General features: G+C 33.3%; 1 protein-coding gene across 1 annotated transcript; it reads right to left on the reverse strand.

Annotated features, from left to right (window-relative positions):
• Positions 1-34862: 34862 nt before the first annotated feature.
• Positions 34863-93815, reverse strand: Tob (Transducer of ERBB2). The gene is made up of 4 exons (XM_085812625.1): positions 93460-93815; positions 48185-48772; positions 44629-44878; positions 34863-41369 (listed from the first exon to the last, which is right to left on the reverse strand). Exons 2-4 carry the CDS (start codon positions 48487-48489, stop codon positions 40635-40637), a joined length of 1290 nt encoding a protein of 429 aa, XP_085668751.1. The 5' UTR covers positions 48490-48772; positions 93460-93815; the 3' UTR covers positions 34863-40634.
• Positions 93816-144179: the final 50364 nt, after the last annotated feature.

Below are 144179 nucleotides of genomic sequence, written 5' to 3' on the forward strand. Positions count from 1 at the left end.
TTTTATTTGTTAATAACTGTCGCAAGTATCCCCCATGGAAATGATAACTGATATTCCCATTGCTAATGCATGCAATATATGTGCAGTAACCGTGTTATGTTAAATATTGACTTCCTATAGGAAGTCAATATTTAGATACTTGGTTCAAATCTTCTTATACCATGTATAGCGACTGTGTGTATAGTTACACTATATACTGCTCTTATACTATGCAATTATGTTCAAACATGTCGGTACTTGGATATTTAGTGTTAAGTCTTCTACTATCTGTTATAATTTAAAGTATTATTGAGACTATCCATATTAATTTGTTAATAACTGTGGCATGTATCCCCATGGAAAGGCCATTGATAATATGTATAATCTATGGGCAGTAACCATGTTATGTGATAGCTATTCATAATATCGTAACGGTTTAGTAATGTCTGATAATTGTGCATTATTATCAGTAATAATTTTACTGAAATATCCACAAAGGCACGATGGTATTTTCCTAGAACTTTGGACTCTCTACTTTTACTATGACTACGGACTCATTTTAGTGGTTGAAACAAGAAGGCATATTATTGTGTAAAGTAATGCCCCCCCCATGAATAATCGTAGCATTCCTATGCAAGGTGACTAAGCAACAATAACCTATCCTGTCCATGAAACTCTTCAGTTACAACGACGTCTGTCGGTCCTACCCTGAGATTCTTCCACCGAACAGGCATCATTCCGCATGCATTTCTAGGACGGAAGCCTGCTCCGTGACGTACAGCCTCATGGCAACTCCCCAGGCCTTGCTACGAGCTAGTCTGATGTGCGTTGACCCCGGTGAATGATTGGTTTAACATAACTCCTAGAGATGTGATTAAGACACAATAACACGCCGAATAAATACTAATTCAGAAGTAAAACAACAAAAATCAGCGTTATATTTACAAAAGTTTTTCACAGGACTAGTTTTGATGGTTATACCGAACCACCATCCTGAGCTGCAAAACCGCAAATGAACAAGATAGGAAATAATGATTAGATAAGATAAGAAAGCCTGGACAAGAATAAGCAAGTGGCGCCATCTGTTGGTGAAACCAGAACTAAAACATAACTTCTTTAAAGGCCGAAGGCAAATTTGGATTGGAATTAGGATCGTTAACTAGAACAAAAAGATTTTTAAGAATGTGAAATGCATCTAGAAAATCCAGTTCTTCAATGGAAGATGTTTTTTGAATAATTTTGGCAGCAGAAAAATTGAAAGTGTGGTTTTCGGACCAACAATGTCGAGCAACAGAAGACTTCTGTGTTTCCTTTTTTCTAACATATGCCTCATGTTCCTTGACGCGAAATTTTAAGGCTCTCTTAGTTTAGCCAATGTAAATTAAACCACACTGGCAAGGAATCCTATAAATACCCCAGGAATTCATATCCGGAATGGGGTCCTTGAGTATGGAAGTCCTGTGAAAAAATTTTGTAAATATAACGCTGATTTTTTTTGTTTGACTTATGCCCTAGTGATGTGGTTAGTTATTTTATCCTGCGTACGATACTTGCGTATGAGTAGAACTTGTGATTATTCTGGCTGGACGCATGTTTTGGTAAAGCTGAAAATGTGATATTAATTTACAATTATGTCTAATTTTAAAAACGTCTTACTGAGCAATCTCGCCAGACTAGCAGCCTGTGGCTACAGCAAAATTTTAGTTTTATGTACACCGGAAAAGAAAATATATCAAACCATGTCAATATGAATGAAATCAATTCATTCTTTACAAGCAACAACCCATTCGTAAATACGTTTTGTTGCCGAAACAGGAAACAAAAACTTTTGACACATCAGATATACGTATTTGAGACAGTTATTTGTTTTAATTTTAATGGCACAGTAATAAAAGTATGAAATAATCGGAGAATTATCAGAATATAACACAAATGTGAGGCAAGTAAACGTGATTGGCAAAATACAGCCAACTGAACGGCTGGATGTAGAATTTTCATATTTCATTTTCATTTTCATTTTCTAAGAAAGGGATGCATCTGCAAAGCCGAAAATAAATAAAACATTAAAAAACATGCTATGCCTGTAAAAATAATATTATGCTTATGTACGGAAGACGTTCAGAGGCTTATATTTAACATTTTTCACTTTTAAATTCCATCTATAATTTTATTATTCTTTCAACTTTAAATACAAAATGCCTAAAAATAAAAAGGTTAAAATGTTTTATTTCATTTCTTTAAAGTAACGTAATTCTTTATTCTTAAGAATATTCTTAAACATATTTTATGCTTAAATTTATTTATAAATATTCTAAAAGTGACGACTTGAATTTTACACACACGAAGCTTTTGTTCTTTTATGACATTTTTCTCACCATCATCATATGTTTGACTGGATATCAATGACGCAAGTTTCACTTTCATTTCAAATTTCTTGTCGCATGTAAGACCGCGTGAGAATCGAGTTTTATATTTGTTTCATTTGACTGCATTTTGTTCATGCATTTTATTTCTACAAATTCTTTGTCTTTGGGTTCTGCACAAAAGCGTACAGGCCAGATTTTATCATTTCAGACTTGCTTTTGCATATGAAAATACCATCAGCCTAAAATATTATTTCTACAGCTGACTTTTCAGTTTGCTCAGAATTTTAATATGTTGATTCGTCTGTTTCTTGTACATCTAAAGGTTTTTAGCGTTTTGGAAATTTTAGATAATTATAAAGTATTTTCTTCCTCCTTCCAGCATGCCTTCGTGGTGTACCGGTAGCACACTCGGCGCGTATTTCAGATGTTATGGTTCGAGTCCTGGAAAAGGCATTGCTCAATTTTCGTGTCTCCTGCTTCAAAATAAACTCTACAGTGGTGACCAAACTAAAAGCTGATAGACAATAATTCACATCCACCAGGATTTCGCGATTGGGTCTCTCAATCCCCAATCGCCATTTGAAAGGGTTGTATATAAGGTATTCTCTTGATCCTTTTTCACATGCTTTTGTGCAGTAATTAGAAGCGGTTACAGCCCCGAAAACATCGCGGCAAAAACATCGCAGACGAAAACGTCGCGGAGAAAACAACGCAAGGCGAAAACGTCATGCTACAAAGAGAAAATGTCGTGGGAGAAAACATCGCAAAGAGAAAACATCGTGATACAAAACATCGTCGTCGAAAATAAAGCGGTTCAAAAACTTCGCAGTTTAAAAACATCGTCGTCGGAAATATCGCGACAAAAAGTAAAGTATCTACAAATCATCGCATGACGATAACATCGCAGACATGCTTTTTTTCAGGCATGCTTTAATAACTCTGAATGGATATTCCGATAATGATTTGTGAGCGCAAGATGGAAAGAAGGATAATTTTTACTTTCATATTTTTTATTAATTAATAAATTTTTGCTGAGAAAATAAAAAGGAAACTTAAGCATAGAAAATTAATGCAACTTATAGCACTTAATAGAATTTTAAACCGACACAGTTTAACTAACAAAGGCCATTAATAAATTATTTTTTATAAAGTTTTTACTGGTAATATTTCACGAAAAGTATAATCTATAAGTTACGTTTACTTTTCTATGCTTAAGTTTCCTTCTTATTTTTTTAGCAAAAATTTATTAGTTAATAAAAAAATGTGAAAGTAAAAATTATCCTACTTTACACCTTGCGCTCACAAATCATTATGGGAATATCCACTTACAATTAATAAAACCTGAAAAACGCATGTCTGCGATGTTATCGTCATGCGATGATTTGTAGATACTTTATTTTTTACCACGATATTTTCGACGACGATGTTTTTAAACCGCTTTATTTTCGATGACGATGTTTTGTACTACAATGTTTTAGAACTGCCATGTTTTCTCTTTGTGATGTTTTCTCCCACGGTGTTTTGTAGCACGACGTCTTCGCCTTGTGTTGTTTTCTCCACGACGTTTTCGTCCACGATGTTTTTGCCGCGATTTTATTGGCGGACACCATTAGAAGCATACATGAGGCGTATTGGAGAGGTTCAGGGTTCGAGTTCCGGCGAGGGTGCTAAACATATTTCACTTCTCCAGCATAAAAGAAACCTAATGACGCCACAAAATCATACATTGGAAAATATTTAGTTGTATTAATATCTATGAGAAAGTTTTAATTTAAAATTATTTAAATATTTTAAACTGTAAAATAATTCCAATAATAATTCTGCCAGAACAAATTTGGAAAAATGCCAGTAGCGTTAAACAAGAACTTAAATTATGAAAATGCAAAATTCATAACCAAAATTATATATTGTACACAACTCAGCAAAATATAAGAATGTGTTTCTTTCCGTAAAATATTATCTAATTTAATTCTGTATTCTGTAGTAATTATTGTGACTTTTTCCCCAAATATATCTCAGTTAAAAATTTGCACGGAAATAAATCAGTGCCAATAAAAATGAATAGCTGGAACTGAGTATATGAAATAGTCACAAACGCTTTAGGTTAAAATGAACATTATTATTTCCAATGAATTCAAATTCCAAATAAAATAACGTTGGAAATTTCCTTTCTGAATTTTCTTATTTTATATGGTTTTCGTAAACCTAAAATTTTAAATATCAATTAATTACGTTCACATACGTGTCAGAAAGTCGAAGGATAAAACAAAAGCCTAAAACACATTTCTTAATTTATATGTAAATGAAACATTCCATTAAAAAAATCTGATGTGGACATCACAAGACTTCTTTGTACAAACTATTAAATTATGCGTAGTTTTTGCTGCATTTTATTTAAACATATTTCCTCTAATTTAATTAAAGATATACTTCTCATTCAATTAATTCAGTTTTCACTTCACGGCAAGGCAAAAATACATAAAACCTCAGAATATATTTATTGAAAATTAAAAAATATAAAACACAAAAAATAGTTAAAACATTTTTTTTAAAAAAACTCAAATAGTTAAAATTATAGTTTCTACGCGAAAACAAGCAATTCGATCAACAGGCAGATTTTTCGATACACAAAACTGAAAGTTTACTTTTGGTCCCACTCGTCAAAAAGACACAGAAGGTGCAAAAACTGACTTAAATCACTATTCTGCTAACTTTCAAATGTAAACAAGTATAGCTGCTATGGTAAAGACATTAGACTTATCCGCACTTAAAAAAACTTTTAAATTGTTGATAATTCTACAACTATTGCATGTAGAGTAACTAAAAGCGTAAAAACTTTAACGGAAAGATACGAACAACATAATTCAATCATTTTTAAAGCAAAAACTCCACAATTTACCAACATATAAGAACGCAAAAAAAAATTAATTACATCGCAAAGCCGAATAACAGAACGAGTACAGTATATGTATATATAATGAAATATGTAAATCGACTAAAAATTCTCATTAAAAATTAGAAAAAAAATTTTAAACCCGTATTTTTATATAATATATACCCTTTTTATTTAGTTGTTGTTAAGTGATTGTAGATTGGTTTATATCCTCGATAAGTCGATTAATCTTCGATCAATGATAATAGCTACTTTTTAATTAAAAATTTTCTTTTGGTTTCGGTATTTTTGCTATTAAAAATTTTTTTAGCAGATTTTTATACAAGAAGTTGAAATTATTTAAATTTCTAATCTAAATTCTAAAAATTTTTTCATTGATGGTTTTTAATTTAATTTGTGTGCCTTGCTGATGGTACATGGAAAGTTTTCTTATTATAAATTATCATGAATTATCGGTTTATTACTTTGCAGCTTTAGCGCAAATTATAGACTTTTTAATTTACTTTTAAATACTTTATATATATATATATATAAATTCAAAATGAAGTAATTGAAAGTAAATTAAAAAGCCTATGACTTGCGCTAAAATTGCAAAGATGGTATATGGAAAGTTTACTAATTATAAATCTCTCTCTATATATATACTTTTGGTGCTGCCGATTGGAACCAAAAAGGGAAGGATACAGCTACATGTTAATAACAGTCCTATATATAAAATTTAAACTTTCTGGGGGTACTCGTTTTTGATAACGCGAGCTCGCCTGTACGTACGTACGTACGTAAGATATTTTTACGTGACGTCACGTAAAAATATCTTCTGAATCCATTTAAAATCTTTTTTGCAGCCGTGTTTGAGAAAACGAGTCCTTTATTCTGTCCTTACGTACAGATATCACACAAAAACATTGTTCAATTGCATTCGATAATCGTCAAAATGGATATTTTCTTAGAAATATGATGCCCGAAATTTTTCGCGGTTACAAAACTTCCCTTACTTCGTGCAAGGAAGTAGTTACAATTAATAAACTTCGCTGGGATATGAAAGAAGACTTCCCTTTACAAAAGTAAATATTTTTGAAAAAATATATATTTATGTAATGAATTTGTTTATATATACAGTGTCTCAAAAAAGTGATGGGACACTTGTGCTTTACAAAAGGAAACTGCAATAAAATAAATTTAAAAAACATGTAAATTTTTTTGTGGGTTTGTTTCATACTTAAATTTAGTAACAATTATTACATAACATACATTTTCTCAAAATATTAAAATATTAATTTAATAAAAATAAAATTGTTTAGAACGGAGTAGAAAATGGCTCACTTAACTGAGGGGACACTACGTACTATGCAACAAAAATCGTCTGAAGTAAGCAATAAAAATATCTTTTGGGGTATTTATTTTTACTCAAAAGCAATTGTCAATAATTTATAAAATCTTCTGCAGTATTTCTCTCCAGTTTGTTTTGGAATTTTTGTGTTGTTTAGCTCTGTGCAGCCATGAATGCTAAACGAAAAGAAACTTTGCCTGGAATTCGAAAATTAGTCATTAATTTGCATACTGAACGTGGAAAATCTATTAGAGAAACTGCTGAAACAGTTAACTTCAGTCATTCAACAGTTTTCAATATCATTAAACGATATAAAAAGAATCATATGATTCAGGATAAAAGAAGACCTGGCCGACCCTCAAAGCTATCCAATGGAATAAAGCGAATTATCGTTCGAAATATTTAAAAAAAAATCCAAGAATGAGTGCTCCTAAAGTTGCTGTACAAGCATTATATGGAGTAATTGTTAATTCTGAGACTATTAGAAGAGTAATTCAATCTACTGGATATCATGGTAGAGCAGCTAGGAAAAAATTCCTCGTAAGTGAAAAGAATGGAAAACTCAGACTGGCTTTCGCATAATCCAACATAAATAAGAATTCTGATTACTGGAATGAAGTTATATTTGTTGATGAGAGTAAATTTAATATATTTGGTTCTGACGGTAGAAACTTGGTGTAGAGAAAACCCAGGAAAGAATTTCGCTAACAGAACTTGGTGCCAACAGTAAAACATGGTGGAGGAGGAGTTATGGTATGGGGGTGTATGTCGTCCGCTGGAGTTGGTAATCTTGTTTTTATTGACAGTATAATGGATCAGTACAAGTATATTGGCATTTTAAATCAAAATTTGAAATCTTCAGCACGAAAATTGAACCTTCATAACGATTTTAAATTCTACCAGGACCAGACCCCAAGCACAGTGCTTTGAACGTCAGACTCTGGCTGCTGTATAACTGTCCTGAAATAATAAAAACACCCCCACAATCTCCACAATTAAATCCCATAGAGAATATTTGGCAAGAATTGGAATCAAGAATTCGCAAACACACCATTTCTTCAAAACAACAATTAAAATCGGTGCTTCAAGAAGAATGGGGTAAAATCACTCCAGGAATCATAAAAAAATTAGTCGAATCCATCCCAAGAAGATTAAATCATGTTTTAAAAGTAAAAGGAAATCCAACAAAATATTAAAACCTTTTAAAAAGTAAAATTTTTGGATAAATATTTGATGGAAAAGTAAGTGTCCCATCACTTAAGTGAGCCATTTTCTGCCCCGTTCTAAACAATTGTATTTTTATTAAATTAATATTTTGAGAAAATGTATATTATGTAATAATTGTTACTAAATTTAAGTATGAAACACACCCACAAAAAATTTTACATGTTTTTTAAATTTATTTTATTGCAGTTTCCTTTTGTAAAGCACAAGTGTCCCATCACTTTTGTGAGACACTGTATATATATGTGTGTGATGTGACAGCTTTTGTCAGGAATAAATAGATTATTGAAGAATTATCAATGTAGTCGTAGCTTAAATTATCAGACGATAGTTTTAAAAAACAAAATCTATTTATTATATTTCAGGAGAAAATAGCAATTACAAAAATCTGATTTCCGGAGTAAATAAAAAAGAACTACTAATAATATTTTGTATGAAAGTTTACTGCATCGTGACATTTAAGAAAAAGCCCCGATATTCTTCTGCGAGTCTTTTTATAGCCTCTGGAAAGGCGGAGTTTCCAAGAAATGACGTCAGCCTCGTCAGCCAATCCAGTTCGCTTTAAATATTTCGACAACATTCTAAAACTGTACGTATAGAAAAGGCGGGAAAAACAACTTGACTACGGGGCTGTAGATTTAATTCCACGTACTTTCAAATAAGAGAAGGTCGCCATTAAAAATGAAAAGAACATACAGTTAGAATTTTAAGTGTATTCTTGACTATGGCATTTTATTATTACATATATATATATAATGATGTTTTTTCTTCTTTGTAATGATATTTTGGTAATGGTGACGTAACAGATTGTAGTAGATTTGATGTATAAGAATATATCTGCAGCGAAAGAAGCGAAGAAGAAAATGCGTAGGATTCCATATGTAGGAAAATGCGTAGGATAAAAATATGGATGTTAGTGAAGTTACATTTATATTTTAATTTTATTGGTTATTTAAGACTTTGCAATTTTAACATTATTCCTGGCTAAAAGACTTATTGCGTTATATGCGTCAATGCTTCATGAGCTTTTACATAAGAATCTTGTAACAAGAATTATTTTTGAAATGACACGTTCAGAGGGTAATATATAGATAAGTATATAAGTAACAATATATATACATGAGTGTATAAGTAACAATATATATACATAAGTGTATAAGTAACAATATATATGTATAAGTGTACTGCTGTAATAAGTGTATTACTGTTTTTGGATAAAAATATGAAGCAACAAAACTAAAAAGGAGTCTTCAGAGATTATTACAAATTCCAGTTATAATTTTATTTTATATATTTACCGAAAAAATAATTAAAAACACAAAGAATCAATAATTAGTACTTTAGCGATGGCATTAGCTGTCGACTCTTAATTCAATAAGTCATCTTTAGAAAACGTTTTCCACAGAGCCTCAAAATATTGCTTTTCACGAATAAACTAAATCCATACTGTTAGAAGTGTTCTAATTTCTGTTTCCTTAGATAAATTCTATTCCTCTTTCTAAGCTTAAACTAAGCGACGGTTTAATTCTGAGAAATAGTTGAGGATTACATAACTTATCCTAACTGAATAGTTAGTTCTGATTTTTACTTTTGTAATGTATTAAGCATGAATAGGAATTTTCCTTCAATTAGTAGAATCTGTATGCACTTTAGCATGAAGATTCTACTAAGTTTTATCGCATTATTGTTTAATTTTATTTCCTATTTGCAAATAGCAGTGAACTGTAAAGTTAATTCCTGTTGCTTAATTTGCATACATTCATTTCTTTCTGTTAATGGTATGGTTAAAGCAATATTTTTCAGTACATAAAATTTTCAATTTAATTAACTGCTTTCTCTTTAAATCCGGTTAATGCTTCAAGAGATTTGAAGAGGATTTTTCAAAAATGCTCCTAATAATACTTTGCAAATTATAATATAGAAATAAAACTGAAATTAGTGTCCTTTCAGATCCATATTCAGTCTTCGTGAAGTTTTAAAGAATTTTAAACGGGAGGAACAAAGAAATTTACTATTCACTTTACCTTTTACATACAATGCCTTTTATAGTATCCTATTGTAACATACAGTACTGAGTTAAATTCTCATTTTATGGCAGCCTCTTTATACGAAAGGAGAAATCTTCTCCCGTTAAAAAAACTAAAATATTTACACTGTAACATAAGTGTTTAATAGTAAACTTTAAAAATAATTTTTATTCTTTCATAATCAGTATTGTGAAAAAAATAGAAAAAGAAAAAACATGCATGCATAGCATGTAAAACGTAAATGCCTACTATAATCTCTAGCTTTTGTACAGTGCGTTTCCAAAGGAAAGAACAGATTTTTGATTTTTGAAAAATTATTATTGATCGAAATTTAAAAATAGGTTGCTGATCATCTATTAAATTACGCACGATATTTCGCAGTGTTAGATATTCTGCGCACGCATCTATCCCAGGCCTTTGGCAATAATCGATTATGCTGTAATCGATTAATGCCAAACTAATCATTTACACTGTAACTGATTATCAATTGAATTGTGATGCCATTGCAGATGCTGTTAGATTAGAAATTGCGCAATTACAGTTACGGTTCACTGAATTGCAGTAGAGTAAATTAGAATGCAGTTATAATTACAAGTAACTCATGTGTAATTATAATAAAATAATCACCGAATAATAATAACTCAGGTGTAATTATAGTAAAATTCACACAATTAGAACATAATTGTAATTATAATCATTTCAATTTCATTATGATTATAATTTCACTGTTTATACTTCGGTGGTTCAAGAACGATTTGGGCGCCCACCAGCGGCCGAGCGGTAAAGTCGCTGAACGCTGGTAGTTCAGTCCGAGGTTCGAGTCCGCGAACGGACTGGCTGAATGGACGTTTTCGTGGTTTTCCCCATGTGTAACGTGTATACGAGCCAGTTTCCCTTAGAAAGTCTTCCACGAACGGCATCCCTTCCCTTAGGCAGATAGCCCTAGTGTGCTTTGCCATAATTAAATACACCAAGAACGATTTGGACTAAGACGAAACATATGTGACGGAACATAATTTAAGTACTGGAATACGTTTATGAATATTACAAGTAATTCCGACCCAGCAACTACAATATAAGTTTCTATACAATGAGGATGTACAAGAAGTTTTCGTATGGCTGCAGCAAACCGTTGATTTAGAAATACTATGGTCCCACTTACGGATAGCCTCTTGGCTGTTTCTCGTTGCTGTCAAATGATCAGCTACCTAAGTTTTCCTTCATCTTATCGAAACGGGTTTAGTCCGATGCAACAAAATTACTAGCACATTATCATACAGTGCCGTTTTGCAGGGCACTGAGCTTCTGGAGGATCCATTGAGGCACAAATTTCACGCATACTGAAATCTTCATGCACTATCTTGCATTGACCTTCTTCACCAATAATCGTTTCACGTTCTACCTCATGGATGGTAATGCTTTGATTTATCATTATCAGTTTGGACGCTTTCTTCGGTGTCTATATCACTACTCATCTAGAATCTCTAGAGAATGGTGGTAACCACAATCGTAGAGGAATGGTGCCCACTCACTCACACTCACCCACTCACTCACTCACTCACTGAACTTCTGGAGGATCCACTGAGGCACAAATTTCACGCATACTGAAATCTCCATGCACTATGTTGCATTGGACTCCTTCACCAGTACTCGTTTCACGTTCTACCTCGTGGATGGTAATGCTTTGATTTATCAATATCAGTTTGGACGTGGACGCTTTCTTCGGTGTCTATATCACTACTCATCTAGTATCTCTAGAGAATGGTGGTAACCACAATCGTAGAGGAATAGTGCTCACTCACTCACACTCACCCACTCACTCACTCACTCACTCACTGAACTTCTGGAGGATCCACTGAGGCACAAATTTCACGCATACTGAAATATATTGATGCACTATCTTGCATTGGACTCCTTCACCAATACTCATTTCATGTTCCACTTCATTAACGCTTTGATTTGTCAATATCAGTTTGGTCACATTCTTCGGTGTCTATATCACTACTCATCTAGTATCTCTAGAGAATGGTGTGCGTGGAGCTAAAAGCTCCACGTCCAACATTCTCTAAAGATACTACCACAATTAACCACAAGGGTAGAGGAATGGTGTCCACTCACTCACACTCACCCACTCACTCGCTCACTTCTTCACTCACTCACTCACTCACTCACTTCCGATCTATCACCGATCATGCCTTCCAATACACTTCCCGTTTCATTTCCCATATTCTAATCCAGTTAAATACGTTGCTTAGTGTAGGAGCTCACTCATCACATAGAGTCACTAGTCACTTGTGAATTTGTACTCTTGACTGGCATTGCTTCCAAAGAAACCATGCAATTCACTTTGAACATGTCCCTCCCGCTTGGTTATATCCACTTGTCCACGCATTGTCACTCATTTCTGCTCCCGTCCTGGGACTCGGTGTTTCATCTTAAGGCAGCATATTGAGTTCACTCCACCATTTAAGCCAAGTATAGTCATGACGTTCACCTGTTTGTTAAACTGGAAAAGCAAGGTGTGAAACAAATTATATTTTAATTGTAATTACTACAACTGCACTACGTAGCTACAATTAAAATACAATTGCTATTGCAGTTTGTAATTATTACTGTATATTAATAGAAATTACTATCAAGTGTAGTAAGCGCAACTGAAGTGTAATTAATTGTGCTAGCGGTTCATTATGCTTTGAGGAAGATGTACTAATTTCACTTACTATAAATATTCGGGTTAAAATAAAATACGTAGACACGTTCATACCTCGAAAATTAGGCAGAAAGCCTCGAGTTCTGCTATAAAAAATGAAACTTAAGACTTAAATTTATCTTCTACGTGCGTAAAAATTCTCGGAATGTTGTCATCTGACAAAGTACGATTTTAACACTTAGACTGTCACAGCAAAATTGAGTAAAATACTCTATCGGGTTGTTTTTTAGTTCTAGTTTTTTCTTGTCACTCATTTCTGCTCCCGTCCTGGGACTCGGTGTTTCATCTTAAGGCAGCATATTGAGTTCACTCCACCATTTAAGCCAAGCATAGTCATGACGTTCACCTGTTTGTTAAACTGGAAAAGCAAGGTGTGAAACAAATTATATTTTAATTGTAATTACTACAACTGCACTACGAAGCTACAATTAAAATACAATTGCTATTGCAGTTTGTAATTATTACTGTATATTAATAGAAATTACTATCAAGTGTAGTAAGCGCAACTGAAGTGTAATTAATTATGCTAGCGGTTCATTATGCTTTGAGGAAGATGCACTAATTTCACTTACTATAAATATTCGGGTTAAAATAAAATACGTAGACACGTTCATACCTCGAAAATTAGGCAGAAAGCCTCGAGTTCTGCTATAAAAAATGAAACTTAAGACTTAAATTTATCTTCTACGTGCGTAAAAATTCTCGGAATGTTGTCATCTGACAAAGTACGATTTTAACACTTAGACTGTCACAGCAAAATTGAGTAAAATACTCTATCGGGTTGTTTTTTAGTTCTAGTTTTTTCTTGTCCGATTTTATCCTAAAAATCAGTTTAGTACCTACTCTGAATATAGTTTTACGAATATTTAATAAATAGATAAACAAATAAGTGAATAATAATAAATAGATAAATAACAAATAGATTGCAACTTAACGTAAGCAACACAAGAGTGCATTCTCTTGATAGTATTAATCAGTAAAATTAGACAAATGGTGTGCAACAATACTGATAGTAAAACAGCATATATTGTAAAGACTTTACGTTATTTTTTGAAAACAGGAAAGAGGAAAAATGAGCAACGCCCTCGCCGAGAATCGAACCGTGGACCTCTGCCCCCAGCATGCAGACCACTAAACCACGAAGGCATGCTAAGAAGGCGGGAGAAATACCTTATATACTCCCCCTTTTAAAGGGTGACTGTAGTTTATAGGAGGCCCAATTCACCAAATCCTGGATGTGGAGATTCATCATCCAACATCGTTTTAGTTCGGGCGCCACTATAGAGACATCAGGTATTTTTTGGAAGCATAAGAGGTGAAAAATGAGCAATGCCCTCGCCTGGAATCGAACCACGGACCTCTGGAATTCGCGCTCAATGTGATGACTACAACACTACGAAGGCATGCTAAGAAGGTAGGAGAAATATCTTATAATATAACCAAAATTAATAACTTAGTGAATGTATTATATCTTAAGGGGGCTCATACACCTTAAACCCCTTATGATCTTCGAATATGTGATTGTTGCAAGAATTGGGATATTTTATTCATTTTAAAATCAATTACTTCCATCTTTTTACAGCTGACTACATAATATAGCTTCTTTGGGAACTAGTAACCAGAAACTTTGTGTTGCCACAAATATTTTTGTAATTTAATCCACTTTGACAAAACCTTTTCGTCATGTTTCCACCTTGCGCGCAGGATATTTTAAAAACGGCTAATGGTACATTCTTGAAATTTGATGGAATTCTTTATATGGGCACTATTTTTTAATTGAACCAAAAATCTGATGAATATTTTAATATTAAAAATTTATGCACGAAAATATTCCAGATTTTTTTTAATTAAATACATTTTATAAACTCAGTTCCAAATAAAATAAGAATTTAACATGAAATTCTTAGAATTTTTGGTTCACAGTAGTTTCTAAATGCATTAAAAGCATATATTAAATATGAAATTAAATTATGCAACAGAATGTTTTAAACTGTACGCGCAAGGTGGAAACATGACGAAACATTTTGTCACAAAGCGAATTAAATTATAAAAATATTTGTGGCAACACAAACTTTCTGGTTACTATTTCAGAAAGCAGCTGTGTTATGTAGTCAGCTGTAAAAAAATGGAAGTAATTGCTTTTAAAATAAATGAGTTATTCCAATTCTTGCAATAGTCACATATTCGATGATCTTATGGTTTTTAAGTTGTATGAGTCCCCTTAAGATGCAACACTAGTTTTGCACTCTTTCAATAAACAGCACAATTCCCTTTAATTACAAATTCGCTGTTTTCCTTCTACACATAAATAATTAATTAAAAGTTACTACAGTAAAATATGTACTAAAATCACATAGCAGGTTATGGGAAAAGTTTTCCAGAAGCCTAAGGCCAAGGACGCGGAACAACTTTCTGAAAACCACAGAATTAATTTTAACCCTATAAATCTGTGTTTGTGAAGCACCGGTGATTCACAAGGCTTAACAAAAACTGTGAATCGCATATTTATGTTAGAAATATAAATATGCGATTATTACAGAAATATTATTCTTTATATTAGAAATAAATGAAATCTGTTGTTAATTGCACAAATTTGTTAATTATGCTATAATTACGTTGTAGTTAAAATTAAAATTAATTATAAGGTAATTTCTGCCTCGTTTCAGCATGCCTTCGTGGTGAAATTGGCAGCATTCTCGACGCATATTCGAAAGACCAAGGGTTCGAGTCTCGGCGAGACCACTGCATATTTTTCACGTCTCGTGCTTCAAAATAACCTAATAGCACTTCAAAGTAAGACTCATTTCGTTATTTATAGTATTCCCCTACCTAGCTTTCCGGATTAGCTGCATGAACGTTTTCGTGGCTTTTCGCATGTGTAACGTATATACGAGCCCGTTTCCCTTAGAAAGTCCTCCACGAAGATATTTTTTCCCTAGGCAGAAAGCTCTCGAGTTCTTTGTCGTAATTGAAATTAACCGAAACCTACCTGGGTTTTATTACATATCTCTGTGTAGTTTGGAGTACATTCATTTTGATGTAGAACATATTTTTTTTCGAGTATGAAAGTATGAAAGACAGTTTCAAACATATATGAAAGATTTTCTTTTATACATATAATAGTATTTTGTGATTCTTGTTCATTTATTTTACAAAGTAATATTCCATATAATAAATTACACCTAACTCGCAAATATTTTAACAGCATTATTTTTCCCAACACAAATAAATATCTAATAATGTTCAAATAATGTAGTTGGATAACAAAGCACTGATTCAAAAACATTTCTTCTCCTCATTTACATAAAATTCCATTCTTCATTATTCGACGTAATTGGGAAACAATAACGTGTTAGAGAGAAAGAAGCGAAAGAAATGCACATAATGAAAACAAAAATAAAAGAAATGGAGAAACAACAAATTAGAATATATCCTAGCGGGCAAAAGTAATTCGTTGACGATGGATCTCAAAAGCACGGAAAAGAAGGATGTGATCTTTGGCATTTTAAGTCCTAGCTGCATCCAAGCGAGCGTAGGTGGTTGAAGAAAAGGGGTGAAGACGGTGCGGTTGCTATGGTGATAGTAAAGAGGGGACATTCTGCCAATAAAACGGGAGAAAAATTTTTATTCTCTGATTGGATATTTATTCTCACCTAAGATAAAAACACAAGCGAAAGAACGCCCTTCCCCCCCCCCATTCACGATTTTTTTTATTTGTCCATAAAAAATTATTCATAAGAATTCTTTTTATAATATACCTTTTATACATGATAATAATAAACAGGAGAAAAAGCTAAATGTCACCGGCAAATGATTACCTTTGCTTATTCATCAAATTATCAGATTCATCAGATTATTATGTATCTTTAAAACCGCAAAGAGCGTTTCTGTAAAAAAAAAATTTTTAAGTTGTGCTATTATGGATGTAAGCAAAGCAGAATTTGTAAATTTTACAGATCTGTTTTAGATTATGAAGAATATGTTTTTGTATACTCATTTTGCAGAGTTTTGCAGTGGACAAAATCATTTATAAAAGCAAGTTTATTAAAGAAACTTAAAAAAAAAAAAAAAAAAATGGCTAATCTTTGGAATATGGTAACAGATAGTTTGGCGACATTTTGGTAAGGCGATAAAGGTCACTAGGCATTACTTTAGCAATAATCTGAGAAGTACACAGTTCGAATCACAGATTATTTTGTCTCAGAGAAATGAGAGATCATGAGACATATCATGTGACATTTTCCGGAAAATTCCGATTGTGATTTTAGCTAATAAGCACTTAAAAAAACAATTTCGCTGCTAAAGTGCAGAATCGTCCACTTATTGGTTTGGCGCTTTTTACAAGAGTAAGAAGAATTGGATTTTTGTCAATTTTCTTTGATTTTTAAGGGAAAGCGTGTGCGCAATGCCATTTTTAAGCAATTCTGGGATGTTTTTTTAAGTGAAAATAGGTCCACGCGTACATGGATACCGCGTATGTGCAAGTCTTAAAAACGCGCGAAGCAGTGGGCGATTCTGCACTTTCCCACAATTTCGCACCTAATCTTCGTCATGATTAAGCACTTTTGTTCCATAAAAGTTCTAGCATAAGCGTAATTCGGCTAGCAGATTGTTAAAAAAAGGTATAAGTTAAAAAAAAAAAAAAACATGTCTTTACTTTGTGAAAACAAAATGGCGTCCAAAAAAAAAAAAAAACTAGCAGGTTGCTGTAACAGGGTTATCGCCAAATTTTCGCCAAAAATCGCCAAGTTACCATAATTCGAAGATTTACCAAAAAATTATTTCAAGAACGCTTATTTATATTTATTAGGTGAATGGAGTAATGTTCATACTTGATAATGATAAACATCAGAAACATTAACGTCACAGGGAAATGATTACCGTTACATATTCATCAGATAACGTATCTTAAAAACCGCAAAAAGCGTTTCTGTAAACAAAATTTTTCAAATTATATTATTATGGATGTAAGATTTTGTAAATTTTACAAATCTGTTTTTAAATTATGAAGAATATTTTTATGTATACTCCTTTTACAGAGTTTTACAATGAACAAAATCATTTACAAAAGCGAGTTTATTTAAAGAAACTTCAAAATTTTATTTCGACAAAGCTTATTTTTATTTATTAGTTGAATGGGGCAATGCTTTTTTAAAATTATGTAAAAAAAAACTGTTCAATTTTTAAAGTCGATCGAGTATTTGCATAATCAAAGCGAACTTGTTCGAACTTTTCATCTAGATACCTGCAAAATGGCATCAAATGTTTAAATGTATTCGTTTAACTAATTGCAAAAGAAACCCTACGTATTAATGTGCCAATCCTCCAATGTCTGAGCTCGTCTTTCGTCAAATAACTCTTAAAATCTATCGCTATCAGATTTGTTTAGTTTTCCCGAATAAGATTTTTTCATTATTATCTACTTCTTCACTTCACAAATCTTTCTTCACAAACACTAGAAAAATATGGCATGGACATAGATTTCACAGACGATCATTTTTAGCCCCGAGGGCGTTAACCCAGAAGAGTTATTAATCTCGTTTTAGCATTTTGAGTCGAAAACTTTAAATGTCGGTTTTCTTTTCAAATTATTGCCACCAAATAACATCACCCTGTGTTATATTTAAAGAAATTGAATAATGAAGAATCTGCATAAATGTATCTATGTTTCTCGCATTGTGATAAAACAACGGTACCTAGAGCCATCCAATTTTAAATAACTAATCTTCCACGGAATATGTGCACCTGGAAGCCCAAATTTGGAATATGGAATTTGTTTTATTATCTTTATATTTTCTCAAACATTAAAGAATTTTTTATTAACACATTCAACGATTTCATGCGAGCAATGGCAACACTGCACGGGAAAAATTATCTCCAGCGGGCGAGACCTCTGTATTGGAAATTCTAAAGATATGCTCATTTTATAATTATTTTGCGATATTGTTGTTGAAGTGAACTTTATGGTTTAAGTGCAAAGAGTATTTAATAAATAAAGGTAGTACTCAAAAGGTTAAAAGAAGTCCCTTTGGGCTTAAGGTAAAATCTGAAATCTTACAGAATTTTTTTTCAACTGCAGTATATTTTACTAAGTCCTTTGCGCAATACTTTCATGTATATCGGAATAGAAATTATCTGCAGCAATGACACATACGTTCAGATATCATCGCCAGCATTATTAATGGTAACGATAATTACAAAAAAAAAAAAAAGATAAATTGTTCTAATACCTTTCCACAGCAATCTGTTGTATTTAATTCTGTGACCCATTTTCATTCTGAGAATAAAAAATCAAAACATTCAGATAATGGAAAACAGAGTAACGGATATTAAAAGAACAATTACAAACAAATCTATGATAAGAAAATAATCGTATTTGTATTTTTTATCTCAAGTCTTTTAAATCAAATAATACACGATGAGTAAATTAGATATAACTTAACCAACCAAAGAACAATAACAGTGAACTAAAAATAAGACAACAAATAGAAAGGAGTAAGATAAAATAAAACTGATAAACAGAGTGCTATAACAGAAACTGTTTGCAAACCAATTTAATTTTTGTAAGAGGAGAAAACATGGATTTCAGTCAACAGCCGCGTTTCTACAATTTTCGCTTAAAATAAAATATTTTCTAAATGCAGAGTACATTCTCTATGAAGATCATTCATAACTCTAGATAGTTTTCTTGGTTACCTTATTTGGATGTCAGTTTTGGTGGCCATGGAGGTAATTGTCTTAGAGAAGACGAAAACTGATCATGGCAGTTACAGATTTGCATGTATGAGTTAGGTTTTTTTAAAGATTCTGTGTATTCTACAGAAAAATACCGAGTTAGAATTTCGCTATATCGGTATGTTATTAATACTATACTAAGCAACTTATAAAATAGTCCCAAACATATTATATCCAAAACTGAAAAAAGAAAAGAACAAAGAAATGATTTACTTCGTACTTAATTATCTGCATACTTATACTGCATGTGAATAATATTTTTTAGAACAGGAAACATACATTAGTGTTTTAAAAAAAATGCAGAATTCATTATAAAATTTCTTCAAGTAAATCATAAGTGTTCACTATCCATACATTGGAATTTAAATAATCAAATCATTTAAGTTTCATAGATATATCAGCTAATTCCTATTTTAAAATTAAAAAATAAATAAAATTAAATCATAATTCCAATTGTTATTAATTGGATACTAATACATTGAGTATATAAAAATATAAACCTTTAAGTAATAATTAGTATTAATTAGTAATAATCGAAACGCTGATTGTTTATTAAAACGTTCATTCAATGAAACTTTTCTACTCATTTTTTTTACCTTCCGTTACTAAAAGGGTTTGAACATCATGAACGATAACAACCATCATATTTATTATGCAATTTACTATTGCATTGGCGAATTGCGACGGCTTTACTAATTAGCAATTTACGATCTAATAGTTTTACCCGTTTGTAGATTAATTTAGGTTTTAGTTTAAAAAACTCTAATAACTTTCTAATAATTTATCTGACTTTTGAGCAGGTTTCCGTTACACCCAGCTAAAAACTTGAGTGCACTGTGGTTGAAATCCCGACACCAACAAAACTACACCAAAAATCTTATTAACTTCTACATCTTCGCTTCCTGTTTTCTAATAGAAATTTTCTCTAGTTTGATAGCAGATCTCTGGTTTGATATGCCATGTTTTATAATTCTATGTGAATGCGCGGGATGCCACTTTGTACTACGAAAGCTACTATTACTAACGTAAAACCAATAACTATGCAAGATCTTGTGCTTAAAATACAAGGTGTTATAAAGTGTCTACACATTTTTGCTTAAACAGGCATTGTTCTGAAACATAAGTTATTTACATGAAAATGAAACGAACAAATCTTGTATAATTCAATGTGGCCCCTCTGAGTGTCTAGACACAATTGGCCACCATTCCACTACACTCCAAAACACCTTATGTAGCGTTATTGGTGTAATTTCAGTTGATGCAGCCATAATTCACTGTTTTAATTGTTCAGTGAGTCCAGTCCTCACCTGGTACATTTTGGACTTAGCAAAACCCCATACAAAAAGTCTAGGGGAGTTAAGTCTCGTGATTGTGGAGCCGGTTAACAGCCACGACCAATCCACCTATCAGGAAAAAGTTAAGATAATTACGCACAATAATGGCAAAGTGGGGAGATGCCCCATCCTGTTGGTAGACAACAGTCTCAATAATGCCATCTGATATTAGCTATGGTTGAAGATATTGTTCCAACATATCGCGATAAATTTTTCCAGTGATGGTCCTTTCTGAAAACATGAAAGTTCCAAAGAGCTTAGTTAGTCCAATCCATACATTAACTTTAGGTTTGTCTCCTTTAGGTGCGTATAACACGTTTGGTTGTTCATCGGCCGTTATTCGGCAACTATTAAAATGGCCACTGAGATGGAATGAGCCTTCGTCGCTAAAGAGAACATACATACGTACGTATGTATGTATCTCGCATAACTCAAAAATGAAGTGAAAATCTGTTTCCTCTTTGTTTGTTTAATCTCTTTTATATATCGCTTTAGATTTGTTATAGTATTCGAATAGGGCATGTGGCAACGATTAGATAATTCTTCAGATGATATAAATTTTGTTCTTTCTGAGTTATAAAATGATTCAATTTCCAAAGGTACGGGCGTACGAAGACATCGTGTCATAACGAGACAAGATGTGTGCACTGTAACCAAAAACACAAGTCTTTTGAATGCCCATATAAAAATAAGAAGGGATATGCCGCGAAATGTGTGCTCTGCAATGGAGATCACGGTGCATGCAGCATTGATTGCCCAAAGAGACCCAAGAACTTAGTACATACAGCCAAGCATTTCGAAAATAAGAAAATTATCTCCAGGGCTATGTTAGAATAGAAGAAACCTAGCACTCATATTACTGAGAATCAATCAGGAAAGAGCGCTGACTCTTACGCTACCGTCGCTGCTCCGAAGACGAACAAAATTAGCACAAAACCCAAGATAAAAGCTAAAACTTCTCAAATTATAGAGGAAAATTATATTGAAGGATTTAATAAATTTATTAAAAACCTCTATGAGCTAAATTTACATTTTAGACTCCGACAACCTAATGGATAAATTATGTGCAGCTCTATAAGCTATTAAGATGTATGATACCAATAATCATGTACAATTACACCCAAAACAATTCAACGTCTAACATAAAACATATTAACTATGCTAAGTTTATATTTTTCAATTGCAATGGCATTAAGCATCAAATCACAGAACGCCAAAATTACATTAACCATCACAGTCTGGATATCGTCATGTTGAAAGAGACGCATCTTAGGCTTACATACTCCATTAAAATCGCTGCCTTCGATATACACTGCTCGACATTGAAAATGCAACACCAAGAAGGAGTGGTCACACATTTATGCAAATTTTAGAGTAGACGCACGTTACTGAGTTATGCGAATGATGTGAAACGCGCAGCTCTTCGACGCACGTGAAGTAAGATCTGCAGAATGGGCAATATTCGTGTCGTTATTTCTGCCAGAAAAATTATCGGAGAAAGTTGGTTTTTGTCCCGGAGGGTACGTGTAATAGGAGAGAATGCCGGGCCGCCGTCAACGAAGGCACTTCCAGCAGACAGACGATTTTACGAGGGGTATGGTGATCGGACTGAGAAGGGCGGGTTGGTCCTTACGTCAAGACGCAGCTGATACCCACATGGATGCGAGCGCGGTGCATCGCCTGTGGCGAACATGGTTGGAACAAGGAAATATGGGAAGAAGGAGAGGTGCAGGTGCAGCCAGAGTGACGTCAGCACGCGTGGATCGGCTCATCTGACGACAAGCTGTGGCGGTCCCGCAAGTCACTTGCACATTCTGCAGCATGTGCAAGATACCCTGGATATTCCCGTGTCGACCAGAACCATTTCCCGTCGATTGGTTGAACATGGCCTGCACTCAGGGCGTCCGCTAAGAAGACTGCCATTGACACCACAGCATAGACGCCAACATTTAGAATGGTGCCGGACTGGAGCGATGTGGATGACAGAATGGCGAAACGTCGTGTTCTCAGATGAGTCAAGCTTCTGTTTATCCAGTGACAGTTGCCGCATACGTGTGTGGCGTCGACGTGGAGAGAGATCTAATCCGGCAGTAACTGTGGAACGCCCCACCGCGCGATAACGTGGCATAAGGGTCTGGGGCGCTGTTGCATATGATTCCAGGTCACCTCTAGTTCGTATTCAGGACACTGTGACGGTCCAACGATACTTGGATAATGTACTGCAGCCGACGCCGTTCTCGCTCTGTATTCTGACTAATCATTTTGAAATAAAGATCACTTATTGCTGCTTGCTGTCTCTGTCTTTTTTTGAACATTTCATCACTTTCTGGCCACTCCTTCTTGGTGTTGCATTTTCAATGTCGAGCAGTGTATGTAGAAGCAATCGTTTACACCATCGTGGTGGAGGTACCACCATCGCTACGAAAAGATATTTGAACTGTTGTAAATTCGCCCTACCAACTACTAGAAAGCATTGAAGCATGCCCTTGCGATTTTAAAAGTAAAGATGCAGATTATTTGACCGTTTCGGTGTACAAACCACCTGTAAATCAACTTGTTAATCAGGACTTAGATTTTATTGCTAAACTTGGGTACCCCACAATAATCGCTGGAGAATTTAGTTGTAAGAATACAAACTGAAACTCCAGGAATAACAAACAAGACGGATTAATCTTATATAACTAATAATAAACGTAAATAATAACGTATGTATCTCCGCTCCTACAGAGCATACTTATTTTCCCACTCACCACAGGAACTCTGAGATTTTGGGTACCATGCTTACCTATAAAGTAACTCAGCACTCTTACATTTATATTGATATTGATTTATCATTAGATCATCTGCCCGTTCGCATCACCCTTTACGAGTTGTGACAGTTTACTTCCAAAACAGATTGGAATATGTATCTTAATGCAATCAACAATAGTATTATTACTGCTGCAGATCTTGGCTCAAAAGAAGAAATTGGCGATACCATCAAAAACCTTAATACTAAAATTCAAAATGCTTTAAAAATTCCACAATATACTAAAAATGAGGATAGGCTATAATCTGAGAGATAAACCGGCTCAATAAAATCGCACAGAAAACTAACTGTCCACTTGACAAAATAAATTTTAATCGTTGGATTAAAGAACTTAGAATCATTATGTTAAACTACCGAGACGAAGCTTGGAACAATTTCGTTAGCAGCCTCTCTTATACAAATTCTACCGTTTGGAGAATTAGGAAAGCACTTAAAAAACAAGAAAAAAAATATCGTCCCTATTAAATATAATAATCCGAATTTCCATAATGCAAAGGAAATAACAAATATTTTCGCAAGTATCTACGAAAAGTAATTTACGATGAACAACTTCCCCAATCCTAATGATATCAATATTGAAAATCATGTTTCAAATTTTGTCTCCTTAAACGCGAGTAATACGAGCCCGTTCCCTAGTAGTTGTACCCCCACCGTTTCAGTTTCCAAATTGCTGCCACCAAATATTATCGCCCAGTGTTATATTTAAAGAAATTAAATAATGAAGAAGCTGCATAAATGTAGGTATGTTTCTCGCATAGTGATGAAACAAAGGAACCTAGACACATCAAATTTTGAGTAAAGTAATCCTCCACCGAATATGGACATCTGGAAGGCCTAATTTGGAATTTGTAATTTTTTTTATTAACTATTTCTTATTTTGTCAGACATTAAAGAATTTTTGATTAAAAAACTCGACGATTTCAAAGCGAGCAATAGTAGCACTGTACAAAAAAAAAAAAAAAAAAAAAAAAAAAAACATTTTTATCTCCAGTGCGCAAAATTGTGTGTCGGAAGTTTTAAAGATATGCTCATTTCAATTTTTTTTTTGCGGTAGTGCTGTGGAATTGAATATTGTGATTTAAGTTAGAAGAGCGTGATATTTAATAAATAAATGCAACACAGAAAACGTAAAAAAAACGCCCCTTTGGGTGTAAAGTAAAATCTGAAAGCCTTTCAGATTTTATTTTTTTTTATTAAATTGATTTTTTAAAAGTTACTTTAAACAATAATTTCAGCTGACATTTTTCATTATGGTGTAGAGACATTAGTTATTTTTTGGAAACAGGCAAGATGAAATATTAGCAAACGCCATCACCGGGAATCGAACCACGGACCTCTGGAATACCGGCCCATAACGACTAAATCCCGAAAACACGCTAGGAAGGTGGGAGAAATACCTTATGATGGTATCATTTGCCCCCAATAAAATGTGTGTATGCTGACTTTCTTTAGGCTCTGTATTAAATTCCGAGCTTAAAGTAAATATCATCATTATTCATATCATCATACATGTATCATCACGTATCTTTCATGGAGTTTCCCCTCAAGGCTTTTTTGTATTTAAAAATCGTATTAATTATTGTTTTTAACATAGTTATAACTGATATTTTCTTTGAAGGTATCTTCTAGTTCTTGGAATTCAAGATAAAGTATAGAAGATAAAGTAAGTATCATCATTATTCATGTCATCCCACATGTATCATAATGTATCTTTCATGGAGTTTCTCCTCAAGGCATAATTGTGTTTAAAAATCGTATTAATTACTGTTCTTACCATAGTTATAACTGATATTTTCTTTGAAGGTATCTTCTAGTTCTTGGAATTCAAGATAAAGTATAGAAGATAAAGTAAGTATCATCATTATTCATATCGTCATACATGTATCATCATGTATCTTTCATGGAGTTTCTCCTCAAGGCATATTTGTATTTAAAAAGCGTATTAATTATTGTTTTTAACATAGTTATAACTGATATTTTCTTTGAAGGTATCTTCTAGTTCTTGGAATGCAAGATAAAGTGTAGAAGATAAAGTAAGTATCATCATTATTCATATCATCGTACATGTATCATGTATCTTTCATGGAGTTTCTCCTCAAGGCATAATTGTATTTAAAAATCGTATTAATTATTCTTCTTAACATAGTTATAACTGATATTTTCTTTGAAGGTATCTTCTAGTTCTTGGAATGCAAGATAAAGTAAGTATCATCATTATTCATGTCATCCTACATGTATCATCATGTATCTTTCATGGAGTATCTCCTCAAGAATAATTGTGTTTAAAAATCGTATTAATTACTGTTCTTACCATAGTTATAACTGATATTTTCTTTGAAGGTATCTTCTAGTTCTTGGAATTCAAGATAAAGTATAGAAGATAAAGTAAGTATCATCATTATTCATATCGTCATACATGTATCATCATGTATCTTTCATGGAGTTTCTCCTCAAGGCATATTTGTATTTAAAAATCGTATTAATTACTGTTTTTAACATAGTTATAACTGATATTTTCTTTGAAGGTATCTTCTAGTTCTTGGAATGCAAGATAAAGTAAGTATCATCATTATTCATGTCATCCTACATGTATCATCATGTATCTTTCATGGAGTATCTCCTCAAGGAATAATTGTGTTTAAAAATCGTATTAATTACTGTTCTTACCATAGTTATAACTGATATTTTCTTTGAAGGTATCTTCTAGTTCTTAGAATTTAAGATAAAGTATAGAAGTAGTACTTCCGAGCAAAAGCTGTTTCGCTAATACGCTCTTATTGCAAAAAAGTCTCATTAACTTTTCATTCATCTAATTCGTTATGATTTTCTTTTTTATATAACAGAGATTCTGTAATTCCTAAAAGCACAAAATGGAAGAAAATCTTAAATAACTTCTCGTGCACAATTCAAAATAAAATATGAAAGGAAAAAAAGGAAATTAAATTTCCTGGTTTCATTTGGGAAAAAAAATGTTAAAAAAGAATTTCTTTTAACTTTAATTGAAAATACATCAGAAGGGAAACTTAAAATAATTGCATTTCCCGAACATCTAAAGGTTGATATTTCATGAGACAGCGTTCTTCTTTTATGTTTAAATAAGAGAGAAGCAGATAGATTTTTTGCATGTTCTTATATATTTTAAGTCTTATTTACTTAGTAAAGTCTTTCACAGCATACAGTGTTAAGTTGGATGAGAACTCTGTAGAATAAATAATACATTTTTGTGAATGTTGTTGTTCACCTTTGTAAGTATTTACTTTTATGTACAAAAATTCTAGTTCTTCTCCTTTTTGTATTCTGTGTATAAATGGGTTGCTCTGTGTGTTGCTATGTCATTTCGTTTTAAATTAAAAATTCCACACACTACACTTTTGAAAAATAGCGAAGTACCAAATAAAAAGTAGGTGAATAAATAAAAAATAATAAGAGAAAAAAATATCTGCTGGAAAAAATTAAATACATCAATCAAAATATTTTAATTTGTGGTTTTTAACATATTGTGAAGTAACTCTGACATGTCTGTATTCAGACTAAAACTGCACCGATCAAAATACAAGTCCAATACAGAAAATAAAAATAAGCTTAAGTATACACAAGCTGATTTACCGATTAAGTCTCTAGCAGGAAGGATTTTTGTGATCCCTTACACAACATGTTAGATGGGGAAGACAGGAAATATATGCTGTTCTTGTTTTCTTGTCCATGTATTTCATAGAAGAATAGTTGCTAGGACCTCAAGGACGATGAATTTCTACTTCCGTCCCGATAGTTGCCAGGGCCTCAAGGAGGATGAATTTCTACTTCCATCCCAATAGTTGCCAGGGCCTCAAGGAGGATGAATTTCTACTTCTATCCCAATAGTTGCCAGGACCTCAAGGACGATGAATTTCTACTTCCGTCCCGATAGTTGCCAGGGCCTCAAGGAGGATGAATTTCTACTTCCATCCCAATAGTTGCCAGGGCCTCAAGGAGGATGAATTTCCACTTCCATCCCAATAGTTGCCAGGGCCTCAAGGAGGTTGAATTTCTTCTTCCATCCTAATAGTTGCCAGGGCCGCCAGGAGGTTGAATTTCTACTTCCATCCCAATAGTTGCCAGGGCTCAAGGAGGATGAAATTCTACTTCCATCCCAATAGTTGCCAGGGCCTCAAAGAGGTCGAATTTCTACTTCCATCCTAATAGTTGCCACGGCCTCAAGGAGGATGAATTTCTACTTCCATCCCAATAGTTGCCAGGGCCTCAAAGAGGATGAATTTCTACTTCCATCCCAATAGTTGCCAGGGCCTCAAGGAGGATGAATTTCAACTTCCATCCCGATAGTTGCCAGGGCCGCAAGGATTTTGAATTTCTACTTCCATCCTAATAGTTGCCAGGGCCTCAAGGAGGATGAATTTCTTCGTCCATCCCAATAGTTGCCAGGGCCTCAAGGGGGTTGAATTTCTACTTTCATCCCAATAGTTGCCAGAGCCTCAAGGAGGATGAATTTCTTCTTCCATCGTAATAGTTACCAGGGCCTCAAGGAGGTTGAATTTCTACTTCCATCCCAATAGTTGCCAGGGCTTCAAGGAGGATGAATTTCTACTTCCATCCCAACAGTTGCCAGGGCCTCAAGGACGATGAATTTCTACTTCCATCCCGATAGTTGCCAGGGCCGCAAGGAAGTTGAATTTCTACTTCCATCCTAATAGTTGCCAGGGCCTCAAGGAGGATGAATTTCTACTTCCATCCCGATAGTTGCCAGGGCCGCAAGGAAGTTGAATTTCTACTTCCATCCTAATAGTTGCCAGGGCCTCAAGGAGGATGAATTTCTACTTCCATCCCAATAGTTGCCAGGGCCTCAAGGAGGAGGAATTTCTACTTCCATCCTAATAGCTGCCAGGGCATCAAGGAGGATGAATTTCTACTTCCATCCCAATAGTTGCCACGGCCTCAAGGAGGATGAATTTCTACTTCTATCTCAATAGTTGTCAGGGCCTTAAGGAGGTTGAATTTCTACTGCTATCCCAATTTTGAGGGAGAACACCTCGGCGGTTGGTCCGACGATTTCCACCCTTCTCCCCTAGCACCAAATCTCTCGAGAGAACTTTCGGTTCGCTATATGTTTAATACGCTTCCATGCCGCAAAGATATTATGCATTTGCAAACACGCATGATTCGAATTCTCCGAGATTCGAACCCTGGCCCTTCAGTATAGCACTAGGCTACCCTAACCACTATACCCTTTGGGCAGGAATAAGAAATACATATATATATTTATGCAAATTTATAAATATAAGTAAGTGCGTATAATACATATTAAACCTACAGAATTATTTAAGTTGCTTACTCTATAGGCAGAAGTAAGGGAAAAAATGAAAGGAGCAGGCAAGATGAAAAATTAGCAAAGCTATAGCCGGGAATCGAACCACGGACCACTGATATACCGACCCAATCGCCAAATCCTGGGTGGGGAGAAATCATCCACAACCCTTTTAGTTCGGGCGCCACTGTAGAGACATTAGATTAATTGGAAAAGCTGGAGAGATGAAAAATGAGCAATCTCCTTCGCCAGGAATCGAACCACGGACCTCTGAAATACCGGCTCAGTGTGCTGACCACTACACCACGAAGGCACGCTGGAAAGCGGGAGAAATACCTTACAAGGCTAAAAGGAGCTGAAATATGGAATAGAAATAAAAGATATAGAGTGTCCAACTCGGAAAGAGGCTCCGGGAGAAGTGTGATAAAAATTTTATAATAGAAGGAAATGAAATCTAATTTTTACATAACATGCCTTTATGTTTGAGAAATGAAAGGGTTGTTAGAGGTGACCTTCTCCCACCTTATACACAGTTCAACACGATGTTGCAGTTTCATGTATGTTGCTCACAGATTACACTTTATAGAGAGATGAAACGTGGTTCCACTTGTTAGGCTACGTGAACTGACATAACACACGCTTATGGAGTAGTGACAACCAGCAGGCAGCCGTCGAGAAATGCTTTCATTCACAGAAGATGGGTGTGTTTTGTGCATTACCACAGCGACGCATCATATAGCTAATTATTTTTTCATTATTGTCGCCAATGAAGTGTACCAGGCACTTGTTCATGAATTTGTGAACCATTTGGATGATGAGGAGTTGACATTTGGCAGCAAGATGTGGCACCATGCCACTCATCTGCAGCGAATATGAACGCGGTGAAATCGCTTTTCCATCTTTTTCAGACTTGATGTCCCTTGAGATTTTTCTAAGGGGTCGTTTTAAAGGTAATCCGTACAAGCACAAACCACGCACAAGGAATGACGCCCAATAATCTGGCAGCAAAGTACGCGAACATGCAGCGCAGTGTTTAACTGTGCGTACAGACAGGGGGAGATCACTTCCAGCACCTCTTCTAATGCACTAAACTATTTCTATTAAGAAGTAAAGATAAATGAATTTAAGATTTCCTATGTGAGTTTGAATTTCCTCAGAATTTCATTCACAGTCAGTTAAAAATGTATGGGTTTGTTTAACGTAGGATATACAGTAGACCAAATTAATATGGAAAGATTAAAATCTTTCATGGCGATTATTCTATAATATTCAGATCATAAATAATATTTAACCAATAATTCTATAAATATAGAATGTAGGGTCATCAATAAATTTAAGCATCCTTTTTATAATGCTGTAGAAATGCTACAGAGGTAATTACTTAATTTTTTGAAGCGATATCACTACAAAACGATGCAAAGTAAAACTACTGCTACTCTAATGTCTGGGTTTCGTACGAAGAAATTATTCATACAGTGTCAACGAGCACTGGATTGAACGACGCTCTCGCATCATATCAGAGAATGTTTCATACTGACTGGAATTAACACAGAATGGACAATATATTTTTCCTGACCAGACACCACAGGACTTTTTCCTTCGAGCCTTAATTTAAGATAAAACATTCACATCCATGATGTTTGAAAAATTGATGATTTGCAACGATCGGAGAATTAAAAAGTTTGCTAGCTGAATTGTTTAAGAGTACGAATTCTCTCCCACATTTGTCGCGTTTTGTCTTGATAGTAAGCACGATTTTTGAAGCGAAATAGTTGTACATCACTTTGAAACAGTAAAGCCTAGTTTTGTTATGAATACTTTAAACCTGTAGCCATTGCTTGCACTTATTATGAATTGTAGCATTCTGTGGCCATTCTTTCAGTAATGTGGTGCTCAATCACTCGCTCAATGACTGACTATCAGCTCGCTAGACGAGGCACACACACGATACTGACTAACTCTCCGAGTACCAGTAGAGTTTATATAGCTTTTGGCTGGTGCTCGAGAACATTCTGGGCTAAACCGGTAAAAATTCGTTCCAGAAGGTTCTCCATCCGTCCATGGCATATCGTCAATTTTGTCGCCAAATGGGCGATTCCTCGCCAAATGTGGCAACCCTGCCTTATTTTGCTATATTGCTTTATTTGCATTATTGGCAACCCTAAAACTGCTTTGCGGGGAAGCCATCTTACCGCGCCTGTACATTTCGTAACAATATATTTCACTATTTACAATGCACCGTTACACCACGAAGACATGCCGGAAGGAGGGAAAAAATAGCTTATATAAACAGCGATTACGGATTAGGGGCCTCAATTGTCAAATCTTGGTGGTGACGATTTATTGTCCACCACCTTTTAGTTCGGAAGCCTCTTGTAGAGTCATTGGGTTACTCTGAAGCAGGAAACGTGAAAAATGTGCAGTGTCTTACGCCCCTGGAAATATTGAATACCTGTCGAGTATACTTCCAGTTGCACCACGAAGGCATGCGGAAAGCAGGGAGAAAATACCTTATAAATCGGTTGATTTATAAGATATTTTCGCTTTCTTTTGTTTGCAATTCGGTTAAATTGCAAACAAATATCATAATTACATTGTAAAACTAATTTTTATGTTGGGCAACATAATTAGAGTCAATAAAGATAATTTAATAAGCTTGTCAATTGAACCTATTAAATTTAGCTATTAAATAATAGGTTTATTTATATTATAAGTAAATGTACCTATTAAATTTTCCTAATTACCTATTAAATAAAATTTAATTTTTTCTACTTTCATTTCTGCAGTCTAATTTCCACTAGTTAGGGAAGTTCTCAATCAGATGAATACAGACCAACGTTTTCGATTTATTATCTTAATTCTAAGCATAGCTGACATGTGTGTACACTATGCACATGTGTGTACAAATGTGTGTATACTAAAAATCTTATAATAGGTACCTAATGAAATTTAGTTCGTTCTTCAGCTATCACGTGGAAAATATCAAGCCATAGAACTGACCATACGCTACTTTCAATTCGGCAGAAAAAGCTGTCCACAAGCCCTGCAGTATGTACTACAATAATGTTGTGTTAGATGATGATTGACTATTAAACCACAGACGTTTTTACATTATGTTCCAAAAAGCTCTTAAGGATATCATATTAAAGAATCGTATAATCAAATTATAAATTTAAAGTAAGAAAAAATTTAAGAAAATTTCTCTATCCATCTTCTGATAACTAGGACTGATGACATGTTTTTTGCATTAATCTTGCGTTAAGTAATGACCTTTGAGTATGTTTGACTACTGCCCTAGTATGAGAAAACTTTTTAGTCAAAGAGATGCACAAGTGATCTGTTACAATGTTACAATAATCCTAAAGCGCATAGATTATTTCAAACCATTAAAGAATCAACTATAAATCCCAACTCGCTTTAGAATTGGACATAGCTGCTTTGAAGAACAGAAGTGATTAATCCTTGAGTCTTATGACTGTTGTTAATAGGGGAAGGATATATCGCTTCAGAAGATCTTGGTTATATTTCAGTGAACCTGTCAACGTTACCCATGTGGAATGTTTAATCGTCAATTATTTACCAGACTTAATTGTTCTACTGTCCAAATCCAAAGCCTGAGGCTCATTCCATTATTTAGAGTTCCATAAAAAGGTATATGGTGTAGGAATGTGAGAATTTTTGCTACAGAATTTGATGCAAGTTCAAGAACTTATATTAGAACGATAGATGTAACGCACAGAATTTTCGAAACTTTCATGTTAGAAGCTCGCATTGATATTGGCAATAATTTGATACAACGTAACCAGTTTATGTGTCATAATTGATAGTCAAAAAATCGATAGAGATTTGTATATCAAATTCACATGACAAAGTCATGCAATTTTTTACTTACATGGAAATGTCATTTGCATAATGATAATTGGTAATTTTACATAATGATAATTGGCAATTTTACATAATGATAATGATTCTAATGATAATTGATTGATTACATTTACATAATGATAACTGATTCTAAATGATAATTTCTTGATACTTCAAATTCAGAAAATTAATTTTCTTCATACTTCAATTTCTTGATACTTCAAGCAGAACTCGTGTGAAATATCAGTTGCATGACATGTTTCTGTTATTTAAGCTATTGTGCCACTTATAAAATTAGGAAAGCCATGATTTGTAGCAATTCTGAATGAATAACTATTGTATGAAAATTTCAAATTTCTGTTGTATCTATGGAGAAAAGCTTAAACAATGTTGAAAATATATAGTTTTTACAAAAGTTTATTAAACATTTATTATTCAGTGTTTATGGAGCGGAACTTTAAGAAAATTCAAATTTTACATATTTTGTTGTGTTACTATCTGGTCTGTATAGAGGTTTATTCAAGTTTTCGCAATAAAATCTATTTGCATAGTTTGCATGTTTTCAATAAAACTCCTTTTATTCTAATTATATCAATTATTTCTTGGTTTAAAATTTTAATTAAAATTTATCGTCATTAAAACTGAAGGAAAAGAATGAAACGAAAGTTAAGCTACAAATTTTAATCATTACCATTTTAATTGTTGCTAGTTTAATATTGTCATTTAAATACCATTGAAAATTTAATTATTCTGGTGAGTAAACGCAGTCATTGCTTTATTTCTGTGTAATACTCTTAGTTTTACCCCCACTTTGGTTTTCTTTAGGTTTATTAAAGTAAACAGAAGTTTGAAAAAGGCAAAAAATGAAAATATTGAAGCAAAATATATTTCAATTGTGACACAGCGTATAGAGTGGGAGCAAGGTTTCAGAATATTTTGTTGCTAGGTCTTAAGCAATTGTATTATCATCAGTCAAATCCATTGTCGTATATAAAGACTTTCATATCGGGTAAAACTTATTACGAAATTTTCGATAGGCAGACAGAGAAACCGTTTGATAAAAATGATCTTCCACCTCATACATATAAATAACTTATAAATCCACTTTCTTCCACCACCTTTCTCTGGTAAATCAGATACATCATTGTGAAATGCTTTTAACTCCTAGTTTTTCACTGAACTCAACTGATTTTTATTTCCATTTGTAAAAAACATCACACTGCATACATGATTTATATTCATTTGGAATGTTTATGAGCTATTTCATGTGTCGAGTTTAGTGTTATTTCAGATTTCACGCATAATATGGTATGATTTATAACAATCGAAATCTAAAAACAAAACGTATTAATCTAAAATCATCTTGAAATTTATGTATTATTATAGGACTCGGAATTATACATTTATATATATATATATTATATGACCCAAAATTCTTAAAAATGATTTTTTATAAACTATCATGTGTCTTTCTTTAACGCTGTTATAACTCAAGTTTTCATACTAATGCTCTTCATTTTTGAGGAGAAGAAAATTTCTATTTTTAGCCACTCATGTCGCTTTTAAATGCCACAAAATGTGTAACCTCGTAAAAAATTAGCACTCAGATTTTTATTTAAATTTGTGGGCTATTAAATCGAAACAAATAAAATTTTATAATAGGTCGCTTCATTCTTTGAATTATCAATTTGACTTGATACTGAAACTTTTAACTCTATGCACATTACTATAATGTTTACGAAACATGTACATGATGCATCAATATCTATTTGGAGACAATATTAAATTCAAAATATCAACTTGAAATGAACACATGTATTTGTGTATTCACATTCCTCTAATTATAAAACATAGAATAAATTGAAAATTAATCCATCTTCTAGATTCTTAAAGCACTAATATTTTTGCCAGTTATTGTCTCCACACAATATATATAACTTAAATATTCAATTATTTCTGCCATGTGCATTCTGCTAATATTTTGCATTATAAACTGATACTTTGAATTTCAGATTCTGTTTTTAAAACTAAACGAATGAATCATTTATCGTTTTCGGATTAAAAATAGGATAATTAGAGAATTCAAGGACACGTAAGAAATTATTTATATTGCTTTTAGGTATAGGTGTATATGTACACAAAATGAATGATTTACTTTATTGTTGTGTGAATTCAAGTCATGCAAGAAATTATTTATATTGCTTTAGGTATATGCGTACATGTACACAAAATGAATGATTTACTTTAGTGTTATGTGATGGAAGTGTAAAATAAGACAGATACACAAAACAATTATAGAAATAATGCTCAAACGTTTATTACAAACTTAAAAATATAAGAACGTATGAAAATCTTACGACTATAGATATTATATTATATGTGCACATCACATTAGAGGAACGAACACACGTGGAACAATAATTATAAATCTGCATTGGCAAAATGCTACAAAGATTATCATAGTCATCAATATAGCAGCAACAACGAATTGCTACAAATCCCAAAAAGACATGAACGTTGGATGAACAGTGACATTGCTTAGTTTAAAAAGAAAACAAAAAAGAATCCATTAATTTATGATCACAACACCAGAAATACGAAGAGTTAAAAAATTCCACACTATACTGATTAAACTGTCATTATCCAAAAACAATGCAAAAGTTCTCAAATGGTGAATAAAAATTTCTAGAAAAAATGTTTTATGAAGGGAAACATGAGCCTATAGAAAAGATAAAACAATGTAGTGTAAAACAATCTCCTTTATTTTGAACTACGTACTGTTAGATGATATCTGCTAATTCTTCTTGCGAATTTAAATTTTGTAAACGCGTTAAGGGAGAAAGGATTAAATATGACAGGGACAGCTTTAAACCGGTGACGTAAAACTCTACAATTTAACCTTCTGTTTAAATTGTTACATTCATACAAGTATGAATGCTACTTAGAAGTTATAAATCTAAAATTACCTTGAAATTTATTTTCTCGATAGTACATGAAAGAAGATTTTAATATCTTTTACTGCTTTGGACTGGACTATTAAATTATTAAATGTAATCACAATCCATTAAAATAACTGACCAAAGCTGCTTAAATATTTCATATATTACTCTTAAAACTTAGTAGTGTTTAAGAAAGCTAGATCGAAATTTTACTTTATCGTACTGCTTTATTCATAAAATATTAAAATGCTTCCTCTAATAGAAATTTATATCTAATATGCTCAACCAGTCGTTGCTAATTTTGAAAGGTATCTTTGAAATGTTGTTTATTTAAAATTCAGTTACCCTCCAATTCACATTTAAACCGACGATAAGAAATTGTTTACAAAACTGCCATAAAACAGTTATATATACTATTCAAATGACATAAAAGAACACATAATTCGTGCAGCTGCATAGTTTGAGTCGCATAATCTGTTCACAGGAATATTGGAGAACCATTTCTGGCTCACTGATCTTAGTCTGTCGGAAAAGAAACAAATTTATCTCTACTGACCCTATTTCGGGCATCTTAAAACATGTAATATCACGCAATACAATCACACATAATGAATATCTATTTTACAAATCACTCTATGAAAAAACTCTTATGATAAATACTCAACCCAGCACTTCCAACATTGTACTTCTATTTTTTGTACCTTTACATATAAAAGTAAGCTAATAGCATGACAACTTGCGAGTAGAAAATATAAAATACCATCTCACGTCATCAATTTCCTCACCATTTTATATCATTTAGAAAGAATATTGAAATATATATATATAATTTTCTCTTATTATAACATTTTCCAACATTTTACATACAATGATATATAATATATATTTATATATATATATGTACTAACACAACATACACCAGATTGAGTAAGAAAATATACCCGCCGATAAGTTTACATTATGAGAAACGGCTAAATATTAAACACACGGACTTGAACGTGCATTAATATAAGTACTTAACCAGAGATAATAAGCAATTATCAGAGGCATGCTTCTTTTTTTTCTACATTACGCTATAGATATTAGAGTTTTAACTTTGCACTTTAAGTACAACTAATAGAGTTTGGCCATTTGTTACTTCAAACCGTGTTCACCATTCACCATTATAGGTACCACTGTTACCTTGCGATTCACCGTTATAGGTACCATTGTTACCTTGCGATTCACCATAATAGGTACCGTATACCACTTTTGAATTAAAATCGTAGATATTTAACATTCGATTACAGTGAAAACAATGCATTTTCTTGGTTGCTTTCATTTTAAAATATTTTATCTTGTAAAATTTGGAGGAAGAAGAAATGCAGTGAGGTAAACACGGTTCAAAGAATGTATGAACATTTAAATCTTTCGAAATTCCACATTATAGGAAACTTTTATTCTCTCAGTTTAATATAAAAGCACGCCTGAACACTCTTTTATTGAACGCGAAAAATGTCCTTTTTTTTTTTTTTTTTTTTTTTTGCTAAAACTTTAGTCAAATTTTACACATTGTAGGATATTTCAACGTTCAGAATGTCTGCAGCTTAAGTTAAGCATTTAAACTTAGAGGTAAAATGCTATTCTCATAAATATTTATAACAATAATTAACAAGTATAATTACATCTTTATTGCATTTGCGAATATTGAAAGTCTGCATTCGACGACTAACAAGATTTTACAAACACAGGTAATTCAATTTCAGTCATTCAAATAAACCATAATCTTCAGTTTGATTCAGAGAACAAGAGAAGTTAACTTTGAGATTGGCTTTCAACTTTAGGAAAATTATGCTTATATTTATACATATACATACTTTTAATACTTCGAAATATCAAGTCAACTCTAGAGAATACGTAAGTATTTTAAGTACACAATATCCCTAAGACATAATCACACTTGCTGAATTCCAATGGACATAGTTATTAGTGAGCAGCTTACAGACAATGAGCACAAAAAGCTTACACGTGTTTAAAATCAATAGAAAAGTTGAACACGGGTTGTTTGTTGTTAGATATCACCCTGAACACATAAGACTACAGTAAAAGTCTGGAGAATATATTGCATTGAGGTACTGACACTGAACCACCAAGCACATTGAAATAGCTTGCATGTTTTCTGAGAAATCCAAAAAGAAAGTTTACCTGCAGAAACGTCAAAGTCGATTAGATGGAAATTTACAACCATTCCAAATACTCATTAACAATACCATTAATTAATATTGATAATTTCTATTCAGGAAAAGAAGGAATGATGTTTAGAAGCTAGTTACAGGACATGAAAGGTACCTAATTAATAAAGGTATCTAATTAGAGTTATCAGCTTTTGTATTTGTTAGATTCAAATAGACAGGGATTTCTTGGGGATGGAAAGAGAACTAGATTTGTTAACTACTCATTTGTCTTTGGTAAATTACGCCGTATTTTCAATAACCACAGACATAAATGTCGTACATATATCTTTGTGAAGCGATTATTTAATACTTGTAGTTATGTATGGAGATCTACAATGATGTCTTCTTTCACATAAGCACATTCCCTTTCATTTTAGAATTCAATTACTGTATTCATGTTTTTCAGGTACTTAGGTTTTGCCAAGCAGCAGAATAGTAATTCTGTAATGCTTACTTTGTGTAGCATAATTTTTATTAACACCATTAATTACGATTAGTAACAGCAATGAATATGAATGCTTTCGATTCAACTGAAAGAAAAATTTAAATAAATTTATAGCATTTGAAAGAATTTGACAGAATTGGAATTGTGTATTTAAATAGTTTCACAAATGAAATTTACAGTTAGCAGCTTCTTATATTACAGAAATTAATGCGCAACGTAACGCTCAAACGCATGTTCTATTTTTATTAAGATGACTTATTTTAGGCTGTGAATTAAGCTATTTTTACTAAAAAATTACACAGGTTTTAATAACAGATCATCCTTTCTTCCCATATACATAACAAGATGCAGGTTTTAAACGCAAATAAATATAATATACTATACTTACTTTAACATATATGCATTGAATGGTTTTTACTTAATATTAACATATTTTTAACAAGGACAACATTTATAAATTACATGGTTCCATAAATTTTCATGACCACATATTGATAAAGGACAAAATTCACAAATTATGAGCCTGCTGAAAATATTAGTTGAATCTTAATCTTGTTTATATCGAAGAATATTATCACAATTTGCTTTTAATGCAAGATATTTTAATTTACATACAAACAAAAGAATTAGATTATTAGCAACATTGCCTTTATAATCTAAAAAGATGTTTTTATTTACAGCAGCATTTGGAAAACATTAACAAAAATTGTCAATAACATAAGGAGATTGAAGTAGATAGTTATTATATAATGATAAATGATATTTAACAAAAATCTTTTTAACCTGGAAATCGAGTTCTATTTATAAATATTTCAGCACTACAGTGCAGTGCAGTTAGAAAGTAGACTGTTCGTTTGCCTTCAAAATTACCTAGCACAAGAAAATATGTTTATTTCATTTTTTAATGGTTTCATGAACTTTTTATCTTGTATATAATAACTTTAATTTCTTCTGTTAAATATGCACTTGCATTATTTTGTAGGACAGTTTCTCACTCGTTGCATAGTGGCAATATAGATACAATAAATAAAACTCAAAAAATAAACAAAGAGATTAAAACACATTTCTTCATGAATATCAATCAATGAACTATAAAAATAAAAAAAGAATTTACCAACAATCAGATATTCAAAATAAAACTTAATCACTAATATTCCAGAAACATAGTTGTACTAAACTCGTAAGATGTTGGGCACAAAGAAAAATAGCCATTGTATTAAGCAACAAAATAATTGTAACAGGAATTTAAAAATGCACAGCTTTGTACTAATCCATCACAAAGTATCTGTTTGCACGGCAGTGCAATTAATCTCACTAAATTCATGACGAAATATGCCACAGTTCATGTTTCAATTCAAAATATCTTTTTTTAATATTCGCACTGTCTGTATTCCAAACTTTAAAAACCATACAAATATAGAAATACGCTTTTGAAATCCTCCGTGAAGTCAAAAGTCATTCATAAGCCATAACCGATAATGAAATTTTAAAATACATTTATGAAAGAAAAATACACATGATATCCACTGTGTTAAAATAATTGGTTTTTCTTATTATTTTGAACCGTTATATAGCTGCCAAACGCTCAGGGCATGGCTTGTAAAATGACATCACATAAAATTTGCATCCATTGTTTTTTTCTCTAGAGTCTCCTCGTTAGTTCCTGGACTAATGACAATATTTCTTATATTACTAATTTCTCTTTCAAACACCATCACTTTAACCCGTGTAAGAAACTTAGTTTTTGTCCTGATTAAGTGTACTTTGCTACAGTTTGAAACTGAATGTGCGGCTTTTTATATCATAAATAAAGCGGATGAGCCATCAAGAAATACTATACAATTGTAGGGAGTGAATAATGAGTTGTGCATCCAGATGATTTACCATCATGACAATATGATTGAAGAGTGATCTGCACCTGGAACTGGTACTCTTTATTTTGAAATTAATAATGCTTTTTAGGTTGGCTCAAAATTCTGAAAGACTGGTGTGTCTTTTAAGCTTAAAATTTTGCAATCACAGACTATCGCTTCACGCAAGGCCGAAGAAATATCTCCACTTTGCTGACTCTTGTAACTCACAGATCATGTTCGGAGTTGTCCGGACCGTGAAAAATGCAATACAACAGGATCCGATTTTATAGATATGTACATTACCTAATGTTTATGAAACTAACTTCCTTCATAATCACAGAAAAAAAATTAAGTTTGAAGAAAACGTTTTGATATAATTTGGCATTCATGTTTTAGATTCTCAGGATGTCACGATTCTTCAACAGCTCTATCATTAACATTCTTCGGAAAGATTACTGAACTGAAAGCACGTTATTTCCCTTCCTTTTTACACAAAGAAATCAAAAACCAAAAGCTTGTCTTTACATTTTTCAATTACTTGCTTTCACAATCCTGACCTAAACCGAACATGAATCCTCAAGTTCTCTCCAAAACGGAAACCGACGCTGAAGACTTTAATTGGCCATCAGAAGATGCTGATTGGGGTAAGACATGCCCCCTACATTAAAGTTATCAATACCACTGCCATAATTCTTGTTTCCACTATCTGTAGAGGAATTCTTGAAATTCACTCCTCCGCCTGATACACCATTAACTGATGTTGCAGCTCCGTTGAAAGGGCCTTTGTCAAGGAAAAGTGACAAAGCGTTTGTGTTTGTCACAGCTTGGCCGATACGTGTACTGGCATTGGCCTTTACCGGCGTTGCATTACTGGTCGGGGTCAAGATACCACCAGTAGTGTGCTGTTGAGCCAAGACGTTCGTAGCGGACGCACTAGAGAATATCTCGTTGAGATAGCCACCTTCGTAGAGACTTGGTCTCTGATTAGGTGAGAAATGTGACTGCGGTGTTGGTGCATACGGAGCTGCGTGAGCTGGGTGATGAAGGTTGGCTGCAGAAGCAAGTAATAAGAAACTGTTGGCGTCTATTTGTTGCTGCTGCGGTTGCTGTGTCCCACTAGCTGGCGGGGAAGGAGACAAGGACCTGGGCCTTTGCTGCTGAGTGATTGAAGCAAACATCTGAGGGATCTGCGTTTGCTGCTGCTGTTGGATGATAGCACGTTGTTTAATGTAACTGCTGAATTCTGTAGGTGACATCCTGTGTGACCGCTTCCCGTTGCTCTTTAGCTTTGTAGACCCAAATTTTGTCTGAGCGAAAGTCGCTGTGGTGAAAGTGAGCGGAGTGGTGACCTAAATAAATAAAAATATATATAACTTTTTCATGAATGATTAAAACTCATTTATTTTACAAATTTTTATATGAAAACAACATAAGTTATATTTTAAATATTTATTTTCGATACAAATAAATGGTATCCGCATTCGGGTTGGCATGTTATAATGCATAAGATATTAATAGCAGGAAGCTTTTATTACAAGAAAACGAAATTTAATGTAAAACAAAATTTGGTACTATTCGGTTTCGAGGGCCGTAAAAAATCGCCAAACTATTGTTGATGCCAATGCTGCCAAAAATAAGTGCGGCAACCCTAATACTTGCGGCAAGAAAGGAGGTATAATAGTAAATAATTATCTAAGATTGATGTTTTAATTCAGATGAAAGGTTAATTTCGTATAATACATTTTTATTATTATAATTTATATGAAAAATGCTAAACATGACTGAATGGAAGCAAAAGAGTAAATAACTATTTCAGATCATTATTATAATTTATATAAAAATTGCTAAACATAACTGAATGGATGCCTGCATCGCTATTTCGCTACCGACTTATCGCTAAAGCATAATTTCATCTCGTTGGTTGTTCAAACGTAATTTTCTATAATGAACGATGCCTTTTCTTTGAAAATATTCTCAGTAAAGTGCAGAATCGCTCACTTATTTGTTTGCCGCCTTTTACAAGGGTAAAAACAATTGAATTTTTTGCCAATTTTCTTTTACTTTTTAAGTGAAAATAGCTAGATGTGCACATGGATACAGAGTATGTGCAATTCTTAAAAACGCGTAAAGCAGTGGGTGATTCTGCACTTTACCCAAAATTCTATTGCCGACTTTTTGTCATGGGCAATTCCCATATTGTTAAATCCATAGGATATCAAAAAAAGATTTAAAAATTAAACTAGTATTTCAATCGCGTCTTAAGAAATATGGAACTACATAAACTTACGCAATCTTAAATCAGCGCGTACGTGAGATTTGGCGCGCTGTTAAATGGGCACGTTTGCTAGATTTGGCGCTTTTGCGCGTACATTTTCGCTGCAATTTTTTACGGTCCTCGAAACCGAATAGTACCCAAAATTTTAACATTTTCTAAAGAATTAAACAATTGGAGTAAAGCCTGTAAAAGGTTACTGACATGAAACGTTTCGTTCAGATTTGCTCCCAAGTAAATTCAAGATAATGTAACAAATACCAGAAATAATGTCTGGATGGAAAATGTGTCAAAAGCGTTAAAATGAATTTACATTTTTCTAGAATACTTGAAAGTCATTTAAGGTAATGACATGTTATCTCGTCAAAATGGACTTCATTTCGTAAAACAATTAAAATAACACACGTGCTGTACCTCTCACATTCAATCAAAAGATTGTCTTGTATATGAGGCAATATCAATTAAGCACATGCTTGTAAAGCAGCATAAAACATAAAAATTAAATTTGTTATGTACAAACAAACTCAACTAAAACAGTATTATAGCCAACTTAATCAACAATAAAATAAAACATCCTGTATGCAAATATCAGAATGATAAATTACCAAGAACCAAGTCCAGTTTCTTGAAATAGCCTAAGATACATTATTATACATTTGCAACAATCCAACTAGTTCAACAATGTGAAAAATGACAAAGAAGATTTAGCGAATCAGGCATTTGATTAAATTTACACTTATTGCATAAACTATTTCTCTTTGCTATCAGAAGACAAGTTTGGCGATCCCCCTCAACTGAAGAACTTAATGGCAATATTGGATCAGTCGTCAACTATTTCCTGGAATGCTATCATCCAATAAGTTCACCTCAAAATTCTTTCCTTTCATTAAAATAATAAAAGTATAAATGGGCTAGATTGCGACACTGGGAAGAATGGTTCCAAAATTTCTCATTTAAGCTTCTGTAACCACCTTTGATTATTCCTAATAACGTTTTCTTGAGAAGACATTTGAAATAACCATACTAATTCTTTTTGAGAAGGTACCAACGACGATTGCAAACAATATGTCATAGGCAGGTCGGTTAATACCGACCTGCTCTCATATGATATTATTGATATTTTTCATACCGACCTCAATGAAAAATATCAATGATTGTCTTTAGTGCCTCTTTCGCAGCCTGGCAGGGAAAATTTGTCACAGGTTTCAAAGCTGAAAGTGTATATTTAAACTTTCCTGGTTCATATGGATAACGTCATTGCAACCATTAAAACTTCTGCTTACTCTCAAGCGTAAATTGTGAAATTAAGGCATTTGTCTCTTTTCATGTAATTGCACTCAATAAACGGAAAAAAGAGCCACTTCTCATTGTTCTGCGTGTGAGTTTAACGAATGCCAATAGGAAGCAAAGAACACGTGGCAAGTCACCATAAAATTCATGTAACGAACGTCTGTTTTCCCGAACATGTTAACATGTGCATTTTCAAGTTATGAAAAATGGGCACAGTCGAGGGAAGTCTGTAGTAGGTAATGTCTATACTGAATTCAGCCCCGGCATTACGTAACTGCCGACATTAGTTCTTATTTTGAGCTCATTGATGATGATGATGATGATGTCATGTCTATAACAAAGTGCAATTATGTATAGCTCCGAAGCTGTCGAAGACAGCTTTTGCAACCTCGGCAGCTCTATCAGTATAAAGTAGGTCCACTGGGTCTTCAATGCCGATGTCAAACAGTCTGGCCTGGATTGCTGGGCAGCTGAAGATGTGATGGCGAGACAGTGGGATGTCATCTGCGCAATGAGGACAAATGTTGCTGTAACTACGCTGTCTGTCTGCAGAAATCCTCATCCTTTTTAAGTCATTTGTTCTAAGTCTGGTTATGATAGTCGATATGGCTCTGTCACAGTTCAATTCCAGGATGCAGTTTCATATATATTCACATAATTCGCTTCACATTCGCCCACTCAGAAATCCAGAGTAAACTAGAAACATTCTCGGGAGACTACGAAAGATATGAATATTGGCAGAAGTCGAAGTGACATTTTACATAACTAAGATATATAAATTATTACAAAAAAGTGCTTTAGTAACTTGACAAGTAAATTAGTACAGGAATTATTATTGTTGATTATAGATTCTAATTCTTAAAGACACTGTAATGAAAATAAAATTTAAATGATAACATATTGTACTTACATTGACCAAGAACGTACCACATTAAGTTACCTTAATGAATTTAAAACAAAACAATCAGCGTAAAAAATTTTGAAACGTAGTTAAGGTTTTTCTTCTGATTACATTCAAAGTAATATTTATCGATAAAACTTCTTACCTTTGGCAGGAAGCCATTGATAGGGCTAGATGATGACTTGTATGTCGGTGAGGGTGAGTTGCCATAAGGACTGCTGGAAGAGGAAGATCCGGATGAGAGTGACATCGATCCTAACTGTGAAGCAACAGAATCGATGGGTTTAAAGCACTGAGCTTCTGGATTGAAAGTTCTGTATATTTCACGATCTGCACGATCTTCGGAGCTCTCAGATTCGGAATACAAGATTTTTACGCATCCCTTTTCCCCTAGCCTAAACGTCCATGAAAAGAAAAATAATACGGCATTTAATACAAAACACACAAAATATTTGTAATTAAAGACAATTTAAAATTTTAAAAAAAAACCTTAGGAAAACGATCAAAGTAATCAGTTTCTGTATCAATCTAATTCCAGCATTTCGAACGTAAGAAAGAGAAACTGGTAGCACAAAGAACATAGACAAATCCAAAAAGATCTCGAAATAATAAAAAAAATTAAAAGCAATCTGGAGTAGATCGCATGCAAAAATAATAACCCTACACTTGGAAAAACTAAAACCATATGCAAAATTTACAACTCAAAATTGGAAAAAAACGAAACTAAATGCAAATTTTGAAAACAGCCTGGTTATGAAATAAGTAAAAAAGCTTGAAAAATCTAACAAAAATTATGAGTTTGAGTGGACAGAGTACAGAAACATGTAAAACTGATGTAATTTAACATATGCAACAATAAAAATAAAAGAAAATTAAAGAAATTCAATATATGAAAAAATAAATAAAAAGGAAAATAAATTAATTTACTTATTTTCATTCTTTATTTCTTTGCAGTATACACTTATATATATATATATATATATATATCATTCAGAGACATTTAAAACTATCTGGCAAAAACGTAAAGGTGTGTGTAAAGGGTTTCTGATATCCCTTCTATGAAGGGATATCAGAAACCCCTATACCGACAATGTTAAATTGGCCATTTTCGATGTGCCTTTCCTCAAAATCTGCTGTAGATACACGCTTGAAATTTTTTGTGTAATTAAAGTACACCTATCTGATTATACTGAAATGAGATTTTGAAACATTTTAAATTTTAGAGTAATTTACAGAATATTTTGTCAGGCATAGTAAAATTTAGCACTTTTCTCACACAAAAAACTTTTTAAAATTTTTTATTCTAAGTTTATCACAAAAAGCTCATTTCGGTAAATATTAGGAAACCTAATAAATAAGCCATAAAAGTTTTAGATACCTGTACGCAGTAGTTCCTGAGAAAAGGTACATCGAGTATAAAAAAATCACGTTTGGAGAAAAACGCGTTTTTATGTAAAAATCCTCATTGATCAAAGCAGTCGATGACATATCAAAACTAGATTTTTTACAGTTCTAATTTTCATAGAGATTAAAAAATGGTATTTTTAGAAAGATAAAAGAGTAAAGAATTTGAAAATGCAAAAATCCGAATTCACAATTTTTTGAAGATTTTGGGGTTCCAACACCCCTAAATAAGCAGATTTTGTTGAGAAATGTGTATGCGGCAGTGGCGCACTTATGTGTGTGGTGTGATGTACAGGGTACCGTCGAACGGCAGGTAAAACCATTCCGCTTTCGTAAATCGCCAGAAAGATTTCGAGCGACATGCACATCGTTACGCAAACGTGAAGCTCGCGATATGCATCTCATCGATAATGAACTTGCGAAAGGTAACAAAGTACCTGTTTGAAGGCGATATTCAGGAATCATACTCCTTGGACTAGTTTTGCTTTAGTCACAACTCTATAGATAAAATTTTTGTCAGTGATCTTTGCTTTCGTTTAATAATGCGTGAACATTTCAAGGGGAATGGTGACTTTCTCCAGCAAAACGATTTTGCCTACATCTCAGCAACACCTGAGCGTGCTATTTCCGACCACACATTAGAAAATTTGCTTTTTCTGCTCAACAATTTTGTCAGATATTTTGTATCATTTGGTATACATATGTAAAAAATTAAAACGTAATCACGATAAGAATGCTTGCCAAGTCTTGTTTTGTCACGCATCCAAGGTCATACGCTTAACGCAGTCCCTTAACACACAGCCCTGTAAACGTAGCATAGCAGCCACTGCTAGCTAAATTATGACGTTCATACCATAACGAAAGATGTAGCACGTGCTTTGACTACATGATTCGTTTTGCTTTGACCACCTGAATTCAAATAAGTTACAAGTTTTCAGTGGCATACAGAACAGGCATGGAGTGTGGATCCTCCGGAACCCAATTCTGCAGGCGGATAAGAACAGGGCGGATAAACAGTGAAACACACAAAAAGGCATGTGACAGCTGGAACTAAGGATAACATCCGCGAAATATATGCCATGAGCCCACGTAAATCAGTTAGACAGGGTTTTAATTAATCAGAGAAGTTTTTATCAACAGGCCATGGCATTCTCGACAAACATCTCCACCTGACTACGTGCAGTCTTAAATAAGATTTGGGATCATGCTATAAAAGTTGATTTTGGCGATAATGTCGAATTAGGGGTTCATAGATATTAGTGTGTTCATAGTAACATTTTTAAAAGAAAATTAATCAACTTGAAAAGGAAACTAATATACTGAAAAAAACCTATAAAATTACAAAATGATATAATTTAATATAGGCTCTTTACAATTTTTGCATTGATAAGCTCCCTACTAGTTAAAATTACCAAATATCTCAAAACGACTTGTCAACTCTTGTTCACGATCAAGCTTATACATTTATAGAGAAATTTTGTCACCATTTATTTATAATGTATTCTTAAGAATTTCACGAGATTTATGACAAATAGGTTATGCTAAATATTTAATTATAGAACAGTAATCAAGCTGTTTCAAAGTAAAAATATGCATTTCAAAATATATTTTTATGAGATTTGCATTACAAAAATCTGCTAACCTCATGCCGCAATCAGAAAAGAATCTCCATCATTAAATATCATGTTTCTGATCTCAAATCACCAAAAGAGACGGAATGCTACCGACGATAACAAAAAATGTTTCAGTGTCAATTTAATCATATTTGTATTACATTCTAACACTCTTCAAAATGTGTCGAAAATCCTGAATCATTCGATTGCGTTAACCATAGAAAGGAAACGTCGATTTGCATAAATTACCAACGCTTGGTCAATAAAAGGCAGAGCATGCTTCTCCAAACTCGGTAGACCGAATTAAAAATATGGGTCAAAGGTTTAGCGACAACACGGTAAGAATTAAATACTTTGCTATTGTGGGCAAAGTGAAAGATAAGCTGGAAGATCCATTCACAACTCTTACTGAGACTAAATGGATTTTTCAAAACCTGAAAGAACTTCCAGCTTTGACAATGAAAATTCATAAACCTAAGTCTAAAATGCAAATTTTAAATTAATAAAATCAAGAACTATATAAAATCTCGCAATGTTGGAAAGAGTTTTAAAGATTTTAAGCATACTGAAAGTATCAGAGATCAGTTGAAGCAAAGCTTATCATTTTACGTAATTATACACCTGTATACAGAACAATAAATGTTGTTAGCAAATCTTACTCAATTTATTTAAATTTAAACTTACCTATAGGACACCTCGCCAGGATCTATCCAAATGCTTAATTCTTCGGGTAAGTTTTCTTGAATGTCAGCCAAGGCCATTCCGCTTTCCTGGGCTGCGATCTCAAAGACTGGGTCCAGTGGCAATGCCGTTTTTAAGCAGCGGAAAGCTGATCCTTTGAAAGGCTTTTCGGGATACCAATGGCCTTCAAACTTCTGTTTCAGAGCTTTCTCTAATTCTTCACCGAACTGATTAACTCGGCGTCGTGGTAATTTATTATAAAGAAAGGAGATAAAAAAATTTAGAGCTACCTGAATTTCAACGTGCATGATTTGCCAGGAAAGAAATAGATCTATTTCCAAAGCAATTAGTTTGAATCTTTACGTGATTAAACAATGCACAGACACTATGGAATATATGACCATGTAAATGTTCACAAATAAAGTTGAAGAGGATTAAGTCAAAGTAAAACCAAAAAACGAGACAGTCTAATAATAAAATACTTTTACAAAAGCAGCTACTAAATGGAATTTAGTAAATGTAATAAAAATTTCATCGCATGTAAAATATAGCCTTAGATGAAAGCTCAAAACAGATTCTGTTGAATGTAATCTGAAAAGAGAAAAGAGCATGTTAGCATGTTTCCCTAAATACAATAAAGTTTGCAAATGTAAATTAATTACAAATAATAGTTACTTTAATTACAAATAATAGGTCTTAAATCTGATTCGTGATGTATAAAGCAGCTTAATTTACAGACATACTTTTAGCAAACAGAAATCCTGTTAAAGGTTTTGATAAAAAAAGAAGCGGTTCGATAAGCATTAATCAGAAATGGAAAAATATGCGAGAATTTTCTTGCACTTTATACATTCTAAAAGTTCCTACAATTTAATTGTTTATATATTTATATTATTACGCAGTTAATCCGTTTTTAACTACATACTCTTTTACCTTTGAGATAACCCTCTCCTGTGCCAAACCCTTTGTTTTATTTTATTAAAATATCCATCAAAACGTTACCAAAAGGATACGACTAGATTCAAATTCCTCTTTTTTTACATTAAATTTCTTTAAATGATAAAAGCACGCAAATTACAAATTAAGAATTGTCCATCTCAAATTAATGGACTGAAGCATCATACTATATGGGATCTACACTGTATGATAGCCAAACGCGTTACAGTTAATTTTAGTTGCATTAAATATGTTAAAATATACACAAAAAGTATGTATTTAGAGAAGGAAAGCAATTGGTGTATCCAAGGCAGGGTAAATCATGTTGGAAGCCATAATTATTGATCTTAAATTACTAAGTTACATTTAAAGGAAAACACTGTAGAACGATTTGTATTATACGTAGTAACTAACATCTACTGGAGTATTAAAAGACAAAATATTTATTATTCGCATTTATATTGGGCATACATCTCATTTCGGGGCTTCCAAGAGATCCGAATTATAAGCTTAAAAGATTTTTATTACAAACGTTTATGTAGAAGATTATAAAATCTTTATTGGTTTTACAAAAGAAATCTCTTTTATAAAACTATCTGATATCGGATTCAAAAATTCTAAGCCATTCACAAATTACTATACAGTATATACATGCTCTCAGAGAATTTATCAGACGCAAAAGGCATACTGATTTATTTACATTTTCAAGTCTTATATCAAATGTACGTAGTCTTATATCAAACGTAGTCTTATATCAAATGTATTCGGAAACTAAGTACTGTTTCATTCTAGCGCCGTCGCAGCGCTGTGGTAGGCGTCCTGCGCATGCGCACTAGTCTTTCTTGTTCACCGACTTTCAATTGTCGCCATTTTGGTTGCTCTATGTTGTGTTTTCAGTTTGCTGTGCACATTCAAAATGTTTAAGACAATTAGTTCTCCCGCTGACTGTGAGATTCGTGCCGCGATTAAATTTTTGAACACGAGGAATGTTAAACCGGCCGAAATTTATCGTCAAGTGACAGAAGTTTACGGTGAATACGCGATAAGTGATGGAATGGTGAGAACGTGGGTAAGAATGTTTAATGCAGGTCGAACAAATGTCCACTCCGAGGGAGTGGTCGGCCTTCTGTTGTCACCGATGATTTGGTAAGGAAAGTTGATGAAGCAATTCATGAGAACAGACGCTTCACAATGACAACTCTTTCAGAGGCATTTCCACAAATTTCACGTACTGTTTTGTTCGAAATTGTGTCTGACCGCTTGAATTATCGCAAACTGTGTTCCCGATGGGTTCCAAAAATGCTCCCTGATGTTCACAAAACAAAGCGACTTGATAGTGCCCTCACATTATCGAAACTGGCGGGAAGTTTCTTTGACGATGGTATACAAAAACTGGTCACCCGCTATGAGAAGTGTTTGATCATTGGCGGAAACTATGTTGAAAAATAGTTTAAGACATGTATTTTCATAAAAAAAAATAATAATAAAATTGGATTCGAAAAAATTGTTTTACTATTTTTTTTTTTTTTTTTTTTCAAAACGGTACTTAGTTTCCGAATACGCCTCGTATTTATAATTTTAAAGCACTCACTGAAAACTCAAAATTTCGCTCCGATTTTGTAATTGGCCTGATCGTTGATGGAGTGAATTTGAGAGATAAAGCTAGAATGTATGCAAAACATATTCAACGAAGACATTCTATTGAAATTCTATCAAAAAATTATTCTATTGAATGATTCTCCTATCGAAAAGAATTTTATTGTAGAGGAACTGGTATATATTGTACGTAAAATGGCATATTAAAAATTAGTAGGACTTTAAAATTATTACTAAGAAGTTGGAATTCCATGTTAGGCTAATCTCATGAGCTGCATTTCGTTCCATTTTCTAAACTTAAGCAATCTTGTTCGCGCCAGTATAACAGTATAAATCGTCAATATAGCAGTTGCGGACACCTTCAGTCGCTACATAAATTCAATAGATTTGATTGGAAAATCTAACTTTAAAACAATGCTGCTGGTTAAATTTAATATGATTTACTTCCATGTCAACAATGCTGTTGGTTAAATTTAATATGATTTACTTCCATGTCAACAATGCTGCTGGTTGACTTTAATATGGTTTACTTCCATGTCATTCGGCATGCAATATTTAAAACACATTATTTAATGCAAATGAAATTTTTTATAAAAAACCCTTCTATTATTCTCACAAAGGCCTCAAAGTCTTATTTTCTAATGCTTGGCAGTTACCTGATTGAGAAACATGCAACTTATAGCATTTCTAGTATGAGGGACAAGTGACTCTACTTCTCGGAAATTTTGAGGGAAGTGATAACAAGGCCACATGAAAATTCTATTAGTTTTATAATCTTCCTCATGAAAGAACACTTAGAAAAGCAGGAAAAGTAATCACATCAAAAAATATCCTAAAAACCTATATGCATATGAAAGTATACTTTTAAGACAACAAAGTATTTTTTCGTAAATATGGAAAATCGGATGTTTACGAAGCATTTAATACTGAACGACAAGTAATGGATTCCATTATAAACATTTCATGAAAACTCGTTTGCCCAATTCTCTTCCACCGAATAATTTTAGTCCAAATAAAAAAATATTTGAAAAGGAATTTATTCAAATGTCCTTCCCACCATAGGTTTCATTCATAAACACCTGATAATCTTGGCATAACTATACACACAAATATACAAAATATATCACAATTTAATATAAAGAAGTTCAAATCAAAATATACAAGACGTAATTGTATTTTTTCCAAAATATTTTTAACTGAAATTAATTAGATAAAAAGCTATTGTCTAACAAAATATATAAGCTTAAAAACTAGAAAATCTCACAGGGAAAAAATCAGCTTCACCTAATAAAACGCATTCCTGATACAAAAGCGGCTGAAAAATATCTTCTTTGGAACACTGGGTTGCTAACTAAATGTATATCATCTATTATTATTTTCTACAAGATGGGGAAAATTTATAACAATATTTAAAGGACTACACAAAAGTACTAAAACTAAATACAAGCTTATAGGCTTATCATTTTTTTGCAAAGCCTTAACAAACCGTTCGAGTACATCGTACCGTAATATTGTGGACCTATGTTTGCAAATCTAACTGAGCTGTATCAGTTAACAATGAAAAAATTTTATCCAATATTTGCTATCTTCATTTGAGGCTGACTTACTCCTAAATATAAAAGTCATTTATATTTAAGTCAATCATCATAATATTACATCAGCCTAATTCTTGCACATTTTCAGCTGCACCTGTAAATATAATATTAGATCTTAGAAAACAGTAATAATTTCTCTTTCGTTAAGTTAACAATTAATTGTTTAATTTCTAAATTTAAAAAATGGTTAAATAAATTTTAGAATTAATTTAATTCCCGCAATCAAGTTAATTAAATTTTAATTAAGTTAGTTAATTAATTAAGTTCCGATACATAACTGCCTAAATCACCTGTCAGAAATTTTATAAATCTATGTTTTAAAGCAAATTCAAAGTACAAGTTCTTTTTAACATCTCGACTTATTTCGTTCATACAGTAAAACCTGTCTAAAGAACATGTGCGCAATTAGAAGAAAATAAAAAAAAAAAAAAAAAAAAAAAAAAAATCTGAAATTTTTCAGATTTTAAATTACCTCCAAAGGGGCGTTTTTTTAACGTTTTGAGTGTTACCTTTATTTATTAAATATCATGTTCTTTGCACTTAAACCATAAAATTCAGTTCAAGAGCAATATCGCAAAATAATGTTAAATTAAGCATATCTTTAGAATTTCCGATATACACAGTCTCGCGAGCTGGAGATAAAAGTATTTTTTTTTCTATATAACGTTGCCATTTCTCGCTTTTAAAGCATTGAGTTTGTAAATCAAAAATTCGTTAAAGTTTTACAAAATATGAAATCTATAATAAAACAAATTCCAAATTTGGGATTTCAGATGCCCATATTCACAGTAGGATTTCGTCATTCAAAATTCGATGGCTCTATGTACCATTGTTTTATCACAATGCGAGAAATAGACAATCATTTATGCAGATTTTTCATTATTTAATTTCTTCAAATATAATGCAGGACTCTAACATTTTGTGGCAACAGTTTGAAAAGTGAACCGACGTTTATGAGTCCGACGCAAAATGCCAAAACGAAAGCAATAGTCCTTCGGGACTGAAATCCCTTTGGACTAATAACAATTTATTGATATATAATCAAAACAATATACGTCTAGAAGCTAGTATTTCTTATAAACTATTACGATCGCGAAGATTTCTTACAAGCACACAAGAGTTTTAACAATAAAGCATTAGCAGTATTTTGCTATTCATATATTTTAGTACATAAATAGTCAAATAGTAAAATACTATTTGAAAAAAGTTCATAGAAAGGTCGGTTCTCATCTCTGAAAAGAGCTGTCACACTTGCCAGAAATTACCGAATTCTAACTAAAAATTTATTTTTTTCGCATGATATAAATCGCCTTTTAGATTTTTTTACAATTACTTTAATTTTCAGAACGCTTAATATTTTTTAAAAAACTTTCAATGTCCTTTAGTTAAACAAGAACACTATCGTTTATTCTTATGATGTGTCACTGACTACCTACCACATCAGAGAAAAATTGAAGTATTTTCCAAAGCAAAGTCAATAAAATTTTCAGGGCAGGATGTGAAACGAGTTTTCCAAAATGAAAATCTGCTTATGCTTTTAGCAGGTCGAATTCGAAAACCTTTTAACGGTCAATACATCACTTTCACGAGGAAGTGGATCGCAAACAATTTGCAGGATCCCGAACTGACAGTAGAAGGCGGAGTAAAGCCTTAGAAACACAAGAGGGGAAAGAAATAATCGATGACCTACATTTCAAGCTGAATGCAAGGTGCCCTGACGCTGCACTTGCTCTCCAGCCTCCTAGAATTAGTGCCAGAAAGGTGATAAATATTACAAAAGGCAACGATAGGCTCTCTCTATAGTGCTATGTGTTACATTACAAAGATGATTTTAATTTATTAGTAGCAAAATAAATGAGACTTTCGTTTTTCAACACAGCACATACATTTCAACATTGCAAACATAAATTCATGCAACTATTTAAAAATACTTAAAACAGTTGCATGTTAATAAATTGCTTTGAAGAGTACCACTGAATTTTCATTTGAGACATTTATAAAAACGAATATTAAAATTAAAAATTACATGGTTAACTGTTTAAGATATTATTCGAAAGAGAGTTAGATCAAATGCTTGCTTTTCGCTTGAACTTCATCTAGTTTTTAATACGCATCGTTAATTTACTTAACTAATGTTATCATACGGGAAAAAAAAGATGACAACTATAAATATGATCAAGTAAAAAACAGAAATTTATTATACATGTAATAAATTCAGAAGCAGGAATTTAGATGGCGTAGACGTGTTGATCTATAATGACTAAGAAATTTTAGGCGAAGGCAGATTTAAATCTTCATTTTTACTTCCTTGTTCGAAGTAAAAAGGAAGTATTGTAATCGCGAAAAGTTTCAGGCAACATATTTCAACGAAAATATCCATTTTGACCGCTATCGAATGCAATTTAACGACGTTTGTGCGTGATATCTGCACGTAAGGACAGAATAAAAGACTCTTTTCCTCCAAAAAAATTATAAAACTGCTTTAAAATGAAGTCTGAAGAGAATTTTTCGTGGCGTCTGTACGAACGTATGTACGTACGTACGTACGTACGTATCTCAACGTATGTACGTACGTACGTACGTACGTATCTCGCATAACTCAAAAACGAGTAGCCTCAGAACGTTGAAATTTTGTATGTAGGACTGCTATAACATGTAGATGTGCACCTCGTATTTTGGTCGCAATCGGCCGCACCAAACGTATATAAATATATTTATATATATATCCACTCTGTTACCCGGCTCAGTGATCTCAGTTTCTTTACTCTTATATGTTTGTAAATTGTACATTTTTTGCTTTAACAATGATTGAATTATGTTGTTTTTATCTTCCGGTTAAGGCTTTTATGCCTTTCGTAATTCTGGAAGCAATATTGAAACAGCAGAATTGTAGATTTGTTGCCAATCTAGAGACACTAAGCTTCGCAACACAACAATAACGCCTTCATTTATTATTGCGAATTAAATCATGCTTAATCCTTTCTGGAATTTTTTCGAGGAAACTAGTGTTTAAGATTTATTTCGTAATTTTTAATGCAGATATTTTGAGTTTTTATGTATTTTTGCCTTGTCGCGAATTGAGAACGGAATTAATTGAATGAGAAATACTCAATCGTCTGTGAAAAAATGTTTCTTTTCTGTTTTGTTTGCTTAATTTCTTTCATACATCGTTTTAGCTTTATTATAGTATTTGAATTGAACATGTGGCAACGATAATTCTTCAAATGATATAAATTTTGTGCATTCAGAGTGTCATTATAGTAAACAAATATACTGAATTTTAAAGAGTGCATTTATTCTATTGTGGTTTATGCGCTGTCGACGAAGTAGATTTAATTCAATCCAATCAATTTAAATGAAATTCAAGAAAAAAATGCGTATAATTTAATATTCCGTACAAGGAAGTCATGTGGTGCGCACATCATATTTTTTTATTTTAGCAAACATGTTGCGGCGACAATCAAGTTGGCACATTATTTGTGCCTATTCTAAAAGATTTTACATTTTAGATAAATTTGCAATAAGAAAGAAACAGCAGACAGACTGCAGTGCGGCCGAGCCAAAGCATAGAAATCAAGTGCGTTATTTTCAGGGTGAAATCTTATTCAGACTGAGTTAGTTTTGGTTCTCAATATATTCTGATTGGACAGTTAATATTGCTCTAAAATTGCTATTGGCTGCTTGAGTTTTAGTTCCATTTACATCACCAGAATTACGTAAGAGTCATATGGCATCAATTTTTCTCGAAATGACGCAGTGCAGAGAGGGGTTACTATTTTTAGAATACAGAAGGGAAATTTACGTTGATAATTTAATCTTGTATACATTCTTTATTTTTCTTACATACAGTATGACATGATATTTTTCAGAATTTTACAGTTTCTACTCAATTTATTACGGCAATAAGGTAAAATAAAACTTCGGAATTATGTAGCTTTCCGTTCATCCAGAAAGGTTTAGTAGCCTTCCATTTCTTCTCGATATCTTATAACATGAAAAGCACCGTCCATTCAGAAAGGCTTACTAGCTCTCCATTTTCTCTCGATATCTTATAACATGAAAAGTACCGTGTCAATAGACGTTCCAACAGAAGGCTTTTAAATTTTACTAGAATTTATGAAACTATTTACAAGAAAATTTAACTGAATATATACAAGATGCCAGAGCAAAGAATTTCGCTACAAATTACATTAATAACTATAAAATAAATAAATAAGTAAATAATGAGAAAAATGTAAAATACCCTTCAAACACACTACGTTTCCATTAAAAGACATATTTTGTGTTAGATTACCAACTGCTAAAGTTACTACATTTCATCATTTTAAATCCTTTTACAGCTATTATAGCAAAACCACAGAGATTTTCTTGCTTCGAAAATTATTAAAAGCAAAATTTCTTTACGGAACACATATTTACGAAAGATGAATCGAAACTATATTGTTTCGTAAAGAGTGGATAATGAAAGGATTGATTTATCATGCCATTCTGCACTTCCAATAAACTTAAACAAACAAACAGAGAAAATATTTGAGCTAACGGTTTGCCAGAAAAATACGTAGCTTTTTTAATTTTATGACAAAGTAATTACGTTTGAGATAACTTTTAATATACATTACGTTGTGATTAAAACTTGCATTTACCTTCTGGCTAAAACGTTTCTAAATTACTGTGATCCAATGCAATTTTAATTTAATTTCATAAAGAACTATTTGAACGAAGTATGATCATTTTAAAAATTAACCGCTACATGAAAATGCCCAAAGTTTGTTTGTACTTTTGTCTTACTTTTATGTAATATAAATTAAATGCAAATGCCGTTCGCATCTTTTTAACAATAATATAATAATCAACATAATCGAAAGTAGACAAGTTTTATATATAATATTTTCACATTATGATGCGAGAGACTGGGGAACTATTAAACCCGCCTTATAAACGTCACCAGATTGAAAGCTCTTTTGAAATGAGTATTAAGAAATGAGTTGTTAATGAGTAGTTATAAAAAACTCAGGCAAGTATGTTCTTAACATATAGTTTTAGCATAAATTTTTAAATCGATAATTCAGTTATCTGCTCTTAATAATAACAACAAGTAATAACAACTTCTTTGGATATCTTTTGGATCAAGATTTAGTACATTTTTGAAACTGGCTTTTTTGTATGCTGCGGTAGTACAATAAATGTAATATGTAGCAAGCAATGAGAATATACGCATTATCACTTTGTTAACTTATTTTCTCTTAAAAGAAAAGTGTTTTTTTTTTTTTGTTTGTTTGTTGTTGTTATATTTTCCTAAACCCTATACGTTTTCGAAATTGCGACTATCGCAAATTATTTATTGCACCTGATGTGACTTTCTAGAACAATCCGTCAGCGCTATAAACTAAGGCACATATCTGCTTCATTAATGATGGATTCTGTGAATTTGTGATTTCATGGAGTTTAAACAAACAAAATTTAAACCGAATTCTGAATATGATTCCTCTGTTACGAAATATTTTGTAAATGTAAATACAATTACGCTCATTTTACACATTCAGCACTGCACTGCTTAGTTCAGCACTGCGCGAAATACTACATCCGGCTCTAAGTAACTGTTGTTCGTCATTTCTTTCACTTCGTAATAAGCGTTCAAATGTAAAATGAACGAGGATTTATAGAGAGATTTTCAAATAATCATCATCCTAAGACTTCTATACAAAATTGCTCAATGTAGAACAAATGACTCATGTTTAATGTCAAAAATCAACCGTCGTAAGCGTGTAATCAACAGCTACAGCACTTAAGAAAGAAAACATTACTCTCCGAAATGTTATATATCTAATTCTCAGCTTGCCTTTTCATGTTCATCGAAAGCTGACCTTTGAATTCATTTTTTTGCTAAATCTATTTTTCACATTCCTGCAATTCTTCATACAGAGACTCTTACTTGTTAGTGTAACAAACAGTGCTAATTTTGATATTTATACAAAAAAATTAAATCTCAAGTTATAAATATTAAAATATAAAGTGAAACTTTACAAATAAATTCCTAGTTTAAAATCTTTTTGATGTTTGGCATGAACGTAACAGGTTTAAGCGTTCACGAAATACTCGCATCACCGATATCCAACAGTTAATGCAATTCGACAACCCCTCACGGGCCTACGTGCAGTATACGAAGCACACATTTGATCCAACTAGTAAATAGTTTTTGCAGACATTCTATCGAAGATCGATGCGCGGTCGAAATGAAAGAGCGCAATCGTCAGATAGCTAACGAAAAAGCCAGAATGGCGGGAGGACACTTTGCCCTTTAAGATGTGAAGAGAGTGTCGTATGGAATCGATAGCGCGCTTCAATAATCTATTAATAGAAGATTGATTTCTGCTGTGGATGTTGAGAGAAAAGCATCCACTGCGCAGGATCTATTTGTTAGAGTCTTACAATCTTAATTCATCAATGCTCCGGAAATAGCCAAGGAATAATGACTTAAATAAACGTGAGGTATAGATGTAGTTATTTAATCCTATTCTGAAAATACCATTCAAGTGTTTTTTGCTTATTTATAATAATCTTTTATTTATTTATAGCATTTATGTATTTCACCAATAAGGTTTTAAAAATTTCACTTTACGTAAATTTAAATCATATAGTTCGTATGCAAAATTTTGAAACATAGCCTAGGTGTGTAAATAAATCATTGGACACCTATTTAACCACAGCAACTTTAACGGAATTACAAAAACGGCAATTTTGGTCGTTTTTCCTAAATCGCTTTGTGTCCCTGTCATAGTAAATAAGCTACCCATCACTCACAGACAAATAAAAAATTCATGGACTTTCTCTTGATTCTCTCTTTTATAGTTAATTTAGGAATGAAAAGCGAAATGGACTTTTTATTCCATACGCTGAAATCGTATGTAAATATTTGCCTTTAGAAAGAACAATTAGTAAATATGTAGTTGAAGTTAAACAACCAAACTTACTTTAATGTTTAAACTAATAGGCATAATGCTGCATTTTTACGCAGTTCTTCCTTAAATAACTGAATATAAATTGGCCACGAATCAAATTGTAGGATATCCTAGATCTTTAAACATATTTTCAAAATGGTAAATGTAAAAGGTATTTTCTTCCTCCTTCCAGTATGCCTTCGTACTGTAACGGCGCGTATTCGACAGGTCCAGATTCGAGCTCCGGCGAAGGTATTCTTCATTTCTCATGTTTCCTACTTCAAAAATCCTAATGACTCTACAATGGTGCCCTAACTAAAAGGTGGTGGATGATGATTCTTCACCACCAGGATATGATGATTTGGTTCCCTAATCTTCAGTCGCTCTTTAAAACGGGGGAGTATATGAGGTATTTTCTCCCTCCTTCTAGAATGCCTTCGTGATGTAACGGTTAGCCCACTCGGCGCGTATTCGAGAGGTCCAGGTTCGAATCACGGTGAAGGTATTGCTCATTTTTCACGTTTTCTCCTTCAAAATAAACCTAATGGCTCAACACATTTAATATATTTAATTGATAATACATAAAACAGATAGGTATCCATGGGTCTATCACGAAAAATCTTTCGTAAAGGAATTTGTGTATTTACCTCATTAAAAATACCCTGGCCAAAATCGCTCGAAGTAAGGATTCAGCAGCTTTATCGCTATAAACTCACAAACAAGAATTTCTTAATAATTTTTATGTACCTAATACGATATTATCTAAAATTCTTATAATATTCTCTAGCGTACTCGTTACACCAGAAGGACTACTAGGAAGGCTAGTATAGAGTTTTGTGAGGAAGTTAAGAATCCGAGATCTTGGCGAAAATGCTTTTCTGTTCGTCACACCATCCCCAAAATTTATATTACACGTTTAGTATCCCGAATTAAGAATTTACCATACTAATGTGCATAGATGTGTGTAAACATGTGTGTGGGTAATGCAGTGACAGTTTTATAGATATATATTCGTGAAACGAATATACAAAAGTGCGGAACCAAAAATAAGAAGAAGAAAAAGAATTCCTGAACAACAGAAAATAGGGCAGCTTAAAATACTTCTGAAAAATGCCTGTCATGATGACAAATTTACTATTTCGGAATGCAAGCGAGTTTCCACATACAACACAAGACAAATTGAAAAACAGAAGGGGAAAGAAAAATAAGATATACTAATGAAAATATTTCTTCCACTGTTGTAAAAAATTGGGACTTCAAACTTGCTGCATACAGGAAATCCTATTCTAAACGTGGGTCAATCAGCAATCGATGGGTAAAATCCCTGAACATTTCTCTAAGTGCCATTATTGGACCATACGCCTTACTTCATTCTCTTTATTTCAGTATTTTGCATTAATATTGAAGTGGTCAAGGGGATTCTTCATTTTGAATTTGCAGCACAGATATAACCGTGAAAGGTTTATAAGGTATTTCTCCCGACTTCTTAGTATGTCTTCGTGGTGTAGTGGTCTGCACTCTGGGCGCGTATTCCATAGGTCCGCGGTTCGATTCCTGGCGAAGGCGTTGCTAAGTTTTCCTCTTACCTGCTTAAAAAAATACCTAATGTCTCCACAGTGCCGCCCGAACAAAAAGGGTTGGTGGATGATGATTCTCCCCACCCGAGATTTGGCGATTGGGTCCCCTAAAACCCCAATCGCTCCTTAAAAGAGAAAGTATATAAAGTGTTTCTCCCCGCCTTCTTGGCATGCCTTCGTGGTGTGGTGGTCTGCACTCTGGGCGCGTATTCCAGAGGTCCGTGGTTCGATTCCCGGCGAAAGCGTTGCTAAATATTCATCTTGCCTGCTTCCAAAAGATACCTAATATCTCTACAGGTTTACTAGTCTTCTTTTGCTGGTTATTGGATAGGACAGACTGCACTGTTCTGAAGGTTTCTCCACTCTTTTTTAATTAAGTATTCCTTCAAAAGCAAACGACCTTTAAACACCTTTCCATTATTTCAATCATTCGAAGGTTTTCTCTACTAGATTCTTTGCTGTAAACAAGCGGTGGCAACAACTATTTTAAATGTGTTACTATGACAATAAATCCTGACTTTAAGAAACTAGGTAGAGTTGAACACTTGAGTTCAAATACCTAAAAAAACATGAAGGAAATGCATACTCATCTAAAGTTTAATTCAACCACATCATCAGGTTTAAATTAATGGATGTCAAGCGTGAAGAAAACGACTAAAAACTTGCGAATAAATTGCTATTTCTTTTTTTTAAATGAAGAAACATCATCATATGGTTGAATTGGTTTTACAAGAAAATGTGCGTTTTCATGCAATGTAATTAGGAAGTTCTAGCATTTTTTCGCCTTTAAACTTCTCTGGTTAATTTCAACTTTCGGGATGGCTGTATAAGCTTATTTCTTCAGGAAATCTTTTTATTAAACGTTTTAAGTTTAATACATAAAGCGCTGTTCCAACATCTATGTATGTTTCGCTTTTAGAAAGAATTTTTAGAAAGCTTTTGAAACCAAATAAATCAAAATATATTACTCGATTGATTTCCGCGAAATATCCTTTTTGCTTTATATATTAAAAAACATGCTTCTTGTGAATATTTGAGTTTACAACGAATAATAAATATACTAAATTATAAGTAATCAGTTTGGACTTCAAACAATAATGCTAATCATTTCTTTGAGTTTTCACGAAAATGTGAGAGCTAATTATTTTATACAGAAGGAATCTAAAATTGTGGCGAAATGTTCAGTAATTTTAATAATATGAAAATTCCTTAATACGAAAAAGGAATTTCAGGATAATATTAATTATTAACATGTAATTTAACGCTACTTATACTCACTTTATTACATATTCATTTGGCAATTTATGCACGTAAATATCTATAAATGTAAAGAAATCAGCTCTGAAGCTAAAGCAATAAAGTCCAAATATGCATAAAGTAAAAATGCAGAGAGTTTAATACCGTTCAAAAACTCAAAACGTGCTTTATCATTCGTCTGCATCATCTAGAAGAAAACAACGCACACGCATTCAATAAAAAGCGATGTTTATCTTTCGAAAGCTGGATGAAAAGACAAATGACGATTTCAGCCGTATCACCGAAAAATTTGCTACCTCATTGTTATTTGACTATGCTGTATATCACATCAAACAGGAAACTGAAGAAAACACACGCTGATATAATCTGCGCACTGAATCTCAAATAACCTTGCCATTCATATAAAACAATGGCAGTCATCTTTTTCCTCATAGAGCAACATTTATGAAGTTATTTGCTACCTAGAATGGAAATTTAAAATATAACATCGCGTTACCTTTTCAGATCGGAATAAATTGCGATATGAACTCAAACGAAAAATAATGTTTTTTGAATGTTTAAAACATTGTTTTTGAAAATAATATAACATATCGTCTTTACTGAAGTAATAAAACACATATTTTTAAAGAACTAATCTCAAGACAGACCAGAAAATTTAAATCTGTCTTCGCTAATCACCATTGTCTTTATTTAAAAAAAGTAATCTCAAGACAGGACAGAAAATTTAAATCTGTCTTCGCTAATCACCAGTCTTTATTTTAAAAAAGTAATCTCAAGACAAGACAGAAAATTTAAATCTGTCTTGGCTAATCACTATTGTCTTTTTAAACATTATGTTTAATTTAATTTCCTCTAAAATTACACAAAAATTTCCGCATTCATTCCGTGAATTACATTTCCTTGAATCTAATCACGTTCATCAAAATTTATATTTTCAATTAATAATTGTTTTTATTTTTGTTGTTGTACAAATTTTGTTACAGAGGTTGCTTCCTTTGCTATTTTTATCGAATTCTTATTCTTAGTTTTTCTGTTTAAATGATGCATTTTCGGCAAAGTGGCAGTATATTTTGTGTCTTAAAGAAGGGAGATCTATCTAAGTTTTTATAAAAAGCATAATTTTTTAACACCGATGTTTCGTTAAATTTTAAAGCTGGCTTATTTTTGTCTTATTTTTACATAATTTATGCCAAAAATAATCAAATTTTAAAAGGAGAATATAATATTCATACGATACCAAATAGAAAAGAAAAACTAATATCTTAAATATACGTCGAAAATATAAATATCAATTCAAAATTTCAAACAAAAAAATTGGACGTTTGATAACTACACAGATTCACGACTACATCAATAAATGAACTAGAATTTTGGCATTAACGCTGTATTTCTGGGACCAAACATTTTTCAGAAAAGCTAGAATTATTTCTCCAGTCGTTTAAAGTCCGAATTACAATGTAATAAAAATATTATAAACGTTTTAATAGAAACTTGTTTCCTCCTGTAGAAGAGGGACCAAGTCTAGTTAATCTCGAAATCAACAGAGTTTTATTCAAAATTTCCGACAAAATAATTTTTGGCTTAATTTTAATTTAGTTTAGCATAGTTAGTTTGATACTTTTTGCTTAGTTAAAATATTTTCAAAAATTATAAATTATTATTTTTTATTTATAATTAACGTAGACTAATGAAATATGTCCTAAAAATACCGCCTTAATTATATTATTTCAAAGGAATAATAAATAAATTATCTTAATTTGTAGATATTAAACTTGTCGTTATAAAAAGGAATTAACGACCTAAACAGATTTCACTGCAAGAATAACTATCTTTTTATTTCATTAATATGCAAATAAAAATTGGAATCTCTTTTTTATCAATTACTTGCATGTTTTTGTAAGATTTCATTGATACATACATAGATGAACAAAATTATAAAAAAAATATATTCGCCAAAAAGCAATTAAGAATCCCAAATTTAAAGTTCTTGTTGACACGGCAGCAAATACAAGTATTATCAGTATATTGAATAATAATTACATTTTTATCTGTAATAACATGATATTACTGACAATGTTTACATGATTAAACAACATGACGGTACTGCAATATACATGAGATAAGCCTTTTTTTAAGAAACCATATCCTCAGAACTCTTAACCAGGAAAACTACTTTTAAATACTTCGGTGGGTATTGCTAACGAAAACTGAATTTTAGAACACGGAACCCAAGTGGGACGCTGATTTTTGTTGTTTGACTTCTGAATTAGTATTTATTCGGCGTGTTATTGTGTCTTAAACTAAACTACTTAGAACACAAGATTTAGTGGCATAGCATGGATTAAAAAAGTCTTTTCATGGATGCAAGAAATTCAAACAATAGCCGTCCTGCAGGAAATTGATATGAACACTGTTCTGGAATGTGAAAGAATCTGTCCTGAAGGAGCTCAACACAGATATTGAAACTGAATAGTGCTCATCCTATACATTATAACTGTGAATAGTACAAATCATTATGCGGTCTTGTAAGAGCAACCAACAATCGCTTAGACGAAGACCTCATCACTTGGCAAATTGCGTGTAAGACCAACTAAAACAAGCAATTTTCCAAGTGATGTGGTCTCCATCTAAGCGATTATTCCTACTCTACAATAATGTAACGCATTTTACTGAAAGAAAAATGGTAAACATTGTGCTCCGAGCTGGGCTATGAGTTGCTTTCCTATCCTTCATTGAGGTCTAATCTAGCACCATCTTTGGTCTATCTATCTTTGACCCTTTGAATGAGGCGTAACATGGTTATTGGTTCACATCAGATTTGGGGATATTTGACGACCTTTTCAGTTTGCCTTCAAGGGTCGGCTAATAAATAAATTAGAACAATTCGAGCTCGTTCTTAAATACCATTCAGTTACATTCCCGTGTGATTTACTATTAAGCAATGTTCTTTAATTTACAATTTTGTTATAACTGGCTCGCCAAATGAATTTTCACACAAGTAAGTTTTCAAATGCTAAAAATATGTTATTAATATTCTCATGAAGTATTTTTACTTTAGAATCATGCAAAAATTTAAAAAAACTTAAAACATTTTTAATTTATTTACATAATATTATGAAATGGATACATGCCAATATTGAAGCTTGTCAATGTTTTTAGAAGATGAATTCTATAATATTCTGTGAATAAGAGCTTGTTTCAGAAAAGCTTTATATTGATTAATACTTTTCATTAGAATCTGCAAAAATACACGCTGTTGGTACGCCTTGATTTGCCCGAGAGAAACGAAGAAACGATAATGAGCTGATGTGTCATAATGAGAATGCGTAAGGTATTTGCGTAAACAATGAATTCTCTACGCGAATATGAAATGATATCAGATTATTTGTAGGTCCGGCAAATCTCCAGAATCCATATTGAAACAAGGGTGACATCCACCATATACTCTGCTGGGATTTCAGAGATACAAAGCAGTGGGAGGTTCTACCACCGAGCCAAATATTAAATGGAGAGTTTTACTGCCCGAAGTTGGATCATTTTCGCAATGATCTGAGATAAAAGTGCCCTTAGCTGATGAATATCATCAAGAAGTGGTAATACATCACGACACAGCAAGAATGATTATCCGCTTCGATTCAGTAGAAGGTATAGAAATCTGGATGAAAGCTGCATTGTGCCTCCTCTGTTATACTTACTGGATATTTCTTTACAAAACATTACCTGTTTCGATGATTAAATAGTTTTCATTAGGGATAGAAATACGACAATGTAGCGGTGGACTATAAACTTTTTTTTCCATAATAAAGGGAATTACTAATGAAAGAAATACAAAATTGCTCGATAACAATAAAAAGTTTATAAACAATAATGAAACATATACAGTAGTTTGTTAATCAATAAATGTGTTCTGCATTATAACGGAATTCTTATATCGAAAGCGTAGTATCATTTTCATGTACCAAATATAATAAATTTTATACTATAAAAAACCATATACCATACAAAATAAAATACTCTATACCATTTTAAAATACTTTATAAAAATTCAGTTCTTAAGTTTTAGGAATTGCTTAAATTGTATTATTGAGAACCTGTGAAAACATGACACTCCGTTACATGCTGAGAAAGAAGGAACGAAGCAATATAAATTGAACATCACGCGTCTTACAGTTTAAGAATTTTCAAAAATAGTTATAATCGTTAAACTCTGCACACATACACCGCATTATGCATATAAATTTTACTGAAAAATAAACCAACAGAATTCGAAATAAATGTATATACTGTCACTAAAATTAAAATAGCATTGGATATATAATTTCCAATAAATGTAATAAGTCTCTTGTAAGTAGATGTGCAAATCATGTAATAAGGCTCTTCTATGTATGTAAGTCATGTAATAAGTCTCTCTGATGGCAAAATATTTAATTCTTTAAAATATTTCATCTATACTTTATAAATTCTATACTTTATATTCTATACTTATTCTATACTTATTCTATTATTCTATACTTTATACATTTATACTTTATAAGTTCAAAATATTATATTCAGCTCTTGAATGAAAAGTATCAAAAAGCCCTCTCTCTCAAAATTAATTTCTTAGGTCATGATTAATTTCTGTATAACGAAAAAGGGACTTATAAAAAACATAATGCTTCTTTAGAAACACCAAATACAAGTATAATACACAACTAGATTTAAACGCATTTAAAAATCCTGCATTTAATTATATTATCAAATTAAATCCTCGGTTTTGTTAAACTGACTCATTGTATTATCAAAGATTTAATGGACTGATTTTCGGAAAAGCTTATATTCAAAAAATGTTACATTTTCAAAACATTAGAACGTAAAGAAAACCTAATGAAATAAATAACTAATAAAAACCATAAAATGTTTATAGATTAGTCTGTCGACATTTTTGTCATTTTACACCAGCTACTAGGGATTTATCATACGTGCAGTACGTGCTGCCATTCCACGAATCATAAATTGGTTCATTTATTTACAAAACAGTTTAGAAAACTGCGAGTAATTAAATAGGTACTTCCAGTTAATATTTTGTTGGATCATTAGTTTGTCAAATTTTCCATTGCTTTACAAACTGAGTGATTTAATAATAGTATGCATGCTCTTTAATCATTTATATTTTCAGTTAAAATATAATTATATCTTTATATGATATTATTCGCGTTACAAGAATTAATTATAGTAGGAATATTAACCTACAGAAAAATAGTTTTCCGAGGTGTAAGAGTGAGATTTTTCTCATATAGACATTTTAAAAGTCATTTAAAATAGCACTTTTGCATGTGTATTATGGCAATGCTACAATTACAATAATTTTACGAAAAGAAATTGTATAAACCTCCAAGTTCTTTTACAAAATTATTTATATTTGGTCATTATACTAAATTTGAATGTGAGACAAAACATTCATATATTAGAATGCATCTATAACATCTGTTTATAACGATTTTCATTAAAACCGCTTCCCCATCAACTGTTTAAAATGATGTACTTAGGAATGCACGGCCTTAGGAATACATGTTTTTCTTTATTCTTACATTATATTAAGGTATGAAAGTATGTCTACTGCCCTATACAAATTATCATACTGCCCTATACAAATCGTTGAATATTTTTGCATGCATACTTTTTTCTCAAAAATGACTGCAACTTTCAATACTTTCAATTTTATGCACATTTTCTGCTTCCATGGTACTATTTGTCTAACACAATTAGTAAATGAGGGGTATACTCTATCTTAGAACGTTTCAATTCATATTTAAAAAAATACTTTGCTAAAAACGTTATTCATTCTTAAACAAGGTACGAGAAAAACGTACTCCCCAAAACAATCAGACTCTGATACAAATTTCCTGAAACGTCAGCAAATATTTCCTTCCTGAGCATGTTCCTATTTTGAAGATAATTTTTTGCTGAAAATACCCCACAACGGTTAGTCGTGGTTGTAAACACGAACGTAGCACTTCGCACGCCTCCTTGTTTGGAGTAGGGGAGTTTTTTCCTGCTTCAGAAGAGATTAAAACAGCATGCTCAGTTATCTTGGCAGCAGGCCATGAAAACCCATACGCTGAGAATACGTTCTATAATGACGTCAGCATGTACTTTTTTCAGTTCAGAAATAATGGAACTTAAGCAAACGAGATTAAATAAATACTGTTTTTTTTTTTTTTTTTTTTTTTTCTTTTTCCAAAACGAAATGAGATGACGGAGTAAGATTCGTTTTTAAATTTTATAGAAATTATTCAAGGACATTCCGCGAAATGCAGAAGGTCATAAGCAAAACCACAACAAGAACAAATTCACAAGCTATCAGGCATAACAAATCTTGTTTTTCCTTTTAGTCACATTTGCTGTCTAAATTTCTAAACGTCATTCTACCAACGATAAAACGGACTTTAATAATAGTGCCTCACTATATTAAAAATTAATGAAACGTTTGCAAATAATCATATTTGAGGATAAAAGGTTGAATGCTTCAATATTTAGAAAAGGAATGTCAAGTTACAAATTAGAAATAAAATAACATAGCATTAAAAATAATGTTCATTGCTTAAAATCTGTAATTTATGTTACCTTCACCATTCAAACTAAATGTAAAACTTCACCACAGCTAGATGAGAAAAGAATCTGAAACTAAATTCTAAGGCGCATTTTCGGTATCCGATGCCTAAATGGCAAAGATAAATAACAGCAATTGTGTTGCCTGCTTCATCACGTCATCTTATGAAAGGACTTCAGGACCTGAAGATTTAACTCTTCCGCACAGACATGACGACAACAAACATCCCAGCTATATTGATTGGTTTATTTCTATTACTTGTAACTCGAAAATCACGCTATTTAGAGATGCTATTAAAAAATAATTCTAGCCTTCCACTGTAAAATAAATACCATAGTAGTGTAGTAAAAAAATTAATTCATATCTTTAATGGAAATCACAATGTATAGACTTTGTTACTTATGTTATTAAAAACGATTTTTATTTACGTTTATTTAATTTGTTTCCTAATACTAATAAATACAATGTTTATATGTATTTTTCTCTACTTGCTTAACTTTTATCCAAGGTATTTACACTCTTCAGACAGTAGTGCATAAAATAAAGGAAAGTTGGTTTTGGTTTCGTTTATTTAATAACCGTAAAGCACTCGAGGGCTATCTGAGTTGAGAGAAAAGTGCATTCATGTAGGACTTTCTAAGGGAAACTGATTCGCATACACGTTACACATGGGGAAACCCACAAAAATGTCCATGCAGCCAGCTCATTTGCCGGGATTCGAAACCAGGAACTATCAGTGTTCAACAACTTTTACCGCTCGATCGCTGGATCGATTAAAGAAACAACCAGTGTTTCTTAGAAAGACGAAATCCCTAGTCTAGATATAAATTATTGCAGTATATAATAGTAATGCATATAATGTAGTATATTCATTAAGTAATTGAATTAATCAATGCAGAGATATAATTGGAGACACGAGTTAAGTATCTTAAGCCATGCTGAATGGCAGGAAGTGTCAGAAAAGGGACTTTGTCTAACAAAGTAGATAATAAATATAATGTAATGTCAAGTGATGTAGGCACTATTTTGAAAAATTCAGATTCTTTATAGTTAGTGTTTTGTTATGGAGCATTATGATTACAGTAGTTGGCTAAACAGTTGCATCACCCTCCAAGTTTCACGAAATTCAGAAATACACGACAGCTATTGCATCAAATCCGTAACCTACTGCACCATACATCATAGCGAAATATTTAAACAGCTGAACAGCATGATCGGTACAGAAAACTAGCTGTTGGAAATGTGCGAATGTGTGGGCTGTTGCGCGTTCTAAGCGACTTTGATGCACGCAGAATTACTGAAATGACTCTGCCAAATATGAATGAAATATGAATAAACTACGATGCGCACTGAAATATACTAGAAAAATAAATATTTAACATAATTCAGGCTCTCAGATTTCTTAAAGAAAGTGTAAAGTATGATTGAAAATAAAACAGGACATCATCACTATTTTCAGGTTTCTGAGGACATTTTAGTTAAAAAAGGATTTTTCACAGATACTTCTCTGAAATCGATCATTTAAGTTCAAATAACAACTCGACCACACTTCATAGGCTTCGAGACAGCAGCGAAAAACTGAATACATCATGCAACTGAGGTTGAAGGAACTATAGTCTGCTTGCAGAAAGTTATTTAAAGAACACACAACACAAATTGAACAATACAATAAAAGTGGAATAAATATTTCATTCGGCACAGTTTCTATGAAACTAATATAAATTTCGTTGAATTTGGAAAACTATTGTGATGACTGTATCCGATTCGTTTTTTGGTTTGGTTTGGTTTGGTTTGGTTTATTTAATAATGGCAAAGCACACTAGGGCTATCTGCCTAAGGGCAGGGATGCCTTCGTGGAAGATTTATAAGGGAAACTGGCTCGTATACACGTTACACATGGGGAAAACTACGAAAACGACCATGCAGCCAGCCCGTTCGCAGGATTCGAACCTCGGACCGAACTACCAATGTTCAGCGATTTTACCGCTCGCTCGCTGGTGGGCCGTTTTCGAATAGTAATTATCAAGACAACGTGCTGGGATCTTGCAACATTAATGGATATTACGTAAAAGATCTAATACGAAGTCACGAGAATATTTTAATAGGCCATACCAGCATACTTCCTGTTTTTATACAGGATGATTAAAAATATATGGCAAAGAGCTTTTAATGCAATGTGAGTGTGGAAATGACGCACTGAGGTGGTATGGAAACCTTTTAAGAACAGAAGGTGAAAGTATTCTGCTGGCGTAAATTGTCATTCCCGTGCAGATTTTTGAGGAGTGTGCATCGCTACGTAAGCACTGAAGTCGCGATGTGCGCCTTATCAACGCAGCTGCGGGGAGAAACGATGAAGCTGCTCAAAAGAGGTATTCGGAAAGTGTGTCGGCGTGCTTCATTTACTAGGAGTTATTCTTATTAGTCAAAACCGCATGAGGAATAACAATTTACGCCAGCATACCATTTTACTACCGCATATCAGCGCCGTGTATCACTTCAACGCGTCACTTCCCATCATACATTCCATTATAAAATATGATTATTTCGGTCACCCTATTTGGGTTCACAAATCCGAACTTTATACAAATAAACTAGAATAAACTATCTAATAATGAAAAATAATGTTTATAAGAACTACTGAAAGCCTACATTTAGAATAACCATACCCATCCTTTATACACATAACTATTTTCGTTTATTTTTGATAGCCATAATATTTTTAAAAACTGCACTTAGAATTTAAAAACAGATGTTTAGGTGATTTTCAAAATATTGTTTCGGTTTTATTATCTTGTCAGCGAGAAGTGTAATAAAACAAATTATGAGTTAAAGGAAGTCATTTTAAAATAGAGTCAGAGCTACGGCAAGTTTTGGAAGAGCTACCAGGCATTATTTTAGATGCACCTCATATAGCGCCTGTTTCTCTTTGGAATACGTAACATTATCCATGACAAGTTCATCGTTCTGTCACACACAAGCTTGGTGATGCCTAAGGATGCCATTTTAAACCGTGGGAAAATATCTGGTTTTTTTAAAACCAAACTGATATGTATTTAAAAATGTATATCCTCAGTATACCTGTATGCTAGGTACACCTGTTACTTTATTTTCTGTTTTTAAGTGTAACATAGAGAACATAACCTAATGTTATTTCCAAGCCAGAAAATAAATGTCGACTTTCACCGGAGAATGTCAACATTTACCAAAAACGTCGGAAAAAGATCGAATATTTCTTTACATTCTTGTACATTCGGACCCTCACCGGTGTATGTCGACAATCACAGATATGCTCTGGTGTAGGTCGAAAAGAGAGGAGTATATATGTACACGCTGCCATTCCAAAAAGGAAGTGTTTAACAAATAAATGCAGTTGTAAAAGCAAGGGCCTCTTGTGCAATTCAAAGTGTCATAATAGTTTAAGTTGTTGCAATAAATATAATTTGAATCACATAATTTGGTAAGTTTATAACTTGTATTATTTTCCTTTCTCATTTTGAATGTAATGTGTGTTTTAAGTTCTTATATTCTTAAGTTCTTATTCTGAGTCTCAAGTGCGTTTTTTCGCGAATGAATTACGGAGAAGGAAATATAATATTTTTATATGTTCAACATTCACCATTAGTACATGGTGAATGTCGACATTCACCGGTGTAAGTCAGAAATAAGAGTATTTAAAAAACATTTCGGACATACACCAAGCGATTATGTGAATGTTGACATTCACCGGTGAAAGTCGACATTCTCCAGATTTCGGTGTTTCACCGTAACATATACATATCGCTGACTTTACAAGTAGGCAGAGCGTTCCTTACTATCTCATATATGAAAACAATATCATGATCTCTCAAATATACAAAAGCATTATTAGATTACGAATATGAAAACCGCTGTCTAAAAATGCATTTTTTAAATCTAATTGATAACCATAGACATGCCAAGAGTTAAACGTAAAATGAAATACCCTTAAATTTTCCCCAAAACCATTTAATGCCTTTCATGATATCAGTAAGTTACATTTACTATTTATTTTTTTAATACTTAAGATTAATTTTTCGTTTTTCACTTTTCAAGAAATAAAATTTACACTGCCACTGGAAGCAATTTACTTCTGTTTTTCATTTATGACACATAGATTTTATGTTTTCACTAATTCAATGCATATCTTAAAAATTTAAAAAGCATAACATTTTCCCTAAAAAACTGGCAAGTCGTTCATTAGAGTATTCTCAAATGTTGAGATAGAGAATGGGAGAAAAATGTAGCAGTTCATATTTTTGAAACTTCTCCAAGCTTTAAACAGTATATTAATATGTAACAATATGGTATGAACAGAAAATTCATATACAACCAAATTATCAAGATATGATACACACTTGTGCGTTCTGGATGTAATACACACAATATTGAATAAGTTGCAGAGACATTTGGTATTTTTTGGAAGCAGGCAAGATGAAAAATCAGCAAAAGCCTTCGCCGGGAAGCGAACCACGAACCTCTGGAATACCAGCCCAGCATGCAGAACCACACCACCACCAATCACCAAATCCTGGGTGGAATCATCCATTACCTTTTTAGTTCGGGCCCCACTGTAGAGACATTAGGTTAATTGAAAAAGACGGAGAGGTGAAAAATGAGCAATCGCCTTCGCCGGGAATCGAACCGCGGAACTCTGGAATACCGGCCCAGTGTGCAGAACCACTACACCGCGAAGGCACGCTAGCAAGGCGGGGGCGGGAGAAGTACCTTATAAAGTTTAATACACACGGTTTTGATCTGAATATGTAACTTCAACAAAATGTTCAAAGTGATCTTCCAAAAATGAAAACATTATACATTTAGAGTGAACAACGAAAAATGGTTTATAACTGCCGAATTTCCCATTTAATACTTATATACGTTGTAAAATCATGTACGCCTAACAAAACTATGACATAAATAAAAATATAACGCAAAGATACAATTTTTATCAACCTCAGCTATAGTTTTTTCGATAAGGCTTCCATAATATGTAACCTATTTTGAACCTTCTGTTCTTAAGTATGTGTATTGTTACGAATTTGGTATTTAAAAAGCTAATGTTAGTTCAATTACAAATTAAATGATTTTATTTCTCGCGCAGTGCAGCGCGTGACGAATGTTAAAAGAAAGCTAAGCCGTAAAATTGAAATTACAAGAGCGCGTGCATTAAATAAATAAATATCTCTTTTTGATTTCGAGAAAGTACTGGAAAATTCTAGCGCGTGATTTTAAAATCTTATAAAAGGAGGAAAACATCTCAGTTTGTAGTAGTTGCTTAGTTTGTTGTTGTTTAGAAAACTGCTCTTGTTGATTGTAGCGAATTCGCGGATTAGCGTTCTTTAGCTGTTTTTAATTGCGTTCTATTGGACATTTGAGTAGTTAAAAGATAACTACTGTGAGATATTGTAATACTGCATGATAATTTGAGAAAATTTAAGCATTTTTGTTGTGATAATAATAAATTTTTTTTGTTCATTTTTCATCGGACTTGTGCATTCATTTCATAACGAACCCGTACGCACGCAACAATTTTTGGTGTCAGGAGTGGGGTTTGAATGCCAATAACAAGAGCGATGGAAGAGCAATTAAGGCAGTTAATATCAGCCTTTGCCTCATTTAAAAAAGAAATTAAAGAGGAAATGAAATTGGGCCAGGAATCCGTTAAGGAAGAAATGAAATTGGGCCAGGAATCCGTTAAGGAAGAAATGAAATTGGGCCAGGAATCCGTTAAGGAAGAAATGAAATTGGGCCAGGAATCCGTTAAGGACGAAATGAAAGCCGTTCAAGCTGGTCAAGAAGAAATGAAAAGAGAAATTACTTGCATAATAGAAAATAAATTTGAAGCTATGGAAGGCAGAATTGACGCAGTTGAAAATAAAGTTGGACATATTGAAGAAAAAGTTTCTTCCGTAAAAGATCATATTGAAGAAAGAGTTTCTTCGGTGAAAGAAGAAATAGAAGAAAGAGTTTCTTCTGTAAAAGAACATATAGAAGGGAGAGTTTCTGCTGTGGAGGAACGAATTGAAGGAAGAGTTTGTGCCGTCCAACACCAAATCGAACAACAAATTGATGAGAGAGTTTCTGCAGTTGCCAAAGAAATGGATACTTTAAAGAAATTCGTAGCGTCGGCAGGGAGCAGGAGTGATGATTTTAAATTCTTACCAATGCCTGCTCGTCCACCTCTGAAGCTATCCACATATGATGGGAAGACCTCCTGGCAGGTGTATAAGACACAATTTTCTATCGTGGCGGATGCGAATGGATGGGATTCCCAAGCTAAGGCCTGTCATCTCGCCGCTTCTCTAAGAGCCGACGCAGCGGATATCCTTCAGACTCTTCCCGAAAACAAAAGGTTAGATTTCGAAGCTCTGTTCGGCGCCTTGGAGTTGCGCTTTGGGGAGAAGTGTTTAAAAGACTACAGCAGGCTCCAATTAAAATCTCGTCAACAGAAGCCTACCGAAACACTTCAGGAGCTCGCCGCGGATGTTGAAAGGCTGTCCCATCTCGCCTTTTCGGAATGCCCGACAGAAACAAGGGAAATCCTGTCCTTGCAATACTTTATCGACGGTATCCGAGATACTGAAATACAGAAAGCTCTACGAATGGCGGATGTAAAAGATTTAAAAAGTGCTCTAGTGTACGCGATGAAATTTGAGGCAGCCCAGCAAGCCACTCGTCGAGACCGCCACCCAGTCAGAGCTGCTCAAGTCCAGGAGCCAGGGGATCAAGTCACCGCTCGACTTGACGATTTAACTAGACAACTGAACGAATTGAGACGGAATATTGGTGAGAAGAAACCGACCGTTAAGTGCTGGAACTGCGGTGCTGAGGGACACATACGACGAAACTGCAAAACACCCCAGGGTACTGATGTTAAGACCGCTTCTAACAAGCAGCAGGGAAACTAATTAGTGGCCATCTCGCGGGGCGGAGGTTGCCAGATAATGAAAAGCCCCCGTTTAAAGCGCTTCAGATTTCTGCAGTGAGAGGCGGCAGTAATGGACGTTTCATAATAGGACATATTAATGGAGTTCCGTGCAATATGACTATAGATACAGGAGCCAACGTCACCATCATCCGAAAAGATTTGGCTCAACAACTAGGAAACAAACTTATCTGGACGCCGCCCTGCGTTACCCTCCAGACTGTGTCCGGTGAGAAGATCGACATCGACGGAAAAGTAAATGTTAACATCACGTTTGGAAGTGCCGCTTACCATCACACGGCATATGTAGCAGAGATCACTGATTCTTGCATACTCGGATTGGACTTTCTAAGGAAATACAATTTTTACTTGGATTTTAAAAATAACGAATTGCATTCTACATCTGAGGACATAGCGTTATTTCTCGTTAATGATGAAGAAGTTAAATCTGTCCATAAAATCATAGCACAAGACTATATCACAATACCGGCAGGAACAGAAATTTTACTTCCTGGATCCATAGCCGAAAATAGAAATTTCCGCTACGGCATCATAGAATATCCCAATAACTGTAATATCCCAAAAGGAGTACTAGTAGCCTCAACACTCGTCGACCTATCCAGAACGGTTATCCCGGTGAGAGTCGCCAATGTAACTGAAAAGTCGAGAGTTATTAAGAAAGGTGAAGTGGTTGCAACATGTACTCCAGTAACCAGCGTTGAAAGAAAGAGTAACATCCCAGAATCCGTGTCCTCAGAGAGCATTACATCGGAGTTATTGCAGAATGCACAATTAAACGATAAAGAGAAAAATGCTGCCGATCGCGTCATTAAAGATCTTCAAGTTGTTTTCTCCCGCTCGTCTTCTGACGTGGGTCGAACTAGTTTGACACAACATAGAATAGATACTGGCGATCATCCCCCAATCAAGCAACATCCAAGACGTCTACCGTTTGCTAAACAGGAAGAGGTGCGAACACTGTTAAAAGATATGGAAGAAGGCGATGTCATCGAGCCTTCAGCGAGTCCATGGGCATCTCCCATCGTTCTCGTCAGAAAGAAAGACGGCTCAACAAGATTTTGCGTTGACTATCGCCGGTTGAATGAGGTTACGAAGAAAGACAGTTACCCTCTTCCTAGAATTGATGACATTCTAGACACTCTTTCTGGAAACAAGTGATTCTCAACACTTGATTTAAAGAGTGGGTATTGGCAGGTAGAAATCCATCCTGAAGACCGAGAAAAGACGGCATTTACTACGAGACAAGGACTTTGGCAGTTCAAAGTGATGCCGTTTGGACTGTGTAATGCGCCGGCAACATTCGAACGTCTTATGGAGACTGTTTTGAAAGGCCTTTCCTACGAAGCCTGTCTGATATACCTGGACGATATCATCATCGTCGGAAAGAGTTTTGAAGAGCATCTAGAAAATCTTAGAAAGGTGCTTCAGAAACTGAAAGAAGCCAATCTGAAGCTGAGTCCCGCTAAATGCAAATTGTTCCGAAAGGAAGTGACTTACCTGGGACATGTCATCTCTGCAGAAGGTGTGCGCACGGATCCTGAAAAGGTATCAGCGGTTAAATCCTGGACGCGTCCCGAAAATGTCCATCAGCTGAGAAGCTTCCTAGGGCTTTGCACATACTATAGGAGATTCGTGAAGAACTTTTCTTCCATCGCAAGACCACTTCACAAGCTGACAGAGAGCAAGCAAAGATTCTTGTGGACAAAGGAATGCGAGGATGCATTTAACAACTTAAAGGAAGCTTTAACATCTGCTCCAATCCTGACGTATCCTCAGCTCGACAGACCATTTATTCTCGACACCGACGCGAGCAATGAAAGTGTCGGTGCTGTTTTGTCCCAAGAAATAGACGGCCAAGAACGTGTAGTAGCTTACTGGAGCAAGTGCCTGTCTAAACCGGAGAGGAATTACTGTGTCACAAGAAAAGAGTTGCTCGCCATAGTCAAAGCTGTAGAACATTTCCATCATTATCTATACGGGAGAAAATTCCTCCTCCGCACGGACCATGCCTCATTGGCTTGGCTTTTAAATTTCAAAAATCCTGAGGGTCAAATAGCCAGGTGGATACAGAGACTCCAAGAATATGACATCACTATCCGTCATCGTAAGGGATCATCACACGGAAACGCCGACGCCCTGTCTAGAAGACCTTGCCAAGAAAGCTGCCGATATTGTTCCAGGGTGGAAGCGAAATACGAGCTGCTGACTCCGGTCGCAAGACAAATTACAACATCAACATCGGCTGATCGAGACCCGTGGAGTGATGATGAAGTCAGGAAAGACCAGCTGGAAGACCGCGACATTAAACCCATACTTGATTTAATAGAGTCATCAAACAGAAAACCTACATGGCAGGACATTTCTATCTGTAGTCCTACAACAAAACAATACTGGGCACTCTGGGATTCACTTCACATTCGAAACGGCGTCTTATACCGGAAATTCGAGTCGGATGATGGGAAGACGTTCCGATGGCAACTGATACTTCCAAGATCTCGGATTCCTGATGTCCTCAAAGAACTACATAACAGCCCTACAGGAGGTCACTTTGGAATTATGAAGACCTTACAGAGAGTTCGTGAGCGCTTTTACTGGAATAATGCAAAGAATGACGTGCAAAAGTGGTGCCGATCTTGCGATGCCTGTGCAGGTCGGAAAGGACCGAGGAAACGCAGCCGAGGCAGACTGCAACGTTACAACGTAGGTGCGCCTTTTGAACGTATCGCCTTTGACATCCTGGGACCTCTGCCACGAACTGCTGATGGCAACAAATACATACTCGTTGTCATTGATTACTTCACCAAGTGGCCTGAAGCTTATTCTATTCCTGATCAAGAGGCAGTCACAGTAGCTGAGGTAATGATACAGCACTGGATTTCCAGGTTCGGAGTGCCTCTTCAGTTACATTCCGATCAGGGAAGGAATTTTGCCTCGGCAGTAATCAAAGAACTATGCAAACTACTTGGCATTGACAAAACTCAAACGACGCCATTGCATCCCCAGTCGGACGGCATGGTAGAGAGGTTCAATCGAACCATCCTTAATAACCTCTCATTAGTGGTTTCCAGAAACCAACAGGACTGGGACAAGAAATTACCACTCTTTTTACTGGCTTACCGCAGTGCTGTCCACGAGACTACCGGCTATTCTCCATCACAGATGCTCTTCGGTCGTGACCTTCGTCTGCCTTGTGATCTATTGTTTGGCCGCCCTCCGGATGCTCCTTCATCGTCTGAGGAATATATTCAAGATCTCCAGGCCCGGTTTGAAGTGATGCACAATTTTGCACGAGAGCGAGTCAACTTGGCGACGGAGAAGATGAAGACCCGATACGACACAAGAGCTACTGAACATCAATTCCACGAAGGAGACAAGGTGTGGTTGTGGAATCCGACTCGACGGAAAGGACTTTGTCCGAAATTACAGTCACCTTGGGATGGGCCGTACACAGTCCTAAACAGGCTGAATGACGTCGTTGTTCGGATTCGTAAGTCTTCGAACTCTAAACCTAAAGTCGTTCATTACGACAGGTTAGCTCATTACTATGGCCATAGTACATAATGTAAATAATTGTAAATAGTATAAGACCATGGTCCATTTTGTTTTTAAATGTGTATTTGATTTGTTTTATGTACTGCATTTATTGTTCATGTTGTTTATTATTGTAATGTAATGCTTATTAATGCATTTATGCCACAGTTGTAAGTTTAGCTTCCTGTCCAGGGATTGTACTGCCCGGGACGTGCAGTCCTTGGGAAGGGGGCAGTGTTACGAATTTGGTATTTAAAAAGCTAATGTTAGTTCAATTACAAATTAAATGATTTTATTTCTCGCGCAGTGCAGCGCGTGACGAATATTAAAAGAAAGCTAAGCCGTAAAATTGAAATTACAAGAGCGCGTGCATTAAATAAATAAATATCTCTTTTTGATTTCGAGAAAGTACTGGAAAATTCTAGCGCATGATTTTAAAATCTTATAAAAGGAGGAAAACATCTCAGTTTGTAGTAGTTGCTTAGTTTGTTGTTGTTTAGAAAACTGCTCTTGTTGATTGTAGCGAATTCGTGGATTAGCGTTCTTTAGCTGTTTTTAATTGCGTTCTATTGGACATTTGAGTAGTTAAAAGATAACTACTGTGAGATATTGTAATACTGCATGATAATTTGAGAAAATTTAAGCATTTTTGTTGTGATAATAATAAATTTTTTTTGTTCATTTTTCATCGGACTTGTGCATTCATTTCATAACGAACCCGTACGCACGCAACAGTATGTATACCTCATGCATGTCCTTATATTTGTAACCTTACATATCTATTGCACCTAATGTTCTACGCATCATGCATATTGGCATCTGCCAATATTTGTATCTTCTGCACATTGTAACATATATCCCGCATAATCCTGTACCATGCATCTTATTTCGCACCATGTATCCTGGCACTTATATCACTCTGAACCTCGTATCATGTATCTTGGTGTCTACATATATCTGTATCCACAGCATCTTGTATCATATATCTTGCAACATCCTGTAACATGTAACTTATTCTGCATTTATATATCTTATATTCATAAGTACGTATACGTCACCCAATGAGTGTCACCTTAGATATGTTCTTATAAATGTCCCCTTATACATCTCATGCACCCATGTTCCTACGTAACATGCATTTAGGCATCTGAATATACATGTATCTTATCTGCAGTCTATCTGTAGCCACCGTATGTTCTTATGTATCATGTATCTAGGCAATAGATAAAGGTGGACGTGGCGCTATACCGATTAACCGTATTGGTAGAGGGGTAGTGCCCACGTCCTCCGTCGCATGCCGCATAAATTCACTAAAATCTACAATTAAAATAACTAAGCATTCAAAATAAAAAGCTTACGGCAGATAATGCGAAAACATGCAACAAATTAAATTTTCTGTGAAAATACTTTCTTACAAATTATATTGCCATCTTCTGGGTATTACAATATGTCAGACTTTTCAGTTGTTTAAAAATAATTTTGCGTTTTGCGTTGTTGTCAATGGCAGTTCATATCTGCTTTCACACTGGAGCTTGACGCCCCCAAGGACATCGTAGAAGTCATTTGCTTATCTTTCGACACGACGGATCACCACCATGCTTTACAGAGTTTGCACTTCATACAATTTCTCCTCTTAAATATATAAAATCAAATTCAGGTTTTGGGGGAAAATATCACTTGACGGAATAATATTGTTGCATTTTTCTTTTTCTGACACCAGTTGTTACATTATTGTCTTTCTTCACGTTCTTACGGGGTTCGTAGATTTGGAGTGAATAACGGCAACACTTGATGAAGTATCGAAACACACTTTATTTACCAATATTAATCAGATAGCTCAGAAATTCACTTTTACAGTCGTCGAACTGTTATAAACATGCTGACATGTTCAGCGACACAGCCTTCACACTGTCAGGCAATAACGGTGGAGACAGCTTCACTCCAAAGCACCAGAGTACAGCTCCCGACTCTGCTCGGTCGTTCTCGGAGCTCCACGTACTCTCGAGACTCTCCACGCTACAACTCGCGACGCACTCGACGACACACAGAGCACGGCTCCCGACTCTTCGGTTCAGTCGTTCCTGGAGCTCAACACGCTCTCTCGACGATGCACTAACCGCGATACACTAAGAGACTCCTTCGGTGAACTCGACAACCCACTCGGCACTCGCTGCCCGGCTGTCAACTCGATCGACTCCGCAGGGACGGGACACCAACTCGATATTGACTATCTTGCACTCCAGACGAGGCACTCTGACTCGCCCTCTCGACGAGGCACACACTACTGACTGCGAACCAGCAGGGTTTATATAGCTTTTGGCTTGTGTTCGAGAACATTCTGGGCTAAGCCGGTAAGAATTCGTTCCAGAAAGTTCTCCATCCGTCCATAAAACATCGCCAATTTTGTCGCCAAATGTCGCCAAATGGGCGATTTTTGGCCAAATATGGCAACCCTGCCTTTCCTTGCCGTTTTATGGCAACCCTAAAACTGGTTTGCGGGGAAGCTATCTCACCGCGCCTGGACATTTCGCTACAATATTACCACTAACTTTTAGAAATGTCTCGCGTGTGAACCTTCGAAAGGATCTTACATATGCTTTCGAAGTACCAAAGTTATTTTTACTCTTTACTACACACACACTATAATTCTGTATGGAACCTACGCTGATTATCTATTCTTGACAATTCTTTGCGGAACTTATCCTGGCTAAAATGGCTTCAATGTTACACAGATATCAGCATACCCCGCCATCATGTTTAGAACATCCAATATCACTTGCGAATGGTATATTAATAAAAGAAATACAAGGACAAATCGAGGGGTAAATGAAATAATTTCTGTAATATTCAGTCACTGTTTAAACCTATTTCTTAATAGCTTCACATTACAAAACTGAGATACATCAGTGATAATTTTCAATGCTGAATCTTCACTAAACACTTTTAGTACAACTGTTGAAGAAATTGGGGGGGGGGAAGCTCAATCACGTACATAACTAGACAATATCACATATTTTAATACTATATGCTTTATGAATTTACATCATATTTCAATGTCAAGAAAGGTGACAAAGAAATAAAAGAGACAAGAAAAATACAAATTTTACGAGTAGTAGTATTGTCTTCTGGTTTTCGAAATTAAAATTAATATTGTGTAAAGCTAAACTTCAAAAAAGAGTTTCAATGTTAGAGAGGCAATAAAGAAAAAAGAATTCTGCAACAGAAAGGCTAATTTAACAATAAAATACGTTTATGACGTCTTTTGTCAAACTTACGTCTCGTATAGTCTTCTATTGTCTCTCTTTTCACAACGCAAGGATGTTAAAATCAGCAAAAGTGACCAATGTATTAAAGAAGGCATTGTTTTTTTTTTATCAACGCAGCAAATCGCAGAAAATCAACGTAATTATTAAATAGAGGTCGTGGAAATTCATCCAAAACACAACAGAATTGGCTAGATAATGGAATCACGCACACGAAAATGATTTTTGTGCAGATGTTTTTGAAAAATAATGTTTTTTTAATTTGTTAAAAAGAACTCAAATTTGTAAACAGTTCTTATACGCAAAAATGTAAGAATCCGTAATACCGAAGAATTTCTGAAATGCTAAAATCTACTACGTTACGAAATACATTTCGTAAGCACAGAAATCTTATCTCTTAGAAGGAAAAGTTTTCTTTCCTTCCGAATTCTCTGAAAAGTTTTTCTACAATTTTAGTAAAGAATATTTGAATTAAGAATAATATTTCGGGAAATCCAAAGAGGCTTAGCTATATATTCACTGCTATTTATACTAAGTCTTTAAGGAAAAGTAAAAAAAGCTTATCCTTTTAATAGTTAAAGAGCTATCTCCTGTTCATTTTATTCAAAAAATGCTCGTGGAACAATTCAGCGAATGACGATTTTGCATTGCTTTTATGGGAGTTTATGATATTATAGTTTATTATTATATATATAGTTTATTATTGCTTTTATGGGAGATATGAAGTAGAATATGATATTCTATTAAACATTCCAAATTACTCTTAGAACTTCTAAAAGAATACAGCTATTTGCTGTGCATTTGGAAAAGAGAATGCAGACCTTTAAGAACCTGAACTAAACGAAGAATTTTAGGCAGAGCGGAAATTTTAGGCAGAATTGCCTTACAGTTTTTGCTAAATGTTACTAATAACCCTTTTAATAACAATAATAATAATAATAATAACTACATGTCTTGACCTACTTTTTAAATATATTTTAGCGCACATGATAAAAAATAATCAGACGTAAAGCAGATTAAAATGTTAAGCCTTTTATATAGGAATCTGTAAGAGAATTAAATGAATTATGTTCAAATGCATTTCCAGCTTGCAAGCATGCATGCTTAACTTTCGTCGTGTTTTTTCATAGTTTTCCTGCACATGTTTAAAACAGAAAATGCATTAAATTTCTCACAAAACAGCCAAAATTGTTAGCAGATTAAACTTTCAATAAAAATTAATTTATTTTAATCACCTACATGCGCACTACCTTCAAAATTAAGGCCGAAGGATCTGCTAAAAAGCATTTTTTTAAATTGCCGAGCGCTTTATTCAGTTGCCATCAGCCTTGCGCCACTACAAGTGGCCGGAATGGGTGGCCATTTCATTATGGACACGCCTTCTAGGTGGCCACCTTTGCCTCCTATGAAGGGATGGACAGTTACAACCACGCCTTCTCCGGGACTCGAACCTGGACCCATCGCTACGTCAGTTAGGTTGACCAACCATTATATTGGCTGAAAATACTGGAAGATAATATTCATTGGCAGACATTTGCCTATTCAGCACTGGTTACTATTAAAGCCAGAAGTGGTGGCCATTTTATTATGGAGGCAAATAATCGGCAGCCACCGTTGCCTCCTATGAAGGGACGGACAGTGACATTCGAACAGTGACAGTGGCATTCGGACAGTGACATTCGAAACGGGATTCGAAACTGATCCCTACGATACCACAATAGCCTCCCCTAGACCACTGTACCGTCCAGGTGGCTCTGCTACAAAGCTATTATTACCAGTAAAAAAAAAACACAATTTTTTATTTACGTAATATATTATAAATTATCATTCATCGAATTATAAGCTTCAGCGTGCTAAAAAATGAACATTAGCTAGTTTCCTTTAGGAAATCCTCCTCATAGGCAAATAGCCCTCGTGACTTTGCTATATTCAAAACAACATTGTAGAGTCATTAGGTTAATTGGAAGCAGAAAAGATGGAAAATATGCAACCGCCTCCGCCGGGAATCGAATCACGGGCCTTTGAAATACCGGGTCGGTGTGCAGAACCACTACACCACGAAGGCACGCTAGGGAAGTGGGAGAAATACCTTATAACATAACCTAATTTTACAAATCATATGAATAATCCAGTACTATGCTATGAGCTAATCATTTCTGTAAATTTTGAGTTATCTTTGCTAGAAATAAAAACTTTCTATAAATTTCGGTGCATACGTTTTTAGCGGTTCTTCCAGATTTTCAAAATCACAGCATAAGTATTTCGATTCTCGACCATCAAGTCCGGAAAAGTACATGGTAAGCATTACAGATCGTAAGAAACTAATTTAATTAGAACTGCTGATTTTTTCATTGGTCGCATGCCAATTTTTCTAACAGTTAGTAGTGTTCTGCAAAAGTTGAAAAAAAAGTTAACGACTGTGCATAAAATTCAGTCTTTCGAATATTCTAGATGCGCATTCATTCTTTCAAATTCTGCACTGAAGTATGTGCAACATTGGTAAGCAATTTATTAGTAATAGTAGTAGTTAGCGAAACCTATAAGCCGCTCTGCCTAAGGATGTTAAAATCGACAAAAGTGACCAATGTATTAAAGAAAGGCATTGTTTATTTTTTATCAACACGCCAAATCGCAGAAAATAGAAGTCATTATTAAATAGACGTCGAGGAAATTCATCCAAAACATAACAGAATTGGGAAGATGACGTAAAGGTCTCTATGCTCTTTCCAAATGCATAGTAAATAACAATATTCTGTTACAGGTTCTAAGAATAATTTAGAAATCTTTGATAGAATACCAGAGTCTATTTCATATATTGATAAACTCTCATAAATGCAATGCAAAACCGTATTCCTTCAATTTGTGTACTTATGAGTAGAGTAATAATACTACACAGATTTTTTTGTACTTCATTATATGTAATATTCCTGCTTTGCATTTTCAAAGAAAATTATATATGGTAGTTTTTAAGAATATGTTTTCTAGTTCAAAACAATTTTTCGACTTAATAAACTGATAATATTTTTCGTTTTCTCTTATTAAAAATGCATAAGAAATGTTACTGTTTTTAGTATAATAATCACATTGAAGTAATATGATGTGTCTTTTTTTCTTGGCTGCGAGGGATGTTGCATTTTGAATCTTTATTTTATACCGGAAGCTCCACACATGAAAAGACCGAACTTCGTTTTTGTTTTTGTTCGTTGACAATCAGGTTTAAAAATTAGAGCAGTCAGTCTTCATTAAATTTTAATCACCATTCACTGTTAAAGATTTTACCTGATATAATTACAAATTTTACTTGATATAACTAACTTTTAAATTACAAATTTTACTTGATATAACTAACTTTCGAATGACAGAATCTAAATAAATTTATGGATTTAAAAGATATAATTATTTCGAGCAACCGCAGCAGTTTTACAATTTACCCTGTAAGAAGGCCTCACTTCCTAAAGCTGAAACTATATTACAAGAAGCTCTTACCCATCCATGAATTCGCAGTGATATTCAAACTTGATTCCATAAAATAATTTCACAGATTCTAGATTCCTTAATAACAAATCAGATTTTAAATAAATAATAAATCTTAAAATCTCATGAAACATTTTAATATCCACATTGTGTTAAAAAAGAGAATACATATTTTATGCATCTCGAGTTATTCAAACCGAATCGTTAATAGCATATGTCTTGAAAACTGGTTCGTTCTTAATGTATTAAGCAGCTAAGTTATCGCAATTTACTTAACCGTAATTTGTAATTTATTTAATTAATTATTTTATCGTAATTATTTCATTTATTTTATTCCATCATTTATTTGATTCGAAATTAATGAATGACTTATGATTACGGACTCTTTCTGAAATAATAGGAGATGTACACAAAACTGTGAAGTTCTACCACAAAGACGCAAAATAAAATGTATCTTACATATAAAAGTTTCTTTCTTTAAAGTCTAGTAACTTTTGAGTTTTTAAATTCGGAATTATCGATCAGGTTAATGTATTGTATTTCAAGATCAAGGCACAGAATGGCATTGTGCAAAATACGAGAAAGGCTGAGGTATAAAAAACATATTCAAGTATTATGTCTACGTCTCCCATTGACTAAAATAAATCTAAATGGATGGAGTATATTTCTTATCTGCGTTCTACGCTTTTATCGGCCGCATGTACTCTTCTCAGTTGCTATTGCGAAGAGATTTGTCCTTATCTTTCATTCTTTGCCAGTGAAAGACGCATTCGTTAAAAATACTACCATAGTATCTAATTTTGACTTTGTTTTGCAGGTGTTCTTTATCACATTTCCCGCGACGGCATTTGGCAGCGGTTACACCCTTGAAAGTCCGGAGGACGGGATGAGGATGGGACTCACTTGAGCACGCAAACTGTGAATTCCTGGATGCGAAGGTTTAAATAGTACCTCCGTGTAGGTGCTGAGTTGTAGACGGGAAATGGAACGCGCAAACATCGCTGATACAGCGTGCACTTAGCAATGACACATGGCTCTTCTCACCATGTTCCTTCATATATATCAAGAATGAATACGTGTGCAAATTTCTTCTTAAAAAGCACACTTACTAACAATATATTCTTTCCCATAGTACACAATGTAAAAATGTTTTGTATTATGTACAATGTTTAATTATCTAAGAGTGGCATATATGTCGTGAAAGTGTATTTTAAAACAACATAACTATCGTTTTACCACTTTGTCGGACTTCATTGCACGCCTTATTTAAATCACGAAATTTATAGAAATTTTTAATACAGTTACGTCCTTTTAAATTATGTGACAGTTTTATAAATAGTCAGAATTGAGTCAAATTTCTTTCCAAGTTCCAATTTCCACTTTATGCCGGAGATATCATACAATTGGTGCAACGTGTGTTCCGGCTCCATGAAATTAGACCCTAAACGCACGTGACAGTGAGACGTTCGTGAACGTGGATCTCCGCAGAGCAGCGGTGAGGGGTTACTATTTTTTTGTTACACCCAATTCTAAAATATTTGGAAGAATTTTAGAAACTAAAATTGTTAGCTACGGAAGATGATTTATGTTTGCAATTTACATCCAGTTTTCATTTTAAGAATGCTTTAAATCCCTGCAAATAAATATCAAATCAGCGTGCAAATATACAGGTACAAGCCTTTGCAATCAAAGTGTCTCAGTGCTCTTTAGTGAATCATTGCTGTCTTATGTCTTGAGTAACTTAGAGATTTGGTGATACAATACCTTTGCGTTTTATGCCACACAGGGCCATTAGTCAAAAGAAATGTGCTTAAACCAAAATAATTTCCCCTATAGGAATTAATGCAAAATGGATTTAGAAGTTTCTAAATCCCAGGGGACAATTTGTTTAAACTTTTCAATAGTACGTTGTGAAGAAGTTCATATTCAAAAACTAATGGAAATCATCAGATATGAAAAATATCTAAAGCACATGAAAACGTAATTTTATTTTAGTATATCTCTACGAAGGATGTACGCGAGATAAGGAAGATGTTATTGTTCAATGAAGCTTTCCTTTTCATAAAACCATCAAGTAAGTGTGTCTAGAGGGTATGTTCTTTTATCTTTTCTTTATATCTAAACGCCGTTCGACTCTCCTTCCGACTCACTGGGCCTGTTACGTTAAAAATGTGTCTGTGATTGCTTGTTACCTACGTTTTAAAATGTTTCTAAAGTGAGAATTTCCATTGACATTATAATTCTTATGCTGCAGCTTCTTGTTGCTTATCGTGGTGATATCGTTAAGTAAAAACTTTACAGCTAACCTCATTTTACACAAATGTCACAGATTAGAGAACTGTGATAAATTTCTTTCCTTCCCTTTCTTCCGCAATCATCTTTTGTTGCTACTTCTGATATTGTTATTGTTTTTTTCTTGTTGAGCTCATCTTTATGGTCTTCTGGGTTTATGGTCCTTGTGGTCCACATTTTCATAATCTTGCCTGTTCTTGCCTATTATACCTATAAACACGATATCATAGATAACAAAAACGTTTTAAGTGTCAAAGCTCTCGGTTTCCGCCTGCAACCCAATCTGGTCATAATTTCCTTCCACGGCGAATTCATAATCCTCTACGTCCCATGTTACCAGACTTTGTTACTGAGAGTTGCGTTACAGAAAATATTACAAAGATAATTCCTGGAGTCTCTGAAGGATAATTATAAGGCACTGTTTACAGCTTTGAAGACTTTAGACTATTGCCCACTTAGGAGTTCGTAATTGAAGACACAGTGCATTTTGTTCGAATAATCTGTTCGTGAACCAAACTGTTCGTGAAGTGAGGTTCTACTGTACATCTTCATTTGCTTCTACTGAGAAACAAAATACCAGTATTATACTATTTACGAATTTGTCTTGTTATCAATGCAAAATAGCTAATAGACTTCAAACATTTTCTTTGGCAAAGGAAAGGTGTAGTGCTCTTGTTTAACAGTTTATGGCAAAATCTACAAGGATTAATTCCTTAAATGGAGGGCTACTTTCGTGTAAGATTTTATAAAGTACAATGGCTACTATTTATACAACACACAGAGAAAAGTACAAACTCATCAGTACAATTAAACCGTCCATCGGGATAAAAGAAATGTTTGAAAATATCTGTATTAGCTAGCATATCTTAAGCTGTGATTGTAGTGATTAAATGTACAACATATGAATAGTAAATGACATGCCATAAAAAACTTTTGAAATTAAAAAAGCAGAATTTGGGTATCAGATATATCTAAAATTATGATATGGATATTTCGTTTCACTTTATAACTAACTCATTATATTTCTTATTTACCTTTACGAAATAGTATTTAACATATGTTAACAACAAACATCAACTGCGCGACTTCACATGAATGTCTTAATACCAGTGCTGAAGACAAATGTCTTTCATACGCGCATACATACACACAGATATATAAACACATGAAATGAAACGTGAGTGTCTATCTTATAGATATACAGAGATATAAATATTTTAATATTTTTTATGTTAAAGTACTATAATCATTTGTAAATTTCAATTTTAAAATAAAAAGGAATCCCAGATACTTTGTTTCGAATAAAAGAACATTCATCAATCTTAGTTAAAATAAAAAATAATTTATATAGTTTCTAAATTTTGAGTCCACTGCACTTAAGAAGAACGAAAATGAGATGTTTTACGAAATTCTGCGTCAAAACGGGAAGTGTCTATGTTTCTATGTCTTCAAAAACTGCCCGATTATGAAAACTAACATAACTGATTTAGGTAATAAAGATTTACAACAAAACGCTCTTTAACAAAGATAAATTTGGAGCAGGTCCAAATTTTGTAGAATGTCAAATGCCAAACCGTGTTTCTCTTATTTATAGGTTCTTCAAATAAATGTTTAATGATGAGCATCACAATTAGATAAAATATTAGCCACGTCCTAAAGAAAATTCGCTTTTAACTGAGAGATAAATTTTTTCTTCTTGTATATTATATCTCTACGTTGGCTTGTTTAACTAAATTATTATGAAGAAAGACCTAATAATGAAATTCCCGAAATATTTTCGCCCCGTAGCTCTGATGTATCATATCATTCACATGCGCAAATAAAATACTAATTTATTTATAATCTACTAAAGTATACGCCAGTTAATCTGGTTGCCATCAGCTGAAAACCATTATATCGTTCTGTTTTTTTTCATTTTTCCTGTTCTGTATTTGTAGGTTTTTAATTAAGTGCTTTATGAAATATGCATAGAGTGCAGATTATTTATTCTCCTGGAGAAACTGATCAAATTGTTATTATTACTTACAAGAACTGGGGAATTATTTTTCAGCTATAACGGGAACAACGGATCGTTAAATTAAATAATTCCTGGAGAGCGAATGTTTAGCAGCTTATCACATAAAAACTGCGAGAAAATAGCTAAAGTGATGCTTCTCTAAGTTTATGAGGATTATATGATTAGAATGCATTTTTAAACAATAAAAATTCTTTGTTTTTCTATCCACGATATCGGCTTTAGTCGACAAACTGCTTGAACGTGATGGATCAATTTCATAAAAAATTATTAGCATAACAAACACCGCAAAAACTATAGCTAATAGAAATGATACTTTATTACAGTAAAAATGTAAACCTCCACTATTACGCATACTTGCTGAGGGTTCTCTCTGCGATAACTGCAGTAGCATGCAATAAAACTTCGAAACAAATTCCGAGAACATTTAAATGAAAAACAATGCATCAGAAATTTTACAAATTTCTTTCTTTGTCCAGATCCAATTCTTCATTTCATATTCTTCTACACAGCGATTCAAAACCGGTTCAAAAATCTCGTGATGAAAAAGAACAATTGATAGAAATTTTTCAAAAATCTCGTGATGAAAAAGAACAATTGATAGAAATTTTCTGTGATTGAATTCTAACAGAAGATTTTAAAAATAATACACCTGTTAACTTTAGGCTGAACTGAAAAAAAAAATTAGAGACATTTCAAATAAAGCCATTAAAATTTTATTCCCTTTTTTCACAACCTATTTGTGTGAACAAGGATTTTCTTCCATATTTGAGAAAACAAATACAGAAGAAAATTAAAAGTGGATTCTAATTTACGGTTAAAGCTAAATGAAATATGACCAGACACATAGAAATTGATTTCTGTCAAAGAGGCTCAAAATTCACAATAAATTTGGGCTTGTTTAAGAGACCCACTACATTTTGCAATGATTATTTTTGCTTTTTTTAATTAACTGCTTAAAGTCTTAATACTGCTTGATTTAGTTTTTACCTGCTATGATGTTGGTTGATATTCACTAGTGTACAATTTATTTAAAAACAAATAATGGCTCAGAATAATAACTTCAAATGTTCCAAAATCGTGTCGGTCAGAAAATGGCGCCGAAAACTAAGCCGAGTTTACGTGTTATCATTTCACATATGTCACAAAAATAGGGAAAGGTGTCAAAATAATTAATATTTTTCTTTGCAATTTAATGTTCGATATGCAACGATATGAAACTGTATTATTTCCGATGACAGATAACACATTTTTAATGCCAATTCATAAAATCACACGAAATAAAAATTTTCACGCAGAAAAATATATCACATAGTAACTGTCACGGTAGGCAGAATTTAAAGCGCGTGGAAGATGCATGTGCCTTGGGCATAATTTATAAATGAATGCCAACTCTTTAATAATTCCTTAATGCATTTAATTCGAAATACAAGAATTGTAATGAAGAAAATTGTAATGAAAATTACCATCGATACAGCTGAATTTCACCAACAACTAGAAAGCAGTCCCTTCCACTTATAAACATATGGCAAAATAAATTACTGCAGTAATCTCTAGTTGTTAGATGTTTTATACATATTATTTTCCACTAGAAGACTAATCCCATAAAAAATATTCCGAAATGTTTAGAAATAAAAATTCGAGAAAAGAATATGATAGCAACCGAAAAAAATTGAGTAAACAGAGCTGAGAAACAGGAACTAGGCCAAACAAAACTGAATGACCCACATATGCCCTTGACTGGGCCAAAAGAGTAAAGGGTACGCGCATGGTCCCGCCTCCCATGTAGATGGCTACCATCATCATCAGCAACAGCAGCAAAACGTCAATAAATGCTCAGAAAGAAGAATTAGCGACGAAAAAAACAATATTCTCCTATAAAATTTTAAGGCACTTTTTTTCTTTGTAATGAATACCTTTTTTTTGGGGGGGAACCGTATTATCGATCTCAAATTTCGGAAATTTTTTTTATCATTTCACGCCCCTTAAAGTTCAAAGGATCACGCCGATACGGTCCGCTGTCGATGATTTGAAGGTCATTAAAGAACACAGACACAAATCTCAGTAGATCTGAAAGTCCGTAATAGTACTTCTAAGACATTTTAATATTGAAAATAACGCCCGCAACTATCACGGCAAATATTCTCATGAATGGAAATAAACGTCCAATCACAATTACGTGATCCTTCGTAAATAAGGCGCTGTATTTTAAAATACTAATGCTTAAAAATCTAACATCTGTTCGAAATTCAGTTTATAGTCTACGGAACAATTTGACTCGTAAACAAATATACTGAACTTTAAAAATGTTATAAATATATAATACGAGATCTAAATGCAACATCAGTTTCACAGAAGAAGTATAAATTCACTTTTTTGACAGTGCTTGGAAAGGTTCTATTTCGCATTTAAGGGAAATACAAAGGTAAACAATGTGAAACATTCTTCTTTACGCTGTGAAACATTCTCCTTTACGCGCTCCTAACTGCATTCGAAAATGTAATCCTAGTTATTACAGCTTTAATAATCTCAGTTACTAACATTATCATTCATATAGCTTTATCTGTATACGTTCTGCATCTCTGAGATGAAATGCTACAAATTTATAATGAATTTTCATATTGTTTGAAATGCATGCCTGAAAAACGAAAATGAATTTGTCTCATAAATATAATAAATCCAATAAAATTTCCAATAAACGTTTAAGCCATGTCTTTTGAGTATTTTTAATATATAATACTTGTTACGTACGATAGTTCCTAAATTAACGGATTAAAAATTTTGAATTAGTACATATTCAAAAGTTTTTATAAATTGATGTCCACAACTGCTTAAATTTTTAAATCAGTACAACAGTAAAATTTTGATAGTGAAATTTTCGCTATCAATGTAATATGTTACATTATAAAAATAACATTTTAATTTCTTCACAAGCCATATTTTTCCTCATAGATAGTTAAATGCCTTGAACGAAATATGCAAAAAGGTAATTTATTACATGCAATACATATATTACATGCGACGGCTATCTTTTTAACTATTCCATTATATTAAAGATTTTAAATAATATAATGCAAACAAAGGCTTATGTTCACACAAAAAATGAAATACTAATATTTTCTTTAAACAGGTCATTTTACTATTGATTACTATTGTTAAAATTAAAACAAAGTTACTAAAGTTAAAATATTATCAACTAAACAATAAACACATTTTTGAAAATAAAATTATACTTTTCAAAAAGCTTACCGGTAATTATCGCAGATCTTCTGAAATACATTAAATACTGTTAAACACTTTTCTCTTATTATATTCCAGTCTTATATTACAATATGAGTTTGTTCAAGTTTCTTGATGATGAATTTAGCGATAGTCCCATGAGTAATTATTAAAAAACGTTTGCTTACAAAAGTATAAAAAAATTATAAAAGAAAAGGAAAAAAAATGTGGTGGGGTTTTTTATCAGTACTTTTCTGTGAAGGATGTTTCACTTTTCTCTGCGATACCCCCGGAATTAGATCGCGCTACACCCTCCAACGCGAAAATTCCACAAGCAAAAGCACTCTGCGAAACAACTATACCGTCCTCATATAGCGAACCTGATCACTTTCCGATGTGTGACTCCGCCAGCGCACAGCTGTTCATCAGCTGGGAAGACTCTTCCGTAAACCTCCGCGTATATAATATAGTTCTTTGTTTAGTTACGTATTTTCTTAACTTTCAAAGCACAAATTCCAATCTAAAAACTGTGGAATGTACTACGCTCTCTATTAAGAGTATTATACCAATGATATCATATAAAATAAGTTAACTTTTTACTTTGCAGGAAGTAAGTTCGATTTTTGCTGATTGTAGACGTAGAGAAAACGCGGATGTTTTCGCTCATTGGAAGGCGCTCGACGCAGCTGTTCTGCCGTACTTAAGATGTTCATAAGATCCATTTATCTTTTATTCCCAATCTGTAATGATCCCACATTACCTAATTTCATGAAATCAGCCTAATTTTTCTGGTTTAATGATCTCGAATTGGTAATGACTTAAGAGAAACATGCTGCATTTGACACATATCTCTTCAGGTATATTTACTGTAACTAAACTCATAAGCCGTTCTATACTTTATCAAATATGAAGTATTCGTTATCAGTCCGTTGAAATTTATATTATGCTTCTAAGATTTACCTAATAACTGTAATATTTACTTCAACGCTGATAAATGCTCAATGAAAAATTAAGTATTGTAAAATTGCTACTTCTAAAACTGAACAGACTTGCACCATATGGTGGGTTTACTAGCTGGTTTTCTAGAATTAAAGATCACATTAGAGTATTAAACATTTATTACTTAAAGTTTCTATTACAAAAAAATAAGCAAAATTGAAGTTTTTTTTTTTTTTTTTTTTTTTTTCGTTAAAAGTTAGCTGCGCGATTTGATTGATAAGATTTTAATTATGAAATACAACTAACTTCTTTTTGATAATCTAAAACCCTTTTTTCAATTAAAAAGCCAGAGTGAAAGTAGATTAAAATATTTAATTATGATTAATTTAAAAGAGCGTTTAATTATTTTATAGGTATTTAGCAGAAAACATTTGAGCTCTGTCATCCTAAATTAAATACTAGGTAAAAGATTTGAAAGCTTTTGTCTGGACAAGATGTCATGTCAGCAATGCTAAGTTTAAAGCATTACTATTAAATGCTAATCACTTCTGTAAAAAAAAGGAATAGTAAAATAGTAATAGTTTACTGACATCAAAAATTAATGTGAAACTTCTTATTTTAGTACATGTCACAGGTCAGGTATGTATTTGTCAGAAGTTCTTCCCTTTCCACAGCTAATGAATTTCAAAATAAGAGAAAAAAGAAAATGACGCAAGTATTGAACCTGGTATAAATATGCATTGAAATCAATATGTCTACCCAGTTTCGCAAAAGTGATTTAGGTAGCCATTTAATTTCTTCTGTCCTTTGAAAGCTAGCTATATGAAACTTCTAAATAAAATTGACACCGCTATCCATACTTTACATCAAAGGATGATAAATTACCTGAAACACTCAAAGCAAGCTACAGTCAAACTGTTTCAAGCTGTTTCCCTGATCTAACACCATTTGCAGGCTTTTCTTGAAAATTCAAAACTGTTGCAAAATGTATCCATTCAACTTAAACAAATGCATAAAAGGTAGAAATTGCTGAAAATTGTTTATTGAATGAAGTTTTTTGGGAGACAGGTAAGCTAAAATGATAAGGCTTCTAATTTATTTCTGTGAAATTGAAAGGACCTTAGGAATTTCTAGCGTATGTGACTGAAAATATATTCGATTACTTATAAAACAAGTTAATTGCATAATGATTATTTTTTAAAGCAGGCCAGCTTTTTCGACGTCTAGATGCAAAACAAAACGTTATATATTTCTCAAAAATATTTTTTAAAATCTGTCATACGTATTTCTCAAAAATATTTTTTTAATCTGTCAAAAAAAAATGTAGTTCTGTAAAATAAATTGTTGTATACATCTCTAAACTTTCAATTCAGAATTTTCTATCTTTATACTATTTACCAAAACAGTAAGATTAACTTCTCCGAAAAGTAGCACCCTTTTCCTAAATTTTTATTTAACTATCAGTATTTAGCTATCAGTTTGTATTTTATAATTGAAGGAAGCACAAAACATTTGTAAACATTGAAAAGACTTCAATTTTTTATCGTTGCTATGCTTGCTAGTACAAAGATATTTTTAAATGTAATACTAATTCCAATAATTTTCTTCATATAATGCAGCTGTAATTAAAACTCACTTAAATGTTTGCACCGAAACCTGAATATATAAATTAGAATCTAATTAACGTCTAATTATGAATGTAATCTGTTCCCTTTTACGGAAATGTCTCCCTTTTGTTCTCCAGAGAAAGCTCTAATAGAAATAGACGATGGAATAACCTGAGCAATAGAGATAAAAATTAAAAAACAATTTCAAAATTAACAAATTCAGTTATCTCCAATTTGTATATTAGTATCTATTAGTATGATAAAACTGCAATCTTTCGATTACCCTAGATATTTGTTTTATAGATTAAAACGTTTTTAAAAATTTTTTACCAAATGGTTTCTGTTTCATCTATAATTCTTTCCGTTATCCAATTAAGTTATTTTAAGTGACTGATAAAAAGCAGATTTTCAGTTATTAGTGTAATTCTTACATCGATTGGTTCATATAAAGCTTCCAAACCTTAAAATCATTTTCGATTTCAAGGATTACTACATTTCCCAAAATCCTTCAATATAACAGCTTCGTGTAGCTTAATTCAAATCAAATCTGAAATACTTCATTTATACCAGGAAAATATCCCTTACTTCAAGAAATCACAGGGTGGCCTAAAATAAACGCTACCAAAACAATTGAAGGGCACACAAACTGTAAGGCAATATTATACAATTCAATGAAATACAAATGGCTACTTACAAGTGTTTCTCCAAAAATCGCAGTTGGACAGATCAGGTGCCCATGGAGACCATGGTCTCTTCGAGACAGTCCTCTCAGGTACGAGAACTGAGTCCACTGCTTCCAAGGGTGCGTATGATGTGCGACCGATTGCTCCGCCCTGCCATCGAATACATTAACGCTTTTCAAATTATCTTCTGCCATGTCCGGTTCGTTTTATCTTGGGCCACCTTGTATGTACACATTGTTTACAAAAGTGCTCATAAGGTCTTTAGTTTGTTAGTTTTTCAGCTGTTGGTTATAGACGTACAAATCCCATTACAAAAATTCTTTAAATAGATTATAAACATTCTTGTTTCGAAGTTTTTCAATTCAAAAAACTAGTTTTGTAGAAATTAGGAAATCTAACTTTTTATGCGGTGTTTTTTATACAGTACTTATTATTATATTTATAAACAATTCGTATTTATTATAAAAAAATAAAATATAAATGTAAGCTGACTATCTATAGATACTAACGACGTGTTTAATTTTAAATTTGGGGATTATATTCAGTGGTCATACACAAATTCAAAAGCAAAATGTTTACATTTCTACATAAGAAGGAAACCTTTTAAGCTTAGAAAAAGGTTTCTGATGTTTAACAGGTTAAGTGACAAGCGTTGCTATGATGCACTTGTGGTGAAAATATTGATTAATTTATTCCCCAAAAAGAAGACAGTATTCACAGACTCTCATAATATTCGTGGTCTAGAAAACAATAACAAACTTCAGTTTTAGCAAATAGCCAACTCATACTGTTATTTGCATAAATTAAGAGGGAAAAATAATACTTGTTTAATGATTTTTTTTTTTTTTTGCATTGACTCTAGCAAGAAGAAAAATAATATCACTGAATGATATTTAAAGGAAAAGGTCTACCTCGAACTTCTTTAATTTATATTTCAACCCATTCCCCAAAAGAAACCAAAGATGGCGTCGAATTTAAAATTATATAATTAAATATTCCGGTCAATTTTTATTAAAATTTCATTTTATTTTTTATAATGGGTATAAAATTTTTCTAAAATTACAATCTGAGTGCAAGAACAGCTATTTTTATTAATATTATGAAATTATTTCTTGATTCAAAAAACGCCAAAATATGACTATTTGTCTCACTTAAATTAATTTTATAATTGAGAATATATACCTATGACAAAGGTTGCAAAAATAAAAGATGCATATACTATATACGGATGGGTTATACTTACAGTGAGTGACCCTATTCAGACACCGCTAGAACCTGTTCTACTTATTGAATTTTGATGAAATTTAGTATATAAATTATACGGACCGTGGGGAAACGATTTATGTAATAAAAATAGCTCAAATTTTGACCACCACGGGAAACTGGAGCGCCTAACGAAGGACAAAATTCTGTCAGAATCTTTAAAATTTATTCAATTACAGAATCTGCTCAATGTGTGATTCATTGACATCAATTATGTGTTGAAAGGGCATTATAGCGTGTTCAATGGTAGCGCGAAGTAACTGGTTTTCAGCAAGCTGGAAACCAGTTACTTCGCACTACCATTGAGGAGGAGGGATTTCAGCAAGCTGGCGTGTAATGCTGGCTTTTAAATCAGGTAAAGTCCTAATTTCTCCTCCATAAACGCGGTCTTTTAGAGATCCATACAACCAAAAATCACACAGGGTGAACGAGGAGGCCAGGCATCCAGAAAACTAGGAATAATACACGATTATCGCCAAATTTAGCACGAAGTAGTTCTTTGACTTGGCGCCTAATGTGGAGAGTTGCTCTCTCTTGCATGAAGACAGTGGTCTGCAAAAATTGCCTTTCCTTTGAAGCAGGAATGATTTTCTGTCGGAGGGGTTCACTGTACCGTGCACTCCATACAGAGCAGGTTTTAGGACCTTGAGGAGTGAGAGTTTCAAGGAGAAACGGTACGAGGATAAAATCAGCAGTAAATCCACACCATGCAGTCGCATAATCAGAACGCAGTGGTTGTTGATACAGGATATCAGGAGGTGAATACGGCCCATATGCGGCAATTTCGATTATTCACAGCTCCATGTAAAAAATGTGCTTCTCATCTGACCAGAGAATTTTCAAAGGCCACGCGTCATCAACATCCATTCTCGCCAAAAATCGGCAAGCAAATTCCGAGCTTGTTTGGTGGTCCTGAGGTTGCAGAATTTGCACCAAGTGGATCTTATACGAATACCATTGAAAAATGGATTGCAGAATTTTTCATAGTGTCGACCAAGGAATCATCAACTCACGTAACAGCGATCGAGCACTTGCTGAAGAATAACAGGAACTGGAGGCTCTTTCATCCACAGCAATAGCGACTTCTTCGACACTTTCATTCGCAACCGGTTTCCGCCCTCTTCCTGGCAGCCCACCCAAATCTCTTCAAATTTCATATTCGTCTTCTTCAAACTATTCTTTGACATGGGCCTTTTTCGCAGTTCCTTTAAACGACTATATTCACTCAGTGCAGCTTAGCTTTTGCTGCCTTTCTGATAAAACAGTTTAACTGGTAAAGCTCCGAGCTTTCTGCTGTAAGGGCATGATTAATGATGACAAAGGCACAGAGAATGATTTTCTGGCTCTGACTGCAAGTCTCTTTATACGTTTGACTAATTTGCATAAGAAATGTTTGAAAATGACCATCTGGTGGTCAAAATTGGAACTATCGTTTTTTTATCCCAGAAACCTTTTCACCAAAGTCCATATAATTATAAGTCTGTATAGGGTCACTTTAATTGTAACCATCCTGTATATAAAGAAAAATACAGAATATGTAAAAGATTAAATTAGCGAAGTAAATTTCCTTTCTCAATTCGAAAAATAGTAACCTCTTTCTGCATGTAATAAAATATACTAGAATATGTAAAAGATTAGATTAGCAACATAAGTTTCCTTTTTCAATTCTAAAAATAGTAACCTCTTTCTGCCCTGCGTCATTTCTCAATTAATTCATGTCATATGACTCTTGCATAATTGTGGTGATGTAACTGGAATTAAAAGCCCGGTGGCGCAGTGGCTAGCGCATCTCGCAGCGGCACCAAAGGTCCGGGGGTCGATTCCCGGGCTAGGCAAGGTCAACTCAGCCTTTTATCCCTTGATTTCTATCACTTGGGTCGATAAAATGTGTACCAAGTTCGTTTGGGGACTAAACACAGAGGGTCCTGAGACAAGCTGACTACTTGTTCAGGGCATATGCGTATGCACCCCGGGGCCCACATTCAAGAAAGCAGATTTTCGGGTACTGCCGTCCTTGTCCCATTAGGGCTGTTACGCCACTGAGTTTAGTTTAAACTCAAGCAGTCAATAGTAATTTTATAGTAATATTAACTATGCAATCAAAATGCATTGAAAATCTACTCCTTCCTTCTTACCGCAAATCTACCTAAAATGTAAACTTTTGGGGATAGGCACATTTAATGTGCCAACTTATTTGTGGCCGCAATATGTTTGTTGAAATAAAAAATGAAGATTTAATCTATCTTCGTCTCCAATCATTATGGATTAACACTTCTACGCTATCAAACTTTCAGCCAGTCATTACTGCTGAGTTTGTTTTTATTACATATATACGCAAACAAGGAAAAAAATATGTAAATCAAAATTATAATAAGGGGTAAATAAAATTATACGTAGCGTATTCGGAAACTAAGTACCGTTTCATTCTAGCGCCGTCGCAGCGCTGTGGTAGGCGTCCCGCGCATGCGCACTAGTCTTTCTTGTTCACTGACTTTCAATTGTCGCCATTTTGGTTGCTCTATGTTGTGTTTTCAGTTTGCTGTGCACATTCAAAATGTTTAAGACAATTAGTTCTCCCGCTGACTGTGAGATTCGTGCCGTTATTAAATTTTTGAAAGCGAGGAATGTTAAACCGGCCGAAATTTATCGTCAAGTGACAGAAGTTTACAGTGAATACGCGATAAGTGATGTAATGGTGAGAAAGTGGGTAAGAATGTTTAATGCAAGTCGAACAAATGTCCACGCCGAGGCTCGGAGTGGTCGGCCTTCTGTTCTCACCGATGATTTGGTAAGGAAAGTTGATGAAGCAATTCATGAGAACAGACGCTTCACAATGACAATTCTTTCAGAGGCATTTCTACAAATTTCACGTACTGTTTTGTTCGAAATTGTGTCTGACCGCTTGAATTATCGCAAACTATGTTCCCGATGGGTTCCAAAAATGCTCACTGATGTTCACAAAACAAAGCGACTTGGTAGTGCCCTGACAGTTCTCATGCGGTACAGTGATGAGAGAGAAAACTTTTTAAACCAAATTGTGACAGGTGATGAAACTTAGGTGTGTCATTTCACACCAAAATCGAAACAACAATCGATGGAGTGGAGACACACTCATTTTCCGAAAAAACAAAAGTTCAATGTGACAATGTCATTACAAAAAATCATGTGCACTGTCTTCTAGGATAGGAAAGGCGTTTTGCTTACTGAATTTCTTCCCAGAGGTGAAACCATTAATGCGGCCCGATATTGTGAGACTTTAACAAAAGTAAGGCGTGCCATTCAAAACAAACTAAGAGGAATGCTCAGTAAAGGAATTGTGTTCCTCCATGACAATGCTCGTCCCCATACTGCTGGTGTCACTCAATCGTTAATTCGACAGTTTCATTGGGAGCAGTTCGATCACCCGCCGTATAGCCCGGACTTGGCGCCGTCCGACTATCACTTGTTCCTGCACATGAAGCGCGAGCTTGGTGGCAAGCGCTTTGGATCTGACGATGACACAAAAAATGCTGTCGAGTCGTGGTTATCGAAACTGGCGGGAAGTTTCTTTGATGATGGTATACAAAAACTGGTCACCCGCTATAACAAGTGTTTGATCATTGGCGGAAACTATGTTGAAAAATAGTTTAAGACATGTATTTTCATGTAAAAATAAAATTGGATTCGAAAGAATTGTTTTACTATTTTTTTTTTCCAAAACGGTACTTAGTTTCCGAATACGCCTCGTAATTATAAAAGGGGGGTATGTAAGATATTTTCTCCCTCCTTCCTAAATGTCTTCATGGTGTAACGATAGCACACTCGGGGCGTATTCGACAGGTCGAGGTTCGAGTCTCGGCGTAGGCACTCCCATTTTTCACCTTTCCTCATTCCCCCCCAAAAAACTACGACTACAAGGATATATTACATCTTTATGAAAGCTTTATATAACTCCCTGGCTTCAAGCAATCGTTTGGATGAGACAGCTGATCACTCAAAGCTGGATCGGCTTTCGAGTCTCGGTGTAGGGCTTGCTGCATAAGCATTTACCTATTTTCCCCTCATTTACAATATTATTTCCAGACAGTTTCCTTTAAAAGTCCTCCATAAAAGAATCCTCCTTTCAGGTAGGTAGCCGCCGTAGCATAACTTCGCCATAATTCAGCTCTAGCTATGTTCCAAATTCCAAGAAATTCAAGAAAATTTCATACATACGAACATTATGTTACAAAATGTAGCTAAGTAAATTTTAATATATTTTATTGTTAATTAAAAGCTGTTCTTTTATTAAACATAACTTTCGTTATTCCTTTCATCTGGAGTTGAGAATTTTGAACAGAGGTAACTGCTGAAGAAATTTAGGATCCTGGTAAGAATTGACTAAAACTACACGTGATACATCACTAAACAACACTGAGAATACATAACAAGCATTGCAAATTGATTGAAATTTCAGAATTAATATTTGGCATCCAACCTTTGCACTTATTTCATTCATTATTTATAAAACGTATTTCCTGTAACAAAGTTTATTTTGCGAGTGAATAAGCCGTTGAAATACTGAAACGATTTCACGAAGACATTTTATCTTTCTTAGACCCATAATATATCTTATGAAAAAAGTATCATGACTTTTGTTCACGCTTAAGACATAATACGTACGACTGACTATACAGGCACTTTCAAAAATATTTTCAGATTCTCTTTTTTCACTTCTGTAGTTAAAATTAAAGAGAAACATTTTAAATTTAAACGTTTTTAGGAAATCATTTGAAACTAAATTTGGATTAAAGAATCGACAGAAGCTCTGCATAAGAACGAAGACCATAATAAATAATTTTCAGCTCGAATGAACAGTGTTCCGCTGTGTAGTATCAATATTTGAGTTCAAAAACATACTATTTACCAATTCCTTTGCAGATATAAAAATTTTCGGTCAATTAATTATCAGTCGGAAACAGATCCTACAGTAATAGATCGTTGCATTTTCAATTACATAAACGTACCGTAACTTTAGGATGGAAACGAAAGGGTTTTTTTCTTTCTTGAACGGACGCACGAACCATTAAGTGTTTCACTATCTTGATATATTTAGATGTTGTGATAGATAATAGGAGAAGCATTGGTTATATGAAGATATTCGATTTATGTCAACGTCAGAAATATGCTAAATTTAAATATATGCTTCTACAAATTTAACTTACTAGAAAATATCAGGATATTAGTACTTTTCAACAAAAGCTGTATATCAAATGTTAAATGTTAAAGACCAGTATGTATGTGCGTGTATACACTGAGGAGCTAAAACATTATGACCACTTAATCAGTAACAGGTTGGCGACCTCTGGTCTGTTAAAGGTGAAGATCTGAAGGTGAAGCATATGCTTCTGAGGAACGGAGTTGCTGGTCTGTGTAGTAACGAGATTTCTAATACTATGGCTTAGGCTGCTTAGAAGAAACTTGAAAATACATCCTAACATACATAAGACAAAATTTAATACATAAGACATAATTTACACATAAATTAAATACATAAGATAAATGTCTTATGTATTTATACTAAAATACATAAGACATAATTTATCTCATAAGACGAAAGAGGACAACAAATTACCAATTTCTTCTTATCATTCCTGACGTTTTAGAAAAAGTCCAGGAAGTGCTTTGCTATTCAAAGATAACAGCCCAGAAAATAACTGGAAGACATTAAATGTCTTACTTTAGAATATAAGGTTTCCTTGAACTTGTAATAAGTGGGAGGTGTTCATGTCACTCCTGTACATTTTCAATTTTCTTCGGAGTTTACACTAATCGATATTATAATGAATTCTATAGCTATTTTTTTAACTTTTAGATGTTTATGGACTCATGAGCCTATCTAACCCTGTTAGATCATCTAGGATTTGAAACAATATGTTAAATGTAGTTTTATGTGTACTGCAAGTAAAGAGGATTTGTTATTCTTGAAACCCCTTTCTTTTCCCTTTTTCTGAAGTATTTAAAATTTACAAGTGATCTTAGAAAAATGCGTATGATGAGAGAGAAGTGAAAATCAGAGCTATTACTTGTCACAATTAATTATTATTACGAAATACACTAATTGTGGAATCTATAACAGCATAATTGTACAGAAAAGATCACGTAACATTCGACTATGTGAATAAATATTTGTTCAGCTTCAATAGCAAAGTACGTAGGAGGAATGTGTTTCAGCTTATACTTATCTATCTCACTCATTTTAGTGACGTATTTTCCTAAAGAATGGATGTTCTTCACCCCTAATAAAAGCAGAGCGACTGGTAATTTCTTTTATAATAATTAAAACAAGCAGATAATTAAATCAATGTTCGTCTGACATTATGCATTTCCTTAAAAAATGTAGATCATGTGTAAAAACATAATACGAAGATGTTTCATGTTATATTAAAATTTAACTGCATTTTTCTCCTTAACGCAATCACCTGGAAATGAAAATAGTTTATTAAATATTACACATATTTTGTTTGCTTAAAATATTTGAGCTTCTGAATTCAAGACATCTACGTTAGCATACTTATGAACTCCTGTTTTTGCTATGAAACACTTTTCTTAAAATTTTAAATCGATCTTCTTTTGTTGTAATACTTTCATGGGAAATTATTGATGGTACTCTTTTTAACCACAGTTATTGCGACTAATCGTACAATACAGAACAACAAAGCAGATTATAATCATGAGGATGTTATGTTTTATCGAAAACATATCCAGAATTTAAAATTTACCATTGTAGCAATTCATAAATTCTTTACCAAGAGAGTGCGAAACAAAGTACAGAAGATTTCTCAGGTAATGGTAAAATTCCATGGTGAAACAGCAAAAGCAACATGTCACTTAACCGGATTTTGTTGCATAGGACCAATGTGTCACTTTTCTGCATTTAAAACAGAAAGAGCTAAATTAAAAAATCTGATGTGTGCACCATATGACGGAATATTAAATTATACGCATTTTTTCTTGCATTTCGTTTAAACGTATTGGATTGAATTAAATCTACTTGGCCGACAGCGCATAAACCACAGTAGAATAAATGCATTCTTTAAAAATTAATTCTATTTGTTTATCATAGCGACATTCTGGAGCTAGGTTCACTTAACAGAATTATATTTCGTTCATAGTATAACTCAGAATGCACACAATTTATATCATTTAAAGAATTATCTAATCCGTACCACATGTTCTATTCAAATACTCTAATAAAGCTAGAACGATGTATAAAAGAAATTGAGCAAACAAAACAAAAAAGAAGTAGTTTTTCACAGACGATTGAGTATTTCTCATTCAATTAATTCAGTTCTCACTTCGCGACAAGGCAAAAATACATAAAAACTCAAATTATCTGTATTAAAAATTACGAAGTAAATCTTAAAAACTTTTTTCCTCGAAAAAATTCCAGAAAGGATTAAGCATGATTTAATTGGCAATAATAAATGAAGGAGTTACCTTTGTTGTTGCGAAGCTAAGTTTCTCTAGATTGGCAACAAATCCGCTATCCTGCTGTTTCAAATGTAAACAAGAGCAATGGCCGCCATCAAGAAAATTATTAGGCCTAGCGTCATTTAAACAACTTTAAAATTCTCGATAATTCTAAAAATATTGCATAGAGATTTACTAAAGGCATAAAAACCTTAACCGGAAGATACGAACAACATCATTCAACCATTTTTTAAAGCAAAAAATGTACAATTTAGAAACATATAAGAATAAAGAAACTGTGATCACTGAGATGGGTAACAGAGTGGATATATATATAAATATATTTATATACGTTTGGTGCGCCCGATTGCAACCATAATACGAGGTGCACATCTACATGTTATAGCAGTCCTATATACAAAATTTCAACGTTCTGAGGCTGCTCGTTTTTGAGTTATGGGAGATACGTACATACGCACGTACGTACATACGTTCGTACAGACGCCATGAAAAATTCTCTTCAGAATTAATTTTAAAGCAGTTTTATAATTTTTTTGACGCAAAAGTGTATTTTATTCTGTCCTTACGTACAGATATCACGCAAAAACATCGTTAAATTGCATTCGATAGTGGTCAAAATGGATATTTTCGTCGAAATATGCTGCCTGAAACTTTTCGCGTTTACAATACTTCCTTTTTACTTCGTACAAGGAAGTAAAATGGGGGAGTAAAAGACACATTTGTGATATTAAAATGTATGTTAAATTGTTTGTGTTTATTAATTTTGTTTTTCATTTAATTTTAACTTCAGTTTAAGACAAACCATTCTTATTAGAACATTAATTATGTATAAACATTAGTTCTTATTCTGAAAACTATGTTATATATCCAAATAAAGGATGTGTCACGAAGGCAACGAACATGAAATACGTATTTCTGTTTGCTTTTATCGCTCTTCAAATTGCTTAGAAATTCGTCGATGAAGGCATTCTTCCCCTTAAGCTGATAAGCATAAAGTCATTTGCCATGATCACAGAAACCAAACCAGCCCTCTTTAAATTAGCTAATAAAAACAGGCTTGAAAATTAAATGGTACCTTTACCTCAAATAACTGACATTTCATTTGATAGTGCGTTTTAATTCTCTGTTGCGTGGAAAAAAAGCTTTTTAAAGAAAAATATACCTGTTAGAAAAAAAAAGCGGGTGAGGAAACAAAAGAAAAAACTGTCATGGATCTGTTCCGGGAATATCATAAATCAGAATCCTATCTTTCTTGGAAGTTCATTATCAATCGAAAACAAACAGTATTGATAGTTTTCATTTAGCTGCAATATTTATGACAGCTAAATTTGAAATTAAATATTGATATTTTAAAACCTTCTTTATTTTAGACAATTTCAGACCCGTTACTTCAAAATTATGGAATCCTAAAATGTATCACTGATAAAATCTTCCCATTTTCACAAACTATAAAACAGATTCTTTATTATATTTTAAAAGGAAAACAATAAATATATTAATTGGAATATTTTCCGTGTATTTTTTCCTAATACATCGCATAATAGCATAATCGCATACAGCGCATAACTTCTCCGTAGTAACTCTGTTTTCGCCTCCTGTTACGTGAACTTAAAGGAAATTTTATAGGAACACATGTGACTACTGTGGTGCATCTATGCAAGAATTCCTTGAAATTGTATTAATGTCCATATATTATGTATTGGGATATTAACAGAGCTTCAAGGAAAAACGAAAGTGCTAACTTAGAAATAACAAGAATTATTACATTAAATTCGATTAGATATTGGTTCGATTAGTTTTATTCTAATGTAATAGGGGGACCGGAAAGTAATAATTCTGCGCATGTCGACAACAACATACTAAGGGCAGATGTGGAAGCAAATCCTTGTTAAACACTCTTAACCAACCTTGGTTGACCATCGAAGAACATTTAAAGCAGAATGGAAAAATAAGCAAAGCAGTTGTTTGAGTCCCCCATAATCTGTCCGAAAAGAACAAATCCAACCCATCCATCACATGCAACGTATTGCTTCAACGGCACGATAGAAAACCGTTTTTGATCGTTTGATTAGTGGAGACAAAAGAATAAATCCTGTATGATAATCCAAAACTCAAAAGGCAGTTTTAATAGGGGTTACAAAGGGTTTACATCCCGAAAAGGCGCTCCTGGCTGTTGGATGGAGTATTCGCGGGATTGTTCATTTTGAATGGCTGAAACCTGGACAAACTGTTAATGCAGACCTTTATTGTGAACAATTGGATGAAGTGAACCAATCTGTAAAAATTGTCAACAGGAAAGGCGTCATTCTGCAACACGATAATGCAAGACCGCACTGTGCAAGACGAACACTGGAAAAATGAATGAATCTGGGTGGGAGGTACTGCCATACTCACCCACCATACTCGCCCGATATCGCAGCATTGGATATCCATTTATTCGTATCCATACAACATTTTTTTAGCGGCAAAAAATTTGAAAATTTGGATGATTTCCAAAATGTCCTCTCGAGAGATTTTACTCAAAAACCGATTGATTTTGATCGGTCCGGGATTGAAAATCTGTACATTAGATGGCAAAAGGTTGTTGATAACGAGGGTGATTATATTATTGATTAAAAATAAAAACTTGTTAAAAATGTATTCGTTTGAATTTAATGTAAGAAAGCTACATTACTTTCCGGTCCCCCTATTATATATCTCGAAGTTTTCCTATGTTGGCTAGAAGGAAAAATTCTCTTACATTCAGAGATACAGATTTTTCTTTAACCTTTTTTCTTTCTCTTTTTAAATAATAATTTAAGAAGTAAAACTGATTGTACAAGAAATCTCCTTAAATAACACGTTTTAGTTACATGCATTAAAAATTAAAAAAAAATTAGCTATCATATTATTATTGGTCTAATGTGACTAGCTATAAATTCCGTGGGTTGCTCATATAAGAAGTGTATTGGGGTATTAAAGATTTCAAGGATTGGTAGAAGTAATATTATAGAAATCATATTTACAAGACCTTAAATTCATCTTGATGAATTTAATTGAAAATCCATCAGTGTTAGTAGTTTGAGAACTAACTTCATTTTTAATGGAACATGACAAAAAATATTGGATATCGAAAGAAAAATCCTTTTTACATATCAATGCATTTATATAGATATTTTATTCCTTTCATATGTTTAAATACTTTCTTTGGTACTCATGAACTTTTTTAGCATTTAAAGCTTCACATAGAAATAAGCTTTCTTCCTCTTACCATACGAAGAACTGCTATATTAACTAAAAGAACTAAAATAATTTTAAAATATTCATTACATAAACCACGCTTCTGAATTACATTGAAAAGGAGAATTTTGGAGAAAACTCCTCGTTTTGAATTTTTATTACAATATCTGAAATATCTACATTCTAATATTTTAAATCTGTGATAAATAAAAAAAGAAATGATTTACCGTATATTTCTTTTACATTTTAAAGGATTGCTTAGAAGTGAAAGCCACATGTAAAATAAATGTTATTACAGAACCAGGTATATTCTGAATAAAGATGAAATGCATTTGCAAATTTCAAAAGGAAGCAAAATTTTGACAAAATGTATATTTGACATATATATACGATAGAAATATGGGAAAATGGTGTAATTAACAAAGGGTATTTTAGTTGCAAATTAATAAATAAATCGGAAACCTATTACCGTACAACTTAATGTAGTATTTGAGGTAATTATCTGTAATATAATGTTGTTAGAACTGCTTTCTAAGGTTAATACTTAAATAAAATCCATAAGCTATACATATAGAAAATAGGAAATACGCGAGCTACCATCAATACAGGAAAGTAAAATCTATACAGAAATTTTTACTAAGTAGCAAAGCATATTTAACTATACTAGGTCTAAATGCTTCAATTTCTGTTGTTATAAAATGCTTAAAATGCGAAACGTAAAATGTCAATGAAAGTTTTAATGAGTGATTGCAGCAAGTAAAGCCCTAAGGAGATTTTGTTGGAATCTGGACAGTAGTGTGAGTGAATACATCTTAGTTAGTTACTTCAATGAAAGATTTAACGAGCCGACAAGTTTTCATGCTCTATATGTAACTGCTGAACATTTCATTAACATGGCTCCAAATCCTGATACCCAATACATCAATGGTACTATCAGTTTCAAAATCTGCCAAATTCTTCCAAAATTAAGGGAGGACAGAAATTGTAATTTGCAAACCTGGTTGTTTTAAAACCCACAAAGTAAGAAAATACGCCTCCTAGAACTTTATGTTTTTGACGAAATTTAGTTTAACATAAAGTTCCGCATTTCAGGACACATAACACATGTCACAACAGGAATTTTTGGGCATTCCTTAAATCTGAGCTCTACTGATAATCATGAGTACATAACCGTACTTATGTATGTACGTGGAAACTCATTCTCTGTTATAAATATGTATTCATAGCAAATTTCATTAAAATTTGCCTACTGGATTTTCAGAAATTCAACATAATGTACAAACTCTTTTAATTTGGCACACGAATGTATTTAGCCCTTTTTAAAGGAAACGTTACCTAAATGCTCATGTTTAAACCAATATCAGTCGAAGTGTTTAAATTTCAAAATTTGCTCTCTGTTCTTCCATATATTACTGATATTATTTTGATGGTAAGAAATAAGTAATGATACATTAATGTGTATCTGAACGGAATAGCAACTTTCTGCGTTTGGATAAATTTTGGCTGACAGACGAAGATGAGGGAAGGGCATATTTTAAAATAATAAAATTAAACAAAATATCAAAATTTATGTCTAGAGAATCACAGGACACTAATGTTTCGCTTCCTTTTTGATATTACAGTGTGTTTCCATGATGCATATTTATTAAATTATATTTATCTAGGGGCTTTTTTTCGCTTTTATTAAATTCGGTAGTTTTAATACATTTGTATTGAGATAAAAAATCGTCCAGTACAAAACATAATAAATGAGATAGAATGTAGAAAACATAGATTTCGCTGCTATTCGCACCTGCATATCGTTACTATTGAATATATAATCTGAAGCTTGCGCTTAAACATTTCAAATAGTACAAAAAAAAATTTACATTTGCCCATCTGGTTTTTATCTCTTTTACGCAATTCAGATCGATTTGCCGTTAAAGTATTTACACACTATTTATTCAGTTGCTCTCCTTCGCAATGGTATACATGAACAGTAGAAATATCTAGAGTAGTGGCGTAGTAGAGTCATAAAGTGTTTTAGAGGGTGAAGCAGGAAACATGAAAAATGAGCAATGCTGTCGCCGGGACTCGAACCTGGACCTTTTGAATGCGCACCGAGTGTGCTATCGTTGCACCACGAAGGCATGCTAGAACGAGGGATAAATCCCTTCAACATTTTTGTTTTACTTACGCACCTCTGGAAGATCATTCCCCACCCCTTTTCATCACTTGAAGAGTATATGTACATTTATTTAAATTTAGATAAATTTTAATGACATAGCAGAAAGTATATGGAGTCGGGCTGACAGCATTCCCGCTTGAAATTAGGAAATTCCCACCCCCCTGGTTGAGAACCGCTGATCTAGAGCCTTATATTCCTAATCTTGTTCGTACATTGCGATTTGTGATAGTTATCTACGGAACGTATCAAATTACGTATTCTCACAAGCTTGTTATTCGACATGATAAAAGATATTTTTCTGTTATAATAGACTGCGAAACTGCAAAATAAAATACGTTATGTGTTTTGTAATGACTGCTAAAATGGTTTTATTTTAATGATACGTCCAAATGATGTAGTTTATGACATAACTAATTCATTAGATATTTATAAATAAATTCTTGCTGATATTTTGTACAATCACTTGCACCATTGTCGGAATTAATTAAAGGCAATCAGTCCGGCTTGTTTCTTAATAAAACGCAGCAGTTTTAGAATAAATTTGGTTTCTTTACATTATTTTAATATTTATTAGCTTGTAAACCAAATGTAAACCAACTCTAGTTTAGTCTTCGTTTCAGATATAGTTAAGAAATTAAATTACTGTTTAGATAGTATCAGCTTTCTTTAATTTTCGTTCCCCGTTGAAATGCGTAAGGAAAATAATTCTAACTGGTAATTTATCTTTAAATGTGATTCATTTGTGCATTTGCGATGTTAAAAGGCATGATAATTGAATCATAATCAAGAGCTATTATAACTGCTTACTAATGAAATTTTGATGTTTACTGAAAAATGAAAGAAATGACCAATATCAATTTTCCAAAACCAAATGTATCTTCTGTGCGATAAGCTGTACTTCCTATTTAAATACACAAAGCGAAAAACTGCGAGTTTTATTTTAATTCAAGGACATTGTTGGATAATTGTCAACAGAAAAAGTTACACTATAAGTTTTATAAATTATTTTTGATCAATACCAAAAGGGCATAAAAAGATGTAATGAATAATTTTTAAAACACAGTTTAAACTCCATTCTTTAATACAACGTGAAGATATAAATTAATAGCTCTTTGAAAAGTTTTCAAACCTATTTCTTTTCTGTTTTAGTTACCATATAAAATAATCAAAATGCAAATCCAATAATCAATGAAAAATACTATATAACAAACCAGCTTTCGAAACGTTCAATATCGGGTTCACAAAAATATTAAACAGCTTATATTTATATTTATAAATGATAATTTTAAAACATAAAACTCACATATTTTCTTGTTTCTTGCCACTCATTACGTTTACAGTTTCAGCATTAAAATTAAATAGCAAAAGGAGCTTAATAAAACTGCTAATTAATTCATTATCATGTTAGAAAAAAAAAATAATATTTCAGAAAGTGATTTCAAGAAAATATTATTTTTTTATGAGGAAGCGTAATATCATTTGTTCAGCAGCGGTGTTTTAAAAAATGCATCATAAATGCTGTGTCAGGGTTTTATATTTAATATTTATAATTAATACTTATGCATTTGTTTTTTATATTGCATACGTAGCGATTATAACTCTACGAAAAATTGCTAACTTAACAGTTCTGTGAAAGAATTCGATTTTTTAAAGACAGCCTATTGCTTTTGTCCTGCAACACTTGTTTTATTTCTCTTCTTCAAGGGTCATTATTTATATTTTGACATATAAACAACGGTATTTTGGAAACATGTTCACTAAATGAAAGAGTCGTTAAAGAAAGTTTGTTAGAAGTTTGTTTCGTGTTAGAAAAGAAGATGGCTATAGCGAAATAAATGATGATTAGTACAAAAAAATATTAAGCTTATTGAAACAATTACAATCACAAAAAATTATATAAAACAACTATGCATGTTTACACATTTAGATTATGACACTAAATTTCACGAAATAAAAGTAAACATCAAAATATACTTAAAAAATAAGGTGATTAAACGGAAAATTAAAACTTAAAGAAAAGTTACTGTTCTGTTATTGGGACCAGATTCAGAAAATGCATGTATCCATGTGCATATATGTGCGTGTGTATATATATACACACACATACATACTTACGAACATACCTGTACATGCAAACATGAATATATACATTTAATTTGATTCATTAAAATTTATTTAAATGCTTATATATCTTGACTGATTTTGACAAGCTGTTTCTAGAACATTTTAAAGAGAATTTTGATACGTTACACTAAACTATTAGTTTCTCAGATTGATTTTTAGAATGATTTCGCTAAATGATGTGAAACTGCAGAAGACTCATTTTTAACTCTAACTTAAATTTTTGACTTAAATTCTAAAATAACTTTGAAAGATCTGTAACATTTACTGTAATTCTTTAAATATTTCATATTAAATGCGTTTACTGCAGTGAACTACGTAAGCAAATTAAACTTTTCGAGCAAATATATGCTAGCTATTTAAATTTCTTTACCGGATAAATTCAGAAAATATATTCTTTAAGGTTTCAATAAGAATATCAATACATGAAGTTAAAAACGCAAGTATCGTTTGTAAATTAAGGCTTCAGAAAAAGTTTCGAATTTATTTGAAAACTAATAAAATAAGAAATAAGTGTTATTCTAGTAATTTATAATAATACAGTAAATAAAACTTTTTAAATCTTACTTTTATTTCCTCGTAATAATTTTCTTCGTGTCGTTTATCACGGCTTAATTATTATTCCAATATTTCCATAAAAATAGGAGAATCATATGAATTATTTATTTGATGCCAAAAAAGTTTTTATTAATCATAAACTTTATATGATGCCATTCAAGGAAGGCTATATGATATTGAATATGAACGATTGTTATGAGAATTACGTAAAAAATGTTACGTAAGAAATTAAATATTTATATATTGCTACATGACACATTTATTAAAGGTAAACTAAATTTAATTACTTATAATTATTTATCATAGCGGAAATATAATTATTATCGTCGACCAGATCGAATTCAGTTTTACTTCTTTGATGAACGTAATGGAAAATAGCTTTTATAGAGGAAAATTGTGAAAAGTTGGTGAACGTGTTCGTTAAAGATTCTGTTGGAAATAAAAATTGCTGCATTTTAAAAAATGAGTGTAAATAGAGGTTTATGATTTTATAAAGACAACTGAAATTTTAATGAAAAATTAGCATAAAGAAAATTTTAGAAACCATCTCACAAGAGATTTTACAATTCAAATTTTCTGTTGCCATCTGAGGAAATTAAATCATTTTCGATAAGGAAAATTAAAACTTCACTCAAAAATAATTTTAATTCTGTAAACTGCAGCATTTGGTTTGCATATGTTTGATGTAAAAACGGTACAAATAGAAAAATAGGAAAATGTAAATTAACTCTTTTGCTGTCTCTTTGTGCAGAAAAATCATATCTGTCAGATATTAGGAACTTACTGCCTATTACAGATGTAAGTCCCCAAACCATAATCTAATTCTAACTACTCAGAAGATAATAATATTTTTTTAATTCATACAAATCAAACATTAATGTCAAGACAAATACAATAAATTGAAAATTACACTGTAGTTGCCAAATATTCATTAGTTTCATAGCAGTCTAAAATTAAAACATGGCCTATAAAATAGAAGAACTCTAAAAAGAAATAAGTTTAAAAAAACTACTAAAGGAAGACATTTAATGAGACCTATGATCCTGTGTCTTGTTTATAAATTGTGATATTTCTGGCTTTGTGTTAAAGTTAAATGGTAGCAATACCTTTAGATCTGCATCAGACACTTCTGGACATTCATTTCCAAATTTAAGCCTAAAATTGTTCTAAATTGCTTAAAATTAATGTCTGAAATTGCCTTTTAAAACAAATTTTAACTCTCCGCCCGGATGATAATTAAACGTATAAGGTATTTCTCCCTCCTACTTAGCATACCTTCGTCGTGTAGTGGTCAGCACACTCGGCGCGTATTTGAGAGGTCCGAGGTTCGAGTCTCGGCACGGGCATTGCTCATTTTTCACGTCTCTCAGCATCAAAATCCTAATGTCTCATTATAAACGAAATGATAAATTTTGGGGTAACACATAATGAAAGAGATTTCGGATCCATTCAGCGTTACAAAGGTATTTTCAGAATCAGGTTTTCAGTGTAAATGAAGATAACAGTTACATATTAAACTTTCACGCATCACTTGGCATGTTTAAAAGGGTCAAATGCTTCATCGACTTTTCTATTGAGGGTCTTTCCTATACATCTTTCGTCAATAACACTTTTAAGCCGTTGAGTATATGTATAGAGCTCAAGTGCCTTGCCAAAAATTTTATTTAGAAATGACTAATAATGGCAGCATTTTCATGCACATAAATTGTTCTGGCTCATAGTTTTCTTCCATGATCAGACAAAAAAAAAGTAATACGAGAAAAAAAATCCGTAGCCTGTATATATTAGAAAAAGCGAAGAAAATGAAAATATGTGTGGCGGGAACGCATCCGGCTGATAAATATTATTTAATGTTTAAGACTGGTTTTTACCTGAAACATTGTGTACAGTAGAAGATTTTGATTAAATTCTTGACTTAATTAATACATTAATTAAATTCATGACTTGATTAATTTGTTAATTAAATTCATGACTTGATTAATCTGCTGACTTTTCTGCCCATTGTTGCTTAACATTTGAATTATGTTGTAAAATAAAACAGTAGAATAATTGATCCAACTTCGTGAAATCTTTATTAACTATTACTTGTTTCCATGTTTCCTATTTAATTTCGTTTAATCTTATTGCCAAGTCTCAAAACGCATATAAAACTTTAAAATTATATTTATTCTATGTTATTCTAATTCGCTTTGATTCTCTCACTCTCATTGTCATGCTGTAGCGGCCAACCAGCGGCCGAGCGAAGTCGCTGAACTCTGGTAGCTGGGTACGAGGTTCAAATCCCGCGAACAGGATTTCGTGGTTTTCCCCATGTGTAACGTATATAAGAGACAGTTTCCCTTAGAAAGTCCTCCACGAAGGCATTCTTTCCCTTATACAGATAGCCCTCGAGGCTTTGCTATAAACCCTGCTATAACGCGTTTTCCCCGTAAGCTTATTTGATTCGTTAAAGAATCGGGGCTTACTAACAAAAAATAACCCAAAATTTGAAAATAAACAAAGATTTTTAAAAAATCTGAAAAATTTCAGATTTTAATGGTTGCTCAGAAGGGTATATTAAGATTTTTTACGCTTTCGCTGAGATCCCAGTCTACCACTCAGTTGTTGCATTCACGCCAGATAACTAATTTATTTTTTTGTCTTTTTAGCTTTATTATTAAGTATCGTTTTCTTTGTATTTACACCATATACAATTAAACAAAAAAAATCATGAAAATTTTGAAAGCAACATAGCAGCATATGTTTAGAACTCCCGATGCATTGTTAAATATTGGCTTATATTTTTCTATCTTTTTTTCAATCTTTCCTCAATTCATCATATCAATGTTCAGCTTTCTTATTAAGATGGTTTACACCCCTTTTTTTAAAATCATTTTGCTATTAACGTTTTGTGTGATAACTTTACTTGTTAAATATCACATTCTTTGCACTTAGCCACATAAAATTCAATTCTACAGCAAAATCACAAAATATTTGAAAACAAATATCTTTAAAATTTCCGATAGACAGTCTTGGGCGCTGGCAATAAAAATGTTTTATTCCGTACAGTGTTGCCACTGCTCGCTTTCAAATCGTTCAGATCGTTTCAATCGCTAGACTGATTAAAGAAAATCTGATGTTTACACCACATGACTACCTTGTACGGAATATTAAATTATACACATTTTTTCTTGCATTTTGTTTAAGCTTCTTGGATTTAATTATATCTATTTCCCCGACAGCGCATAAACCACAATAGAATAAGTTCATTCTTGAAAATTCACTCTCTTTGTTTACCATAGCAACACTTTGGCGCTAGGTTCACTTAACAGTATTATATTTCGTTCATATTATAATTCAAAAGGCACAAAATTTGTATCATATAATGAATTATCTAATCGTTGCCACATGTTCTATTCAAGTACTATAATAAAGCTAGAACGATGTATAAAAGAAATTAAGAAAAAAAAAAAGAAACAGTTTTTCACAGACGATTGAGTATTTTTCATTCAATTAATTCAGTTCTCACTTCGCGACAAGGCAAAAATACATAAAAACTCAAAAAATATCTCTACTAAAAATTACTAATTATTAAAAATTAAATTACTAATTACTAAAAATTAAATTATTAAAAATTAAGTAAATATTAAACACTTATTTCCTCGAAAAAATTCCAGAAAGGATTAAGCATGATTTAAATCGCAATAATAAATGAAAGCGTTTATCTTTGATGTTGCGAAGCTACGTTTCTCTAGATTGGCAAGAAATTCACTACTCAGCTGTTTCAAATGTAAACAAACAATGGCCGCCATCAAAATAGGCTTAGCGGCACTTAAATAACTTTTAATATGTTGATAATTCTAAAAATACTGCAGACAGATTTACTAAAGGCATAAAAACCTTAACCGGAAGATAAGAACGACATCAATCATTTTTAAAGCATCAATCATTTTTAAAGCAAAAAATGTACAATTTACAAACATATAAGAGTAAAGAAACTGAGATCACTGAGCCGGGTAACATAGTGGATATATTTATAAATATATTTATATACGTTTGGCGCTGCCGATTGAAACCAAAATACGAGGTGCACATCTACATGCTATAGTAGTCCTATGTACAAAATTTCAACATTCTGAGGCTACTCGTTTTTGAATTATGCAAGATACGTACGTACGTACGTTCGTACGCACGTACGTACCTACGTTCGTACAGACGCCACGAAAAATTCCCTTCAGAATTCATTTTAAATATTTAGTTTAAATATTTTAAAGTTTTTTAGTTTTTTTGGAGGAAACGAGTCTTTTATTCTGTCCTTACGTACAGATATCACGCAAAAACATCGTTAAATTGCATTCGAAAGCGGTCAAGGTGGATATTTTCGTTGAAATATGCTGCGTTAAGCTTTTCGCGATTACAATACTTTTTACTTCGTAGAAGAAAGTAAAAAGTGCTTATTTTAGCACAGTAAATATCTCTCTCTTCTTTGTTTTTTTTTTTTTTTTTTTTTTTTTTTAACAAAACGCACTACATTGATCGCAATATGTTGGTGTCTGAATTCTGTGATAAGAAGTGTTTGGGGAATTAATGTCGAAACTAAGTGCAAACGTCGAAACGTTTCCTGGAATTCGTATGCAATTTCACTTCAAATTCTGGTCTGCCTAAAAAAAAAAAACTCAAATTAAGTTCAAGTAGATGTTTCGATCCATCATCAAAAAATGTCCGCAAATATGATGTGTTAAAACGTGTACAATTTGGTCGAAACTGTATATAAATCTCGAAGCATCATACTAAGACACTGTCGAATTTTATAGTTTTACCAGTGGCAGAGGCACCATGAGGATCGCTTATATTAGTAAATGCTCTGGAGACTATTCCTTAGCAGATAATAGAAGTAGAATCTTTCAAATGCCATGTTTTTCTATTCAAATTCTAAATTCGGTTTTTAATTTGAACGCCATCTGTCTCGAATAAAATGGCCGTTACTACAATTAGACAACCGAAATTTCCATATTTTACGCATTGCAAAGAAAATCATGTTAAAATGTTTAAACTTTATAAGGTATTTCTCCCGCCTTCTTAGCATGCCTTCGTGGTGTAGTGGTCAGCACACTCGGCGCGTATTCGAGAGGTCCGTGGTTCGATCCCGGTGAAAGCACTGCTGATTTTTCCTCCCTCCTGCTTCGAAATAATGTCTCTGCAGTGGCACCCGAACTAAAAAGGTGGATGATGATTCTTCACCTTCAGGATTTGGCAACTGGGTACTTAATTCCCAGTCCCCCATTAAAAAGGGGAGTATAAAAGGTATTACTCCCGCCTTCTTAATATGCCTTTGTGGTGTAATGGTCAGCACGCTCGGCGCGTATCCGAAAGGTCAGAGGATCATGACTCAGCCCTGGACCTCTTAAATACGCGCCGAGTGTGCTACCGTTACACCACGAAGGCATACAGAAAAGAGGACGAAAATGCCTTATAACCTAAGCCTCAGTCCGAGTAGTATATCGTTGTGTTCTTACTCAACAGAGACCTTCCTGTTTTGGAAAGTACGCTAAAAGTTGCATGGAAAGTAATAAACAATAAAGTATGCTTAACAGAGTTTTGGTTATGAAGAAATAGTCGAAATAATCTGAAGAAATTTTTTTTAAAATATGAAAGGTTTCAGATTTCATATTACGCCCAACGGAGCTTTTGTTAACATCAACAGCGAGCACAGGTGCGGCATTTTGTGTGTTAGCTTTATTTATTAAATATCATGTTCCCACTTAAAGCTCAAAATTCAACTTAATAGGATATCACAAAATAATTAAAAAAAAATACATCTTTAGAATTTCCGACACACAATCTCGTGCGCTGGACATAATTTCTTTTCATACAGTGTTGCCATTGCTCGCTTTGAAATCGTTGAGTTTGTTAATCAAAATTTCTGTAAAGTTTTACGAACAAATTTTTACGAAAAGGATTTCACAAAAGTGTTTTACAAGCAAAACAAAGTTTTACATAATGTTTTGCAATCCAAACAAAGGTGGACATGAAATAATTAATAAAGCAAATTCCAAAATTTGGCTTCCAGATGCCCATTTTGAGTGGAGGACTACGTTATTCAAAATTTGGTGTCTCTAGGTACCGTTGTTTTTCCACAGTACGAGAAACATACATACATTCATACAGATTCTTCATTATTTAATTTTTTTCAAATATAATACAGGGCTCTATGCCGTTTATAATGAACCAACAAAAACGCTAAAACGAAATTAATACCCCTTGTAGGCTTGTTGCGCTTGGGCTAAATATTCTGTTTCAAAGTAACCCTCTAAATTATTATTATAACATTCTTAAAAATATATCACCTTGTAGCATCACATTATTCAAGAATACATTTTGTTAAAAGAATCAAGAGTTCGTAGTCACTAAACTGTTGTCTGCTGAGAACTTGTTTGGTAGACATGGCTTCCAAATTCCCAGACAGTTTGAACTCCATTAAAGATATTTTCCGGTCTAATCCGATTCAAAAGACGGTTTAAAACATTTGTCTGCAGTTGAAAAATAAAACTGACTTTCCATGGAACTTCATTAATCGTGAAACTTGAAAGAACAAACACAGAACAGCAAAATTTAGAAATAAGGATTTATAAAGTTTATAATAGATGGTACTTCCGCGTAGGCTTTCAAGATTTATTTTAGGCAAAAATTTTATTCTCTAAACATTTCTTCATTTTTTTAACATCTACTGAAATAATTTTAAAATGTTTAAGGAAATTCATCCTTCCGTTACATTTTTTTATTTGGAAAGATTTGAAAAGTTTTAGGAATAAGATTATTTGGTACTGGTCTGATATAAAAACCGGATTCAGAAATGTATGAGTTTATGAACGTGTGTTTGTATGTATGTGCATATATATGTGTATATGTATACGCATACATACATTCCTACTTACATATATACATGCATACATGAACATATACATGCATACATATATACAATTTCTGAACCCGGTCCCTGGTAACAGAACAGTACCGAGTATTTCTATGTAGCTCCAAAGTTATCAACCAAATAACATGTCTTGCTGCATCACATAGTCATTCTTAATAATAGTATATTAGTATAATTATAATATTCTTAATAATAGCATAATAGTCATAGTAAAATTAACAAACAGAGATCTACAATTTCAGTTCCTGAAAATAGATATATTATAAGGAAAGTAAATATTATCCCAGTTAGGTATACTATATATATAGGGTATCCATAATTTATTGACCAGATAAAGATATGTTTCAAATAGTACAAAATAAGAAATATGGGGAAAATGACTGACTTTTATGAACACACTTCAATAATAGTTTCTCGGAGAATATCAAGTCTGTTCTCGCTTTCCGTCCAGGTGTTATCAAGCATTTACGGAGTCATAGTCTGTGCTGATTAGATTTTTTACTTTTTTGAGGGCGCGAGTCTCTGCAGCATAGACTCGGTTCTTCAGCCCAGAAAAGAAAGTCCAGAAGTATGACGTCCAGAGAACAAGGTGGCCATGTAATTGGCTCACTTCTACCAACCAACAACCAATCTTTTAAGAAGAGACTCGGTCCTTCAAATATCGCCAGAAAACATCATCCAGCACTATGACGTCGAGAGAACAAGGTGGCCATGAAATTGACTCACTTCCACCAACCAACAACCAATCTCTGAAGCATAAACTTGTTTCTTCAGGTATCTCCAGAAAAAGAGGTCCAGAGAACAAGAGGGTCATGCAATTGACCTAGTTCTACCAACCCAACAGTTTGGTAATGTTTCATCAATGTACCCCAATGACAGATGCACAATTTTCTGAAGAAACTAATCATCATTACTGATATAGTCAAGAATATCTACAGAAAACTCATGAATTATTCGATCATGTGATGTTTCTTAATCTACTTCTGTCATCCTTCCTCTTTTTCTCTTCCAGCCCTTTCTCTTTAAGAACTACGCTTCAGAAATCAGTACTATTATGAGCCCTCGTGGCACTATCCGATACGAGCCGAAACAAGTCGTACCATCTGTACGATATTCGTGGCTAACCAGGGTAACTTGGAACTTGGCAAAATTGGTAGATTAGTTACTGTTGTTACAAAAGGCAGTTTATCAAAATTTGAGTATGAACGTGGTGTTATAATAGGCGCACTACGTGTGGGACATAGCATCTCCAAGGAAGCAATGAAATTTGGATTTCCGCTTACGACCATTTCACGACTGTTCCGTGAATATCGGGAATCCAGCAAAACATCAAATTTGCATCATCACTGTGGCCGGAAAAAGCTCGTAAAAGGAATAGGATCAACGACGACTGAAGAAAATCATAAAACGCGACAGACGTGCAAGCCTTCTTTAAATTGCTGCAGATTTCAATGCTGGGACATCAACAACTGCCAGCTTGAGAACTATTCAATGGACCATCGAAAGCCTCCTCGTGAATCGTTGTGGAATGCACGATACCAAAGCTTTACGCCGCACCTGTGCTCGCTGTTGATGTGCCATTCGACTGTTGATGACTGGAAATACGTTGCGTGGTCTGACGAGTCTCGATTCCAATTGCATTGGGCAGATGGACGTGTACGGAAATGGAGAGAAAGTTAGGAATCCATGGACCCTGCATGTCAACAAGGGACTGTTGCAGCTGGTGGAGGTTCTGTCATGGTATGAGATGTGTAATATGGGATCCCTGATACGTCAAGATACAACTCTGTCAGGTTACAAGTACGTAAGCATCATATCCAATCACACATTCATGTCCATTGTGCTTTCCGACGAACTTGGGCTTTTCCAGCAGGATATTGCTACACCCCACGCGTCAAGAATTGCTCCCTCCCGAGTGGCTCCAGAAATACTCTTCTGACTTTAGACACGTCTATTAACCAACTAGATCCCCAGATATGAACATTAATGCTAAAATCTGGGATGTCTTGTAACGTGCTGTTCAGAAGAGATCTCGTTACTGCAATGCATTTGTGGATTGCCCTGCAGGATTTGTGGTGTGAATTATCTCCAGTACATCTTCAGACATCAGTGTGTCCATGCCACGTCGTGTTGCAGCACTTCTGCGTGCTCGGAGAATTCCTACATGATATCAGGCAGGTGTACCAGTTTTGTTGGCTCTTCGGTGGATATGTCTATGACCGACGGTTGCAAAAATAAGGGCCATATATGCATGTTATAAAAAACATCGTATATATAACATCACATGTATATCTTTTAAGGTTCAATAAATAAATCATTTCAGTTACTTATTATGTTTCTCTAAATCAAACCGTATTTCAAAGCGTATTGATTAATAAATAGCTAAATATAAATGTAGCGCCTGTACGTAATTAATAAATTAGTCAGAATAACATATATTAATTAATTACGTATTTAGTTGCAGTTTTACTCATAGCAATTGATATGACACGGAGTTGAAACGAATGACAGCACAGTTGAATTATAATTAAATGGGAAGCATAACAACTGATTAAATGGGATGTAATGTTAATTATGGAGCTTATTAGAGCGAAATTGACCTATTTTACATCGTTTACAAAGTAGGAAATTTGAGATACCAACGTATCGAAATTCAATTCTCTTTTATTCTTTGATTTCTATAACGTGCTAAAAAACTAAAAAACGGTTTTAGATATGCGTCGTTCTACACTTTTTTCTATTATCATATTTTACATTGTGAACAAAGCTTGTTTTAGAAATGAAATCATAGAGAATTAAAATACAAAAATAGGCTCATATTGGCGTCGGGACTGCAGCAAAGGGGAAAAGATCTTTTACAGTATCCTATTACAAAATTTTAAAAGGAATATAAAGAAATTTATAGTAGCTAATTTAGCAGTAGACATTTTGAATCTTTTATGGTATAAAAGCAACACATGCTAAGCAATTTTCTCTAGAAATATGCAGTGTCTCACAAAAGTGATGGGACACTTGTGCTTTACAAAAGGAAACTGTAATAAAATAAATTAAAAAAATATTACAATTGTTTAGAACGGAGCAAAAAATGGCTCACATAAGTGAAGGGACACCATTAGATACTACTACGTACTACAATAAAAATATTTTTTAGGGTTTTTATTTTTACCGAAAAGCAACTGGCAATAATTTATAAAATCGTCTGCAGTATTTCTCTCTAGTTTGTTTTGGAATGTTTGTGTTTTTTAGCTCTGTGCAGCCATGAATGTTAAACGAAAAGAAACGTTGCCTGAAATTCGAAAATTAGTTATCAATTTGCATATTAAACGTGGAAAATCTATTAGAGAAACTGCTGAAACAGTTAACTTGAGTCATTCAACAGTTTTTAATATCATTAAACGATATAAAAAGAATCATATGATTCAGGATAAAAGAAGACCTGGCCGACCATCAAAGCTTTCCAATGGAATAAAGCGAATTATCGTTCGAAATATTTAAAAAAATCCAAAAATGAGTGCTACTAAAATTGCTGCTGATTTACAAGCATTATATGGAGTAATTGTTAATCCTGAGACTATTAGAAGAGTAATTCGATCTGCTGGATCTCCCGGTAGAGCAGCCAGGAAAAATTCTTCGTCAGCGAAAAATAGAAAACTCGGACAAAATCCAATATAATAATCAAATATAAATAAGAATTATAATCTTAAAATCCAATATAAATAAGAATTCTGATTACTGGGATGAAGTTATATTTGCTGATGAGAGTAAATTTAATATTGTTACGAATTTGGTATTTAAAAAGCTAATGTTAGTTCAATTATAAATTAAATGGTTTTATTTCTCGCGCAGTGCAGCGCGTGACGAATATTAAAAGAAAGCTAAGCCGGAAAATTGAAAATACAAGAGCGCGTGCATTAAATAAATAAATATCTCTTTTTGATTTCGAGAAAGTACTGGAAAATTCTAGCGCGTGATTTTAAAATCTTATAAAAGGAGGAAAACATCTCAGTTTGTAGTAGTTGCTTAGTTTGTTGTTGTTTAGAAAACTGCTGTTGATGATTATACCGAATTCGCGGATTAGCGTTCTTTAGCTGTTTTGAATTACGTTCTATTGGATATTTGAGTAGTTAAAAGATAACTACTGTGAGATATTGTAATATTGCATGATAATTTGAGAAAATTTAAGCATTTTTGTTGTGATAATAATAAATTTTTGTTCATTTTTCATCGGACTTGTGCATTCATTTCATAACGAACCCGTACGCACGCAACAATATATTTGGTTCTGACGGTAGAATCTTGGTGTGGAGAAAACCCAGGGAAGAATTTCGCAAACAGAACTTGGTTCCAACAGTAAAACATGGTGGAGGAGGAGTTATGGTATGGGGGTGTATGTCGTCCGCTGGAGTTGGTAATCTTGTTTTTATTGACGGTATAATGGATCAGTACAAGTATATTGACATTTTAAATCAAAATTTGAAATCTTCAGCACGAACATTTACCCTTCATAACGATTTTAAATTCTACCAGGACCCCAAGCACACTGCTTTGAACGTTAGACTATGGCTGCTGTATAACTGTCCTGAAATAATAAAAACACCACCACAATCTCCAGACTTAAATCCCATAGAGAATATTTGGCAAGAATTGGAATCAAGAATTCGCAAACACACCATTTCTTCAAAACAACAATTAAAATCGGTGCTTCAAGAAGAATGGGGTAAAATCACTTAAGAAATCACAAAAAAATAGTCAAATCCATCCCAAGAAGATTAAATCATGTTTTAAAAGTAAAAGGAAATCCAACAAAATATTAAAACCTTTTAAAAAGTAAAATTTTTCGATAAATATTTGATGGAAAAGTAAGTGTCCCATCACTTATTTGAGCCATTTTTTGCTCCGTTCTAAACAATTGTATTTATATTAAATTAATATTTTAATATTTTGAGAAAATGTATGTTATGAAATAATTGTTACTAAATTTAAGTACGAAACACACCCACAAAACATTTTTGCATTTTTTTAAAAATTTATTTTACTACAGTTTCCTTTTGTAAAGCACAAGTGTCCCATCACTTTTGTGAGACACTGTATGTACGTTAACTACATACATCTAAAAAGAAAACATACTATTCCTCTCAGCTAAAATGTTTTGCGCATAAGAAATATATTTTTTAGCTATTGCAGGGGAAAAAGAACTAAATACATGTATAATTAAACGGATTTAAAACCTTTTATTGACAATACTTACTTTGAAAACATGAACGCTGTTGTAAGAAATAAGAACAATATATTTAATTTAAAAGTAAAGGCATAAGTAATATTGCCGCATGTAAGACCTTCCAGAAACACGAATGGACAGTTCTATATCTCCCGTTCAATTGGGCTGATTGACGAAATTTAATTTACGTTTTTCTTGTCTCGAAAACGCGACTTCAGATATATATTTGATTTTTATATAGCATTGTTCTAAGACAGGTATTTTGACACAAAATCGGATTTCTGAAACAGTATGACAGAATCGGTTCTACTACTCAAATTATGCCCAGGTATTAAATTTTGTAAAATTTGGCGAAAAATGTACGGAGAAACTTAAAGTTTATATTTCCGCACTTTCTTCAATGTGCGCCAAAAATTTGGCGCACTTGGCGAAATTCTAAATTTACAGCAACCTGTTTTTCTACCCCTTTTTCATTGTGCAGGAGCTTAAAAAAAAGTACATCCATCGTTCATATTTTCAAATAATTTTAATAAAGTGAGCAAAGCACATTTGGCTTTATTATCGCTTATAACAAATATGAAAAATTTCAAACCTCGCCAACATACAAATTCGCGTATATCTTCGGCAATTTTGAATACAAAACTTCTAATTTTTTTGCGTATATGCCTAAAAAATACATCTATCTGAAAATGATGGTAGAAATTTGATACTTTATAATTCCCAACCTTTTCGAAAAACTTCTATAAATTTCTAAAACATACAAATTTTAAAACAAATCATTCAATAACTGCGAGTTTTATTTGCATTGAACCTAAATTTCAATTTGTGAAAAAGGGAATCAAGTAAGTTTTATTAAAAATAATTTGAGAGATAAATTTTTACCTCGTGCGGTTTCTAAAAAACTTGCAACTTTAACATAATTTGAGTCTTAGAATCGAAATATAGAAAAACATCGGAATGTCATTTCAGAAAAAGTTCGATTTAGTGTCAAAATACATATGTTACGAGAATGCTATATATAAATAAGCTGAGTTTCATCAATCGACCAAGTAGAACGGAAGATATAAAACTGTCCTCCCCCCCCTTTTTTTTTTTTTTTTGTTTTGTTTTGTTTTGTTTTGTTTGTTTAAAGTGTACTTTACCTGAGAAATTTATTTTTGTTACTTCCTGTCCTATAAGACAAACGGTTCGGGATTCTTATTTTGACCTCGAAAATCTTTAAACAGGGTACATCTTTGCAATGTCTAACTGATACAATATTCATATTTCGGCATTTCATAATTTAAAAAGTCAGTCTTGTAAAAATTGTGAAATCTAATTTTTAATACCGTCTCCCGCTCCTTGGAGTTATATTTAATAAAGTTTTATAGTCATTATAAAAAATAAGGCATAAAATGTTTGGCTTTCGAATCTGACTGAGATATTTCATTTCAAGATATGGGATTTTTGATGTCGTGTTTGCCTTCTTTTAGAAACCAGATAAAAATAAATTGGCATAATTCGTGGTTGATTTTTCTCCCCTTCAGTAACACTTAGTGAAATTCCATGGGATTTACTAGAGTTCCTTGTGATTACCATAACACTCTTTACCTTATATTTGTATTACTGTTCAGGATATGCCGAAAGAAATTTCATGGAAATAATTTCGAAGTTTTATAATTCATACTCTATTAGTATTCTCATATAATATTGGTTACTTCAGAACAGAATAAAAGATTCTTCCAATTAGATACATTTTTCATTTTTAATTTATGCAAATAAAGTTAGTAGTTGGTTGGGTTGTGTGTCTGTCACTGCTTTCTAGAAGGTAACATCTGTAAAATTCTGGAAATAAGATCTCCTTTTCGAAAAACGTTTTACTATTAATATTCGAAAGGTTTAATTTTCGAAAAAAGTTCCATCTTTCGTAAAAATCTTCATACCAATGTTCGACACCTAACCTATTAACATTATAAACTTTTTTCTAAACTAATATTTCATTTTTAGTTACGCGCAGATGCAACTATTTCGTTCTTCAATTAGTATACCAACTCTGAATATGATTTCAAAGTTTAAAATTAAGCATCTCTGTCAAATTTTCTTATACGAATGTTAACCTCCAAGTGGTTTATTTTTAATTCGTGTAAATGTTCATTAAATGCGATTATCAGGAGTGGGGGAACGTATAAAAAGTTATGTTTTTGTATTTAGAAATTTTTCTTCTTTCTTTTTTTTCTTTTTTACTTCCCTGTATGAAATAAAGAAAATATTGTGATCACGAAGAATTTCAGGTAACGTTCTTAAATCCATTTAAACGATTTTTTTGCTTAGCATTTGTACGTACGGACAAAATAAAAGACTTTTTTTTTTACCGTTTGTAAATTGGGTTTCAAATAGATTCAAGAGAGATTATACACATACACACACTACCCACCCTCTTACCCATGTCAGTGGGCTTTGTATTTTTATTCTTATGTGTTAAGTTTTGTAGTTTTTGCTTTAAAATGACTGAATAATTTTGTTTTCATGTTTCGTTTAAGTATTTTGTGTTTAAATTAATCTACATGAAAAAATTGTAACAGCAATTAAAAAGTGTTAAGTTACGCTAAGCCTAACATGTCGGCTATTTGCTTACATTTGAAACTGTCAGTACTATAGTGAATTAAGTCAGGTGGAGCACCAACTTGAGTGTCCTTTTGCCCACAGGGACCAAAAGTTAACTTTGTGCACAGAAATTTTGTCTTTCTACTCGTTGGTCGAAATGCTTGAAACTCTAATTTCGACTCGTATTTGCACTCTGTAGCATGGCTTCTGAAAGCTGCTACAATAACTTGTTATAGGGCTTCGAATTTGTATTTCTGCAAATATTCCAGGAAGTCAAAGCATTAGTGAGAAATCGCCAAATGTCGCCGATTTGGCTGCAAAAACGTTCGCCCAAACACACCAAGGATAAAACTGATTGTATTTTGCGTTACAATTGAGCTATCATTACAGTTTCAATGCTATTGCACTCAGAATTAAAAGATCAATAATTTTATGTACCAAAAAACATTAAATAAAAGGTCTAAGAACATGAAATAAATAAAATTAAACAAATAAAACAATAGAAAACACCATAATAATAGAGAAGAACAAAAAAAAAAAAAAAATCAGAAAGGATTCAAATATTTGCAAGTATTTACAACAATGATTAAACTTTCAATAACTTGAAAAGAAAGTTAATATTAATTTTATCCCAATAGTAAATGAATACGTTTAATGAGATACATTCCGATGACCTCATTGATCAAGTGACTTATGTATACCTTTTGTGAACAAAGAATGCAGATGACCTCAGAGATCACGCGACTTATGTACAGCTAATGCAAACAAGAAAGGTCATTCTTTCTCTTCTTCTGTTGCGGAATATATCTCATTATGTTGACTTTCAAGAATTATTGAAGGTTAAATTCTACCTAACGAAAATGAGATTAAAGATATAAACAAATGAAACCACTTAATAAATTATAATTGCTTTTTATTTTAATTATAGATAAAAACGAAATAATTACCCTTTCAAATCCTTAAATGTGTAGGACACGGTTGCGTCTTAGAAACTCGTATAAAAAGTCCTGCAGACCCTACTAGACTTCTAGCGAGTTATTGCTTAGATTGAAACAAACAACAAAGGCTGAAAATATTTAATATAAACAATTTTTATTTACGTTTTAATTGAACGGAGAAGCACAGCTTTCATTACAAACGAGTTTCTGCTATTTGCGAGTATTTCAATTAACATAACAGAAAATTAAATTAAAATGAAGGAACCGTCCACTATACATAAAATAGACTAATGTAAAATAGACTAAGATAAAAAAAGACTACACGTGAAATAGACTAACTAAGTTGAAACAGATATTTAACAGTGGGTATTTTAAAACATCGGCTAGCAAAATGATAAAACCGGAATACAACTTAGACAGAACTGGCTGTAGCAGGTAATAGTAAGACGCAGTTGCCAGAAGCTCTAGTTTAAGCATTCAAAGATCTCAGCTTAAATGCAAAAAATCTGATGTGTACACCACATGACTTCCTTGTACGGAATATTAAATTATACGCATCTTTTTCTTGAATCTCATTTAAATTGATTGGATTGAATTAAATCTACTTCGTCAACAGCGCATAAACCACAATAGAATAAATGCACTCTCTAAAATTCACTATATTTGTTTACTATAACGACACTCTGAATGCACAAAATTTATATCATTTGAAGAATTATCGTTGCCACATGTTCTATTCAAATACTATAACAAAGCTAAAACGATGTGTGAAAGAAATTCAGCAAACAAAACGGAAAAGAAACAGTTTTTCACAGACGATTTAGTATTTTTCATTCAATTAATTCAGGTCTCACTTCGCGACAAGGCAAAAATACATAAAAACTCAAAATATCTGCATTAAAAATTACGAACTAAATCTTAAACACTTATTTCCTCAAAAAAATTCCAGAAAGAATTAAGCATGATTTATATTGGCAATAATAAATGAATGCGTTATCTTTGTTGTTGCGAAGCTAAGTTTCTCTTGATTGGCAACAAATCCACTAGTCTCTTGTTTCAAATGTAAACATCAATGGCCGCCATTAAAAAAAGGCTTAGCAGCACTTAAACAACTTTAAAATTGCTGATAATTCTAAAAATATTGCACACAGATTTACTAAAGGCATAAAATCCTTAACCGGAAGATAAAAACAACATAAATAAATCATTTTTAAAGCAAAAAATGTACAATTTACAAACATATAAGAGTAAAAAAACTGAGATTACTTAGCCGGGTAACAGAGTGGATATATATATGAATATATTTATATATGTTTGGTGCGGCCGATTGCAACCAAAATACGAGGTGCACATCTGCATGTTATAGCAGTCCTGTATACAAAATTTCAACGTTCTGAGGCTACTCGTTTTTGAGTTATGGGAGATACGTACGTACGCACGTACGTACATACGTTCGTACAGACGCCACGAAAATTCTCTTCAGAATTAATTTTAAAGCAGTTTTATAATTTTTTTTGGAGGAAAAGGGTCTTTTATTCTGTCCTTACGCACAGATGTCAATCAAAAACATCCCTAAATTGCATTCGATAGCGGTCAAAATGGATATTTTCATTGAAATATGTTGCCTGAAACTTTTCGCGATTACAATACTTCCTTTTTACTTCGTACAAGGAAATAAAAAGCAACTAATTTGCATTCAGGTTAGGACTACGGAAAAAGAAGTTATAGTAAAGGGTTTAAATCGTAATAATCGGTTAATTAGTGTTAAATACCTTATAAATCATTTGCTAATTGGCCAAGAAATAATTATTCTTCAGACAAAAGTATTTTTCAAAGTCGTGCGCCGGCAAATAAAAGCAAAATAAAACAAAATATTGCTTCATTGCACATAGTATTGAATAAGTTACTGAACTATTATTGAACTTTAGATTAGTTCAAATAATATTTCTAAAAAGCCTGTCTAGGTGTTTTGTTGCTTCCAGCAATTCAAATACGTCTGTAAATGTTAAACTGCTTTAAATTTTAATTAAGTTTGTAGTACTATTTCCATGCATAGACTTTTTAAAATCTATTTAATTTCAAAATAAAAATTAATATATTTTACTCAGTAACATGTAATCGGAGGCTTTCAAAAGCAACTCACATATACAGAAGAGGATATCAAAATAAAATTCACGTAATGTAATACGTTAAAATTTTTTTTTCAATAAAAATCTGAAAGCTTTCATATTTTATATTATGCCCAAAGGGGCGTTTTTTACAGCGTTTTGTGTGCTACCTTTATATATTAAATATCATGTTTTTCATACTTGAACCATTAAATTCAATTCAACAGCAATATCACGAAATATTTAAAAAGAGCATATCTTTAGGATTTTCGATATGCAGCCTTGCGCGCTGGAGGTAAAATAAACTTTTCCCCTTGAAAACGCCGAGTTTGTTAAACCTTTCGCCTTCTTCTCCTGTTCGCGAAACTTCCCCCCCCCCCCCCCACACACACAGCGGCCGTCTGGTTTTCGTAGCATGTAATGTTGTTTTCTCTTTACATCATAACTTCCCATACATGTCTTTCGTAGTGGATGAATGTCAATGAATATTAAGTAAAATTACAAGGAAATAAAGCATAATTGAAAAATAATAATATCTCTGCTATTTCTAACAGCAGGGTAATTTGATAAAATCTGATCGAGGCGGTCCACTCCTCCCATTTTGTTGTTGTAATCTTTTACAATTATTGTTTTTTTTACAGTTCTTTTCCGTGTTCCAACATCAATCATCGAGTTATTATGGACTGTACTCATCAAACATATATCCTTCTTGTCTTTCCTATTCACGACCTCATTTTTTCTCTTTTCCTGCTGAGTAGACGTTGAAGCCATCTCTCACTGTCGTGTATCTTATGTAAAATGGCGCGAATATTCGAAAAACCCGGGGAAATTCAATTAGAAATAGAATGCCTGATGAGTGCTACTCTCTAGGAGGTAAAATATAGAAGAATGCTTGAGGCCCGTTACGGCTGCCCTGCGAAAGATTCACTTGAAGGCGTTACGGACGACGAAGAGGTTAATCAGAAATTCGTTAAGTTATAGAGTGACTACCAATAAGTATTTGGAAATAGATCCTTAAGAAATGTACCGCCAGTGATTTCCTTTAGTGCACTCTACTTTAAGAAATTAAGCAAGTAGAAGGGGGAAACCCCGTGGGGCAGTAAGCAAAGGGGCGTCCTAGCCACTTGCCCTGGGTAATTCAGTTTGAATTAGCAGACACCTTTGCACAAAACATTTTAATTACAATCTATAGTATCTGGAACAGCGGTCATTTCGTATGTCCGCCGGGCTTTCTAGTTATAAATAAGATAAAATCATTTTGGGAACCATGTTATTGGATCTTATTTTCTACAGATGATTCAAATGCATTTCAATTCAGTCATAAATGCTATAAGTCTAGCCACCTCTACTGAATCCACACACCCTAATGTGGGATAACTATATTCTGAGGAAATAAACTAGTTTATTACGAGTTGCTACAAATTAAAATTTATATTAAAATGTTTATTTTTCGCTCGACACGTCACTAAGAACTGTTTAGTCCACCGTGTATTGGATCTGCTATGGCAATTACGATTCCAATCCTCTAGGGTGTCTGTCATACTAACTTTAATTCAGCTAACGCTTGGATATTCATGTCGTGTCTAATACATGAAATATTGTTCATGTAATTATTTCTTGTTCCAAATGGGATCTAAAATTCTTTGAGTTCCCATCTTAAAAGGATTAATTTTTTTTACATTAATTTACAGGCAAATCCTGAAACAGGTAATTTTTTAACTTTTTTACAATTCCATAAAACCTTAATCTTTTTTTATCCTGGCTTTGCTTCCTTAATTAGCTGGCTAGACTCCCCCTGCCTCAGGCTTACAGCCCAGACAGAGGTTTAACTAACGGAAACTTGTTAGCGAATACGAGAAGAAATAAAAAAGAAATAAAGCCTAAAAGTTTTATTAAAGTCTACAGTTCGGAACTTTATAATCAAGTAAGAAATTATAAATTTCTTTTATTTCTAGCAAGTAATAAAACCTGGTTGAGTTTAGTTCAGTTTAGAATGAAAAAAAAAGGGTAGAACCATAAATTAAAAATTTCGGTTAGTTGATCTTAATTCCAGCCAAAATAAATTTAAACCATTTTTTTTTTTTTTTTTTTTTTTTTTTTTTTTTTTTTTTGGTGTGCAAGGGGCATGTATAGTATATATTCACGGGGAAAATCTCAAATATTTTAACAATTCTCATTAATGTGGTTATACAAATGTAAAATGTTACAGGCCTCAAAAAGGTTTATCCTGATTTTTAGATAAAGGTTATTTATTTATCACCAAAGAAACTACGTAAGTTCATAAATGATAGCCTAAAATGGTCGGACCAAAGCCTTACCAAGAAACAATTACAATTTATCTCTCTCAAATTCTTTTTTTTTTTTTTTTTTTTCAAAAAGGCAAAGTCAAGTTTGATACTTCCAAATCCTTTATACCTTGGTGTCGGAAACAGCGGCGGATGTAACTTTCACGTTACGAGCTTCACGAAAAGTCCTTTTCTTCCCACAAGCAGTTTCTTGTTTTGTTTTGCATTTATTAGTCCAAAGGGACTAATAAATGCAAAATAAACATGCAAAACGAAACAAAATTGCAAGGCGAAAACAATAGTCCCTCGAGGGACTATTGTTTTCGCCTTGCAATTTTGCGTCGAATCACTCTGAATGTCCGTTTCCCTTTTCAAACATTTGCCACCGAATATTATCTCCCTGTATTATATTTGAAGAAATTAAATAATGAAGAATCTGCATAAATGTATGTATGTTTCTCGCATTGTGATAAAACAATAATACCTAAAGCCACCCAATTTTCAATGACGTAATCCTACCGCGAATATGGGCATCTGGAAGACCAAATTTAAAATTTGGAATTTGCTTTATTATCAACTTCATATTTTGTCGAACGGCAACGAATTTTTGATTGATAAACTCAAGGATTTCAAAGCGAGGAATGGCAACGTTGTACAGAATAAAACATTTTTGTCTCCAGAGCGTGGAACTGTGTATCGGAAATACTAAAGATATGTTCAATTTAAAATTACTTTGCGATATTGCACTTGAACTGAATTTTATATTTTAAGTGCGAAGAACATGATATTTGATAAATAAAGGTAATACACGAAGTGTTAAAGAAACGTCCCTTTGAACGCAATTTAAAATTAAAAATAAAACACACACACCGAAAAAAAAAAGAATTTTTTTTCAGTGTGTGTGTGTGTTTTATTTTTAATAATACTTTAAACTTACAATTCAACGGAGTTTTGCAAACACTCAATGACGTAAGTTAATGTATTCATTGTTGTGAAGATTATGAAACTTAACTCCAAAACATAATGCAATTTCCGATAAGATTTCTTTAAATCAAATGCAATGTTTTATTTAATCTGTTCTTTGATAGATTAATGTTTTTCACGTATGTGTAGATGCGAAGTTTTAGAAGGAAGTGCAAGTACTATTCATTTCATTAAAGAAATTTCCGCGTATCATTTGCAACCATTCTGCATGACAGCCAGCAAAATGTACTTGGGTGCAAAACTAAACGAATTTGTAAAGTATATCTATTTTTACCCAAAATATTGAACCAAAGTTATAAGGTGTTTCTCCCACTTCCCTAGCGTGCCTTCGTGGTGTAGTGGTTCTGCACGCTGGGCCGGTATTCCAGAGGTCCGTGGTTCGATTCCCGTCGTAGGCGGTAGCTGATTTTTCATCTCTCTGGCTTCGAAAATTTACCTGATGATGATGTCTCTACAAAGTTACTAAGTATATCTCCGAAGAAGTATGCAAATATTCACAATCGGATACGCAAAACGTATGTATTGTTTGTGTATCCAATTCTGTATTTCTGTATCCGATGTACTTGCGTATTTGTGGAACTATGACTGGAAAGGGGATACTCGATGCTTTTTCACGACATTCGCCGAGTTTCTCACAAGGGTTGGGTAAATTTTATAAGATACCAGATACAATGAATAGCTACAAATCACCAAATCACTTGACTACCATCAAATTACTTGACATTAATTTGGCTCCCCCCTTTTTGGGTGCGCACATTCTGCACAGAAATTATACATTTACAAACATCCATGTCTTCTCTGAAATTCGAGCCCGGGCCATTCGGTACGGCAAGGAGAGTCAAAACATTACAACACGGAGGAATTTCCCAATTTTATGCTTATGGAGTAGTGCAGAATGCGATCTTCCTTTTGTATTTACCTATTTGGTTTTATTTTATAAATACAAAATCCTATTTTTATTCAAGTTTTGGCATTTATTAACACATTTATATTTTTCTTGTTTAATTTATGGAACACATTAAAGCACTCTGAATGCTAAGGTCTAGTACAGTCTAGAACAGGGATTCTCAATAGGTGGTACACAAAGAAACAAAATATATTTAGCTACAAAATTCAAAAATCTCGTGAAGAAAGACAACAATTGGGAAAACTTTCCTGAGATCGGACTCTAAATGAAGGTTTCAAAAATAACAGTTATTAACTTTTGGCTCAAACGAAAAACAAAAAAGAATCTAAAGCCATTTCAGATAAAGCTATTAATTTTTATTGCCTTTTTTTCTTCGCAACCTATTTGTGTGAACAAGGCTTCTATTCCATGTTACATTTGAAAATAAAATCTGATGTGTACACCACATGACTTCCTTGTACGGAATATTAAATTATACGCATTTTTTTTTTCTTTTTTTTCATTTCATTTAAACTTATTCGATTGAATTAAATCTACTTCGCTTACAGCGCGTAAACCACAATAGAATAATTGAATGAATGAATTAATTGAATGACAAATACTCACTCGTCTGTGAAAAACTGTTTCTTTTTTGTTTTGTTTGCTTAATTTCTTTTATACATCGTTCCAGCTTTATTATAGTATTTGAATAGAACATGTGGCAACGATTAGATAATTCTATTCTTTAAATGATGTAAATTTTGTGCATTCTGAGTTATAATATGAACGAAATATAATACTGTTAAGTGAACCTAGCGCCAGAGTGTCGCTATGGTAAACAAATAGAGTGAATTTTAAAATATGCATTTATTCTATTGTGGTTTATGCCCTGTCGGCGAAGTAGATTTAATTCAATCCAAGAAGTTTAAATGAAATGCAAGAAAAAATGCTTATAATTTAATATTCCGTATAAGGAAGTCATGTGGTGTAGACATCAGATTTTTCCATTTTGGGAATGAATCGGGGGGGATGATCGTCTGGAAATGGTACAATAGGTGCATGGAGTAAAAATGTTTCAGAAACCCTGCACCAGACCAATCTGAGTGGCTTTTATATTTCTATGATAGTTAATTATTTCTTTTAACCAAATTCATATTTATTTTTCTTCATAAGAAAATTCATGAAGATTTGATATTCAACATCTTTATTTTCCTTCTAATGCTTGACTTCCATACAAATATTTCTCATTTACTGCATTACGTTTCTTGTAACGTAAATATTTCTCATTTACTGCATTACGTTTCTTGTAGCGTAAATATTTTCATTCACAGCATTTGGCGTAACGTAAATATTTTTCATTTACTGCAGTTTGCGTTATGTTTCCTGTCATATAGGTTGCTGACTTACATATTACTTCGCTGCGCTGTATGAAATTCACTTGACGATTTTAGATGGGAAAATATTTTATTTTCACATATTTTGAAACGGGATTTCTATAGATGTTGACTCTATAGAAAATGCTTTTTGAATGACGATTATAAATATGGGGAAGCTAGGAAAATATCGATCAAGTTTTTCTAATTTAGCGCAATTTATTCCTTTCAGTAGATGTCGACAAACTGAATGAAGCGCTGATGAGATTTTGAAAGCGAATTCAATGATTCAGGAATGATGGAGTTGTTATGCAATTTCTATATTCCGAAATGAGAAATCCAATTCCAGAGAATTCGATTTTAATGTTTCCCAAGAAGCATGAAGCTCGAAAATATTAATACATATTTTAACATCAGAGCTAAACTATCTTTCATCTTCAATAGTGAAGGAAATACTTAACGTTAAAAGATGTTTTGCATATTGTTATTAGTGTATTGTTTAGTTTTTATATTTATTTATTAAAACCGTAGATTTAAAAAACAATTTGGGAAAATATTCTACTTTAATATTTGCCCACCAGCGGAAGAGCGGTAAAGTCGCTGAACTCTGGTAGTTCAGTCCAAGGTTCGAATCCCGCAAACGGGGTGGCTGCATGTGCGTTTTCGTGGTTTTTCCCATGTGTAACGCGTATACGAGCCAGTTTCCCTTAGAAAGTCCTCCACGAAGGCATCCCTACCCTTAGGCAGATAGCCCTAGTGTGCTTTGCCATAATTAAATACACACACTACTTTTATATTTTATTTTAGTAGCATACTGATATCAATCAGTATATTGTTTTACTTACACATTTAAAAAAAAATTCCAAAACGAATTAAGTTATTTCATAAAAATATAATCCTTTTCATAATACAATCAGTCTGCCTCTGTGAAGCAAATAAAAACGTTTTTTATTAGTTTTATTAAAAACGCATAAGCTAACAAAATTTGGTATTTTTCCGTTTCGCCGGCGCAAATCTCGCCAAGCAGACTTTGTTGGCGACAACATACAGTATACACATAAAAAATGTTAATTCTAAGAATTTTTTTTTTATTGTGAAGGCATAAACATTTTAATATGGTTTAAAATTTTGTAAAAAGCCAATAAATAAAGACAATAAATTTGTAAAAAGACATTAATTTAAGAATTTACTATGATTTCATGGTTCAAAATCCTGATTCGCCGGTTCGTATCACGTGACCCCAAGTGATCTCATCTCACGTAAACTACGCTACTAAAATTTAATTCGCTCAGTAATTATCTACATTAATTTTAAGTTAAATCTTAATTTGGAATACAAGTTTAAATGCAAGAATTATTTCAATTCGTACGAATAGCTTACTCAGAAATTATGTAGAACCGCAGTGCTTTACTTCGCTAGTGCATTCTCATTAGCATTGATGAATTTAACACTTGATTTCGCCTTCGGATGAGCGGTGTAATTGTGTTCTAATTGACTTAATTACCGTGAATTGTCTTAGGGGATAAAATTTAAATATCGTGTAAAAATTCTGTATTATTGTATGCCAGTATTGAAAGAAACAATCTGATAAGAAATGGCTTCAACTTGTTTTGAAACTGAGGCGTAAAAGGTTACCAGCGAAGATATTCCGTCTGGCATCAGTTAAACCATTATTGGCGACTTTATCGTTTGCGCCGGCAAAACGGAAAAGTACCCTAATTTTTTTCAAATTCTGAAAGGTTTCAGATTCTAACGATTGCCCAAAAACGTTTGTTAAGGCTTTTTTACACTCTCGTTGAGATCGCAAACCTACCATCCAGTTACTCATTCCTACTAACTCATTTTTTTATCTTTTTGGCTTTATAACTAAGTATCATATTCTTCGCGCTTACGTCATTTACAATTCAACAGCGAAATTTTTAAAAGCAGAATAACAGTATGCGTTTCGAATTCCTGATACCTCACGTAAAATTCGGTTTGACAGCAAAATCACAAAACATTTAAAAATAACATATCTTTAGAATTTCCGATAGACAGTCTCGCTCGCTGGAGATAAAAACGTGTTTTATTCCGTACAGTGTTGCCACTCCTGGCTTTGAAATTGTTGAATTTTAATCAATTCATTAAAGTTTTACAAAATTTAAATATATTATGAAACAAATTCAAAGTTCGATATCTAAATTTTCAGATGTCCGCGTGTAATATTTAATAATTTGTAAATGGTAACATTTAACATTTAATATTTAGTAACTTGTAATTGGCAACACTTCGGATACTGATATGAAATAGAACAATGATGGTATTGCAGGTCTCTGTAATATTATACATTCTATTATTATAAATAAATAGTTTATAAAAACTAAAAGTGCACAATCATTATTCTATACACGTTCGAGTGAAAAACAGCATTATTCAAACATTTATGGCTCTAGGTAATATTGTTTTTTGTACAGCGCGAGAAACATACATACATTCATGCAAATTCTTCCTTATTTAATTTCTTTAAATATTATACAAGGCGATAATGCTTGGTGGCAACAATCTGAAAAGTGATACAACGCATTTATGCATGTGTTTCAACTCAAAATGCCGTTTCGAAATTAATATCCCATTCAGAATTAACGTGCCTAAGAATATGTCTCTAATTAAGACACAATAACACGCCGAATAAATACTAATTCAGAAGTCAAACAACAAAAATCAGCGTTAATTTACAAAATTTTCACAGGACTAGTTTCGATGGTTTTACCGAACCATCATCTTCAGCTGCAAAACCGCAAATGGTTTTGCAGCAATAGAAAACAAAATGTTTGTAAGCAAAATGCATGAAATCAGACAAGCAAAGCACAATATCCAAATGTACAAAACATAAACATAACTTGAAAATTGCAAAAATGTACTCACCGAAACTCCTACAATCACAAAATGGCGGCCACACCACGTGCAAAAAAGAAAGCAAAATGTAAGCCTGTTTGGGGCTTTAATTCTTATAATTAAGACACAATAACACGCCGAATACGAATTTGCGGTTTTGCAGCTGAAGATGATGGTTCGGTAAAACCATCGAAACTAGTCCTGTGAAAATTTTGTAAATTAACGCTGATTTTTGTTGTTTGACTTCTGAATTAATATGTCTCTAATCAAACTATCTTAAGACATATGTATTATATTTAGCGTCTTATTTTGCATACTTCTGAAAAACAGTGTAATTTTATAATCTGAAAGCTGTAATTTTAACTGCACTGCTAATTTTCGATTCAGGATTACTAATGTGGCTAAGTGAAGATATATCGAGTTTAAAATTTCTCGAAGCCAAAAGTGGGAAGGTTACTCTGTTTCGATCTTTGCCATCAAAGTTATGAATTCTAGTTATTGGAATATCTGAAAATTGACAAAATTTTATTACATATTCTCTTTTTTGTCATGTGTTTTTGAGGAAAGCATACACTTAATTTCTATTTGATTGATTTTATAATTTTTTTAAATAGTTTCTTACTTTTAGGCTATTAAAATTGTGTCTATAGATGTCTTTTAGGAAAATCTCCACAAATATTATGTACACAAATCATTTAAATTTTATTGTCATTATAGTGAAAGCAGCATAAAAATAACTGATGGTATAGTATTTACACAATCTTTAAGATATAGTATCTACACAAACTTTAAAGCCTTCTTCTTCTCTACCAGCAACCTCTCGAAAGGACGTTCCGCTCGCAGCATATTTAGAGTGCCCCCAGGTCGTATGGACAATATACATTTAAAATCATTCATGTGTTCTTCGGAATTCGAACCTGGGTCCTTCGGCACGACAGTCAGCGAAGCTAACGAAAATACCGGTCGGGCGGCTTGAGATTTTTAAGATTAATAATTTAGACTTAGCTTTGAACTTCCTTTCTAAATATTTTCTATACTTTTTGGCCTGTGAAAGAAATCGTGTATCTCTAGATGAATAACAAATAACAACCAAGCTATAAAAATCTTGCAGTAATTTAAATTGGAAATTGAAAGGGAAAAAAAACCGGATTAAATTGTTTCAGTCGTCTAGCAAAACATAAATTGTAGGCATAGCAATATATATATCCCTCTTGAAGGAAAGACATGTTTCCAAGTTTTATCCTGGATCTGCAGCCACCTATGAGATAATTTTAGCACTTTGATGAATTTAGAAAAATGCTAATTTGATAACTCGAAAAGTGTCTTGCAGTTAGAACAGTTAATATTAGTTTCGGGTATAATTACTCAAGAAAAGTGCATTTATTTTAGGAGTTACTCATTGCAGTTAGACTTCATGGCTCATACGACGGCGGGTAGGCTTCATGGATATTTAATTTCAATATTTGCAATTTTTGATGTCATTTTTAACTTGCTTTGAACGATCGATTAATTAATTAAAATGATTCGAGGAAATAAATTTAAATGAACTGCAGCAAAATATGTGTATAATTTATGGCCGTGCAAGGAAGTTATGTGGTATCCACATCAGAGATTTAAGATGTGCTTTATTTCAAATTTCAGATTAATAGTTATTTGTTTTAGAATTTTTAATTGTATATTTGATAGCATTTATAGATGTTATCTCACAAACATAGGAAATGGGCGTTATAGGTGGTGTGGTGGTGTATTTAATTATGGTTAAGCACACTAGGGCTATCTGCCTAAGGGAAGGGATGCCTTTGTGGAGAACTTTCTAAGGGAAACTGGCTCGTATATACCTGGGCGTTATAAAAGAGAGCGAATATGCGCAGCGAACTGAGTAATATTTCACCAACAGGTTCATAGTACAAATGGTCGATAGGAACGTAAATCGTTCACAAAGTGGGAAACGTCTTAATACAAGTAAGGAAAATGTTATAACATACACTGGTGTGCAAAAATTAAGGACGAGACGGTTTTTTCAATATAACTTTGTACAAAAGCTTTCCAAATCAAAACATTTAATACCGTAAGATCCCCAATACGTAAGGACATGAGTAATGTAAGCAACACTTACTAAAAGAGAAATCAGAGGGATAAAAAGAAGCTTTATTGAAAAAGTAGCGTGGAGCGCAATGCGACTGAAGGCCGAAACATCCCTGTGATGGGTGTCCAGCAAGAAACATCCGGTCTTTAATGGGGGGTATGATCTACCCTGACTGCTAGGCAGGTTTCACAGCGTCTGCCCATGCTGAGAATGAGGGTGTCAATGAGTTGTTGAGGCATTGCTGCCCATTCGTCTTGCAGCGCCAATCGAAGCTCCGGAATCGTTACTGGTGGTAAGGTACGAGCTGCCAAGCGTCTGCCTAGAAAATCCCATACATGCTCGATGGGATTGAGATAGATCCGGAGATCGTGCCGGCCAATCCATACGTTCAATATCCTCACTCTCTAAGAGCTGTTCGGCAGCTACTGTGCGATGACATGGTGCATTGTCGTCCATGAAAAGGAACTGCGGACCCATAGCGCCTCTAAAAAGACGCACATATGGAAGAAGAATCTCGTTACAATAACGGGTCCCGTTGACTGAACCTGCGTCGAAGATGTGAAGGTCTGTACGACTACCAAGCATGATGCCTCCCTAAACGACAACACCGCCACCTCCATACCTGTCCCTTTCAATGATGTTCGAGGGATGATTGCGGCTTCCCCGCTCTCTCCAGATGAGTATGCGATGAGAATCGCTACTCAGACTGAATCTACTTTCATCTGTAAAGAGTACTCGTCCCCATTCATTGTCTCTCCAATTCCGGTGTTCCAGGCACCACAGAGAACGCCTTCTCCGATGGGCAGGCGTTAGAGGTACACACCGTACAGGGCGTCGTGCAAACAGACCACCACCGTGCAGTCTACTGGCCACGGTAAAACGCGATATCGGTCGTCCAGTCGCCTGTGTCGTGTGTCTAGCGATTTTCCCGCTGTCTGCCGCCTGTTTCTTCTGGCCTGTAAGGCAATATACCGGTCATCTGCGGGTGTGGTTCCTCGTGGACGACCACTACTAAACCCCCGGATAGCTGTTCCTGTAGTTTAAAATTGTCTCCAAAGTCGTGAAACGATGCTGTGAGCAATTCCGAACTCTGCAACCAGACTTGTCACACTGCGGCCTTCCTCCAACTTCCCAATGATTCGACCTCGGGTAAAAGCATCCAGATGTCGTCTAACAGATTGATTATTCGCCATTTCTCCCTGAGGCAGCAACTCGGTGTGATTTTAACTGCTATACGGCGTGCAATCTCTTTGCCAGAAATATTGATCTTACACCGACAACATGCTTTATACTACTCAGACACTCTCCCATTACGTCTACCTGCATATCTGCGCATGTGCTACCGTACATCACCTTACTTAATCTCCCCATTGGTCTTTCTGTCCGCTCTGCCTCTTCGTTCAGCTGATATGCTAATTTTTCGACTTCGTCCTTAATTTTTGCACACCAATGTAATCAAGAAAGATAGTATCACGTACAATAACTAGGTTGTTTGAATACGGCAAGGCTACGAGTGTTACCTGCCTTGGCGAAGGTATACTTTTGTGGATGACGTTTTGAATGAATGATCATTCATGCTAATGTTAAAGTACAAAAGTTTCAAAATATTCAAGAACTGAATTACGACATTATAAGAAACATTATCACGGAATATTCGACAGCTATTATGTTCGAGAAACTAATTTAAATATTCAGAATCCCTCGGACAGAATAAAATTCGAAATACTAAAATTGGAATGACATGTTACAGCTATTTGGTTTCAAGGTGATTATGGAGCTGGGGGACTTAATATGTGACATATTTTCATTGTGAGTACTTACTCGGATTTCTTAATTTTATTTACAACCCTTATTAAATGTGGAATACTTTTCAGAACTGTTTAAAATTGCTGGCTAAAATTATAAATACGTGGTTTTCTTCATGACGCTTTATGTTGTAAAGTGTAGAAAAATATGATAGTAATGAAAGTTTTGTAGCTAAAATTTCAGTTTGCTTATTCGTTTTGAAAATTTATAAAATCTGTTTTTTTTCTTGGAAAAAAACGTTTAGTTTCCGTAAATGGTTATGGATTATTAATTTCGGTGTTGTATTAACAGCTCCTTACTTTGGAAACAAATAAACACAACAACGTTTTACAAGAATGCAACAGAGTAACATATTGTTACGAAATGTACTGGCGCGGTAAGGTAGCTTCCCCCCAAAGCAGTTTTAGGGTTGCCATATAATGCCGATGGAGGGCAGGGTTTCCACATTTGGCGACAAAATTGGCGATATCCCATGGACGGATGGAGAACCTTCTGGAACGAGTTCTTACCGGTTTAGCCCAGAATGTACTCGAACACAAGCCGAAAGCTATATAAACCCTGCTGGTCCGCAGCCAGTTAGTGTGTCTCTGATCGAGAGTGAGTGCGTCTCGTCTAGCGAGTCAATCCCTGCCGAGTCGATCGAGTTGACAGCCTGGCAGCGAGTGCCGAGTGGGTCGTCGAGTGCACCGA

This window comes from Stegodyphus dumicola, chromosome 3 (assembly GCF_044657685.1).
Source record: "Stegodyphus dumicola isolate Sdum_Otavi_A_Nest chromosome 3, ASM4465768v1".
Taxonomy (NCBI): Eukaryota; Metazoa; Arthropoda; class Arachnida; order Araneae; family Eresidae; genus Stegodyphus; species Stegodyphus dumicola.

Excerpts from the sequence above, each read along its gene's own strand:
- Tob (XM_085812625.1), bottom strand. The coding sequence starts at position 48,489 with ATGCACGTTGAAATTCAGGTAGCTCTAAATTTTTTTATCTCCTTTCTT. Across the intron at positions 44,879-48,184 it reads CCTGGCGAGGTGTCCTATAG|GCTAGGGGAAAAGGGATGCG; the intron begins GTAAGTTTAAAT and ends ATGGACGTTTAG. Across the intron at positions 41,370-44,628 it reads TCAATGGCTTCCTGCCAAAG|GTCACCACTCCGCTCACTTT; the intron begins GTAAGAAGTTTT and ends TTATTTATTTAG.